The sequence below is a fragment of the Sminthopsis crassicaudata genome, chromosome 4 (genome assembly GCF_048593235.1).
Source record: "Sminthopsis crassicaudata isolate SCR6 chromosome 4, ASM4859323v1, whole genome shotgun sequence".
NCBI classification, from domain to species: domain Eukaryota; kingdom Metazoa; phylum Chordata; class Mammalia; order Dasyuromorphia; family Dasyuridae; genus Sminthopsis; species Sminthopsis crassicaudata.
In genome coordinates, this window is record NC_133620.1 from 277,703,089 (window position 1) to 277,847,267 (window position 144,179).

Below are 144,179 nucleotides of genomic sequence, written 5' to 3' on the forward strand. Positions count from 1 at the left end.
CCTTTCTGTAATGGCTAGAAACTGGAAAATGAATGGATGTCCATCAATTGGAGAATGGTTGGGTAAATTATGGTATATGAATGTTATGGAATATTATTGTTCTATAAGAAATGACCAACAGGATGAATACAGAGAGGCTTGGAGAGACATACATCAACTGATGCTGAATGAAATGAGCAGAACTAGGAGATCATTATACACTTCAACAACAATACTGTATGAGGATATATTCTGATGGAAGTGGATATCTTTAACAAAGAGAAGATCTAATTCATTTCCAATTGATCAATGATGGACAGAATCAGCTACACCCAGAGAAGGAACATTGGGAAATTAGTGTAAACTGTTTGCATTCTTGTTTTTCTTCCCAGGTTATTTTTACCTTCTGAATCCAATTCTTCCGGTGCAACAAGAAATTTGTTTCTGCACACATATATTGTATCTAGGATATACTATAACATATCTAATATGTGTGGGAATCCCTGCCATCTAGGGGAGGGGGTGGAGGGAAGGAGGGGGAAATTCGGAACAGAAGTGAGTGCAAGGGATAATGTAAAAAATTACCCATACATATGTACTGTCAAAAAATATATAATTATAAAATTAATTTTAAAAAAAGAAAAAAAACCAAAATGTTGGTGCTCATTGGTGAACAAATTTTTTTCTTTATTTTATCTTTTTATTGACAAAACATATGCATGGGTAATTTTTCAACATTGACCCCTGCAAAAACTTCTGTTTCAACTTTTCCTCTCCTTCCTTCTACCCCCTCCCCTAGATGGCAGATAGTCCAATACATGTTAAATATGTTAAAGTATGTGTTAAATGCAATATATATATACACAAAATTATTGTTACCTTGTTGCACGAGAAAGATTGGATTTTGAAAGAAGATAAAAATAACCTGAGAAGAAAAAAACAAAAATGCAAGCAAACAATAACAGAAAGAGTGTAAATGCCATGTTGTGCTCCATACTCTTTCCCAGTGTTCTTTCACTGGGTGTAGCTGGTTCTGTTCATTACAGATCAACTAGAACTGATTTGGATCCTCTCATTGTTGAAGAGAGCCACTTCCATCAGAATTGATTCTGATATAGTATTGTTGTTGAAATGTGCAATGATCTCTTGGTTCTGCTCATTTCACTCAGCATAAGTTCATGTAAGTCTTTCCAAGCTTCTCTCTGTATTAATCCTGCTGGTCATTTCTTACAGAACAATAATATTCCATAACATTCATATGCCACAATTTACTCAGCCATTCTCCAACTGATGGGCATCCACTCAGTTTCCAGTTTCTAGATACTACAAAAAGGGCTGCCACAAATATTTTTGCACATACAGGTCCCTTGCTCTTCTTTAATATATCTTTGGGATATAAGCCCAGTAGTAACACTGCTGGATCAAAGGGTATGCACAGTTTGATAACTTTTTGAGCATAGTTCCAAATCGTTCTCCAGAATAGCTAGATGTATTCACAATTCCACCAACAATGTATCAGTGTCCCAGTTTTCCCACATCCCCTCCAACATTCTGCATTATCTTTCCCTGTCATTCTAGCCAATCTGACATGTGTAGTGTTATCTCAGAGTTGGCTTAATTTGCATTTCTCTGATCAACAATGATTTAGAGCATCTTTTTATATGAGTAGAAATAATTTCAATTTCTTCATCTGAAAATTGTCTGTTCATATCCTTTGACTATTTATCAAATGGAGAATGGCTTGATTTCTTATAAATTAGAGTCAATTCTCTATATATTTTAAAGATGAAGCCTTTATCAGAGCCTTTGACTGTAAAAATGTTTCCCCAGTTTATTGCTTCCCTTCTAATCCTATCTGCATTAGTTTTATTTGTATAAAAGCTTTTTAACTTAATATAATTGAAATTTTCTATTTTGTGATCAATAATGATCTCTAGTTCTTCTTTGGTCACAAATTCCTTCTTCCTCCACAGGTCTGAGAGGTAAATGATCCTATATTCTTCTAATTTATTTATAATCTCATTCTTTGGCATAAAGTATTTTTTAAATTTCTTCATGACTATCCAACTCCTCTGCTTCAGAAAATCCAGTCATCTTTAGATCACTCAAAATTCAGTGGTAGCTATCACACACACCCATGATCATTGCTTTAAAAGCTTCCCCAGGTCTCTATGGAGATAATTCTCAATTTTTTTAGTGGTAATAATACAATTTGTTCTTTCAGACAGTTGGCTCAACCTTGTTGTTAACACAATTCAGCTTGACTTTTGAGGATCCTAGAACTATAACTAGAGTGGGACAACCAAAGCTTTGCTCCTGAGTAACAGGAGGAATTTCCTTCGCATAGATCTGTACCTTGAAGTCTTACACAGTTTTGCAATGCATGTTATGATCCTGCATCCTTTCTAGAGCATAGGGTATGATCCCTAGGATTTTATAGTGAAGTCAAGTCAAATCAAGAAGAATTTGTTATTTAAAAAAAGAAGAAGAAGCAGCATTTATTAAATACTTACCATGTGTCATTTTGCTAAGCACTGGAGATACAAAGGAAAATGAACTGAAATATAAACAAATCAAAACACCGTGGTTCAGGCAGGTTAAGGGAACACTCTATCTCCTTTCATTCTGTATTCTTTTGGATTTGAACTATCTTTGTCCCATGATTTTCCTTCCAATCCTCAACCCACAACCATTTATCCATTAGGTGAAAGAATTCCTAGTTGTTCCAACCTGGATCCCAACTTTGTTTTCCCTTTCAGCAGAGGAAACAGCTCTGAAAGTGAGTTCATACTGATACCAATGTAATGCCAGAGAAACTGAGGCAAGACATCAGAGAGTTTTTAATATTTTCTTTGGATTTCTGAGAGGGAAAGATAGTGCTGGGGGCATGCTGCCCCCAGGGCTGATGTCCATGGCATCCAGCATCAAATGTGAGTTCTCAATGACATATGTATAGCTCTTAGCTCAGGTAGTTAAACAAAGGCAGGGGGATGGAGTTCAAACTTGGGTGAGCAGGAATCTCCAGGCAGGGACCATCAATCAGGTTCTGACAGGTTGGAGGGTTGATGACTTAGGAGAAGTTAGGAGCCAGGAAGTCTGAACTCCACCTTATCTTGAGTTTACACATTTACAATTTATAACTTTAGAGTAACAAACCCTGAGTTATATCAGTCCTAATGAACTGGAGCAGGTGTTGCAACTAAGGGGATTGAGGCAAAACAATTAAGGGAAACTGAAGACAATTAGGGAAACTGAGGCAAAACCATTAGGGAAACTGAATCAGGACAATAAAAGGGAACTGTGGCACAACACCTCGAACTCTTTGTGTGAGTTTAGGGGTGTGGATGTGTGTGTGTGTGTGTGTGTGTGTGTGTGTGTGTGTATGTGTGTAAGAGACAAAGACAGACAAAGATAGACAGAGGTGCTGGGGGGTGAAAAATGGAATCTTAGTCTAAAGCTGGCCCAGGCTATCTTCAGCATCAGCACCAAATGTGAGGGATGCTCTCAACTAATGTCCAAGATGTGGGTAATGATTGCCTTTCCAGGAAGAGAATGGAAGTGGACAGAGAAGGATATTTTCAGAGGTAGGAAAAAGGCCAACAGTATTCTAAGAAAATGTCCTGGAAATAAGGAGAAAGACTGTACTTTGTGGTGCCCAGATGCTGGGGACTCCTTTAAAGGATGAATTCTTTCAGGGGACTAAGTTCCCCAATGCAGTGGGACAGGAAGGGTTATTCCTGGATAAAGAGAAAAAACTTGGGGTAAGTTTCTGAAGAATCTGAATCACCACTTTTCCATCCATTCCACATAGCCTGGGTTAAAGTTACGTGCTTTCAGCTGCTCTTTCACATAGCTTAGCTCACTGGGGACTTTCCAACCTTAATTCTCCAAAAGACTTCCCTGGTCAATCAGCAGCCAAAGAACCAGTGATCTCATTAGTTACTAGGTAAAGCTGTTATCTGAAGATCCCCTTGGCTTGCTTCTCTCCTCCCGAGCTTGTAGAAGGCTTCTCCCCCAACTTTATTCTTTACTACTTTCCTCTCCACATTCCTCAGTTTCCTAAATGCCTCAACTCAACCAGGCCTGGCTCTGGCCCTTCTCCTCTGTAAAGACCCCTGGCCTTTCCCCAGTATAGTATCTTGCCTATTTTTTCTTCTAATCATGTTTCTTTGATAATATTTTTATATAGCTTCATCATTCCTTTTTTTGTAATGTGTTACAACCCAATCATGACTACCCTGCACATGTTGTATATTTACATAGATATATGGTGGTTATGTATATATATATATATATATATATATATATATATATATATATATATATATATATATATATATATATATATAGATGGTCTATATAGATGCATAGTTTATATATATATATATATATATATATGTGTGTGTGTATGTATATATACATGGATTTACATAGATGTATGTACAAATGCATATATATTAGACTATCTATTGATATACTTTATGTAAATAATTTTTTATTGCAAGCTATCTCGTCTTATTTCCATTTTTATTCTTTTTCTATAGCATAGTTCTGACTTTGACCTCTGATTTAACAAGTCAGTAGTATTACTACACACACAGTTGAATTAAGAATGATTCTCATTTCCTATCAATTAAAATGCATTCACGTTTTTTCTTTGTAATGTTTGTCAATATTCAACACATCCCACTTCTTTTTATTCTTCCCTTGAAGAAAGTATTCATATCCAGGAATGAGGTATTCCGGAGGCCTTTAACTTCCCCCACTTTTTACTCTTGAACCATCTCTTTCAACAAAGAAACTTTTTCACCATCCTCATCCATACCTATGTGTGTAAACAAGATAAAAGTAACCACCAAGTATGGGTTGATTTAATTGGGAGTATTTTACTAATTTCTTTATAGAATTTTTCTGTCTCTTCATTGATTGCAACAGATGTTGATGCATAAGCTGCAAGCATTTTCATGGTAGTCTCTTTACATATGTCATTATCAGTGCAATATAAAACGACTGAACAGCCTATGAAATTATGTTTCTTGGTGTCTTTGGGTGCCCCATAAAACCAATTATGTAAACTGTTCTTTGAAAAGGACCTGTAAGCCAATCTTTCATTTAACTATAAGATTTTCCAGTCTTCTGGTTTTATTTTTATTGAAAATTTATACAACTCAGTTTCTCTGTTAAGATGTCTACTTGCTGGTTATTGGGCAAGGATATCACCTTAAGTTCAGGTTTATAGACAATTTTACAAGTTTATAATTCTTAATCCCTTCTGCCCCCTTTTCACCCATTCTACTGCCAACACTGTAAAAACATAGTTACATAGAATTATATAGTATTTTTCTTTGTTTTATAAGTTGCCATATCAGAAACTCTGATTAACCTAAATTGGTCACCTTGCCAATATGAGGCAGTGCGGTTGGGTTTTTTGAAGATACAAGGGATATAAAGACAAGAATAACATATTCTTTGCTCTCAGGGAGTTCATATACTATTCAGGACATGAGTACAGATACATATAATGCAATGTATTTGGCTGATTTTGTCCTTCGTGCTTAGAGTACCAAAATAGCAGGATCAAAGTAGTGTCCAGCTTGGAAGGCTCTACCACAGATCAGGGACAAATAGTCCATATGAACATTTGGAGTAGAAATAGGAGAACATCTAAGAGAAAGGACTGCATTTCCCATGAGGCTCTGAACTTCAAGGACAAGCCTAATTAAAGGGCCCAGGATTTCAGTGCCCATATGACTGTCTACAATAGAGGGTTCTAGTAAGAGGACAATGGAGACTTCTAGGAAGAAGGAAAAGCTAGTGATTTTGGAGTCTGGTGAAAGAAAAAGGGCAGCTACAGTGTAGATCTCTTGCTAGCTGCTGGGCAGAGGGAAGCGGGAAAGGATGAAAGCAATGGACTCTGAAATCATAGATTCAGCTCCTCCATGAATGGATCTCTCCCACCTTTAGCCACCCAGGAGACATGTATGTACCTTCTACTCCATTCATCAGAGTATGAATCTTGAAGAAAACTACTTTTCCATGATTTTCTTGGGTGTGAAGCTCTAATCCCTAAAATAGGTGTGATGAAAATAATGCTGCCTTATTGTGTTTTAGTACTGATTATATACTTGATTTTTATCTTATCCATTCCTTTTCTTCCCAGCTAACATGGTAAAATTGAGGTTAGATGACCTTAAAAGTTCCCAGCTAAGGTAGGAGTGAAGCTTAAGGCAAATGAGGTATATTATTATATCTCCATACTGAACGCACTAATGACTGATGCATAAGAATCAAAAATTGAGTACCATGTTGGCTATACAAGTTAACTGGAGAGAGATAAACATCTAGAAAGACCAATGAAAATATCAAAAAGAGATGGTTCCTGAGACACTTTTTCCACGAAGGAAGAAAAAGATTCAAAAAAGAGTTGAGAAAGAAATGCCTTCTGGCATAATGGAGGTTTGGTACATGTTTGGACTTAATTAAGATGAATATTTCCTAGAGGCTGCGTATGGTGAGAAGCAGTCTTTTTGCGTTGGCTACATATCTGTGTTTAAAAGTGCCTGCCTGAGCACTTTCAGGGCTTTTCTCCACACATGCAAATGTGGTGAAGAACTCTTCCACTCATAACATGTGCCTAAGGACCACTTCCCTAACACTGCCTAACACTTGTTGACTCAAGACTTGGACGAGGTGGGAAGGGGGAAGATGGAAGTGAGAAATGGCATTTTGAGTTTGGAGAATAAGAATAATCTTCTTTCTGGAATGTGCATTGAAGGAAGTATGTCTGAGAAGGTTTGTTTCACTATCAGACTGAGGAGTTTGTATTTTATCCTACAGACGGAAGTGAAGTCAGGATGCTCCAAGCTTTGGAGCAGGGGGGTGATGTGGACAGGTCTGGGTCTCAGTAATATTGTCTTAGTAACTGTGTGGAGGATGGATTAGAGAGCGGACGACACCTGGAACAGCAGGTAGTACATAGTAGGCGCTCAAACATGTTAAGTAAATATGGAGACAATTTGTAAGACTGGTAAAAATAAAAACCCAATGGGATACCACAGATTAGCATGTGAAATATATAATGTATACGCACACACACTCACACTCAGACACAATCCAGCACACTGATCCACATCTGTGCACATGTATGTATACACCCATAAGGCTGCTTCCAACCCCGTGGCGGGCCTACTGCACAACGTCCACGTACACACCACACCTTCTAAAGGGAGCTTAATTGGGTGGGCGGTCCAAACATGGACCAAACCTCCATTTACCCGAGGTCACTTCTTCCTCACTCTTTTTTGAATCTTTTTCTTCCTTTGAGGACGAGGATGGCTCAGGAGACATCTTTTTTTGAGATTTTTCTTGGTTTTTCTAAATTTATTGAATGACTCAGGACAAGTTGAGAACTCCCTGGGGGAAATCAGGACTTGGGAGGTTTTTCCCTTCCCTTCTTCGGCAGCCACTCATCCCCCACCCCCACTTTGCAAGGAGGAGAAGGGCGCAGGACAAGCCTGGAAGAAGCCGAGGCGGAGGATCACTGGCCCGGGATGTAGTAGTAGCCCTGGTCAGGGATAGAATAAATCACCATAGAGATTGTGGCGCTGGGACCAGCCAGGACTGATCCAGCTCACTCCCTGGGCGGGTCATTCGCCCAGCCCCAGGCCGCTCCCTTCTCCTGGCCGGTGGGACAGACCACGTGACCCTCAGGAATGACCCCCCCCAGGACCGCAGATTCAGAACCGGGGGGCCGGGCCGAGCCGGGCCCCTTAACTTTGTGGATGGGTTAGAGGGCGTCTGAGCCGGTGAGCGGTTTGCCCGAGTCCTGAGCAGTGTCCGGGACGAGCACCAGACTCCCGGACTCAGGAGCGCCCCCCGCTGTCCCGCCCTGCTGCAGCCCCGCCCCGCCAGCGCCCGAAATGAGGTGACCGAAGCCCGCGAGAGTGCCGCGCAATCTGTATTTTTACACAGAACTCGCCGCGGGGAGGCGGCCGCGCCCCCGGGCTCAGCCAGCCGCCCCCTCCTCCCCCGGGTCCGGGCCCTGCCCATTGTTCTGTATCATGCGGACGATGTGGGTGAGGTCCAAGCTTCGGGTCAGCGTGTCCAGCAGCATCTTGTCCTTCTGCACCCCCTCCATGAACTCCTCCAGAGACAGCTCACCTGGAGAGGGAGGAAGGCGGGAGGGGGGCGGGTCACAGTCCGGGGAGCGGAGTCCGGGGCAGGGCTGGGAAGCAGTTAAAGGAGGGACCGAGGGATGGGGGAGGGGAGGACAGAGGAGCGAGGCAGAATCCAAGCTGCGGGACCAGAAGGACCTAGTTGGGAGGAGGAGGGGGGAGCGAACTGAGGTTCGGGGAGACCTCGTGGAGCGCGAGGAGCCCGGGACGCGCGGCCGGGGCTGGGTGTAACAGGCCACCCGGAAGCTGCGGGCGGGGCTCGAGTGGCGGGCTAGAAGGGTGTGCGCCGGCCGGGGAGAAGAAGGGAGCGGAAGGAGAAAGGGCCCAAAGATGTCACCCCGCCCCCCATCACGGTCCCCCCTTTACCGTCCCCATTGACGTCGATCTTGGCAAACACTGTCTCGGTGAACTCCTCCGCCGTCATGGTTGTGTCACTGCACGGGTTAATGGCCCGTATGGCCTACGGGAAATAAGAAGGGGGATGAGGGGAGGAAGGGTGCCGGGCGGCCCAGAACCAGCCTGGAGAAGGGGGCGGTGTCGGCACTCGGGCGGCACAGCGGGACCAGCTCAGGGTTCCGAGCCGCCACCATTAAATCTGGAAGGAGCCTCATTTCCCATTAATTCTAGTAGCTTCTTAACTCGTCCTTCATAAACTGGCGTGACTACGGTCACACCCGCGCCAGAGAAGTACAGAGCTGGAACGGCGGTTTCCAGAAAGATTTCTGGCTGCGGCCGTTGCAGACTACAGCACCGAGAAAGACCCCCGCTTTCTTTACACATGGGAAGGGAATGAGTCGGATTCCAAATACAGGATGGGCTTCTTGTCAGACTGCGCCCCCTAGCGGAGGGTTTGCAAACCGCAGGCCTGAGAAAGAATTGCTTTCTTTGCTTGTACTTTGGAAGAAAATGAGTTGTTTCCAAACAGTCCCTGCAAAAGGATAATTACAGCATTGTTTTCCCTGAGGCTGGGGCTAAGTGACTTGCCCAGGGTCACACAGCTAGGAAGTGCTAAGTGTCTGAGACCAGATTTGAACTGACTCTAAATCTGTACTCTATGCACTGCCGCCTCATTGTCCCCAGGCGGAAGTAGAAGATCCCTGCAGTCTGTTTCCCCGAGCGCCACAGCCACGCTATGACTTGAGCAGCAGGGCTCCGCTTCCCAGCAATGAGGCTCATCGCTCCTCTGTGTGGAGAGAAGAGTTCTTTGTCCTGTGCATGGTTTTGGCCCTTGAGAACTACTGTAGTAGGGGCAGCTAGGGGGCGCAGTGGTTAGGGCTCCAGCCCTGAAGTCGGGAGGAGCTGAGTTCCACTGTGACCTCAGACACTCCCTGGCTGTTTGTTCCTGGGTAAGTCACTGAACTGTCTGCCTCAGGTTCCTCCTCTGTGAAATGAGCTGGAGAAGGGAATGGCAAACCACTCGGTATCTCCGCCAAGCCCAGCCCTAATGCGGGCACAGAGATGGGACTGGTCTGAAACAACTGAACAACAGACAACGCCTCCTCGTGGGCTGTGTTAGTGCAGGCTCAACCTAGCAGCAGCTTTGTCTTCATTCCTGGAGAAGAACAGTGACTTGGAGGTGGGGAAAGAGAGGGAAGGAGGAAGGCTGCTTTAGGGACAGGGAGAAAGTAAGAGTAAAACCGACAGAGGTAGTGACAATTCGGTTTTCTCTGAGGGAGTGCGAGTTCCTCGAGGACACATGGAGTGTAGGATCACAGAACTTTGTGGGCTAGAAGAGATTCAGGAGCTTTGTAAGAAGTGCTGCCTCGGATCTCCGAGTTCCCGGCCTCTCATCCCTCATTCAGTCCGGGACTCCGGGGCGGGTCTCCTGCTTTGTACTCCTCTGTGTCCCCCCAGTGCCACGCCCAGCACCAGACCTGCAAAATGTCCTCGGTCTGTGACAATAAAGGAAGAATTCCAGACTGAGAGTGAATACCGCTCCTGCACTCTGTAACCTCACACAGGCTAACCCTTCTGTGCAGCTCCCCTGTAAAACGAAAGGGTTTGGCTAACTGATGTCCGTTCTCTTCAGTTTGGGGTAGTCTGTGTTTTGTTCTAACATTCTATAGGCTAAGTCCTCTTCCGGCCCTGAAATTTTACATCCTGCCTTCCATCATTCTAATCTTAAAGATTTTCGAGCTCTGATAGTTTGTCTTATCTATTCTAGCATTGTCTGCCAAGCTCCCTTCCAGCTCCCACTGTGTGTAACATTCTAAGTTCTAAGCTCCCTTCCAGCCCCCTCTGTGTCTAACATTCTGTGTTCTGAGCTCCCTTCCAGCTCCCACTGTGTGTAACATTCTAAGTTCTAAGCTCCCTTCCAGCCCCCTCTGTGTCTAACATACTATGTTCTAAGCTCCCTTCCAGCCCCCTCTGTGTCTAACATTCTGTGTTCTGAGCTCCCTTCCAGCTCCCACTGTGTGTAACATTCTAAGTTCTAAGCTCCCTTCCAGCCCCCTCTGTGTCTAACATCCTATGTTCTAAGCTCCCTTCCAGCCCCCTCTGTGTCTAACATTCTGTGTTCTAAGCTCCCTTCCAGCCCCCTCTGTGTCTAACATTCTATGTTCTAAGCTCCCTTCCAGCCCCCTCTGTGTCTAACATTCTATGTTCTAAGCTCCCTTCCAGCCCCCTCTGTGTCTAACATTCTATGTTCTAAGCTCCCTTCCAGCCCCCTCTGTGTCTAACATTCTATGTTCTAAGCTCCCTTCCAGCCCCCTCTGTGTCTAACATTCTATGTTCTGAGCTCCCTTCCAGCCCCCTCTGTGTCTAACATTCTATGTTCTAAGCTCCCTTCCAGCCCCCTCTGTGTCTAACATTCTATGTTCTGAGCTCCCTTCCAGCCCCCTCTGTGTCTAACATTCTATGTTCTGAGCTCCCTTCCAGCCCCCTCTGTGTCTAACATTCTATGTTCTGAGCTCCCTTCCAGCCCCCTCTGTGTCTAACATTCTGTGTTCTAAGCTCCCTTCCAGCCCCCTCTGTGTCTAACATACTATGTTCTAAGCTCCCTTCCAGCCCCCTCTGTGTCTAACATTCTGTGTTCTAAGCTCCCTTCCAGCCCCCTCTGTGTCTAACATCCTATGTTCTAAGCTCCCTTCCAGCCCCCTCTGTGTCTAACATTCTATGTTCTAAGCTCCCTTCCAGCCCCCTCTGTGTCTAACATTCTATGTTCTAAGCTCCCTTCCAGCCCCCTCTGTGTCTAACATTCTATGTTCTAAGCTCCCTTCCAGCCCCCTCTGTGTCTAACATTCTATGTTCTGAGCTCCCTTCCAGCCCCCTCTGTGTCTAACATTCTATGTTCTAAGCTCCCTTCCAGCCCCCTCTGTGTCTAACATTCTATGTTCTAAGCTCCCTTCCAGCCCCCTCTGTGTCTAACATTCTATGTTCTAAGCTCCCTTCCAGCCCCCTCTGTGTCTAACATTCTATGTTCTGAGCTCCCTTCCAGCCCCCTCTGTGTCTAACATTCTATGTTCTGAGCTCCCTTCCAGCCCCCTCTGTGTCTAACATTCTATGTTCTGAGCTCCCTTCCAGCCCCCTCTGTGTCTAACATTCTATGTTCTGAGCTCCCTTCCAGCCCCCTCTGTGTCTAACATCCTATGTTCTGAGCTCCCTTCCAGCCCCCTCTGTGTCTAACATTCTATGTTCTGAGCTCCCTTCCAGCCCCCTCTGTGTCTAACATTCTATGTTCTAAGCTCCCTTCCAGCCCCCTCTGTGTCTAACATTCTATGTTCTAAGCTCCCTTCCAGCCCCCTCTGTGTCTAACATTCTATGTTCTAAGCTCCCTTCCAGCCCCCTCTGTGTCTAACATTCTATGTTCTAAGCTCCCTTCCAGCCCCCTCTGTGTCTAACATCCTATGTTCTGAGCTCCCTTCCAGCCCCCTCTGTGTCTAACATTCTATGTTCTAAGCTCCCTTCCAGCCCCCTCTGTGTCTAACATTCTATGTTCTAAGCTCCCTTCCAGCCCCCTCTGTGTCTAACATTCTATGTTCTAAGCTCCCTTCCAGCCCCCTCTGTGTCTAACATTCTATGTTCTAAGCTCCCTTCCAGCCCCCTCTGTGTCTAACATTCTATGTTCTAAGCTCCCTTCCAGCCCCCTCTGTGTCTAACATCCTATGTTCTGAGCTCCCTTCCAGCCCCCTCTGTGTCTAACATTCTATGTTCTAAGCTCCCTTCCAGCCCCCTCTGTGTCTAACATTCTATGTTCTAAGCTCCCTTCCAGCCCCCTCTGTGTCTAACATTCTATGTTCTAAGCTCCCTTCCAGCCCCCTCTGTGTCTAACATTCTATGTTCTAAGCTCCCTTCCAGCCCCCTCTGTGTCTAACATTCTGTGTTCTAAGCTCCCTTCCAGCCCCCTCTGTGTCTAACATCCTATGTTCTAAGCTCCCTTCCAGCCCCCTCTGTGTCTAACATTCTGTGTTCTGAGCTCCCTTCCAGCCCCCTCTGTCTAACATTCTATGTTCTGAGCTCCCTTCCAGCCCCCTCTGTGTCTAACATTCTGTGTTCTAAGCTCCCTTCCAGCCCCCTCTGTGTCTAACATCCTATGTTCTAAGCTCCCTTCCAGCCCCCTCTGTGTCTAACATTCTGTGTTCTGAGCTCCCTTCCAGCCCCCTCTGTGTCTAACATTCTGTGTTCTGAGCTCCCTTCCAGCCCCCTCTGTGTCTAACATTCTGTGTTCTGAGCTCCCTTCCAGCCCCCTCTGTGTCTAACATTCTGTGTTCTAAGCTCCCTTCCACCCCCCTCTGTGTCTAACATCCTATGTTCTGAGCTCCCTTCCAGCCCCCTCTGTGTCTAACATTCTGTGTTCTAAGCTCCCTTCCAGCCCCCTCTGTGTCTAACATCCTATGTTCTGAGCTCCCTTCCAGCCCCCTCTGTGTCTAACATTCTATGTTCTAAGCTCCCTTCCAGCCCCCTCTGTGCCTAACATCCTATGTTCTAAGCTCCCTTCCAGCCCCCTCTGTGCCTAACATCCTATGTTCTAAGCTCCCTTCCAGCCCCCTCTGTGTCTAACATTCTGTGTTCTAAGCTCCCTTCCAGCCCCCTCTGTGTCTAACATTCTATGTTCTGAGCTCCCTTCCAGCCCCCTCTGTGTGTAACATTCTATGTTCTAAGCTCCCTTCCAGCCCCCTCTGTGCCTAACATTCTGTGTTCTAAGCTCCCTTCCAGCCCCCTCTGTGTCTAACATTCTGTGTTCTAAGCTCCCTTCCAGCCCCCTCTGTGTCTAACATTCTATGTTCTAAGCTCCCTTCCAGCCCCCTCTGTGTCTAACATCCTATGTTCTAAGCTCCCTTCCAGCCCCCTCTGTGTCTAACATTCTGTGTTCTAAGCTCCCTTCCAGCCCCCTCTGTGTCTAACATTCTGTGTTCTGAGCTCCCTTCCAGCCCCCTCTGTGTCTAACATTCTGTGTTCTAAGCTCCCTTCCAGCCCCCTCTGTGTCTAACATTCTATGTTCTAAGCTCCCTTCCAGCCCCCTCTGTGCCTAACATCCTATGTTCTAAGCTCCCTTCCAGCCCCCTCTGTGTCTAACATCCTATGTTCTAAGCTCCCTTCCAGCCCCCTCTGTGTCTAACATTCTGTGTTCTGAGCTCCCTTCCAGCCCCCTCTGTGTCTAACATTCTGTGTTCTAAGCTCCCTTCCAGCCCCCTCTGTGTCTAACATTCTATGTTCTAAGCTCCCTTCCAGCCCCCTCTGTGTCTAACATTCTATGTTCTAAGCTCCCTTCCAGCCCTCTCTGTGTCTAACATTCTATGTTCTAAGCTCCCTTCCAGCCCCCTCTGTGTCTAACATTCTGTGTTCTAAGCTCCCTTCCAGCCCCCTCTTTGTCTAACATTTTATGTTCTAAGCTCCCTTCCAGCCCCCTGTGTCTAACATTCTATGTTCTAAGCTCCCTTCCAGCCCCCTCTGTGTTTAACATTCTATGTTCTAAGCTCCCTTCCAGCCCCCTCTGTGTTTAACATTCTATGTTCTAAGTTCCCTCTAACACTATGTTCTAAAGTCCTTCCTCTAAGCTCCCTTCTGTGTTCCAGTGGGTAGTCTGGTATACATTTTTCAGGGGCAGCTAGGTGGTGCAGTGGATGGAGCACCAGCCTTGAATTCAGGAGGACCCGAGTTCAAATCTGGCCTCAGATACTCAACACTTCCTAGCTGTGTGACCCTGGGCAAGTCCCTTTAACCCAGCCTCAAGAAAAAAAAAATTTAAATAATCTGACCTGAGAGCCTGTGGAGTCCAACCCCCTCTAATTACAGATGAGAAAACTGATACCAAAAAAAAGGTAATGGACAGCCCTTACTCCTCAGAAGCTTGATTCCTGTGACCATCCGGTCTCACACTCCCTAGTCCTTCTTCCACCTTGATTCTCATTTGATCCTCACAGCCTCTTGAGGCCACACAAGGACAATAATTCACAGGTAAACAGAGCCCTAAGATTTGCACACCGCTCTCCCCCAGTGACCGTGTGAGCTGGGAATAGAATAATTATCTTCTTTTATAGATGAGAAAACAGAGAGCGACTATATGGAGAGAGGCAAATGACAGAATCGCGCAGGGCAGGGGACCCCCACTACCGCCCAGTTTAGCTTGTACTAGAAAAGGAAGTTACACTACAAACATCTGCCACAAGAGGGCGTCCGGCCTTTTCCTGAAGACTTTTAAGGAAGCGCAACTACTGATGGAATTCAGCCCAGCCCACCTTTGGACACTTGTAATTATTTAGAAGTCTTTCCTAATTGTTCCTCTTTACAACTTCATAGGCTCATGGACCTACAGGGGAAAGAATCTCCAAACTGACTTCAAATACCTCTTTTAATGGCTGAGGAAACTGAGGCACTGAGAAATTAAATAATCTGGGGGCAGCTAGGTGGTGCAGTGGATGGAACACCAGCCTTGAATTCAGGAGGACCCGAGTTCAAATCTGACCTCAGATACTCAACACTTCCTAGCTGTGTGACCCTGGGCAAGTCACTTAACCCTAGCCTCAAGAAAAAAAAAAAAATTTAAATAATCTGACCTGAGAGCCTGTGGAATCCAACCCCCTCTAATTACAGATGAGAAAACTGAGGCACCAAGATAAGGATTCTGATAGGGAAAGTTGAGGAATGGAGAAGTGACCTGCCCTGAGACATCTATTAAGTATTTGAGTAGTTACTTTAACACTGGTCTTCCTGACCATCCTAACCACACATGCCTAAAAGAAGGATCCAAGCTGGGAAGTTACCCCAGATACCCTTTGACACTTACCCCTAATCATGTGGATGAGGGAACCGAGGCCAAGGGAAGATAATTAGCTTTCCCAAACTCGTGTAGGTAGTAAACATCAAACCTGATACTAGAACCCAAGTCTGATATCTGACTCCAGAGCTAGGGGTCTTCCTGCCCATTGCTCCTAGATCTGTCCACTGAGACTAAACAGGAAGAGTTTAATGTTGAACACAACAACGCTGAAAGATTATGTAATGTTCAATTCTAATGGTCAGTTTTCAATAGCCAAGTGACTCAGGTGAATTCCAATAGACTTATGAAAGCCATTTGTATACAGAAAGAAGACTGTGGGGACTGAATATGGATCACAACATAATATTTTCAGTTGTTTCCTTGCTTTTTTTTTCTTTCTCATATCTTTTCCCTTTTGATCTGATTTTTCTTGTGCAGTGCGATAAATTTAGAAATATATTTAGAAGAATTGCACATTTAGCCTACATTGGATTATTTGCTGAGAGGGGTTGGGGGAAGGAAATGAAAACAATTGGAACACAAGATTTTGCAAGGGTGAATGTTAAAACTATCTTTGCATGTTTTAAAAAAATTATCAAAATTAAAAATATATTTTTAATTAAAAATAAAAACACTTATTAATAGAGCAACCGAAGAGCCAAATTCAACACTTCTTAGCCTATGCTGCTCCCTTCTCCATACCTACAGTAGTCAATCAAGGCAGCTGTTTCCAGACTTTCTAATCCCTTCAAGAGAGAGGAAAGTGGGTGGGATTGGAGGTAGTAGATACCAAGTGCTAAAAACTTATTCCTAACTAGCCAGTAAAAGAAGAGAAAAAGAGTGGGAGTAGGATGGGACTAGGGCTATGCAAACTTTCAATGTGAAATATATATTTCAGAAGTGAGGAAAAGCTAACATCCAAGGTTGGTTTATTATTTCATTGATTGATTAAATTTAAAGTAAGTGATAAAATATTAATTGCATTGATTATGGAGCACTTAGGTGGCACAGTAGATAGAGAGTGCTGGATTTAAAGTCACAAAAATTCATCTTCCCGAGTTCAAATCCAGCCTCAGACACTTCCTAGATGCATGACTGTTGGCAAGTCACTTCACCTTGTTTGCCTCAGTTCCCTCATCTGTAAAATGATCTGAAGAAGAAAATAGCAAACCATTTCAGTATCTTTGTCAAGAAAACACCAAATCAGGTCACAAAAAGTTGGACATGACTGAAACAAGTGAACACCAACAACTGAAAATTAAAATTACAAGTTTGTTATAAGTACATTTTTTTCTTCAGAGAGCCACTTGTTAAATATTTACCAGCATACCATTAACTGTGGTTAAGCAAGATGTTATAAAAAGAGATTATTTCTATCTCTTCCCTTCTCCAAAAAGCCTAAAGCAAGGACTAGAGAAAATTTTCTTCTAGGGCTGATCTGGAAAAGGGGTCTAGAGCTATAGTCAAAGTCTTAAGCATTATAATAGAGTAAGGAAAAGGACTTCACAGTTGGCCTATAATCATATTTTAGTTAGATGGGGATCTCAAATATGATCATTCACAGTATAAAGAAGAGAGCTTCACAATGAACCTATAGCTATATTCCTAGTTCAAAGGATCAAATAGGAATTTCCCAGGATGCATGCCCAGGTTATTAGAATAACTGGGCCAGTCTGGTCCAAACCAGACTGTCTGGTCACCTTAAGTTACCCGGATGATGTTGAGCAGCTCTGCTTGGTCAATGCAGCCATTGCCGTCCACATCATACAATTTAAAGTACCAGCGAAGCTTCTGTTCCACTTTCCCTTTCAAGACGAGACTCAGAGCTGCCACATACTCCATAAAGTCAATGTAACCATCCTAGGCAGAAACAGACAGGTTTGTTAAGGGATTCCTAACTCAAACACATTCTTTTCCTTTAAAAAAAAAAAGAGGGGGGGGCAGCTAGGTGGCACAGTGCGTAGAGCACCAGCCCTGAATTCAGGAGGACCGGAGTTCAAATATGATCTCAGACACACTTCCTAGCTGTGTGACCCTGGGCAAGTCATAATCCCAGCCTCAGGGAAAAAAAATAATTAATTAATTAAAAAAATAAATAAATCATCTATGGACTCCTCCCTTCCTACCTCTGATAAAATTGGCTATTGTAATAAGTGAACAGTTAAATGGGCCAATGGTCATTTAGAGTGTAGGCCTGAAATCAGGAAGACTCATTTTCCTGAATTCAAATCTGGTCTTGGACTTGGACTCAGACAAGACCTAGCTTTGAGCACCTCCTCTGGTATGCTGTGTGAGGACGTGTAAATCTGTTATTCTTTTTGGTCCTCCACTCTTCACTTTTCTGAAGGTTAAATTGGGCATAATATAAGCTATTTTATAGGACTATTTAAGAAAATCTCTTTGAAAACCATAAAGCTCTTTAGAAGTGTGTAAACTATGATAGAAATATGTCAGTTAATGTGGTCTTGTTTGGCATCCTTCCCCCAAATACCAGCACTTGCCTGTCTGTTCCCATTTCATCAAGACCTACTGTCTAAGAATTCTGTAATACAAGTCCCAAGCTGAAATGACTGCCACCCTTGTCAATAACAACCTGTTCTCCCTCTTGACCTTCACTGGCATATTAATTAATAACTCTTTAATGTATTTATCTTATACTATTTTTCATCAGATTTTTATCCAAGAGTATTGTTATTTTTCAGTTGTGTGACCCCATTTGAGGTTTTATTGGCAAAAATAATGAAGTAATTTCCCATTTCCTTCTCCAGTTCATTTTACAGATAAGGAAATGGAGGCAAACAAGAATAAATGACTTGTTAATATTTGAACTCAGGTCAACACTTACATATCACCTTAAAATTTGCAAAAACCTTTACAAATACTATTTCATTTGATCCTCACAACAAACCTAAAAGGGAGATATTATTATTTCCCTCACTTTACAAATGAGGAAAATGAAGCAGGCAGAGACTAAGTAACTTGCCTAGGAACACATAACTAGTATCTATCTGAGGCTGAATTTAAACTCAGATGTTCCTGACTCCAGGTCCAGTGCTATATCCAATATACTACCTAGCTACCTCCCTCCTATAAGTTACATAAAGATGTTATTATTTAAACTTTCCATCATCCCATCAATCAGTCTACTTGCATTTATTAGAAATGCCCTACTATGTGCCAGACATTGTGCTAAATCCTAGAAATACAAAGAAAGGTATAAGTCAATACCTGTTCTCAAAGACTTTGTAATCTGAGGGGCCAGACAACATGAAAATCCAGTTATTTTCATGTTTTCTCTCCCCTCAGAATATAAGAATAGAGGAAAAATAATGCAAATTAAATTTTTTAATGGGTCAAACATTTTCAGTTAAACATTTACCAGAAGATCACTGGGATAGGAAATATATTGAACGATGCTGCTAAGTGTGTCTAGTTCACACATATTGGTGTTCCTAGGTCCCAAGGGGAAGTTAAACATATTTTCCCAAGGACCATGTCCAAGTATTTCACATATCAAAAAGAGCCATGTTAATTTTTGCATGCAGTTTGAAGCCTTTCATGGAGCTTGACCACTTCAATTCTCAGGAGTCAATCTTTCCCTCTCCTAAATTCCATTACCCTTTCTATCTGTTCTGTTCATTTGGAACTAAGCACTCATTACCTTGTGACAATAACAGTAAAAATTTGGCATTTATATAGAGTTTTAAAGTTACAAAATGTTTTACAAATACCGCTTCCTTTGGTTTTCACAACTCAGATAAATGCTATTATCTCTATTTTATTTATATTTTCAGGAAACTGAGGAAGAAAGAGGTTAGTGACTTTCCCAGAGTCACACAAAGAAAAAAAAATATATGAAGTCAGATTGAATTCAGGTCTTCCTGTCTCCAGATCCACTGTTCCACCTACTTGTTTTTTTACTATTTTTATTTATTACTTATTTACTATTACTGTTGTTACTGAAATTTGTTTTGTTTTAATTTTCTTTTCATTTTCCCCAGGTATATGTAAAAACAATATTTTTTGTTATATATCTACATTCATATTTCTACACATTTCCTTATGAATCCTGTTGGGAGAGAAAAATTAAAAGGTGTTATATCTGTTAAAAAGCATTATAGGAGGCACTTGGCACAAAGTCAAAATGAAAAACAGTCCCTGTCCTCAAGGAGCTTACATTCTACAAGGGATGAAGTAGAGAGAGGGATACTCCAAATGCACAGAGAAGTAAATAAAAGATAATTTGATGAAAGAAAGAACATTAACAAGAAGAGAGATCAAAAACAGGCTTCCCAGAGGAGCTGACATCCTCAGCTGAACCACGACAAAAGAGAAATAAGGAAGCCAAGAATCAAAATGTCTCTTTCATGTCCTAGCCTTCAAGGTGAAAGGCTAGCTCATATGATAAACTAATACAGGATTAAAGAGTTATTGGGGCCCTTCCAGATAACAAATGTACATTTAGTTTTGTTGTTACTGGTTCATTTCAGCAGTGTCTTACTCCCCATTTGTAGTTTTCTTGACAGAGATACTAGAGTAGTTTGCCATTTACTTCTCCAGCTTCTTTGACAGGTAAGGAAACTGAGGCAAACAGGGTGAAGTGACTTGCCCAGAGTTATACAGTGGCTATCTGAGGTCAAATTTTAACTCAGGAAAATGAATCTTTCTGACTCCAGGCTTGGCAGTTTATCCATTGCAGCGCCACCTAGCTGCCCATCAAAGAAGAAACTCTACTAAGACAGGCTAGGGAAGACACTTGGATTGAGGACCTCAAATCACCCGGAATAGGTCTCTTCCTACTTCCAGCCAGCAGAGAATATTATCAGTTCTGGGATAGTATTACTGTAAACTGATGCCCTTCTCTCTCCCCCAGGGCTCTGACTCTACCTCTCCTGTCTTTTTCATCTGGTTACAGGATGACATGAGTGGGAGTCGCCCAGGATTGAATACAACTAGATCTCCATAATGAGAATAATGAATCTCCATGATATGGGGGCACTATTCAAGTTCTCATTGCAAATTTCCACTGGACTGGAACCAATGACCATTGGTAGAAAAAATATAATTTTAGATAATGTCAATTAAAATGCATTCAACCACTTCAAGAGGTTCACACTAATCAGCACCTAGCTTCATCTAAGGCCAGGGAAAGCTGATAGTAAAACAGTTGGATTAATATTTGTTATCCCATCCCCTTGTATGCTGTGATCCTGCCAAACTGGTCTTAGCCAATCTTGCTGGAAAATGTGGAGGCCTGATGGCCTCAAAAATCCCTCCTAACTTTAAATCTGATTCTCTGATCAGTTTAAAATTGATTGAAAGCCTAAGGGCAGCTAGGTGGTGCTGCAGTAGATACAGTGCCTGACCTGGAGTCAAGAAGACTCATCTTCTAAGTTCAAATGTAGTCTTACACACTTTCTAGCCATGTGACCCTGTTTGCCTTAGTTTTCTCATTTGTAAAATGAGCTGGAGGAAAAAAAAGCAAGTCACTACAGTCTCTTTGCCAAGAAAACCCCAAATGGGGTCACAAAGTTAAACTCGATTAAGATTGAATAACAATAATAGGAAATCTATCCTGTTCTTTTTAGTTACTAGAATCTACTATCTCCAAAATTAATTTTTAAAATATAAAAATGTATATTCATTTTATATTTATTCATTCACATGTTCCTGCACAAAATATAAATTAGTGATGAAATGAATAGAAGCAAATAAAGAATTTGGGTCTTCCATTCCAGATTTGAATTATCCCTAATATATATATGCCAAGTACCATGCTAACTGCTTTCTCCTCTCCCCAAGGTGAGAAAAAAGGAAAAAGCTATTATTATCTCCCTATAGTTGAAGACTTATAAAAGTTATGAATGGCCCAGGGTCACACAGCTAGTGATTGAGGTAAAATTTAAAGTCAGGTCTTTCTAACTGCAGACCCAGCACTGTACCACCAACTGCCTGATTGTTATCAGGCTATATCTATTGGCAGAAAGTCAATGACCACAACTGTTCATTTCTTCTTCCTCTGACTTTTATGGGGTAATCTCAGCTAATAGCCCATATGGATCAAAACCACCACTGATGTATGGGGGTTACAAATCTCTTATCTTGGAGAAGAGCTTCATATTTGTTACATAAGCTTCAAGTGCTCCCCATGGGCTCCTTAGGGTTCCAGTCTGAGTTGTTAGGCTGTTAAAGTGCTACTGCTGAGGTTATTCTCCCCTTCTCCCTGCTAATATTCCCACCTGTGGATTCTAGACATCTGTCCATACCACTACAAGTAACTCCCATTTCCCTACAGCTGCTTCTCTGACTGGATTGTTCCTTTCTCTGTTTCTTTTCACCCATTGTCTGGATGACTCAGCTCCCTCCTACCTTGGCTATTTTTCCTCCCCCCAGCTTCCCCAGGAAAAAGCTTCAATCAGCAGACTGAAAGTCTTTCTATTTCCATTGCCCCAAATCCATAATCTACTTTATGTGAATTGAAAATAGCACCACCCCCCCCAGGCTCCCCAGTGTCTCTTATAGACCCATGTGAGAGTCAATAGAACTCTCCCAAACTTTTTCTTACTTAATCCTGGTCCCAGGGGGAAAAAAAAGATAATTTATTATTTCATTATCAGACTAGGCGAACAATTTCTCTCAGGGCCTGCAGCCCTTGCCTGAGTCAGGGAGGCAGGAAAAGGGTGTGATTTAGGCTTGTTTATTTTTATTGAGGGCAATGGTGGTCTGTCCTGAATCCAGAGGGCAGTGGAAAAAGGTAGTCTTAATAAGAATTTATATTAGTACTTCCATTGCTTTAGATACTTCTGAGGCCAGATTTTATTTTCAATTTTTAAAAAATGTTTATACTTTGAAAGTGCTGGGATTTTACCTGTGTGGGTATTTCTCCCACTCTCACCCCCAAACTATACCAATGAAAATCCCTCCAAGTCATATCCTTTTCATGAGGTACATTGGACAAATGCCTATAGAACAAGCAATCCATCTAGTGACAAGACAATAAATATTCTGTGGTTTTGGGGAAATCACTCAATAACTGGTCTTCAGTAAATGGGAAATGAAGTTCCATTCTAGTGCTCCCACATGTCATGAAGATTCCTTAAGGTTCTAATAGGCTAGTCCAGCTTGGCAGGTCCCTCTAGAACTTCCTTGGTATTGCCTTAGAGATCCAAGAGTCACCTTCATATACCATGAAGCATCAGAATGGAACTTAATTTCCCTTACAGATAAAGAAAAAATGACACAGAAGTTAAGTGAATTTATCCAAAAGTCAGACAAGATAATGGTTTCAATGCAGCTTCTCTACCACCACAAATGGCCTAAGAGGACCTAGGTTCCAGTCCCACCTTTGACCCATAACTGGCTGTGAGATTTGAGGCAGTAAGCTCCTAAAGTTCTAGGCAACTCTCAAGGTCTATATAAGGTACAGAAATGTTCTAGGTAACTCTCAAAGGCTATATAAAATATCCTCCCTGGTATAAGGGAGTTCCTTATCCTAATAAAATCACAAATCTATTCTTAGTTTCCTCTCTCTAAAGTTGTGGCAGAGTCAAAATTAAATTTCAAGCTTCCAGACTTGCTCCATATGAATGCTTTCATTTATATCATTAACTCTGTCTAACCTATAAGGGGCACAGTGCATAGAGTGCCCAGCCTGAAGCCATCTTCCTGAGTTCAAATCTGGCTTAGGACATTTACTAGCTGTATGACTAAGGGAAAGTCACTCAATCCTGTTTCTCTCAGTTTCCTTATTTGTAAAAGGAGATGGAAATGGCAAACCACTCCATATCTTTGCTAAGAAAATGGGGTCATGATTTCTAAGCTTCCCTCTCACTGCTAAAATAATAGAATTGCAACCTCCTTATTTCATAGAAGGGGAAACTGAGGCCCAGAGGGATGAAATAATTTGCTCCTCCTATGATGCTATAATCTGCCTTCCAAGACTTCTTGGGCTGCTTGATCTCCTTTGTCTCCACTCACCTTGTTGAAGTCAAATGTCTCAAACATCTGCTCGACATACTCGCTAGCTGAGGGACTCAGGTTTTTCAAGCCAAAGAATTGTCTGAACTCATACAGCGTGAGCTGGCCAGATGGACACTCGGTCATGAACTTCTTGTACCACTGGTGGCATTCAGTGCTGCTCAGCTCCTCCACTGTCTTCCCTTCCATGACGTTCCCCATCTTCTCTCCTAAGATTTTACCGGTAAGCTGATGAGAAGGTTGAGGTTAGGTCAGAACTTGCTCCCTTTCTTCTTTTCAATGGGACATACAATCCGTTTTAAACCGTTCCCTTCTCACTGAACACACACATTCACACAAACAAATAAGTTTCCTCTTTCAAGCAGCAAGTACACGGGAACTCCTGGACACTGTAATGGAGGAGGAATTGGATGGTTGCAAGGGAGAAGCAGAGAAAAACAAATTAGCTCAAGGGCAGAAAGAAGGCTTGGACAGCTAGCACATTAGTCTTAATTCCTACATCTAGTGTCTGCCTTCTTTTCTCCCCTCCCCCAGGTGAAAGACCTATCCCATCATCTTCTGACAGCCCCCCCCCCATGTTAAAACCCCACACTAAATCCTTGAGTAGCCAATGGGGCTGACATCCAAGGGAGATCAGGTGAAAATAGAAAGAAGGAGACAGAAGGGAGTGCCAGGGATTAAACCCTCAGAGAACAGGTGCCCAGATTTTCTTAACGAACAATAATGTCCTAATCTCCTCTTGCAGGGATAGGGGAGGAGAGTTGGGTATAGGAGGAAATGGACCGCAGCCCCCTTTACTCTGACTGGTCAAAGGTAGGACCTGTTAGACTGTGAGAATCCCCCTTAAAAGCTAAGACAACTAGGTGACACAGAGAGAGCATTAGACCTTCAGTCAGGAAGAAGTGAATTTTATTGGACCTCAGACATATGATCTTGGACAAATCCCTTAACCTCTGTTTACCTTGGAGGTAAATAGATAAAGTTTACCAGATAAAGTCAGGAAGATCTGAGTTCAAATGTAGTCTTGGATATTTAATTAGCTGTGTAATTTTTGACAAGTCCCTGAATTTCTTTTTGCCTTGATCTGATAGATAAGGAAATGGTTAACCATTCTAGTTTGACAAGAAAACCCCATAAATATATATGGTCCTTAGGACCACAAAGAGTTGGATATAATTGAACAACAATCATACAAATATTAGGTGCCAGAGTCAAAATTTGAATCCAGGATCTATTTTCCATTTTTCTTTTAAAATTCAATTAGTTTTTCAATGCAATATGCTTCTCACTCCCTCCATCCTGGTACATACTCTTCCTCATCTAGTAAACCCTCCTCTTCATTTCAGTCCATATCAATCCAAAGACATGATATATAATAATAATAGTTGCAGAGTCCTTTGTCATTTACAAAGTACTTTCACTCACATCACCTAATTGGATTCTCACATTTTGAAGGATTTAGAGCCAGAAAGGCCCTTAGAGACCATCTGTTAAGCTTCTGGTGCTAGACTTGGAATCAAAAAAACTAGTGAGATTATTAGCCTTTCTGAGCCTCAGCTACTCATATGTGAATGGGATAATAATACTTTCTATATAAATGCCATTTGTGATCATTATCATTTAAATTATCATAGATTAGGAAGCTAAGAATCAATCCTGCAAAGTAGTTCATAATCATCACTCATTTTTAACTAGCACTTGAAGGTTTATAAAATGCTTTTTATATATTGTCTCATTTGATCCTCCCCAACCCTGTGAGGCAGATGCTATTGTTATTTCCATTCTTAGGAAAATGAGGTTCAGAGACACTAAGGAATTTGTACGAAAGAAAGAAAGGAAGGAAGGAAGGAAGGAAGGAAGGAAGGAAGGAAGGAAGGAAGGAAGGAAGGAAGGAAGGAAGGAAGGAAGGAAGGAAGGAAGGAAGGAAGGAAGGAAGGAAGGAAGGAAGGAAGGAAGGAAGGAAGGAAGGAAAGAAGGAGGGAGGAAGAAAGGGAGAGAAAGGAATAATAGAAAGAAGAAAAAGAAAGAGGAGAGACAGAGAGAGACAGAAAGAAAACTTTCAGAGCCTTGGTATCTTCATCTGTAAAATGAGAGATTGCCTGGCAGCTCTAGATCTATTATACTTGCATCTTTCTGGCAGTTCATTAATTGCAATCTAGGTCCAAGATAGGTCATTATTATAATTCATCAAAGTTAGACTGCCTTGTGTGTTATTTTCATTTGTATTAGTGTAGTCATTGTTTATATTGTTCTCCTGATTCTGCTTACTTTACTCTATATCAGATCATTAAAAATCTTCCCATGTTCATCAGGATTCTTTAATTGCTTCTTACAGGACAACATAGCTTTTTATTCACAATGCCACAATTTGTTCAGCTAATCCTCATTCCCAGGCAGTAGGTAAAGAACTAAATAGAACACTGGCCCTGAAGTTAGGAAAACCTGAGTTCCAATCTGACTTCAGATACTAGTTATGTGATCTTGACAAATCACTTAGCTTCTGTCTACCTCAGTTTCCTCAACTTTAAAATGAAAATATTAGCTAGCACTTTCAGATTGTTATGTGTGAAGACCGAGTTAGCACTCTAGATATCTTAGAATCAGCCGGAGTCAGGATAAGCAAAAGTCCTTGGTCTTTATTCTTGGTCTTTGGGGTAGAAGTGAATTGGATGGATGCAGGATCTGCACTACCTCTCCTCTCCTTCTCTACAGCCCAAGATGATTTTTCTTGTCTTCTTCCACCCCTAATCCCTCCCACAACTCTCTGTATACACCAAAAGCTTGAACCAGCACAAAATAGTGGGAAGGGCCATTTTCCAAGCACATGCTAATAGAATATTGTCCAATCGGTAATTAGCCTTAAGTGCGAGGTTGTCCAACCTCAGTGCATCAACTCAAAGTTTCAGCCCTTTACAGTTATGAGGCTCAAATAAGATAGTTTTTGTAAAGCTTTTAGTACAATGTCTAGAACATAGGAGGAACTTAATAAATACCCATTCCCTTTCCAATCTGTTACTTGCTACCTCAAAAAAGTGCTGCTCAAAAAAATAAAACAAAAACAAAGTGCTGCTGATAATACTGTCATGTTTTTTCCAGTCCTTCTTTTTGCTGAATATCTCACCCTTCCTACTATCTGGAAAATCAGCTCCTTGGATGGTTGAAACAGTCTTTTTTAATTGTTTCATTTTTCTTTCACCACAGCTGCAGATGCTAAGGAAGAAATCCTCCTCATCACAGGATCTAGAGATGCCATATGTTAGGGAGAAACGCTTTACATTCTATGTCCACATTCTCTGTCAGAATGGCTAGTAAGGGACTTATTTATGGGCTCCTTTTGTTTTAAACCACATGTTCCCCAAGTCTTACAGACTTGGGATCTTTTAGCTTTGGTTACAGTGCATCTTGAAGAAATAATTTTAATATTTTACTTGAGAGGCAATCTGGTGCAGTAAAAGGAGACTTTTTAGCAGAGGTGTCAATCATGGAGCCTACACAGAGCTCCAGTAACAGCTATGTGAAGTGTGAGACCAGCAGATCAGCAAGAGAAGGGAAGGGGATCCCTGTCCATCACTACCCCCAGCTGGCCATGGCATCTAGCAGAGATGCTACTCACCCAATAAGAAGTAACTCATTCAGTTGTTGGAACATCAATTTGAGAGTTTGAGGGAAACTGAGGGAACATTCACACCCTCCCAACAGATATAAGAATCAAGGATTCCTGACAGCAGATAAGAGAGCACAATATGGATTCAAGACATACCAGCCCTAGTAATCAAAAGTGGAAACAAGCAAACTTTGGGATCTCAGCTAAACAATCCATCAAGAGAGATGCTGCATTCAGAGGCAACCTGCATGAGGACTCCACACAGGGAGAAGGATAGGAAGCATTCGGTACAAAAGATGTAAATTGCCTTTGGTCACTTATGAACTCCAAGCTTGGGGCTGGGTTTTTCCAGTTAACATAAAGCATCATATTTGTGGGACATTATACCCCAGTTTTATGGGGGACAATGTTTTATAATGACTATTCTTGTTATTCTGTTTTAGTAAATGTATTTGCTTTGAGGTAATTTTATCTACTGCCTTACAGTTAAGGGGAAGCAGACTAATTAGGACTCATGAGCTAGGAGTGCAAATCTTCACAGGCTATTCTAGAACCTGGGAAAAGTACTTGCCCTTTGGGAAGGTAATCCAACCTTTGAGTATAGAAGTAACCTAAACAAGCTTTTCAGATACAAGCTGTGAATGATATGTATAAGATATATAAATGTATCATTTGAACTGTTTTGGAAAGATCACAAAGATCACTGTATTCTCATCTGCTAGAAAATATATGCTTTCTGTTAATAATATAGGATCAGGCTTTGCAAATAAGAATCTGATAAAGTGTTTTCCTAGTAACTCATATGCTAATCTCTTCTAGTATTCATAGCTGTCTATCTCTGACCAACAATTCAACAGGGGAAGAAGGGAACAAGCATTTTTGATGTAACTACTGTGTCAGGTACTGTGATAAGTGGTTTTACAAATATCCTATTGGATCTTCACAACTCTGTGAGGTCAATTGCTATTATCCAAATCTTACAGTTGAGGAAACTGAGGCAGACAGAATTGTCTAGATCAAGCAGCTAATAAGTGTCTAAGACAGGGTTCCTGAATCTAGACCAAGTACTCTAACTTCTGCACCATGTAGCTGCCTATAGAAGTTCAATAATGAATTCCTGTTATGCACTAAGACTCTAGGTTTAGCGTTTATATGTAATCCAATCCCTTTGCAGGTGAGAATACTGAGAAGTGGAATGGGAAATGTCCAACATCATACAGGTAATAAGTGAAGAAGTGAGATCTGAATCCAGGTCCGTTGACTCCAAATCCAAAGCTTTTCCCACTACATTAGGAGGTCTTTATATTATACCAAGTGCCCTATTGAAGATTTAAAAGCAGTACATGGAACGGATGTACTGGGACAGATTTTTCTTCATGGAATGAACAGGTTTTAAAACAAACTTTCATCCGCCCTCTTTGCTGTTTCACTGGCTGAGTTTGCTACTGGGGGAGAGAAATAGCTCAATACAGAGATGTTTTTTTTGTTGTTGTTGTTCCAGTCTAGTTGATGACAAATGGGGGACTCTTGTCGTGACTTTTATCTTCTAGCCCCAGCCTCTTCTACTGTACTGTTTCCACCTTGGTTCACAATCCCTCCCCTTTTCAGGTGACTAGTACCCCACTTCCTGACCCTTATTTAAACTAGGAAAAGCTGGAGTGAGACAAGGCATTGACCTCAAAGATTAATAATACTTTATATAAGATCATGATAAAGTGAAGGCTTTTGTCCTAAATGCAGCTGGATAGCATAATGTGCAGTTTCTGAAGTAAGGAGACTCATCTTCCTGAGTTCAAATCTGGACTCACCAAACAAGTCACTTAACTCAGTTTACCTCAGTTTCCTCATATATAAAATTAGCTGGAGAAGGAAATGGCAAACCATTCAAAGGTACTTGAGTGCCAAGAAAACCTCAAATGGGGTCACAGTATAACTGGAATGACTATAAACAATAACAATGTGGAAGTTTCAACAAGGCTTGCCAATCAAGTGATATTTGAGACGTTGAGGAAACTAGGGGATCTGTAGCAAAATTGGATCTATCTGGAAGAGATTTGATGGCAAAAGTCTTAAGGCCATCTCTTAAGCTTGAGACTTAAGAGATGGTCTCTGGAGTGCAATGGAAAAACCTTGGTAGACAGTGAATTCCTCATAAGTGAAAATGTTCAAGCAAAGGTTGGATAATCACTCACTGTAGATGTTGTAAAGGGGATTTCTGATCAAAGAAGGATTAGAGTAGTTAGCTTCTTTCCCCTCAGTGTGTCTTGGATCTTCTAAATAGAAGAGGCCCTCAGAACCAGTAATATGTCTACCACCAGCCTTAATGAACTCCCCACTTATTCTGCTGTGGGTATGGAGGGACCCTATGGAAACCTTGGCTTTAATATACGGGATTCAATGTCATCTCTTTCTAGCCCCCATCCCCTCTGAGGCTTGGTGAACAAGTAAAGGAGTAGAAATGTGAACTGATTTTCTAAGGTTATTCCCCCCCCCCCCGGAAGGGTCTGGAATCTCATGGTGAAGCATTGAAACCTTATGGTTTCTTCAGCTGTTTTCTCTCTGCTTCTGCTCAGAAATCCTTTCTGGGACAGATTCCACACCAGATTGAGAATCCACAAGGCTGAATAGCTGCCAGTGGGAGAGAAAGGGTGGGGCAGGTGGCTGGGCTGGCATGGGATCATATCCCAGGCAGAGGCCGGGCCGGATGCCTGGCACAACAGAGCCACACGGTGGCCAGCCCACTGGGCAGTTTTCCAAAGGCTTAGGCCACTGCTGTATGTCTTCCAACTTTGAAACTGCAGAACAGAGAGATCTTCCCACAAGCCCCTGTCCATCTGGCCTCTGGGTTTGTTCTGCTCAGATTCAAGTGGGCCCTGAAAATCAGAAACAGACTCATCTACGCAAAGTGGTCACAAGAGGGAGGTAGCCCTTCATTAATGTCTAGTGCTTTAGTTTTGGAAAAATAGGTCTTTTTTCTTCTCTTTTCCCCTCCAATTTCATTCTATTCTCACCCTTCTCCATCTACTACATCATTCAAGTGAAGAGAAGAAAATCTATAGGGACAATTATTTCATCCCTTACTTTTTCCTCCAGAAGAATTAGATTTCAGATGGTGACCAGCCTCTAGCCATTTTGTCTTTTTTTGTTTGTTTTAATGAGGGGGTTGTACCTCTAAGGTCTCTTCCAGCTCTGATACATGAATTATGGACTTCAAACTCTTCTGTGGGTGAAGATATCATTCAGGATGCCAAGTCTACTCTGCTGCTATCTTTCTCCCAAAGAAAAAAGACCTGGGGAGGTCTGGTCAAACCCTTCGGCCACTTAATCATTATAGGTTTCCCTTTCCTCCACAATCCCAAATCACAACAGAATGTTGGAGCTGGAAGGACCTTAGTGTAACAGGATTCTTATTTAACAGATGTCCCAGGCCAGAGAAGGGAAATGACCAATGTCATTCTGAATATAAGTAGTAGAGGGCCATTCTTCCCATGAATACAGCTCTTTTGAATCCACCTGCAATATTCTTTCCACCATAGCACCATTCTTCCCGCCTAGTCCAGTCTTGTCCCCAACTCCAGAAGTTGTCTCACTAAATAGTTAAGCCAACTTGGGGTGAAGGGTGGAGCTGGGGAAATGATGGCCGACTTCCAAGAAACTTGTTGGGCAACCCTTTCCCTGAAGCTTAGACATCAGGCAATATTGAGGAACTCAGGTCACTGACAAAGGTAATTGCTTCCTCTTCCCCATACACCATACACCTACCTGGAACAACCCTCTATACTTTCTGAAGTTTTCCTATCCTGGTTTCTGAGAGAGAGAGAGGGGATGGGAATCCTCTCCTCCTTTCCCCCCTCCCCAAAAAAATTAGCAAGGAAGACCTTTGGAATTGGTAGAAGAGAGAATCACCACTATATTCCAATAGAAATTATCTGTTCCTTCCCCTTCAGTATGCCCCAGGACTACTGATTCATTATCCAGGAGACAGGATCATAAGATCACAGAAGTTAGGTTTGAAATCAACTATGATGATGAGATATGAGAAATGGTCTACCCCAGCAAATGTGTTCCAGGGAACCCTGAGGATCTTGAGATCCTTTCAGGGGGTGCATGAGGTCAAAACTATTTTCATAATTCTAATATAGTAACTATTAATGGCACCTCCCCCCTTTCCAGCCTTTTATATTTTCTCATTTCTCATTAGAATATAAGCTTTTTCAGAATCAGGAGATCATTATACACTTCAACAACGATACTGTATGAGGATGTATTTTGATGGAAGTGGATATCTTCGACAAAGAGAAGATCTAATTCAGATCCAATTGATCAGTGAGGGACAGAATCATCTACGCCCAGAGAAGGAACACTGGGAAATGAGTGTAAACTGCATTTTTGTTTTTCTTCCCAGGTTATTTTTACCTTCTGAATCCAATTCTTCCTGTGCAACAAGAAATTTGGTTCTGCACACATATATTGTATCTAGGACATACTACAACACATGTAACATGTATGGGACTGCCTGCCATCTAGGGGAGGGAGTGGAGGGAAGGAGGGGAAAATTTGAAACAGAAGGAAGTACAAGGGATAATGTTGTAAAAAATTACCCATGCATATGTAGTCAAAAAATTATAATTATAAAATTAATAAAAAAATTAAAAAAAAACAGAACACCAAAGACAAAAAAAAAAAAAAGAAAGAATATAAGCTTTTTGAGGACAGGTTCTCCCTTTCTTTTTGCTTGTATTTATTTTCCCAATGCTTGACACTGTGCTAAATTGAAAAATGAACAAAAAAGTTAATTATTAACAGAAAAATTAATGAATACTTATTGCTTATAGGCTGAGCTATAACCCACATAAAGAAAGCTTTGGGGAGGGAGTCCTCAATGATTTTTAAAAGTGTAAAGGGGGCCCAAGACTAAAAAGCTTTGAGAACCCCTGCTCTAACAACCTTTATAACCACTGCCATGCAGTATTTGGAGTTTGGATCTTGGCTCTGCCACGTGCTATTTGCATGGCCTTTTCTTTGAGCCTCAGTTTTCTCATCTATGAAAGGAGGGAAGTAGTTTAGAACTCCAAGAAACATGCAGACCTCATTTTCAATTAAAAAAAAAAAGTATTTATTAGGTGCTTACCATTTGTCCAGATGTGGGGCTAAATTCTAAGGATTCAAATACAAATAAGAAAGGTAATCCTTGCCTTCAAGGAGTTTACTGTATAATTAGGAAAGACAACATATTAGGGGAACAAGCGCTGGAAAGCAGGGAAGGCAAGCTGAGGTTGTATGGGTAAAACATGTCTTGCAAATATGGGAAGTCTCATGGCAAGTCCTAGCCTGGGTAAGCGAAGGCAGAAAGCTCACCAATCAGGGCCACAGGAAAGTAGGATGAGAGAACTCAGATAGCGAAGAGGGGCAAACTAAGGTCAGAGAATGGAAGCAATGAGCCCAGGTCACACACTAACAGGGAGGACACCTGTGATTGTCTTGTAGGTCTTCTAAGATCCCCTGATCTCTTCTCGGGACTTCCACCTCAATTACCTTTGCTCTTCGTGGGGGGACAAACTTAGAATGAAGTTGAGTTTGAGTAAGCAAGTCATGGAAATCCCTTCTGGGGGCCTCTCTAAAATGAAGAATTATGCACTTGGAAACTGATGTCAGAGGCCAGGAAAAATCTATAGACAAGGGAGGTTAAGCGACTTGCTAAAGTCTGCATTCATGGGTAAAATTTAAACCCAGGTCTTTTGAGACCCTCATTAGAGTTTTTCCCCTGAGCCCCATTAGATTAGAATCTACACAAATCCTTTCTAACTGAGTATCCATAACTCGATGGAAGACGATAGGGCGATTCTCCCAAGGTAGAAGGCCATAGCCAGGGAGCCACTTGTCCCAGAGACCAGAGGCGAGTGTAAGAGGGGTGCAGGAGGAGGAAATCTCTCACCAGCAGCTTATCACACAGGATCCAGTGTAACTCGCTTAGATGTAGCCTCAATTTGTAGGCTAAAGAAGGGTAATGTTTAATTGGTGCTGAAGAGAAGGTCTCCCTCGGTGCCCAAAAGGGACCGCCCAGGTGAGCCCAGCCGCCGGGACGGCCCCTCCCTCCCCTAGCAAACACACCCTCCTTTCCGAGGGCCCACCTTCCCGAGATGAAGCGGGCGGAGGAGTGCGGGGCCTCCGGGCCTACAGAATGGCATCAGTCCGCCATTTGTTCACGTTGGTGTAAGGTACGTCCAACCTCTTGCGGGTGTGGTCGGTCTCCTGGCAGTAAAGGAAGCCGCACGAGGGTTTCTGCAAGGTGTAGAAGGGCGTGTACGAGTTGGTGTACTGCCGAGTGTAAAATCGGTGGTTGATGACCTTCTGCTGCTGCTTCCAGGGGTCTACGGCCACCGGTATGGTGGAAGTCAAGGGCTTGCGGGGATGGGAGGGGTCCTGGTGCTTGTCGGGGATCTGGCAAAAGCTTAGAAACGGATCCTTATCTTCGGGTTTGGCCTTTAGAGGCACCCGGACTCTCCTTGGTAGCTGCGGACACGGGAGAGAAGCAGGAGGGGAACACACAGCGTTAGTTTGGGAGGAGAAGAATCGATTTATTAAATTTCCGCATTGGCCGGAGACCCACAGTGCCAGTTATAAGCGCGCATCGTGACCTCGGGCAACGAGCTCTCCAAGCTTCCGTCTCCTCATCGGCAACATGGGGACAGGGCTGTATTACCCACCTCACGAGGCTGCTCTGAGCAAACCCTAGCGTGCTGCAGAAGTAGCGGGGACTGTTACTGCGCGGCCCGAGCTGTAAGGGACCTTAGATGGCATCAACTAGTCAATCAACAAGCGACCGATAATGGCCCACAACGAGATAAATGCCTCTACGGCATGCTCTTTACTCTCCATGGCCCCCTCCAGTTTTCTATCTCCATCACTGCCAGCTTCTCCTTGAGGTCTTTCCCAGACTGTGGGTCGATCCCCTTCCTTCCTAGATGAGTGCCGTAGATGGCTCACACTTTCCTTCCTAATTCCTGCTCTCATAATAAGGACTTCAACAGTGATAGGCCATTTCCCCCCTAAAGTCTTGTATTTCCCCCTCTCTTGATTCCTTAGTGAATTCTACACTATGCTCCTTGCGTGAATGTCTAATTCAACTCTACATTATTCTCTAGCTCTCTTATTATTGTCTATTTTGGCCGGTCAAGCCTCAGCCTTGAGTCACTCCCAACCAAACACGCTACCCAATGCAGGGAGAGAAAATAATGCAGCCGTCCCAATGGGACCGCTACAAATGTATGGTATGTAATCTCAACTGGACTCTGTCAGCTCATCCACTTCACAGTGACCCTTCCAAGCCTTTTCATCTCTCCTCAGACTCCCACGATTTACCCTGTGTTCTCAGCTGAGAACTGGACTCCTATTTTACAGGAAAAATGAGACCATGAATTTCTACTTCTCCACTCTTCATTCCATATGACTTTATCCCTTCCATGCCTGTTTCACATGATAAAGTGGCCTGATTCCTTAAGCAAGACTAACCCTTGTACCTGCTCAAGCACTCCTACTCCATCCCATCTCCTTCAATAGACTGCCCCTACTTTCATACCCTTTCTATCACTTATTTTCAAATTCTCCTTGTCTACTGGCTCCTTCCCTACTTCCTATAAACATGTTCATGTCTATTCCATCCTAAAAATAACTTTTACTTGATCCTTCCATCCCCTTTAACTATCTCTTCTGCCCTTTGTGGCTAAACTTCTTGAAAAAGCCATCTATAATCCAACTCACTTCCAGCTGATCAATGATGGACAGAAACAGCTACACCCAGAGAAGGAACACTGGGAAGTGAATGTAAACTGTTAGCACTACTGTCTATCTACCCAGGTTACTTATACCTTCGGAAGCTAATACTTAACGTGAAACACGAAAATTGGATTTACACACATATATTGTATCTAGGTTATATAGTAACACATGTAAAATGTATGGGATTGCCTGTCATCTAGGGGAGGGAATGGAGGGAGGGAGGGGAAAATTTGGAAAAATGAATACAAGGGATAATGTTATTTTAAAAAAAAATTACTCATGCATATATACTGTGAAAAAATTTTTAAAAAAATAAAAAAGAAAATGAGTAAAAAAAAAAAAAAGAAAAAGCCATCTATAATATAAGCTTCCACCTTCTGTTTTCTCTCTCTTTCTTAATCCCTTACACAATTAAGCTTTTGATATCATTATTCCACCAAAATTGCTCTCTCCAAAGTTTTCCAGTAACCTCTTAGTTGCCAAATTTAATGGTTTTTTCTTGATCCACTTTCTCCTCAACCTCTCTACAGCCTCTGACACTGTTTTCCCCCCTTCCCCTGTCTCTAGGTTATAAGAACACCACTTTCTCTTCTGGTTCTCCTACCTACCTAACCACTCCCCTGCCTCCTTTGCTGGATCCTCTGCATCTCCAGTTGTTGTTTAGTCAATTCAGTCATGTTTCACTCTTTGTAATCCCATTTGGAGTTTTCTTGGCAGAGATACTGAAGTGGTTTGCCCTTTCCTTCTCCAGCTCATTTTACAGATGAGGAAACTGAGGCAGAGTTAAATGATATGCCTGAAGTCATACAGCTAGTAAGTGTCTGAGGCCAGATTTGAATTCAGAAAAATAAGTCTTCCTAACTCCAGGTCCATTGTGCCACCTAGCTGTGCCCCAAATTTAATTATCTTTCCCCTGAACTTTTACCCTAATATTATAGAGTATAATGCCATCCTACCAGTCTTTAGAAGTCCTCCTGGATTCCTCACTATCTGTCATCCCCCATATCCAAGCTATTGCCAAGGTCATCTTTGCAATATCTCTCCAATCTGTTCCTTCTCTCCTCTGATACATTGCCATCACTCTAGTATAGACCATCATCACCTCATACCTAGAAAGTTGTAATAATCTATGACAGATCTGTCTACCTCTAATATCTCTCCACTCAAATCCTCCATTCAGCCACCAAAGTGATTTTTCTAAAGTGCACATCCTGTGATGTTATCTCCCTACTCAATAATTCCATTGGCCCCCCATTGCCTCTAGAATCCAATACAAAGTCTTCTAATAAATAATAGACCTGGGATTTTATGATCAGTTAAATTAGGGAAATCATAAGGTCAATATCACAGAATTGCATGGAGTTCTACATGTTAGTCCACTTTCCCACCTTCTGCTAGATTATCCTCTATATGTGAACAGTTTCTCTGTGAGAAGCATTATCTCCCAAAGCAGTGTTTCTGTTTCTTGGTTTGGTTTAAATTACTCCGGTTAGAGATAGATTCGTGGTATTTGAGGCCATCTAATCCAACCTTTTCATTTTACAAATGAGAAAACCAAAGACTGAACTTATATGGCTTATTCATGGTCACTCTGATGGTAGATGGCAGAGCTGAGATTTGAACCTGGATCTCCTGACTCTCAAACTTTTTCCACTACACTTAGTTCTGTGTCCTTTGTTAGGCCAAGTTAAAATCTTCTTTCCTGGAAATTCTACCTCATGTTGGTCCATATGGTCAATTCCATTCAGACCTCATGAACCCTTGTCTCTTTCATGGGAGCAGAGAAGGGAAAAAGGGGGGATTCATCTCTTATGAACAGATAGTTATGGGGGTTCACTTATGGGGGTATAGCTTCCAAGCCTCAAACAAGTTTCTCTGATCAAGAACCCTAAGCCTGATGATTCCTGCAGCTCCATCATTACAACCATTTTCTCCACCCACCCCCTCCCCGTAGTATTTTCTCTTTTTAACTCAGCTCTACCAACTCCATCATCTCTCCAAATAGTCTTTGTTCATTTGTTCCTTTTTCCCCAGATGAAAATAATTTCTAAACTTTAAAATACCAATTCAACATGAATGCATGGCACAATGGACCAAGGGGTGATGCTAGGAAGATCTGGATTCAAGTCCCATTTCTGACATTGGGCTAGGTGACATCCCTCCACAAGTCACATCCTCTGTGTTCTCAGTCAACTTTCTAAAAGAATGCAAAACAGGTGTGATTATGCCTTTGTATAGGAATTTCCTACATGAATCAATCTTGTCCAAATCTCTAGAGATGGGATGCTTTCCTCTAAGAGGTTAAAAGGAAGAATTTCAGATCATTCAGACAGCTTAAGGCAGAGGCAGGGAGGAATAGGAAAGTACCCACCAGTTTCGCTACCTAGAAGTAAACGTATAAAGAGCTCTGGAACATCAGACCACATTTCTTCCCTGGTGGCCCCCCCACCTTCCTGGTCTCCTGGCACTGTGAAGGCAAAGCTGGAACAAAGCATTTCTGTGCCCTATCTAGATAAGGATTGAACATTGTCCCCTTCCCTTCTCCCTCTTCTCCACATGTGCCATTGACTCCGGAAGCTTTAAACTTGTAGAGAATCACTAACTAAATCCAAAATGCCTTATGATGGGATGTTACTGTACTGTAAGAAATGATGAGCTGTTTGATTTTAGAAAAACATAAAAAGATTTTTACAAAATAAGGAAGAGTGAAATGAATAGGACCAAGAGAAGGTTGTATCCAGTGACACAATAATGCTCAGAGAATAACTATGAGCAATTAAGCTATACCGGGTATTATGAATATTCAAATCAACAACAAAAGACCTGTGAAGGAAAATACTATCCAGTGCCAGGAAAAAGTACTGATAAATAAAAATATGCATACTATGGTTCTACTCACGCACATATAATGTGTTATACATATTTTTATGTATATATATATATGTGTGTGTGTGTGTGTGTGTGTGTGTTATACACATATATGTGTATGTATGTCAAATGGTGGTCTCTCTAGTGTGGGGTGGGGAAGGAGAGAGACAGTTCAAAACTTAAAATGTAAAATTAAATTAAATGTACATAAATTAAAATTTTTAAAGTATCAGTGGAATTTTCTGGCATTTATGGCATGTATATGTCCAGAAGGAAATGTGTGGAGGGAGGAAAAAGCTTCTCTTGTTGCACCTGAGAAGAATGCTACTTAGTTAACTAAGGCAATGATTGGACTGCATCCTTCAAATATATAGGGTTTTGGGAGATGACTTTCAAATAATGGTTGAATATGTTCCTCTTTTTTACAGACCAGCTACACATCACAGAACCTAAAAAATTATAGGACTTTCCTTTGTCTTGTTAGTTTCAATCCCTTTTCCCTCTAACAGCCTCAAGTTGTTTTACTTCAGTGTTTTAGGGAAACCTTGGTCTTTCTCTCCTTTGTTCCCTCCAAACTATGGTGCTTAAAACCTAGAAGTTGTAAAGGTTAGAGGGAAGGGAACTCTTCTTATGTTATTTATTTTAATTACCTATTTTCCCCTTCCCCACCCCCACTTCCAAGTTTAGCCTCCAAGCCAGTTCTCACTGGCTTAGAAAAAGGGTTAGTTTTGCCTGAAAAATGTGATTCCTTGGGGAAAGGGAGGGGACAAAAAGAGAAGAGAAACATATCCAAACCGGCAGAGAGCAGGGACTTTCATATCCACGGTATGTATCTTGTATGTACTATCAGTGTGTTATAGTGGATAGACAAAATGGACCTAGAGTCAGGAAGACAGGTTCAAATCCCATCTCAGACACTAAATGGCTGTGTGACCTTGGATATGTCATTTAACCTCTCTGTGTCTCAGTTTCCTCATCTGTAAAATGATAGACTTGGTCTTAATGGCTTCTAAGGACCCTGTCAATCCTAAATCTATGATCTTATGTCTCTTCTGTTAGAATACAAGCCCTTTGAGAGCAGAGACTGTTTTCTATTTTTCTTTATATTTTCTTTATATTTATATTTATATTTGTCAGTGCCTGGAACATAAGTCAAATCAACTAGCATTTATTAGGCATTTGCTATCTCCTAGGCACTATGCTAAATGCTAAGGATACAAAGAAAAGCAAAAAACACTTGTCACCCTCAAGAAGCTAATTCTAATGGAGGAAACTACATGCAAATAACCATGAACATACAGCCATACAAAGATAAATTGGAGGTAACTTCAGGAAAAGGGGACCAGAAAAGACTTCTTGTATTTAATAAATGCTAATTGGCTGACTGATGGTGAGAAATTTTTCAAGAGGCAGCTAGGGGCAATGGATTGAGAGTCCAAAGATCTGGGTCTAAACTGGAGATCTGCTACATGCAACTTTTGGCTAATCACTTTCCTTCTCCAAAATTCTTTTTATTTGCCTGCCAAATGAGTGAATTAAAATAATGGTCTTGAACATGCTCTTCAAGTTCCAGATCATCTGATCCTACTTTTTCCCTGAGAGAAAAGGAATGCTGCAGAGTTTGGGGCTAAATTTTCAGCCCCAGGTATAGGAAGGTAGCAGCTGTCCGGACTTGATCTCAAGACTCCTGATTTGGGATGCTTTGTTTCTGTATACTTGTTTCGGGTCCCCTTAAATCTTAGTAGACAAACTGTAAAGTGGTTTTCTCGGTTCTGTAAATGACCATGTCAAAGTTAAGCTGGTTGATTTGTTCTTTTAACAAACATATAATGAGAAACTACTAGAACATGGTACAGATGAATGAAGGAGATGAGATATGGGGAGAGTGGTATTGATGCAAAAAAGAAATATACTCCCTGCCCTAGAATAAACTGCCTAATAATCTAATAATTCTGATTATAAGTCTAGTAATTATTCATCTAATAACGAGTCTAATAATTATCAATAAGCACAGCCAATAAAGTGCTGGTCCTAGAGTCAGGATTTTTTGGGCTCTGGCCAAGATCCTTAACCTTGTTTGCCTCAGTTTCCTCATCTGTAAAATGAGCTGGAGAAGGAAATGATCAATCATTCCAATATCTTTGCCAAGAAAATCCCAAATGGGATCATAAAGAGTTAGAAATGACTGGAAAATGACTGAACAGCAGCAACAATAATAATCTTTGGTATTTAGAAGTTTGTGAGGGCATTGAAACTCCAGGTCCTTTTTGTGTTGCACAGAAATAAAGTCAGGGGAAAAAAAAAACGGCCTCTAGCTGTTTTACTTCAATATTTTGGGGAACCCTTGGAATTTCTCCCCTTTGTTCCCTCTGAACTATGGGGCTAAAAACCTAAAAGTTGTGGAGGTGACAGGAAAGGGAACTCTTCTTATTCATTTTAATGACCTATAATATTAATAATAGCTTATAGTTATAGTATGATTTATAGTTTAAAAGTGCTTTACAAGAGTGGGTTGGACTACATAATGCCTAAGGTCCCTTTAAGTTCAAAAGTTTTATAAACTCTTCCTCATGCCCCAAACTAGTCCCTAGTTAGGTCCTATCTTAATGTTCCACTTTAGCCTATCAGGAGCAGTTCTTGCATTACCAAGACTTCCCTGAGATGTCCCTTAGCATCATGAACATCCTTAAGTGTCCAAGATCCTGACACCCCACTAAGGTGAACTTTTTTTTTTCACTTGGCTAAGAGTCTATGAAAGTTTTCAAGCCCAAACTCTAATATCCCAGTGGATTAGAGAAATGATTCCTTTATTCCCTTGTAGCTAGTAGCCATGCTGACAAATCTGCCAGTTACTAACCACTCACTTCACCTCTCTGGTATTTAGGTTTCTCCTTCTGGTAAAATGAGTCAGATCGGATGGCCCCTCTAAAGTGTCCTTCACATTCTGTAATTCTGGGGCATCATTGTTCAGCCTGTTTAATAGGAAGAAGCAGACTAGCAGGCTCTGGTGAGAGGTTCCTAAAATTAAGAGAAGAAACTATCGAGAAGACTGAGCTAAGGAATCCTCACATTGGGATCTCCAGACCACGTCTCTCAATCCTTAGGCTATTATAATATAATTTAGTCAAGGATTTCAGAAAAACCTGGAAAGACTTACATGAACTGATGCTGAGTTAAGTGTGCAGAACAAGGAGAAATTTGTACAAAGTAAAAGCAAAATTGTTGAGTGATCAAATATTGATAGACTTATCTCTTCAAAGCAATACAATGATCCAAGACAATTCCAAAATTGTCCAGCATGTTATGGAAAATGATGTCATATGCAGAGAAAGAACTATTTTCACTTTTTAAATTTGGTTTTAATTTTTTCCTTTTGTTCTTATTCTTCTTTCACAATAAGACCAATGTGGAAATATGTTTAACATGATGGTAATACATGCATAACCTATATCAAGTTGCTTGCTGTCTTGGGGAGAGGGAAGGGAAGGGAAGAAGAGAAGACGATATAGAACTCAAAATATCACAAAAATAAATGTTGAAAAAATCTTTACATGTAAATGGGGGGGATGGTAACATACTGTTAAGTACAAAAAACAAACACACAAGTAAGCTTTACTTAGGTAAAGGAATAGAGAAGGAAAGTGGGATCATAGAATCCTAGACAGAAGAACCCTAAGAGACAAATTATAAAATCCAATATTTTGATTTACAAACAGGGAAAATAAGGCCCAGGAAAGGTAAGTGATTTATTTGCTTAAAGTCACACTCCATATCCAAGGCAAAGGCCAAAAGGGCACAAGCCAAGTCAGGTTAGACCAGAAGATTGGAGTCTTTCCCTCTGTAATCAATTCAGCAATGCAACTGGAGGGTGGGGAGAGAAGGAAGAAGGGAAAGGAGGAGAAAATGGGAGAGGAGTAAGACCAGAGGTGAGAGAGAAGAAACTCAGGAAGTCTTGTTCTTGGTCCTGCCCTTTCCAAAGGCCAACAAGCCAGGCCCTAGGTGACTAACCTTGGAGGGAAGGCCCTGGTAAGGGAGGGTGGGGCCTTTTTACATACTTTCCAGGTTAGCAGCTGGTTTCATTTAACCATCTCCTATCCAAAAACTACTAAAGTCTTTCCTGTCTTTCCCTTCTTTGAGGAGAGAGATGGGGCAGGAGAGATGAAAAAGAAGATAGATTCTTTAGTTCCCTGAGAAGACCAGTTTCCTCCTGGTCTTTCTACTCTTTTTTTTTTTTTTCTTCCCCTCACTGGGAGAGGTAATTGGGGTTAAGTGACTTGTCCAGGGTCATGCAGTATCTGAGGTCAGATTTGAACTCAGGTCTTCTTGACTTCAGGGGTGGTGCTCTATGCATTGTACCAACCAACTGCCCCTGGTCTTTCTTCTCTCAATATTCTGCTCAAGCCTTAAGCTACCCCCTCCCAGAGTTCATAGGATCATAGCTAGAGGCTTAAAGCACCTCAGGGACCATCTGGTCCAACTCCTCCCCCCTATTATTGATGAGAAGCTAAGTGATATCTGTGTCCAGTCCCACAGGTTGGAAGCATCAGAGGTAGGATTTGAAGGTAGGTTCCCTCACTCCGGAATCCTAGCACAGGAACATGATGATGTCTCGCTGCTCAGGCACGCCAAGTTCTTCCCTACTCTCCAGCCCAACCCTCCCTTCCTGGGGCAAGCCCCATGGAGGAGCTAGAGCCTGCTCTTAACCAGATGTACACTTCAGAAGCCACCACTGATTCTAACATCAGGGTTTGATCTATTTGTTGTTGTTGTTTAACCTGTCTAGGCTTAGGAAAGTGATAATAAATCACATTAAACTTAAAAAGCTTTGTATATACCTCCCCAGAAACTGATTGTTAAATATTTATCAGGACACTCCTGGCAAGTCCATTTGAAGGAACCCCTAAACTTTTTTTATTCAAAAACTCAGTCCCATTCAGGTTCCTGTGCTCTTGTCCATTGACTAAAGAATTCTGGTTGGTAAATAAAAGCCTCCATTATACGTGTATGAAATATGGATGGAGAATACTCAAAGATCTGATTTTAGGGATGCCAAGAACCTTTCTCCTTCATTCTACCAGGATGACTAAAATTTCATCATTAGAGATTCATTCCTTTGGCTTCTAGTTAAAATGTTAATTTTCATGGAAAAGGGAAGTCTCCCTCAGAATGGCTGTTTATTAGCTGGGGTGGATATAGAAGAGAGCCCATAAAGATTATGTTCTTATAGGGGAAGATTATGTTAGTATAGGGGAAGATGGTACATTTGAATGGGACTTGGTAAGAGAAATCTTTAAAAGGAAGAGGGGAGGAAAGACTTTTCCTCTCCATTGAATATGGAATAATCCTTCTTTATTTGGCCTGAGTCCAGCAATACAGCAATCTGAACTGCTAGAGAAAGAGGCCCTGGAAAGGGGGCCTTAAAGAGCACTTAGAGTCCAGTCCTCTCATTCTGTTATGAAGAAAGAAACTGAGGCTTAGAGAAATAAAATTAATAAAGATAAATAAAGTCAAACAGGTAACAGAAGGGAAAACCTAGACTTAAATCCAGATCTTCTGAGTTCCTCCACTATCATTTGCCCATCCCAGAATCCTTTTTCTTTCTTTTTTTTTTCTTTTCTTTTTTTTTTTTTTATTAAAGCTTTTTATTTTCAACCCAGAATCCTTTTTCAGGAAACTCATAAACCTACTTATCCCCAGCCAGTATACTGCACATGAAATCAGGGAGTGATATCCTACTGCTTAGAAAGCCTCTACTCCCACCCAAGCTGCTCCTGTGATTCCAAAGAACTAAATTCACCCACCCTGGGGTCCTAGGATATCATACCATATAAGGCATCTTTCACGACTTTCTGATGATTCTTGAACTTGGCAGGTGGAAGGCCTTTGTGGAAGGAAAGAGAGACTTTTGTTGGTATTGGACCCTATCAAAAAGGGCTCCCATGAAGTTCTGAGTATGTATGGGTAGTCTCAGGGTGGGATAAAGGGACCATTGTGACTCTTGACACTAGGGGCCAAGGCCTGGGGGATGGGAGACAAACCCATACATACAGCCCTAATCCCTAGATTTAGCTTCCTCATCGATTTCTTATACTCTCTGAACTACCTAGCTCATACCCTCTACCCACTGCATATATATTCCCCCATCCCAGAACTTATACAAGGCAAAGAGACACTTAATTCTGGAACTGGACTTGTGATGCAGAATGAAAGGGGAAGGAAAAGGAATGAAGGAAAAAAGAACTAGTAAAGAAAGTAAGGAAACAGGCAGAAAGGAAAAAAAAGGATAAAGAAGATAGGAAGGAAGGGAGAAAGGAAGGAAGGAAAGAAGGAAGGAAGGAAGGAAGGAAGGAAGGAAGGAAGGAAGGAAGGAAGGAAGGAAGGAAGGAAGGAAGGAAGGAAGGAAGGAAGGAAGGAAGGAAGGAAGGAAGGAAGGAAGGAAGGAAGGAAGAGAGGGAGGAAATAAATATTAACTATTATGTGCCAGGAACTGTGCAAAAGTGCTTTAAAATATTATCAGATTAGATCTTCACAACAATCCTGAGACATAGGTGTTATTATCCCCACAAACAAAGAAACTGAGGCAAACAGAAGCTAAGTGACATAACTTGCCAAGGACCACATAGCAGGGACCAAATTCAGGTTTTCCTAACTCCAGGGTCAGCATTCTAGCCATCCAGCTATATGGCACACCCCTAAAACATCATTTGCCTAGGAAGCCTTCTCAAAGTATCCCTCACACTTCCTTTCTCAAATGTATGAGGCATCTCTAGAAAGCATAGTATAATGGAAAGAAGAATTGTCTCTGGAGTCAAAGGATCTGAGTTAATTGAAATCCTGCGTCTGATACTACTTGAGTGACTTTCTCCATCCTGGGCCTAAGTTTTATCATCTGTAAAATGAGGATGGAGGGCGAGCTGATCTGGATGGCCCCTAAATTGCCTTCCAGTTCTGGAACTATAATCCTATAGATTTCCTAGCCTTAAAACAAAACATCTTACCCTCAAAGGAATTAATGAAGAGAAAATCAAGTAAAGGTGGCCTAGTTGTACCAGATCTAAAACTATATTATAAAGCAGCGGTTACCAAAATCATTTGGTATTGTCTAAGAAATAGAGAAGTTGATCAGTGGAATAGGTTAGGTTCACAGAATAAAATAGCCAATGACGAGAACAATCTAGTATTTGACAAAGCCAAAGACCCCACCTTTTGGGATAAGAATTCACTATTTGACAAAAACTGTTGGGAAAATTGAAAATTAGTATGGTAAAAAAATAGGCATAGACCTACACTTAACACCATATATCAAGATAAGGTCAAAATGGATTCATGATTTAGACATAAAGAATGATACTATAAACAAATAGAAGAACATAGGATAGTTTATCTCTCAGATTTGTGGAGGAGGAAGGAATTTGGGATCATAGAAGAACTAGAGATCATTATTGATCATAAAATATATAATTTTGATTATATTAAGTTTAAAAGATTTTGTACAAACAAAACTAATGCAGACAAGATTAGAAGGGAAGCAATAAACTGGGAAAATATTTTTACATCAAAGGATCTGATAAAGGCCTCATTTCTAAAATAGATAATAGAATTGACTCAAATTTATGAGTTCAAGCTACTCTCCAATTGATAAATGGTCAAAGGATATGGACAGACAATTTTCAGATGAAGAAATTGAAACTATTTGTAGTCCTAGGAAAAGGTGCTCTAAATCACTATTGATTAGATAAGTGCAAATTAAGACAACTCTGAGATACCACTACACATCTATCAGATTGGCTAAGATGACAGGAAAAAATAATGATGAATGTTGGAGGGGATGTGGGAACACTGGGACACTGATACATTGTTGGTGGAGTTGTGAATAGATCCAACATTATGGAGAGCAATTAGGAATTACGCTCAAAAAGTTATCAAACTGTGCATACGCTTTGATCCAGCAGTGCTACTCCTGGGCTTATATCCCAAAGAGATCTTAAAGAAGGGAAAGGGACCTATATGTGCAAAAATGGTTGTGGCAGCCCTTTTGTGGCTAGAAACAAGAAACTGAGTGGATGCCCATCAGTTGGAGAATGGCTGAATAAGTTATGGCATACAAATGCTATGGAATATTATTGTTCTGTAAGAAAAGACCAGCAAGATGATTTTAGAGAGGCCTGGAGAGACTTACGTGAATTATGCTAAGAGAAATAATCAGAACCAAGATATCATTATACATGGCAACAACAAGATTATACGATGATCAAATCTGATGGATGTGGCTCTCTTCAACATTGAGATAATTCAAACCAATTCCAATTGTGCAGTGATGAAGAGAGCCATCTACACCCAGAGAAAGAACCATGGGGAACAGGGTGTGGAACACAACATAGCATTCTCACTCTTTCAGTTGTTATTTGCTTGCATTTTGTTTTCTTTCTCAGTTTTTCTTTTTCTTCCTTCTTGATGTGATTTTTCTTGCACAACAAGGTAACTATAAATATGTATTCATGTATTTGATTTAACATATTTAACATGTATTGGATTACCTGTCAGCTAGGGGAGAGAGTGGAGGGAAGGAGGGGAAAATTTGGAACAAAAGATTATACAAGGGTCAATGTTGGAAAAATTATCCATGCATGTGCTTTGTAAATAAAAAAACTTTAATAAAAAACTTTTTTTAATTTAAAAAAAAAATCTTACCCTAGTATATTGGTAAATGTTTAACAATCAGATGGGAAAATGCATACACACTTTTAAGTTTAATCTACAATATTAACATTTTCTCCATCATGATTGTCAGGACAATCAACAGAACAATAATACATCAATCAAGCTGTGATTTGTAGCTTTGGTATATTTCTAAGGTATAAGTGCTCAGGTAACAAGGGATTACACTAACTGTTGGCCTTCCTAGGATGCTTCCCTTCCCCTCCAACCCATCTGGGGTGGGTGCCTCCTAGAAGTGTGTCTAGAATGCTAAAAATGTGAGTGACATACATCCCCAGGGCAGGAAAGGGAGGAGGGGGCAGAAAATAACAGCTGCAATTGGTGGGTGACTTCACTGGCTCTGTCAGGCTGGCTTCAGGGAGGGAATACACCTTATTTATTTACCTTTTAGTGCTTAGTCATTAATGAGTGCTGGTTACCAGTGGACTTTGGGGCCAAGCTGCCTAGAGATTTGGGTCTTAATAGCTTTGGTGCCAGTGGTCAGATCTTATACTCTGATGATAATGACCTCTAATAATAGAGAAGGGAGGCAAGGCTGAGGGTGGAAATTGGGGAGGAGGGAATAGAGGGAGGCCCAGAGGGAGAAATAACAAGAGAAGACAACATAACTACTGTTTCATTTGACTCTCTAATCAGTGATCTCAAAGCACGCTGAGATTGACATTATCTCCATGTGGGTGACAAAGGCAGCGATTACTAGAGAAGGTGAGAGATTGAGCCAGATGATGACTACCATTCTCCTAGCTGATTGTTGGTGGAACTGTGAACGGATCCAACATTATTCGTCATTCGTCTAGTTTCTCCCCACTCTGATCCATCACTTCCACAGAAGCCAATATAACCTCCATCTTCCTCATCATTATAGCTAGCATTGCAAATAGTACTTTAATATTTCCAAGGATCTTTACATGGATTATCTCTTTGGAGTCCAACAACAACTCTCCTGCAGTAGGCACTATTATCATACCCATTTTACAGATAAGGAAACTGAGACTGAGAAAGGATAAGTGACTTAGGGTAACAATATGCAGGTCTGACCACTTTATTCCTCTGCTCAAAAGTCTTCCATGACTTCCTGTTGTCTAAAGGAGATCTTATTCCAACTTACCTTTCCATCTTTATTTTTTTAATGTCCTTTACACATGTTATGATAGATAATACAGTCAAAACTTCCCGCTTCCTCCTCCCCTCCCCATCTCATCCTGATTCCAAACTGAGCATCTCTCCATTCTTTGTCTCTACCCTGCTCAGCTCAGCTTAGATGTTTCCTCCATGGCCTTCCGAGATCCCATCAGCTCTAAGCATTCTGTTCCTCCTCAGATTTTCCTGCAATTTTTTGGTCCTATTACATTCCAGTTGATTTTACTATATGTCAGATACTGTGCCAAGTGCTGGAAAAATAAAGGTCAAAGAACCATCTCCAACCTCAAAGAACTCACTATCTAATGGGAGAATAATAAGGTATGTCCATGACATGCTCAATAGATGGTTGGTAATCTCAGCCAGAGGGACAAGGAAAGATCTTTCACAGGAAGTCAGACTTCTGCTGAGACTTGAAGGAATCCAGGAAAATTAAAACGAGGGAAAGTATTGCTGGCATGGGGACTAGTCAGTGCAAAGGCATGTGGGAGATGGAGCAGAAAGTTCAAGGATTGTAGAGTATGTGGAGCAGAGTAAAGTGAAATCAGATCGAAAAGATATTTAGGGGTCCAGTTAGAGACCTTGCTTACAAAATGGAAGTTGTTGTTAAAGACCTTAGCTTAAAAAGATCAACATTTCCCACTGCATCCAGGGCCATCTCTAATTGTCCTGATCTATACCTGGTCACTGACTCTGGAGGAGAAAGTGAGGCAGGGGACTTTGCACAGCCCTCCCTCACTTAAATCCAAATCACTTGCGAATCATGGCATCACCTCCCTGATCATAGTCCTCTTCAGGACTGAAGTACAAACAACAATCTTTGTGAGAAGGAGCTGCCCCACTGAGGTCCAGGCAATACAGCTTCCTTCCTTCCTTCTTCCCTTTCTTCTCTCCCTTCCTTCCTTCCCTCCTGTCTTTCCTTTCTTATCTTCTTTCCCTTCCTTCCCTCCCTCCTTTCCTTCCTTCCCTCCCTCCTTTCCTTCCTTCCCTCCCTCCTTTTCTTCCTTCCCTCCCTCCTTTCCTTCCTTCCCTCCCTCCTTTCCTTCCTTCCCTCCCTCCTTTCCTTCCTTCCCTCCCTCCTTTTCTCCCTTTCCTCCCTCCTTTCCTTCCTTCCCTCCCTCCTTTCCTTCCTTCCCTCCCTCCTTTTCTTCCTTCCCTCCCTCCTTTTCTTCCTTCCCTTCCCTCCTTTCCTTCCTTCCCTCCCTCCTTTTCTTCCTTCCCTCCCTCCTTTCCTTCTTTTCCTCCCTCCTCTCCTTCTTTTCCTCCCTCCTTTCTCTTCCTTCCTGCTTTCATTTCTTCCCTTACTTACTTCCCTTTCTCCTCTTCCTTCCTTCCTTGCTTTTTCTTCCCTTCTTTCCTTCCTTCTTTCCTTCCTTGCTTCCCTCCTTCCCCTCCTCTCTCCCTCCTTCCTTCCCTTTCTTTCTTCCTTCTTTCCTTCCAAAAAGGGCATTCTTTTCATTTCTTCTCTATCCAACTTTGATCACTGAATAGATGGTTGCCTCAGATAAAGTGGAAGTAATCCAAAAGCATATACAATGTAAAAATCAAACCCATTAATAAAACCAAGAGTGAGCAAAAAATTAAAAGCTAAATGCCAAGCAGAGAAATTGATACTTGATTCTAAAACTAATAGGGAGCCACTGGAGATCATTGAGCAGGGAGTGACCTGTGCTTGAGAAAATAAAAATGGCAGCAGAGTGGAGGATGGATGGAAGTAGGGTGAGACTGGAGCCAGGCAGCCCAGTTAGAAGGCTGCCTAGGCAGCTGGGTGGTGCAGTGAGTTCTAGCACTGGAGCACTAAATCTAGAGTCACTTACTGGCTGTGTGACCCTGGGCAAATTCTCTAGTCTACGCTTTTCTCAGCCTCGGTTTCCTCATCCATAAAATGGATATAATAATAGCACTTCTCAAGGTTGTTGTGAAGAACTAAATGAGTTAATGTATGGAGAGCACCTTGCTTATAGAAATAGCTAAATGAATACTTTCTGATTTTGAATTTTCCTTCTGCAACTTCTGGTCTACTTTTCTTGGTCCGAACCCAGAACAAGTCTCATTTACTCAAATCCCCCTTTATAATAGTTACTACCTGTGTAACATTGGGCAAGTCTACTTAAATTCCCTTGGTCTCTCCGTAAGACTGACCCACATGGGCCCTTCAAGTTCTAAAGCTATAATCCTAAAATCCTACCACTAGATGGCCTCTGCGGTTCCCCTTTAGCTAGACTTACTTTTGGGGATAATCAAGAGGCAGCCATTGAAGGTTCTAGAGTAGAGGAGAATGTGTGGCCTTGGACAATTCAGCCCCTCTGGGCCTTATTTTCCCTACCTATAAGATGAGGAGGTTGAACTAGGTGGCCACAACGTCCTATGGTCCCATGATGAAAGTGATATTTGAATAATAATTTGAATAAAATTTTAGGTTCAGAAATCACTTAGATAATCCATTGTTCTTTGTTCTGTTGTCAGTGGGCAAAAAATATTAGAGGGAGAAAGGCAGGGAAAAGTGAGATCAACTAGGAAGTTGCTTTTATAACCCAAATGTAAACTGAAGAAGTTCTGGACCTTGGTGGTGGCACTTTGAAAGACAAGAGTAGATTGAAGGGACTGGGTAGTTACTCTTGGGGTCTTGGCTCTGTATTAAAAGAGCAAAAGTAACTTTAGAATACATTTTTCCGGGGCAGCTAGGTGGTGCAGTGGATAGAACACCAGCCTTGAATTCAGGAGGACCCGAGTTCAAATCTGGTCTCAGACACTTAACACTTCCTAGCTGTGGGACCCTGGGCAAGTCACTTAACCCCAGCCTCAGGAAAAAAAAAAAAAAAAAAAAAAAAAAAAAAAAAAAGAGTATATTTTTCCCTGTCTCTAGTTTATCTCAGTCCTATCTACTGGACACCCACACACTGGTTAAGTAATATCCACCTGTTTTATTTTGTTTCTCAAATGCCCTCCATATTTGGTCAGAAAATCCCATGCTGGAAATCTGGCCTTGGCTCTGGAGAACAGATTCCTAGCCATATCTCCATCTAAGATTTCAAGTGATTGACAATAACTTTACTCTCCAGGGATACAAGGTAATTAGGAAACTGGCTCTTTAATTATAGGAATGGTGCTTTTGTCTGTTTCCAGAGGGGAGCCCTGTTATTTGATTGTTTCTTTTATTGGGGGGGCAGGGGTGTTGGTTGTTATTATTAGGTGAGTGTAGTTGGGGCTGAGCATAAACAATATTGAGGATGTTGAACTGGATGAAGACTTTGGCCCCATCCCTACCCTGGGGAACCCCAGCCCCTACCCTATGTTCTCCATCTTGAAACTTAGCAAGCTAAGAGGATGAAATCCAGGGAAAGGGATAAAAGGAAGTTGCTACAGAGGGCTGAAATCTTTAAGAAACCTGAATTCTGCTCCCTATTTCAGTAACTGTGATGGCCTTGGTAATAGCATGGATGCAAAACCTTTCCTAGCCCCTGTTTAACCCTCTATAAAACAGGAGAAACAGCTTTGTGTTTGAGAAACAATTTAGTAGATTCTGGTGAAAGGGTCAAAATGTGAAAAGGGGCATTATACCCATAACCCAAAAGTTTTTACTAGTTTGTATGATTTTCCCATCATCTGGCATGGGCATGAAGTAACAAACAAAAGTGAATGTCAAAGGATCAAAGATTTAGAGTTGGAAGAAATATTTTTTAAATTATTTATTTTTTTATTTCCCCTAATTCCCATGTAAAAATATTTTTTCTGGTTATACATATACATTCTTTTTTAAAAACACGTTTCTTTATGAATCATACTAGAAGAGAAAAATCAGAACAAAAGGGAAAAACAAAAGAAAAAGAAAAAAAAGTGAACATAGCATATATTGATTAACATTCAGTCTTCATAGTTCTCTCTCTGGAAGCAGATAATGTTTTCCATCTAAAATTTATTGAGATTGCCTTGGATCACTGAACCACTAAGAACCAAGTTTGATCATCTCACAATCTTGCTGTTACTGTGTATAGTGTATTTTTGGTTTTGCTTATTTTCCTCAGCATCAATTTGTGTAAATCTTTCCAGACTTTTAAAAAAATCAGCTTGTTCATCATTTCTTATAGAACAATAATATTCCATTACCTTCATGTACCACAATATTTTCATCCATTCCCCAATTGATGGACATCTACTCATTTCCCAATTCTTTGCTACCACAAAAAAGGCTGTTACAAACATTTTTGCACATGTGGGCCCGTTTCCCTTTTATATGATTTTTTTTGGGATACAGAGCCAGTAATGGCACTGCTGGGTCAAAGAGTATGCACAATTTAAAGCCCTTTGGGCAACCAGAATGGCTGGATCATTTCACATAGAGTTGGAAGAAATCTTAAAAATCATTTACTCCAACTCCTTCATTTTAGAAATAAGGAAAGTGAAGACTAGAGAGGATGAGACTTGACTGCTAAGTGGCCCAGTGGATGGACAGAACCCTGGGCTTGGAATCAGGAAGACTTGCCTTCAAATTCAGCCTCAGACACTTAGTTTTCTCATCTGAAAAATGAAGGTGATGATAATAGCCCTATCTCCCAGGATTGTTGTGAATATCAAATGATATATTTGCAAAGTGATTCACATTTAGTAGGTGTTTAATAAATACCTGTTCCTTCCTCCTCTCCTCTGACCAGAGTCATACAACTAATAATAAGTAGAAGAAAAAAAAACTGAGTCCAAATCTTCTGATTCCTAACCAAACCACACCGTACTAGTCTTATTCTTCAGCTCCTGCCTCTCCTTCATCTCTTGCATCCAAGCTATTACAAACTATCATCCTTTCTTTTAAAATTAAAGATAAAGTAAGTATTTTTTTCATATTTTCTTCTGTAGACCACCAAGATCCATCCCCCTACACCTGACTAATGGCAACAATATCTGGACTCCAGCGTTTCCCTACTCTGAGTTAACAGACCAGTCATGATGTGGCCTTTGTTTGTCCTAGATAAGGTAGCAAATTTTTGTTTGTAAAAAAAATTGCACCTCTTATACATAACTGTCCAGTTGAGGCATTAAGCTTTCACATACAACTAAGACATACCAAATAAAATAGGTATTGCCTAAAAGAATGCATTTACTAAAAGCACTATTAAAAGGTGTCACTCAGGATGCCCATCAATTGGGGAATGGCTGAATAGGTTGTGTTATATGATTGTGGGAATACTATTGAGAAATGATGATCAGAATGTTTTCAGAAAAACTTGGGAAAGTTAAGATGAACTGATACAAAGTGAAGTGAGCAAAATCAGGATATCATCGTACACAGTAATAGCAACATTGTAAGGATAGTCAACTCTAAAAGACTTGGCTACTCTGATCAAGACAATGATCTAAGACAGTTCCAAAAAATCCATGATGAAAAATGCTACCCACCTTTAGAAAGAGAATTGATGAACTCTAAAAAATAAGATTAAAACATACTCTTTTTACATTTAGTTTTCTTGTTTTATGTGTGTGGGTATGGTAATTTTTTTGCCACACAACAGAGAAATTGGATCAGTAAAGTGGGATCCAGGCTGGGATCATCTTTCCCAGATCAAATTTATCTTCAGACACTTGTTAGCTGTGTGACTCTGGGCAAACATTCAATGTTCTTTGCCTTAGTTTCTTCATTTGTAAAATGAGCTGGAAAAGAAAATGGCAAACCTCTCCAGTATCTTTGCCAAGAAAACTCCAAAAGGGGTCATGGAGAGTCATCCATAACCAAAACAATTAAAAAACAACAAAAATTGAGAAATATGTTTTGCATGACTTCACATTATATAATTGATACCATTTTGCTTGTCAGCTCAAGAGAATTTAGAACTCAAATTTTAAATAAAAACTAATGTTGTAAATAAATAATTAAAAAGGAAGTGTCCTTCACTAGTAGGTCTCTATCCCCAAGAGATCATAAAAAAGGGAAAAAGACCCACATGTGCAAAAATGTTTGTAGTAGCTTTTTTTGTAGTGGCAAATTGACTGGATATCCATTAGTTGGAGAATGGCTGAATGAATTATGGTATATGAATGTAATGGAATCTTATTGTTCTATAAGAAATGCTAAACAGGCTAATTTCAGAAAAGTTTGGAAAAACTTACATGAAATGATGCTGAGTGAGGTGAGTAGAACCAAGAGAACATTGTACACAGCAACAAGATTATGTAATGATCATGAACTTCACTCTTTTTGACAATTAAGTAATTCAAGGCAATTCCAATAGACTTGTGATAGAAAGAGCCATCCCACATCCAGAAAGAGAGCTATGGCGGCTGAATATGGATCAAAGCAAAATATTTTTACTTTTTTGTTGTTGTTTTTTATTTGCTCTTTTTTTCCTTTCTCATGCTTTTTTCCCCTTTTTAATCTGATTTTTCTTACACAACATGAAATATATGGGAATATGTTTAGAAGAATTGCACATGTTTAAACTATATTAGATTGCTTACTGCCTGGGGGAGGGAGGCAAGAAAGGGAGAAAAATTTGGAACATAAGGTTTTGCAAAGGTGAAATTATCTTTGCATGTATCTGGAAAAATAAAATACTATCAATTTTTTTAATGAAATAAAATTATTGATCTTGATTCCAGAGAACTGTTGATGAAACATGACCTTTCTTTTCAGAGAGGAGTGGTAAACTATGATTGCAAAATGTAGCATGCCCTGTTAGATGTACCAGACACTGTGCTATATACTTTACAATTATCATCTCATTTGATCCTTATATCCTGGGAAGTACTTATTAGCCCTGTTTTACAGATGAGAAAACCGAGGCAAATGAGTTAGGTGATATCCCCAGAGTCACTCAGCTAGTGTCTGAGACTGGATGTGAATTCAATCAGGTCTTCCTGATTCCAGGTCCAGCATTCTTATCTAGGTTGGCTTAGTGGTTCTTGTTAAAAGGAAAGATTCCATGGGAAGTGGAGGAGAAAGGAGTGAAAGCAATAGTTCATAAAAGGCCAAAAGACACTAGAACAACAAATTAAAATAAAGAAAAGAAAAGCTTCTTAAACTGTAGTCACAACCCCATTTGGGATTATCTAACTGAATGAGGAGGTCATGAAAAATTTGGCAACAATAAAAGGTTTCTGAACGCAATGACCAAAGAATAATTAAAAATAAAATTTATAATAAATTTGAGATGTTTCTGGCAGCCCTTGACCATGTTGCATTGACTTCACTGCAGCATGGGTTTTGAACACGTAACGTGCACTTTGCACTATGCATGCATGAGCACTGCTAGAAACACTTCAGAGATGAGGTCATGTAAAAATTTCTTGTGTGGCAAGGGGTCACAAGTGGAAAAATTTAAGAAACCCTGAAGTAAAGTAAATTAACAGGCCCTGGTTGGCAAATCTATCTAGGCCTTAGAGGCTGTTTGTCTTGCCTCTTCCTAATCTCAGATTTTATAATCCTACTACACAACCTGCCCCTTTCAACACTGCACTCCCTTATGCAAAAATCAACATTTCCCTCGGTTATCTGTAGAATTGGAAGAAATGTCAGAGATCATCTAGTTCAAAATTTTTATTTTATAAATAAGAAAACTGAGACCTTAGGAGTTTTAATAACTAGCTTCAAGTCACACTTGTGTCAAAGGCAGAATTTGAATCTAGGATTCCTAATTCTAGATCTAGTATTCTTTCCATTGAATCACAAATCAAGTCCAAACTTTGAGATCCTCAAGAAATGCATTCCCTATCCCTAAACTAGATAATCTTATGTCCTATGGCTCTTTTTATGAGCCTTCTCCTCCCATTAGGTTAGTGTAGGATTGTTGATTTATACCTGGAAGGGAACTTAGAAGTCATTAAGTTCATTTTTCTTATTTTGTAGATAAGGCACCGACAGATCAAGTGACTTAGCTGGTACCACACAGCTAGAAAACCTCAGAGGTATCTGAACCCAAGTGTTCCCAGCGCTGAGAATAGTACTCTGTCTACTACACCTTTTTGTAACTGGTCTCCCCTTAAACACATTTACCTCTTGTTTGCCTTATCCCTATGCTAAATTAGCTCCTATTATTCCCTGTGCTTGGAATAACACCCCCCACCTATATATATATATAAAAACTTCATTACCTATTCTATGAAACCTTCCAGACATATCCCAGAATGACCTCCTCTTCTCCGAAGTCCTAGAATACCTAATTAAAACAATTAGCATTTATATAGCACTTTTAACATTTGCAAAGCTTTACATATGTTATCTCATTGATCCTTTCATATAGATAGATACGGATGTAAAAATAGATGAGGATATATGGAAAGAAAGATAATTAAATATATATGGAGAGAGATATAGCTACATATAGACACAGGGATATAGATACAAAAATAGGTAGATATACAGAAAAAGATAATTAGATATATAGATAGGCAGACTTAGATATAGACATATAAACAGATATAGATACATGAATAAATATATATAGGCAGATATAAATACTAAATTGGTTATAGATAAATAATTAGATATAGATTAAAGAGAGATTGATAGATATAGCTAAAGAGTTACAAATAGATATAAAGAAATAGATATTTAGATATACATGGAGTTATATAGAGAAACAGAGAAGGGGTTCAATAGATGATAGATACATATGCAATAATCCATAATAAGTTATATAATATATATAAAGAGTTCCTTTGGGAGCCAAGAAGACCTCGCAAATCCTGCCTCTACTATACTCTGGCTATGTGACTCTGGGAAAATCACTCTGAGTTAAGAAACTCCCTAAAACTCTAAATTGCAGAGACAATATTAACATGCTTTGGTAGAAAGAACTCCCCCATCCCGGAGCTCCCAGTATCAATGAAATCATAGTGTTAGTTCTTATCTATCCATTGATCTATTATCTATGTACATAGATTCCTATATTTGTGTAAGAGGTTATCTCGTTCTCCCGGTGTAGGGCTGGTTTCTAAGATAAGACTCTGTGCTCCTTAGGGGAAAGAATCTCTTACACTTTAGTCATCACTCAGAGTACTTAGCCATGTCTTTATCTCCCAGCAATCCAGAAGGGTGTCCCCCTTTCCCATCCCTCCTCTAACTCTTAGAACTTCTTGCTTCTTTCAAAAACAGCTCAAGTACCACCTTCTCATGTGAAGCGTCTCCCTACATTCAGCTGTCAGTGCCCTCCCCTCAAAATTTAGCTTGCATTTGTTTTGCATTTATGTATAACTCTGTGTGTGTTCTCTTTCTCCTCCTCCAAAAGAATGAAAATTCCAGGGTTTGTTTTATTTTTGTCTTTGTATCTCCAGACTAGCAACAAGATTGGAACATAGAAGTCACTCAATAAATGCCTACTGATGGATAGATATTAGATAATAGCTACGTGATATATTCTCTTCTATTATTAAATAGCTTGGTTCTTTAGTGTTTTAAGATTTAAGAACTTTTGTCTCAAACCATTCTTAGGTAGGTTGATTGTACAAGTATCATTATCCCATGATACAGATAAGGAAATTGAGATTCAAAAGTTAAGTGATTTATTCATGGTCACACAGAAAGAAATGGAAGAATGGGGAAGAAGCTCAGCCAAATCCTTCCCACATCCATTAGACTGTAAGTTCTTTGAGGACAAGGACTATTTTTTGACTCCTTTTGTATCCTCAGCACTTAGCACAATGTGCATAGTAGGCACTTAATAAATATTTTTTTGAATTGAAATCCCTACCACCTTTCCCTGTACTGGTCACTTACCTCTAATCCTCAGAGTACCAGGCACAGAATTTGAACAGAATTCTTGAGTATAAATTCAGTGCTTCCATGCTCTCGGGACCCCACTTTTGACTTTCTAAATTTGCTCCAATGCCACAGAAGCCTTCTCACCCTGGAAGTCCATTTATTCCCTGGACTTCACTATGTTGGAAGTATATTATTTCTCACCACTTTCCTTTGATTACTAGGTTCCTCCCAGAATGTCCACAGCAAAGCAAGTTCCCAGACTAGCTCTATCTCCATTCCTCTGCAGGCTCCATTCCCCACTCTATCTCATGAGTACTTTCCCCACTCTATTCTCATTTCTTTTTTGCTTCCTTTCATGTGCTGTCTTCCCTACTTAGAGTATAAGCTCCTTAAGTGCTGGGACTTTCTACTTATATTTGTATTTCTGATACTTAGTACAGAGATCGGCACGTGGAAAGCACTAAATAGAAACTTTGATGACTTATTTGCTCTTTCCAGTACATGGTACTCTAAATAAATACAGTCTTTGGACATGAGCAGGTAACCCAATAAGCATCTTTACAGAATGACGAATAAAAGCAGTCAGTTTCAAGGTCTCATCAGGCAATAGGTGTCCCAAAGGTTAGAGGACTCTAGTTTATTGAGGTAGGAAGCTTCCTTGCCACACAATTAAGCTGTCACTGATGGAACCAAATCAAAATTACAGGCATCCGGATGCTTGGAGCATTCCTGGGCCTTTATAACTCAGAAAGAGGGGCTGTTACCTGGGTAATTCAGTGGAAAGTCCAGTCAGTATCTGTCTGTGTCACTGAATCACACACTTCACAACCTACCCAGCTGACGCACTTTGTCAAACGACATAAACCTGACAATCCTACCTTTCCTCCCTCATCCTTCCCTCTGACTTCCAGGTCCTGGAGCAAATAGAAGAAGAGTGTTTTATCCTTTCACGGCCTGGGACTTGCTCCGGTCTTTGATGGTTTGCCTTCAGAAACTGTTAGTTCCTTGCTCATAGATTAGAGGCCAGCGAGTCTAACCTCTCCATTTTACAAATAAGAGGTCTGAGGCACTCAGAAGTTCAGTCACTTATTCAGGATCTCACACAGTAAGTGACTGAGCTCCCCAGTTTCAGCCGGGTTAGAGTTCCCGGGAGTGGACCTGCCCATCCTGCTTCAAGTCCAGCGGACTCTCTACTAGGCCTCTGGTTCACACTCATTCATGCTTGTAGAATGAGAATGAAGGATTGAGAAATAGGGCCGGGGTTTGAAATCTTCCTCTGCTCCTTATTATCTGGGACAAATCTGGACAAGTCAAGATATTCTCTAAGCTCCGTTTCTGTTCTAAATTCTATCTTTGGTCCTACGAACTACCTCGAACCCAGCTAGTTCTTGTGGGACTGGAAGCTTCTCCTCAGTGGGGGTTGAGGCAGCGGGAGAAATCAGGAAGGGAGAACCTTCGGCCTGGCAGACTTTCCAGGAAGGTCCGAGGTGGCCATCCAGAGATCCCCAGACTCCCTGAGCCAGGCCAGCTGAACAATGGCTTGTTGTAGGCTAGAGGCAGGCTGGAATGTGACCCGGGGAGTTGGGCGGTGGGCCGGCGGCTGTGGCGCGGCGGCTGGGCGGGGCCAGGTAACAGCAGCCAGCCCTTTTACCTGCCCAGGTGCCTCCCATTTCCAGGAGTGCTGCGAAGCCCGCAGCACCTGCAGCCTTTGCAGTCAGTGGCGGGGTAAGGACCGTGGACGGGGGAATGACTTCTTAGAGTCTTCCCCTCGGTGAGAGGCCGGGGCAGAGTCCAACCCAACTCGGCGGAGCCCCGGCGCAGGGAGGAGGCGGCCTCCGCAACCAGCACACGCAGAGGGCAAGATGAAGAAGAACCAGTCGGTGCAAGGGACCTTCAGCAAACTCTTTGGGAAGAAACACACAACTCCCACCACCACCTCCTTGTACGCCACCAACCCGCCCTGGATCTTCACCCAGGAGGTCCCCTTGGAGGGGACCAGGAACTTTGGTGAGTCGGTTCTGGGGCCGGAAGGGGGAGAGCTCTGCCAGTGGGTGGGGCCGGGGAATTAAAGGGTCCCCCTGAAGCCCCCACTGAAGGGCTTGGCCCGGTGTCTTCGTTCCCTGCAAAGAGCCGAGGGGCACATGTACCCAGGGAGCGCGAGTCCGAGGCTCCCTCCCTGGGCTCCGTGCAAGCGGGGAAGACGTGAAACCGGGAGAAGAGGGTGGACGGGAAAGGGACGCGTTAGAACCTGTGAATGAGGGAGAGAGAAACTGCAGGAGAAAGGGGAGGAGAGCTGGGGGACTGGCGCTGGGCTGGGAGAAGGAGGTGCTGCTGGGATCGGGGGGGGGGGTGTTTATGTGGGCACGGAGGGGATCCCTAAGGATCCCGCTGCAGGGCTTCCTTCCCGCAGTCCGCTCTCTGAAGTGTTTGTTCTTCCCCTAGGTTGGCTAAGTAACTTTTTTTTTTTAGTTCTCACAGTCAAAGGGTATGTAGCAGGGCCTGCCAATGAAAATTCCCAATCCCTAATACCCCCTTTATCTTTTTAATTCAGAAGCTTTTTTTCTGAATCGCTTTTCTTCTCCCGGCCTTAGTTTCCTCATCTGTAAAAGGGGGTTTTATTAGATAATCTCTATGGTTCCAGTTTTCAATCAAAGAGAGAGCTGAAGGACTCTGGGGATACCCCTGCCTTGCCCTTACCCCTGACTCCAGGCCTTGACCTTGCACAGGCCCTGCCCAGTGTTGCCACATTGGGGTCAGATTGGTCAGAGGAGCCACAGGGAAGCCAGCTGTTCCAGGGTCTTCGGAGCCACTCCATTCTGCAGCTCCTCCCACTTTGGCATGTTTGGGTTTTCTATCAGAGGAAAAAGTCAATAAAGGTGGGGGCTGACTGTCCTTGATGTCAGTACATGTGAAGAAATGAGTCACATTTTCACTTAATACTGACTTTTCCCCTACTTCTGTGCCTGTCAGCGGAGTCATGGTTTGAAGGGGCTCTGTTGGGAAGAAGGTTTGAATCAAGAGAGGAAACTTTTAAGAACTGGGAAGGCAGGTAGAGTGGTCCAAAGGGCATAGATTTAGAGCTATGAGGCCATCTAATCCACCCCTTCACTCTTCAAGTGAGGAAACTGAGGTTCAGGAAATTTTAGTAACCTTTCCTAAGGTCACTCAGGCCCCCTGACCCTTTCTACTCTGCCCCTTCCCCCGATGCAAAGTCAGGATAGACAACCATCTCCCTAGAAAGGGAGAAATCAGTGGACAATTCAGTGAAGTCCAAGGGTTTGGATCACCTCATCAGTCCATCTCATTGCAGTTTGTACTTCTTTTAATTTGGGGAAAATGGAGAGTGGAGGGGAAGGAGATTCAGTTGTGGACCAGTTACAGATGACTGACCTTGTGTCCATGGGAGTATACAAAGTGCAAGCTGCAAGAACCCCACTTGGGGCCCCTGCAGTCACTGGACTCCTAGTCCTAGGAGACTTCTAGTCTCCTGCTTCAGGTATTCCTTCTTTATTTACCACCAGTTATAGCAGCATCAAGTTTTACAGTAGTAATGAGGTGATGGGAGTTGAAGAATCTACAATAGCCTAAAAAGAGAATAAAGTAAAGTTATGTGGACTTGACCCTTGACATCGAGGTGTTTACAATTTTTACAATTTTACAATATTTTACAAATTTATAATAATTTACAATTACACAGCCCCCAGCCTATGCCATGCACAATCACAACTCCACAAATGCAAACCATTTCCCAGGTGTTGGTGACATATCTGTCAATGAGCAAAGAGGGCTATTAAGGAAGGATTAAGGCAGCCATTATGAATGAGGATGAACTCTAAATGAACATCCCTCATCTATAAGATGATTGGGCGGGACTGCTTTACCATCTTCCTGACCCTGAACAAGTTACATAATGACTTCTCCAGGACTCAGTTTCCTCATATGTAACAGTAGAGGATTCCACTGGATGGCCTCTTTGTTCCCTTCCTCCTTTAAATCTATGATCTTATGATCTGAAGTTGTGTTTGGGGAAGGGCGCGGAGCCTGAGGTCTGCCCTGATATACACCCTGCGAATTCATGTGCCAGGCAGAGCTCACTGGATCTTCTTGGCTCTTAATTCAGTGGGATTGGAAAAGAGATGGGTATAAAACTTTTTTTCTCCTCCTTATCTGAGCACTGAGCTCTGGGCTGGGCAAAGTAGAAAGTATAGGTAGGCCAATAGAGATCAGCCAAGAGAAACATTTCAGTCTCAGTCTTCCCTGAAATTGCAGTAGAGGGAACCCTGCATCCTGGAGGTGGCTAGTATTCTTCCTAGGTTTGGGCAGGGCCCATGAGGGCAGCTCCCTCTCCCCAGGGCAGGGCCCAGGTACTAGCTGACTCAGCCTGGGCCGGTCTCAGCACAAGTAGGGATGGAAAATAAAGCATGCATTGGGTAGTCTGCTCTCCAGGGTTTCCTATGTGCTGAGTTGGAGGTGTTGGGTGCTGGTAGGTGTGGCAGCTGGCCCTCCACCTTGTCAAACAGGAATGGAGGTGGGTGGGTATGTATGGTATTGGGGGGTGGGGGGAAGGATTGTGTATGTCAAAGCCCAAATATGAAAAGAATGAACCAGGAATCAAGAACCCTAGATTCTACTCCTGGCTGCTATTAGACTGGCTTTTTTTTCTCATTAGTCAGTTTCTTCATGTCAAATGGGCCTGATATCTATTCTAACAATTTCTCAGAATTAGGAGAAAAGTGCATTCTCTCTTTTTTTTTCTGTTTTATTTTATTTATTTAATATTTTCCCCAATTACATTCAAAACAAAACAAATTTTTTGCATGTTTTTAAATTTTTTGAGTTGTAATTTCTCTTATCTCTACCCACAATTAAGAAACCACTTGTGAAGTTATAAAAAACATTTCCATAAAAGTCAAGTTGTGAGGAAAAAACAAACATCTCTCATCCTAATAAAAATAAAAACCCTTAAGAAAAAATAAGTTGAGAGAGAGAAAGAGAGAAAATGCTTTGATCTGTATTCAGACATAATAAGTTCTTTCTCTGAGCATGGATAGGATTTTTCATCGTAAGTCCTTCAGAGTAGTTGTGGATAAGAGATACATTTGAAAAGCAGTAGGAATTATATAAATGGACTTTATTTCTACCATTCCTATCAAAAGATTATTTTCAAAAAAAAAAAAAGATTATTTTCAGCATTGTTTGCTCAAAGTTTCCTCAGCTCTTTTCTCCTATTAGACATCAGGGAAAACTGATACTGATTGGAATGAAACAACTCTCTCACACGAAGACTAGACTCCTCAATCCTCTGTCTGAAATATTGCCTCTGAAACCTGGGGTAATGAGGATTGGCCCATTGGGAGAAAATTGTAATAGAGATGGGGAAGGGAGAATCAGTGTAAAAGAATTGAGGGGAGGGTTTGTAGAAACTTGGAATAGATTGGGGGAATCCTCCCTCTCTACCACCACTCCCCACCCCTCCCCAGATGCTCAAGGAGAGTGCAGAGCAGAATGTATGTATATTTTTGCTGATGGACTTTAAAAAAAAAAACAAAAAAAACTTTTTATTTTCAAAATATATGCATAGTTTCAACATTCACTCTTGCAAAACCTTGTATTCCAATTTTTTTTCTCCTCTTCCTCCCATCTCCTCCCTTAGCAAGTAATCCATTATTTTAAACATGTGCAATTCTTCTAATATATATTTCACAATTATCATGCTACACAAGAAAAATCAGATCAAAAAGGGGGGAAATGAGAAACAAACAACAAAAAAAAGGTGAAAATATTATGTTGTGATTCACACTGAGTCCCCACAGTCCTTCCCCACAGTCCTCTCCCTCGCAGATGGCTCTCTCCAAAACAAGTCCATTGGAACAAGCCTGAATCACCTCAATGTAGAAAAGAGCCACGTTCATCAGAATTGATCATTGTATAATTTTGTTGCCATGTACAAAGTTCACCTGGTTCCGCTCACTTCACTCAGCATCAGTTCATGTAAGTCTCTCCAGGCCTTTCTGAAATCATCCTGCTGGTCATTTCTTAGAGAACAGCAACATTCCATAACATTCATACCATAACTTATTCAGCCATTCTCCAGTTGACAGGCATCCACTCAGTTTGTTGATGAACTTTTAAGAAAAAGATAGAATCCTCTCCTTGCCTAATTATCCCTAAGATGCTGGTTGGATCCCTTTATTTATGGTCTCTTGTCCTGACGAGTCTTATGGAAAGATGTTTGGAGTCAGAAGATTCCAGGTTTAAGTCATAATTCCCCACCTTTTACTAGCAGTGTGAGCTTGGGCAAATCCCTCCATATCCCTGTACCTCAATTTCCTCATCTGTAAAATGGGGTTGATGTGAATACCTTCACCATCTACCTCACAGGGTGGTGGTAAGGATAAAATGAAATAATGGATGGTATTTGTGATCATAAGGCACTCTTTAAGCATTAACTCTTGTGTTCATAATTGTGGTTTCTCCTTCTAAGCTGGGGTGCTCCCTTCAAGAAGATCTGGATGGGAACTTGTGTTCCCCAAACTCCTCTTCATCCCTTCCATCATCACCTTCCTCCTTAGTCAATAGTTACATTCTTTGCATTTCAGCTTCCTGATGGGTGGCCCCTACTCTACTGTGATTTTGAGAGGAAAAGCATGTATCTTTATGTATCTCTAAAGAATCCAAGTATGGTTCTCTATTTCCTGATTACTTTGTTTCTGGTAGATGGATGCCCAAGACCCCAGAAATGGTGTAATCATTATAGGCTAATGGCTTTGAGACTGGAAGGGATCTCAGAGCTCATTTAAACCAATCCCCTCAATTTATAGATGACAGAATTGACTCAGGTTAAATGACTTGCCCAAGATGACCCAGCTAGCTGTACAGTAAATTTGAACCCAAGAATTCTATCCGCAGGACCAATGTTCTGTCTTTTGTACTAGACCTATTCCCCGCCCCCACTGTAGGTTTTCCTAATGCCTCTATAATTGGCTTGCACCCCAGAACCATTTGGCTGAGTAGAGAGAAGGCCACCACCCCAAAATCTCTGCAATCTGTCTATCATTATTACTATTCTTGAAGCTAGTGTTCAGGTAATATTTCACAGATGCTCTTTTATTTTGGCCTACATCAAAACCTCGTGAAGATATCACTCTAATAATAATAGCACCATCAACAACAAAAATAACTACCATTTATATAGTACTGTAAGATTTATAGAGCACTTCACATAGGCAATCTCTTCCCATCATCTTTGTATAGATATAAATTACCTACTGTGCAGGTATAAATTATCCCCATTATATTATAGATAAGTACATTGAAGCTGAAAAGTAAAATTACTTGCCCAGGGTCAAAGAACCTTTCAATGTCTGAGGGAGGATTTGAACTCAGGTCTTTTTTACTTTAAATAAAGCATTCCATTTACTGTATCACCTGGCATCTTGCTTTTGCAGATTTACTGAGCCTTGTAAGAATTTCTTGGGAAAGCAGATCCAGGGCTGGAACAAAAGTCTTTTGCTCTTTCTCCTACATCTCATTAGAATTAGGGTTCTTAAACATTTTCGCCTTATAGACTCCTCTGGCCCTTTGATAAAACCTATGGACCTCTCAAAATAATGTTTTTCAATGAAGAAAAGATATCAGATTACAAAATAAACTAATTATAGTGAAATATCATTACATATATGTGTGTACATACATACACACATACATATATATATATATATATATACACACACATACATAGATACCTACATATATATGTATTCAAAACCTCTTGCAATAAAGGAAGATTAATTTTTTTTATAATGTCCTCTATGAGAACTTGGTCTAGCAGGGTTTCTGAAGGTACTTTATAGGTGGAACTAAGCTAATCTCAGCCAGGACCAGGTTGGCACTAGCAGAGAAGGCTGACCTGTGACTTTCTCTCTGGGGGTGTGAAGGAGACTTTTGTTTGTGCTCCTGTTTCCTGGAGGTATTCTGTGGTTTGCCTGGAGTTCTGCACATTCGCATACTCAACCTGCCACCATCTTCCTCCCCCTGCTCCCCCCTCTGCAGTACATGTATTATATAATCCCTTCTTATTGTTGTTTTTGTGGCCAGTTTACACAATGCTAGCCAAAGAATCCTAGATTGAAAGTCTCCCAACCTAATTTCAAATCTTATTTTTGTACCTTAATTATCTATGTGACTTTGAGCAAATCACATCTTTGCTTTTGACCTCTTAGCCCATCTTTAAAACAAGAGGGTTGGATTAGATCAGGGGTCTTAACCTGAGACCCACAGATCCATAAGGGAATCCATTGATAGATTTGGAGAGAGAGAATGTGGAAATTTTATTATTTTAATAACTTGATATCCTTTATAATGCTATGTATTTTACTTTAGACACCTAAGAATGTGATTTTTGAAAAGTTGTCTATAGAAAACATTTCTTCTTCAGACTTCCAAAGGGATACATGACCCAAACAAGGTTAAGAACTCTCTTGCCTAAAAGATCTCTAAGGTTCCCTCCAGTTCCATGATTCTGTATTTTCCAGGAAGGATAAGGTGATCCCTCCAGTCTTACCTCCCCCTACTCATTTCTCACATACACACTCTGTAGCCCCTCTGAGATTTCCTCTTTTCCACACTATCCTTTACCCATCCTATGATTATCTCTCTTCCCTTCCCCTCACATAAATCCATGGCCCCCTTCCTAGTCCAATCTTTCTTTTATGTTTTCTCGGAACCACTCCCCATGTCCTCTAAAGCTCCTTTTGACCTTGGACTAATCCATCCCTCTGTTTTGCTTTTGGGTAAGGCAATCTCTAATTACTCAGAAGTCCTTCTGGGAAAGGCTGGGACTTTTCAACCTCTTGTCCTTCTCATCTGCTAATTACCAAGGAAAGACTTCATTATGGTCAATTAGTGGCTACATCCCTTCCTTCCCTCACCTCACTCCACTAGGAAAGCAGTGGCTGCCCCCTGGCTGTCGGGGATTGTGGATTGGATTAGAATTGGACCTGGGATGAGGGGGACTTGGGTCACTGGGATTATTCTGGGTTATAATAACAGAATTAAGCCTCTGTCCTTGCTTAACCCCCCCAGTATCCAATTAGAGGCTGCCCTCCAGTTTGTAGCTCTAGGGTCACTTGAACTCAGAAGGTCTTTACCCCAATCCTGTCCTAAAAGAGCTTTCATCCTGGGAGGTAGGGGGAAGGATGAACTAGGTGTACAAATAAATATAGGATTAAGATGAGCCTAGAGTCTATTTGCTCAATAGGATAAAATGAAGGGGGGAGGGGAGAGAGGAGGAAATAGGAGGTAGGGAAGCTGTTTGTTCTTTTAGAAATGAAAAAGGTCAAGAAAGAAGGGGAAACAGGAGCTTGTGATCCTGGAAATGTTGCCTATGGACCAATTGGTGCCTTCTACCCATTTATACCCCACTCCACCCCTACCTCCCTGCTTATAATAGCTGGAGATTCAACTCCAGAAGTACCTCCAGGAACACCTTCCCTGATTGCCCCAGCTGATATTTCATCTTCTTAATTCTCAAGAGTCTTCATTTTCTGAGCCACTGTGGAATCACCCACTCCTAGAATGTTACAGTGGCACAGGACCTTAGAAATAATCTAGCCTACTCCCTGCTTTTACAGAGGAATTAGCTGAGAGCCAGAGAAGGAAAGCAATTTGTTTAAACCTACATAGAAAATTCATGGTAGAGCTGGAAGTAAAACCCAGTTCTCCTGACTACTATTATTCAATTAATGTTTGTTACATACTACTATTTTTGTATTGATAGCTAATTTTTAAAGATCCTGAAGAATAGGGAATGCCAACAGGCTTCACTCTGTCACTTGCCTGACATGGTACCTTTGCATGTGGTTCCTAGTGAATACTAAATGGATCAGGGAATTCAATCACTCGGAGCTTGGTGCTGTTAGCCAGCCAGAAATGAGACATGAAGGCAGGAGGAAAGGGTCTTAGAGAGAGGCTCTCAGGCTGGCAGTCACTCTGGCTCCATGGAGCTCCAGCCTCATGACTAATGCTTTGCTGGGCTTCCAACTCCTCCTCCTCTTCCTCCTTTCTCTAGCTTTCCAAGAATAGGATTTTTAAGTGGAGTCTGTAGGAAACTCATAAAGAAGAACCACAAACAGCTGAACTGCTAATAATGCTTTTTCATCTCTTGCTTCTTGCATCCCTTAAGACTGTCTGATGGCTGGAGCTCAAGTTTGGCATATTCTAGGACTCCCAGACCCTGGGCAACAGGTGGCAGGGCTGAGGATAGGACCCAGGAGTCCTGGTACCTTTGTCCAGTAAACCTTGCTAATTATCTGTATAACTGCCAAGATAGTCCCTCTATAACGTAGCTTTCCATACTATTGGGACTGTTTTTGTGTATCCCCAACTCTTAGCACAGCATTTAATAAAGGCAGAGGAAATCTGCATTAGTGTGTCTATCTGCGTCTATTCTTTTGTAGCTGAGGGAATTTGTCCATGATATTAGGATCTAGGGGATGGGGTGGGGAAGGGGGGTGAGGAGGACAGGGGAAATAAAAATAGAAAACTAAACTTAGTCCTGGGGGGAGGGGGACCAGAAAACATGACTGAGGGGTCTTGACCCTTGATTCAGGCCACAGGTTTCTCCTCTGTCTATCCTAATTAAAAAGAAATATTTTGAATACAAAGAAGTGGAAAACTCAGAACACAAAAATGACTGGGGGTGGGGTGGATACAACAATTGTGCCTTTTTTGAATGGATAGTTGTGACTATATGTGTCTGTAGCAAAAGTTTTGTTTGTTTCGTTTTTTCAATTGGTGGGGTGAGGGTGGAAAGAAGATGAGGATTTTTGATGATTTAAATTTTTTTTTTTTTTTAAGGGACGTGGTATAATGATAAGAATGCTGAACTAGGAGTCAGAAGAACTGGGTTTGGATCTCGATTTCAGCATTTATTGTGTTTTACCTGGGAAAAGTCTTTAGTTCTTTCAGGTTCATCTGAAAAATAGGATTAATCCTAATGGTACTTGTCAGCCTCACTGGACTGCTACAGAAAAAGCACTCAGTAAACCCATAAAAGCCATGTAAATATATTATTGTGGTTATTATCATTAATCATGAATTCTACTGGGGCAGCAGTGCAAAAAGTATCAGCGCTGGAGTCGAGACGACCTGAGTTGAAAAGTGAGCTCAGACATTTACTAGCTGTGTGACTCTGGCAAATCACTTAACTTCTTTTTACCTCAGTTGACTTAATTATAAAATGGGAATAATAATAGCACCTACCTCACAGGGTTGTTGTAAGGGCCAAATGAGACTATCTGCATTGTGCTTCCCTTCCCTTTTCCCAAGGAAGCTGCAGAAGCGGGTTTCCTATATTGTGGTTTCATTCCTATATTGGAATATGGTTATATTCCCATATTGGGTTTCCATACCGTGTCCCACATAAAGGTTTGGGGTTTTTACTCAAGTCCCTGGAAGGGCAATATCTGGGAGTTCTCTGTGCAATCTGAGCTCCTCCAGGATTTGGAAACAGGCCAGACAGCTGCCCACAGTCTTCATGTGGTTCCTGCCATCTGAGGTTCTGCATATTCAGATATTGGCATGGCTCCTTCCATTTAATGGGAGGGAGGAATGCTCCCATGTGTGGGTGCTCCATTCATTGCGAATTTTCCTCCCTCCTTATTCTCTAGGTGTATTTGAAGGGCATTCCAGGTGACTGTGGGTGTATCAGATCCTCAATTTCCCTATCCTAAATTATTCTCAAAGGTAGCTTTCAGGGTGAAGAAGGGAAAAGAAGACAATGTTTAATCTGAGGGGTATTTTTTTCCTTTTATTTATTTTTAATAGTATTTTATTTTTCAAATACATACAAAGATAGTTTTCAGCATTCACTTTTGCAAAACCTTGAATTCCAAATTTTTCTCCCTCTTTCCCCACCCCTTCACCAAGACAGCAAGCAATCTGATATAGGTTAAACCGGTGCAATTCTTCTAAACACATTTCCATATTCATCATGCTTTGTAAGAAAAGTCAGATCAAAAGGGGAAAAAAATGAGAAGGGGAAAAAAACAAGCAAAAAATAATCAAAAAATTAAAAAAAAGATGAAAATACTATGTTTTGATCCACATTCAGTCTCCATAGTTCTTCTCTTTCTGGATATGGATTGGTATTGAAAAAGAATCAAATTACAGTCGATCATCACATAATCTTGTTACTGTATACAATGTTCTCTTGGTTCTGTTCACTTCCCTTAGCATCAGTTCATGTAAGTCTTTTGAGTATTTTTTAAAGGATACTACTACTACATTTTACAGTAATTGCTTTTAAGAGAAATGTAGTAAAAACTTTGGCAGGATCCTCAGGAGGACATGAAAAGAAGGGAAGGGCAGGATTGCTAATGGGGAGAGCTAGAATAAATGACAGTCTTTGCCTTCAAGGAGCTTACATCCCATGGAAAACTTATTTTCTATCCTGGATTTCTTATAAGTTAGCAAAGCTCAAGGACTCATCCTTTCATTTCTCTCCCTTAGCAAACACAGACATCATTCGTATAGTCAGCGATTTGAAGAGTTCCCTTCAGAGAGCTAAATAAAAATAGAGCCTTTCTAATGAATGGCAGGCAAATTTCTAGAACTGGACAGCTGTTCCTGCTCCCTATGAATTCTTGTTTTGCATGTAACTTGATTGACCTCCATCTAACCTAGCTGAACCTTTCCGGAAGGGAGGTATCACAAAGGCTAAGTGAGGAGAATTGGGGAACAAAGATCTTCACCTTCAGATCCAGGAAATTTCTGAATCCTTGTGAATTCAAAACAAGTTCCATAAACACTCATTAAGCACCTTCTTTGAACAAGGGGCAGCCAGAAATACTAGGACATAAAAAATAGTTAAATAAACAAAATCTAAATTGAGGAAGCAACAGTTATGAAACTTGGGGAGCGGGGGTGGAGAGGATTTTTTGGTTTTGTTTTTTGTTTTTAAGATTTTTTTTTTTTTTTTTACTGGTAACCAACTAGCATGCCAGAGTTTCAAGAGGGTTGGTTCTGCTTTCCCTTACAATAAGTACTTCCTGACTTGGGGTCTGAGGATAGATTTCAGAGGATTCAAAAACTTAGATAAGAAAAAAATTACATTTTCATTTCAAAATAGATTCTTCTGTAATTCTATGTATTTTACTTTAGACATTTAAAACATTCAAAAAAGTCTATCGGCTTTATTAGTGTCAAAGGATATGACTAAGAATGTCTTTCTTATAGCAATGAGGGGATAGTGTACTTAGAAATCTTCCTGTGGTGTCAATAACATCATTCTCTTGACTTCATCACATTTTGAATTTTAAAGTCGTAAGATCTTACAGGTAATCTTAGCCCAAGCCCCTCATTTTATCCAGAAGGAAATTTGGACTCAGATAGGGAAGTGATTTTCTCCTCCAAGACCACACAGTAGAATTGGATAACAGCCTAGGTTTCCTGGTTCCTAGTGCAGGGCTACTTCTACTACATAGGATCAAAAGCTTAAAAATGCAAAGGACTCCAGAATTTACCAAATCCTGTGCCCTCCTTTTGCACAAAGGGAAACTGAGTCCCAGAGAGATTCAGAGTCCCAGCTCCAGCTCCATCCCAGGGCCTCCCTCCCCTGATCTGACAGGATGAGATTCTTTAGCACCACAGCTATGACTTTAAGCCAACAACCCTGACTAGGGCCCCTTCTAAGGATGGGCAGCAGCCCATCTGTCTCAGATTCTCAGGACTCTCATTTGCAATCTGATGTGAAGCCAGAAATGCAGCTGTCCTTCATTTTAATACGAAAAGGCACATTCCTGGAAAGTCCTGTGTTAATTGAATATTTGGGAATTCCATGCCAGCATGTAACCAGCTTTCAATAAATACATGCTGAATTGGATCATGCAATTATAAGATTTAGAGCTGGAACAGATTGTACAAATCATCTAATCCACAAAATCCTCCCCCCTGGTTTTAGGGGCAGGAAGTAGCTGAGCCAGGATTTGAACCCAAGTGTTCTCACTCCAAATTCATTGCTCTTCATTGTTTGAATTGGCATGTAAAACAAACCCCATTTTCAGTGCACTGGGAGAACTTAAAAGGAAACCTATCCTAAAGCTTTTATTTTGAGGAAGAAAGTGAACCTAATTTCTCTCATTTTGGAGACTGGCTTTTTCAGAGATAGAATTTGATTACAGTGTATATATGTGTGTGTGTGTGTGTGTGTGTGTGTGTAGATATATATATCTGTGCGTAATTTTAATATTTAAAAATTTAAAAATTAAAATGGAGTGGGGAGGAAGATCACTACTGCATTAATTGAGAGGCCCTATTCTGTTCCTGAATCAAGAATGGAATTTGTCCCCTCTAAAGGTCTGTTGGGCAAAGCTGTAAGTGGGGATTCTGCTATTTAGTGTTCTCAAGTACTACACAGAGCCTGTTTTTAGGATAAGATGACATCCTGCTGGTTCAAGCCTTCTTGTAGCTCCAAAGTCACTTTCTTGTCCTTTGTTCCTTTGTCTTCTGACTCCCAGGACTGACTAGAAAGTTATGTTTCTAAGGGCCATTCTCTGTTACTCCACTGTTTTCTTGTTTTGTTTTGTTTTCATTGTGTTATTTATTTGTTTTTCCTTTCCTGATTCTCAGCTTCTACTCCTGTTTTTTTCACTTATAAGCTTTGTAACTTTGGGCAATAACTTCCCCCTTCTGGGTTCTATTTTCTATATCAGTAGAAAAGGAAGCTGGGCAACTAAGTAGTCAGTGAATAAAGTGCCAGATCTGGAATCCAGAATATTCATCTTCCTGAGATCTAATCCAACTTCAAACACTTATTAGCTGCGTGATCTTAATAAGCAAGTCACTAGACCATATTTGCCTTAGTTTACTCATCTGTAAGGATGCTGAAGAAGGAAGTGGTAAACCACTCCAGTGTTTATGGGGTTTTTGTTGTTTTTTAAAATTTTTTTTATTTTAGTATTAATTTTATTTTAATATTATTTTATTTTTTCAAATATATGCAAAGATAGTTTTCAACATTCACCTTTGCAAAACCTTGTGTTCCAGATTTTTCTCCCTCTACAAGACAGCAAGCAATCTGATATAGGTGAAATATGTTCAGTCCTTCTAAACATTTCCATATTCATCATGCTGTGCAAAAAAAATAAATAAATCAAGAGGGAAAAAAAACACAAGCAAACAAACAACAGCAAAGGTGAAAATACTATGCTTTGATCCATATTCAGTCTCTATAATTCTATCTATTCCAAAATAGAGAATCATAGGATTTTTATAGCTGGGAAGCACCTTGGGAATCATCCAATTTAACTCCATCTTTTATTATTGTTCACTCACTTCAGTTGTATCCTATGATTCTCTATTTTGGAATAGATAGATATTCCTAATATCCACCTTTTTCTTTTGTCTCTGAAACAAATCCATCAGTCTCTAAGAAATATTCTAAATCTTTACATCTAGTAGTTTCAGAGAAGTAGATGGCATGCAATTTATAAAGAAAGGAAAAATCTTTGAGTTTCAAAATCTCACAATTAAGATTGTCCCTGGTGTTCCTTGGAATGCAAATGGAGCTAGAATTGTTTTTATCTTCTTTTCTCTTATAACTAAGCTCTTTTAAAATCATAGCTTTTCTGAAGAAGGTATTTTGGAAATTATCCCAATGTTGGGTACTTAAAAACGCATGGCTCCTGTATTCTCTCTCCCTTTAACATTGAATTCCTGTCCTAGGACATTACCCCCATCTCGCTACACTTTCCCACTCCTATCCTACCCTGACAATGTGTATGTGTATATAATCATTTGCATGTATAAACTCATATGTATAGGTGCATATGTGATCATATGTATGCGTTTGTAGGATCGTGCATGTGTGTGTATTCCACATAATGACTTTCCCCATCACAGTTTTGTTATATCTTGGGTCAGCATAAGAAATTAAATGGGAATTTTGATGAAGTTTTGTGAAAGTTGCATATGATATGCAAAGGCTAGCAGACAACACAGAAAAAGTTTAGAAATTCAGAAATGCATAAAAATATGTACAGTATTATGTAACATCAACTGTTTTTTAATACTACGATAATTCACACCTCATCTCTGACACAACAGAGGACCAAAAAAATTTTACTCAGTTTTTCCAGATTAAGGGAGCACCAGGCCTGGTAGGATGGGATGGAAGGGATAACTATATACCATTCTCATATCAAGACCTTTTAGGGAAACAAAGGCAAGCAAAAGAGCTTACATTGAGAACCGGAAGGGACCTTAGAGACCCTGTAGTTCAGTTCCTTCATTTATAAATGAAAGATACTAAAGCCCAGAGAAGCAAAGTAACTGTGGGGTTACTTAGCTAATAAGCATATGTGGTAGAATTTGAACCCAGTTTCTCTGCTTCCAAATCCAATAGTCTTTGGATACCAAAAATTGAAACCTCTAAACTATTTTAATCTCAATTATATTCCTACTTCATACTGAGAAAGTGATCTTAGATTATTCCCCTATGTCAGTAATCTAAAACAAGTCTCTATAAGGAGATTATTTCATCCTGGGCCTTAGATGAGATAAAGAAAGCCTTGAACTTGAGTTCCCTAGTAAATCTAACCTAGAGAAATGTCCGTACTACCAAGTTGAGTCCTGGTGGTATGGGGGAACTACGTGTGAGTGAAATTAGAAAGACATCCAGAACTGTCCTTGAGTCTTTTATTTGACCCACCCAGATTTGATTCATGTATTTCCCTGCATGATCAACTCCCCACGGCTTATAGAGTCCAGTCCAAACACCCTAGCATCTCAAATTTCTCCACAATTTGGCTCCAATTAATTTCTTCATATTGGGCTCCCACTATTTCTCTGCATGACCCCAATTTTCCTAATTATGCCCTTAATACTCTTGTTGCTTCCCTAACTTCATTCCAGGATGCTTTTTTGTCCCTTTTCTCCTTCCATCTACCTTCCCATATCATCCCATTCTTCAAGATTCAGCTCAAATCCTATGTTTTTCATAAAGACCAATTAGTCTAGTCTAGTTCACAGTAATTAACAAGATTATGGTCCTTTAAGAAGGAAAGAATCTTAGTGATGATCTTGTCCAAAGCTTTCATTTGACTGGTAAGCCTACATTTAACAAACATTTATAGAATGCTTCCTGTGTAAAGGCAGTGTGCTAGGCACTGGAGGGAGGGGAAATATAATGATGAAAAAGATAACTGGATTATAAACTAGAGAATTGGTACTGTGTTTTTGTCTTTGTTTCCACTTGTGCATAACACCTACTTAATAAGTATTATAAAGATCCTTCATTGATAGAGATAGGATTTCAAGAAATTTGAGTACAGAGGGAGCATGGTATAATAAAGGAGAAGTCCTAGGATCAAATCCTACCTAAGCAATTTACTTTTTTTCTCTAGACTTTGATTTCCTCATCTATAAAATGAGAGAGCTGTATTGGATAACTCCTACATCCTTTCTAGGGTAGGAATTAGGTAGTGCAATGGATAGAGTACCAGGCCTGGAGTCAGGAAGAGTTCAAATTTGGTCTCAAACACTTACTAGCGGTGCGACCCAGGGAAATTCATTTCACCTTCTTTGCCTCAGTTTCCCCATATGTAAAATGAGCTGGAAGAGGAAATGACAAACCACTCCAGTATCCTTGCCAAGAAAACTGGGTCACAAAGAGTCAAACACAATTGTAAAATGACACAACAAGGTCTTTTCCAGCTCTTAGTCTTTGAGTTGCTTGACCTTGACTTCAGAGGTGTAAGAGTGGCTCTCTCCTGGCTTACTAGAGTATTCATTATTCCACCCCTTGAATTTTTAAATGGGCAAATTTGTTATTGTTTCCTGGGGGTTTCTTCTCCCCAAATAGCTCCTTGAGGGTAGGGATGATGCTTCTACTTCTTAGCATCCATACCACTGCTCCCAATATAATTTTTTGGTATGTATCAGGTCCTAGATAAATACACCCTGCACTTTCCAATTTATAAAATGAGGGTAAAAGACTTGGCAAGAGTTAGAGTCAGTAGCTGAGTTGGAACTAGAACCTAGGCATTCAGACAACTTCATCTTCCTTCCCTTGCCTAGATTGATACCATGAACTTGATGGTAAAGTAGAAAGAACTTTGGGTTGTGTCTATCAATTTGTCCCTTAATCTCTCCACTTAATTTATTTTTTAAAAGTTTTTATTGATGTGCTTTGTTTTTTTAAGCATCATAGTTCCCTCATCATCCTCCACATCTCTTCCCAAAGAATCATCCTGTATAACATTTTTCATTGGTGACCTTAAATCTCTCAGAGACACCTTTCTGAGACTATGTAGGGCCCTGGGATGGAGCTGTAACCCAGAGCTTGCAGATATTAGGGAGGTGGTCATTAGCATCATTGTAACATAGGCAGGGTAGCACTCTTAGATACTAATACTTATGTGATAAATGTGTTGGGGATAAACACATTTGCGTGAAAGTAAGGTTTGGATTTTAAGTAGGGCAGGGTCTGGGAGGCCAGCTAAGAGGAGAGCGATTTCATCTAATCAATCCCAGCTAGAAATTCAAGCACTTGAGAAAAAAAAATCCCTTCTTCTTTTTCTCTCTTTAGGAGATAAGCTTTGGCTGGGAAGCCCGGCTTTGCCTGCAGAAGGGTATTTGCAGTCTTGAAAGGGAAGACCAGATGGAATCTAATCTAGGAGGGGCAGACTGGTTATAGGTTTTATTAGGCTATAAAATTCCTAAAAGTTGAATTGGAAGAAACTTAGGAAAACTGGCCTGGACCAGAGCTTTTAGCAGCAGAATGTTCAGGGGGTTTGTCCCAGGCAAGGGAGGTAGAGGACATTCGGAGAGCAAGCTTCTTTCCTTGTAGTGGTCTTTCAGCCCACTAGCACTGTGAGCACAAGGCATAAATGCATCCTTCCCTGACTGAGCCCCTCTCCTTCCTCTGCTGCACATCCCATCCTAAGCTTTTCCTGGGGGTTGAAATGTCAGGGATTATGGACTGTGCATCATCCTGTCTGAGGGATGGACTGCCCTCCCAAAAGGGCAGGGGGTTCCCACATCAGCAACTATATTTGACCCATGGCCAGAGCTTGACTTTATAACTCCCTGTCTCATCTATTAAACTAGACCATCTATCAGGGAATGGAGAAGTATTATTGTATGCTAAAAAATAATGAGGATGCGGAGTTCAGAGAAACAGTTTGTATGAACTGAAATGGAGCCAGGAGGACTGTGTACACAATGAATACAATGATGTGAATGAAAAGGTTGCTAAAAAGGAAGCTAGGCTTTGAGAAGCTGGACACAAACCAAGGCAGCATTCCTCCCTCTTCTTAGCAGAGGGGCAGGGTATTGGGAGTTGTGTTCGCAGTGTCTGGTGTTTTTGTTTAATGCTTTCCTGGTTACAAGGGAAAGTTCAATATAAAGTATAAAGTATTGGGGATAGGAGTATCATTAACACTCTAGAACATCTAGAAGAATCTTACACCTGAATTTGCTTCTTCTGACACTCTATGACCCTGGGCAAGCTGTTTAACCTTTTTTAGTCTGGTTACAGTGGGAAATCAAGAACCAAAAAAGGGGCCTTGGAGATAGGGATGGGTGGGATGGCTCCAACTCTGGAATTCAAAGACCTGAATTCATATCTTGCCTCTGCTACTTACTACCTTTGGGCAGATCACTTCTGAATCTCAGCTAGAACTAGATGGTCTAAATTCTCTTCCTGTTCTTTGTCCTACTATGTACAGCCAGTGCACTGCCTAGGCAGTGGGAAAAGAAATATGAAAGATAAATAATCCCTTCCCTGAAGGATTCAAATTCCTGACTCTGATTCTAATAGACTTGGGATGAAAAGTGCCTTCTGCATCTAGAGAGAACTATGGAGATTGAATGTGAATCAAAGCACAATATTTTCACTTTTGCTGTTTATTTTTTTTTTTTTTGTGATTTTTTTCCCTTTTTTTTAAACTCATTTTAGTTGTGCAGCATGATGAATATAGAAATATGTTTAGAAGAATTGTACATGTTTAACCTATATGTTGCTTGCTGTGTTGGGGAGAGGGAGAGGGAGGGGAAAAATTTTGGAACATAAGGGTTTGTTTGTTTGTTTTTTTTTTAACAAAACATGTGAATGGGTAATTTTTCAACATTGACCCTTGCAAAGCCTTCTGTTCCAAATTATCCCTCCTTTCCCCCACCTCCTCCCCTAGATGGCAGATAACATAAGATTTTGCAAAGGTGAATTTTGAAAACTATCTTTGCAGCCATCAATTGGAGAATGGCTGAATAAATTATAGTATATGAATGTTGTGGAATATTATTGTTCTATAAAAAACAATCAGAAGGCTGATTTCAGAGAGGCCTGGAGAGATTTACATGAACTGATGCTAAGTGAAGTGAGCAGAACTAGGCTCACGGAAACAGAAAAATTATACAATATTAATTCTGATGGAAGTGGTTCTTTTCAGTCCAGTTCCAATGGTCTTATGATGAAGAGAACCATCTGAATCCAGAGAGCATACTATGGGAACTGAATGTAGATGGAAACATAGTATTTTCATTGTTTTTTTCTTATTTGCTTGCATTTTGTTTTCTTATTTTTTTTTTTTTTTTTGCCTTTTTGATCTGATTTTTCTTGTGCAGTATGCTAATTGTGGAAATATGTGTAGAAGAATTGCACATGTTTAACATATATTGGATTGTTTGCCATCTAAGGGAAGGGGTGGGAGGAAAGAAGGGCGAAAATTTGGAACACAAGATTTTGAGAGGGTGAATGTTGAAAATTATCTATGCAAATGCTTTGAAAAAAAAACTTTAATAAAAATTTTCTTTTAAAAAAAACCCTATATTTGCAAGTATTTGGAAAAATAAAATACTATTGGGGGGGAAAAAATCCTGCCTCTGACTCACTATTTATATGAATATTGAAAAAAGGTGGTTATGAATGTGAGCCAATACATGGAAAATCTTTTGTAAATAAAGGTGTAAGTTCTATACTTGAGTTGTTGTTATTATTAAAAACAAAAACCATCAATAAGACATTTTAAAAAATGTTTAAAGAAAAAAGTAACTGGGCCAGTTCACGCAATCCCACTGAGTAGTGTGTATGTCTATCCTCCTCTCTTACCTCTCAAGCCTGTTATGTAAGAGGAGATACTGTCTGAGTCAAATCAGGAGCTACTTTGGGACTCTTATTAGGCCGGGGAGGATTTGGAAACTTAGTGGGTTCATATCAAGTAGGGATGCCCAGAAGTCTTTGATCTTCCAGCTCATCACCTCCTTCTCCTTTATCTCCTCCAGATGGAATTTATTATGGAGACAATCAGTTTAATACTGTGAGTGAGTCAGGAACCGCCACCCTCAAGCCTCGGCCCAGAGTCCGCCCTCTGTTAACCTTCTTACCCCTGGTAAGTATGGACTTCCAGCCGGCTGGAGTGTGGGCTGGCAGAGGGAAGCACCAGGCCTGCCCCTGAGGCTGAGGGGGTGGGAGCCACGTGGCTGCTATGATAGGTCCAGCTTCCCCTTAACCCCTGTGAGGTCATCTTTGTCCTTGGTGCCATTACCCGAGAGGATCCAGTCCATGTAGACAGTCACTGACTGTAAGGAAATCAGCCATCCTGCTCCTGGGGGAAGTCAACAAGCACTTGTTAAGCACCTGCTATGTTTCAGGTATAGTAAAGTGAGTAGAATACCAAGCCTGGAGTCAGGAAGACTCATCTCAAGTTCAAATCTGAGACTTCCTAGCTTGTATGACCCTGGATAAGTCCCTTAATCCTGTTTGCTTTCATTCCTCATCTGTAAAATGAGCTGGAGAAGGAAATGGCAAACCACTCTAGTGTCTCTGCCAAAAAAAAGCCCAAATGGGGTCATGGAGAATCAGACACTACTGAAAAATGACAAAAACAATAACAACAAAATGGGCCAGGCACGAAGTCAAGGGCACAATGAAAGGCAAAAACAAAACAAAAATCCCGTGGTACAATCATCAAAGGCTCAGGACGGATAGAGAGTTTGAGATGTACATGGGGGATGGGAATGGTGGGAACCACCATGACAGTAAATGGATATTTTGTGAGCTTGGGTTTACATAAAATCAATCAGCTCTAGAGTTTAGAAAGGCTTTCTTATATTATTTGTCCTCCTTTCACATATGTACTTTACCCTTATTTCTTCACTGCCTCCCCTCCCTTGGGGGAAAAAAAAACACAATTGCTCTATGTCTATATCAGTTTACAACTCAAGTCCCACCTCTTCTCTTTTGAATTTTTCTTATGTTTTTATATATTTATATCTCAAAACATAGATAGATAGATAGATCCTATATGTACTCAAAGTTCTTAGAGGTCAGGAATTGGAGCTTTTTTTTTTTTTTTTTTTTTTAAACTTCTGGGCACAGGCTGGGCTTTGATTAAATAAATATGTTTTGAATGATTGTCAATCAGTAAACATTTAAGTGCCAGTCACTGTTCTAAGAGCTGGGGATTCAGCAAGGTACCTTTAAGGTAGGGACCTTTAAGGAGCTCACAATCTAATGAGGGAAAAAACATGCCAAAAACAAGCTACGCACTAGAAATAATCCACAGAAGGATAATGCTAGAATTAGGAGGGATTGGGAAAGGTTTCCCATAAAAGGTGGGACTTTTAGCTGGGAACTGAAGGAAGCTAGAAAGAGCTATAGAGGGAAAGCAATCCAAGCATTGTTCGAGGCCAGAGAAATGGCTCAGGGCCAGAGAAAGGTGGATTGTGAAAGTATTTTGATTTTTGGTGGGAAGGAAAATTGATTTTTGCTTCCATGATGATGATGGTCACTTTCCAGGGTGGATCAGACTCTACAAGATAAATTGACTACTAATATTGATCCCAAGAGATTTGGGGAGACAGCTGACTGCTGCCTTCCCGGCTCAACCATCCATTTGGGTCTAATCCAAGTCAGTTGTTAAGTGTAATTGATGGGTGACTCACTCTTGGGAGGCTATAGACAGAGCATCCAGCAGAGAGTACTTCTTAACCTAGTTTGCAGGTTAGGTTTAGAGTCCTGAAGCGCTGACTCTTTACTGGGAAAAAAGTTTCTTTAAGGCTCTGCCCATTGCTGAGAAAACACTGCATAAGGGGGATGGGGCACCAGGAGTAAATTGTACAGAAGACCCATCCAACATTCTCCCCAAAATGTTTGCCTAAGTGACAAATCAGATCACTGCAGTGTATACCAAGGGCCCTTTAGAAGAGACATAAAAGGCAAGAAAGGAAAAGGGGAAAGGGGGTGTTAGACACATGCTAAGTTCACTTTTTTCTGTTTTGGTTTTTTTTTTACCTTTCCCGTGGTTTTTCCCCTTTGCTCTGATTTTTCTCTCCCAACATGATTCATAAAGCAAGTTAAAGTGTTAAAATAAATAAACAAACAAATAAATAAAAAATTTTTAAAAGAGGGTGGCTTTGGAGGCAATTTGAATTCAACTCCTTCCTCTGAAAAAATCTATGTGATCTTGGGAAATTCACTTAACCTTTCTAAAGCAGTTTCTCCATCTGCAAAAGTGACAGGGTAGGACTAGACCCTCTGCCTCTGGATCTTTGGTCCTGGAAGAATATTCACTGTCAGCCCTAATCCCATAAAGGGATTATATAATAGGTGATAAAGGAAGTATATGGGATGACTACATATAAACCTTAGGGTAGTTTTGTTTGTTTTTTTGTTTTTTTATAGTATTTTTGTTTACATATAAAGAATGTTATCTTACAACATTCATTTTTGTAAGATTTTGAGTTCCAAATTTTTTTCTTCCTCCCTCTCCACAACAGCAAGCAATCTGATGTAGATTATACAATCATTTAAAACATATTTATATTTTAGTCATATAGGAAAAAAATCAGAAAGAGGAAAAACTATGGGGGAAAAAAAAGCAAACAAACAAAAAGGTAAAAAGTCTCCATAGTTCCCTCTCCAGATGCAGATGACATTTTTCATTCTGAAGCTATTGGAATTGTTTTAGATCACTGTATTATTGATAAAAGTTAAGTCTGTCATAGGTGATCATCCCCCTATTGCCTGAAATCATCCTGCTCATCATTTCTTATAGAACAATAATATTCCATGACATTTATGTCCTACAAATTATTTAGCCATTTCCTAACTGATGGGCATTCCCTTCAATGTCCAATTTCTTGCCACCACAAAAAAGAGCTGCTACAGATATTTTTGCACAGGTAGATTTAAGTTTTGTTTTTTAAGCAGCTTGTAAAGAGCTATCTCTTTCTGCCTCTTGTGGCTTCCCACTCAGCTATCTTTCTCTGTGCACAGATCCAGCCTCAGGACACTTAGGTTCTCTAGATTATAGAAGGTCCTTAGGTTAAACTGAGGAGTCTGAGATAGATGAATTCTGTTGCTCTTATTAAATCCCTTCTTTTCATCACCCTACCCAGGCAGCAGAGTAGTGAGGAAAGCAGCTATACACACACCCCTGTCAAGTCACATTAGTCTCTTCTTCCATTGCCTTGGGCTGGGGGCGGGTAGAGTAACTGGATTGATGCCCAAGGTGTGCCTACTTGCTCACTTGGAAGTTGACACCAAGTTGGCAGTGCTAATTGTGCAGCATGGTTCTCACACTCACTAGAAACTCCTTGGGTCGTCTCTGCGATGGTGTGGGAGGGGAGAAGAAAAGGCTGTATCCAGGCAGGGATACAGGAGGGAAAGGGGCAGAGTTGCCATAAAGAATATCTGGGATGATTAGTATGTTAAGGCAGGTAGAAAGAGAAGTCTTTCACTGAGAAATGCCCCTTTTTCATCTCTGCAAACTTCCTCCAGTTATAGGGCAGCCCTCTTTCTGACAGGGAAGGAGAAAGAGGAACAGAATGAGCTTTGGAGGAAGGATGAACTTGGCAAGACGAGGAGGAGAGGAACTAGTCATCTTTCCCCCCCTCCCCTAAAGTTTTGGGTTTTTCCTTTTGAAGTGAGGCAGGAGAAGAAAGAACCATATTATCAAGAATAGCCGAAGAAAACTTGTTCCTCTATCAGCTTTAGCCAAGGGACTGAGAGGATCTATGTTAAGTTAGAGGTATTTTAGCACCTGAGTTGGTTCTGAGAAGGACAGATAAGTGCAACAGTGGTTGTATCAAGTACCCGGTTTGGAGTCAGACTTATCTTTTTGAGTCCAAATCCTGCCTCAGATACTCACTAGCTGCATAACTCTGGGCAAGTCACTTCACCTGTTTGCCTCAGTTTTCCCATCTACTCTACTACTCTCCCAAATTACTCTAGTATCTCTGCCAAGAAAACCCCCAGTAGAGTCATGAATCAGAGAAAGATCTTGCCCAGATACATACCAGCTATGTGACCCTAGGCAAGTTCCTTAATCCTGTTTGCCTTAGTTTCCTCATCTGTAAAATGAGCTGGAGAAGGAAATGGCAAATCACTCCAGTATCTTTGCCAAGAAAATCCCCAGAAGAGTCAGAAATCAGAGAAAGACCTGAGTTTGAATGTTGCCTCAGATACTTCCTACTATGTGACCCTGGAAAATCATATAACCCTGACTGCCTCAGTTTGCTCATCTGTAAGATGAGCCAGAAAAGAAAATAGCAAAATATACTCTAGCATCTTTGCCAAGAAAACTCTCAATGGGATAACAGTCAGAAGTAACTGAATTGACTAACAATAAAAATTGGTTCTGAGAACTCCTCTGTAAGTCATATCTGTATGACTTTGAGCAAGTCACTTCTCTTTGGGCTTCATTTTCCACATCTGAAAACAAGGGTCATCTGACCTCTAAAAACTCCTCAGAGCTAAATCTATGGTCCTGTCAATTTCAGGGCAAGAAACCTAGAAATCACTGTCCTTTTTTAATATTCCACCTTCTGCTTTGGAACTTCCTGGTAAAAGTAGAAGAAATGTTACTAGGATTGAGACAACAAACTGGAGACAAGGGTGTACTTTCCTCTACCAAGGGCTCCCTCTTGACCTTTCCAGAACCAAATCAAACCATACCCAAATGAGGTATAGGTAGGGAATTAAACATTTAATACCAATGTGATATAAGGAACTGGCCAGACTGGTCCTAGGTGCCTGAGGCAGCGAGAGCACTTCAGGAACCCCACCCTCTCTGAGTCAGGCTGGATAATAATTGGGAGAATGGGGGGTGTTCTGGGCTGTGCCCTGAAGGTGTCACTCCGATCACTACATCCATCTTTTGGACCATTATCTCTGCTTAATGGCCCCTGGAATGGGGAGTCCAAAATTAGATGGGGCTCCACTGCACTCTGCTACTTGTTTTCTTAATACATTGTTCATTCAGTCTTATGTTTTTACATCACCTAGATTTTCCCCTGCATCCTCTTCTTTCACCTTCCCCAGAGCTCTCTTTTATATCATGAATTTTTTTTTAAAAGAAAGAAAAGGAAGAAGAGAAAAAAAAAATTAGCAAAACCTGTCAATCTATCAAAAAGATCTTGATATCATGTTCAATATTCTGCCACTATCTTGATTTTCCCCCTGCCCCAACCCCGCCATTTGCTGAGAAGAAGGAAATGTCTTCTTAAATCTTTTCAGTGGAACTAAGCTTATTTCATAACTATTTCCCCAGGCTCTATTGAAGTTTGGGGAGAGGAAATGGGTGCCAATCTTGATTTTGGCTGGTTAATATAGTTGATATGATCTGGAGTGAAAAACAAGTAAGGGAATCCTAAGGTAAGGTATAGGCAACTATTTCCTTGGATCCTGATTCTATAAGAGAGAAATTATACTGGTACTGTATTATTATTATACTGTAATTGTACTGGTAAATGTTTAACAACCAGTTCTTTGTGGGGAAAAAAAAAATAAGCATAACATACTTTTAAGTTCAATTTGTGCATTAACATTGTCTCCATCATTTTCTTAAGTTTAGACAAGCAACAAAATAAATCAAACCTTTATTTGTAGTATAAAAAAAAGACAGAGAGAAAAAGCTAAAACCCTCAAATGAATAGAAAAATGAGGAAAGGGGGCAATCAGTAATTTAGAGGTAGGTTGAAGTAAAAGGGTAAATGTAAATCTCTTTTCAAAAAATTTAACTAATTAAAGCAGAGATTTCAGACGAGGCAACAAAAAATTAGAATGAATCAAAAGAATGAAAAAAGAAACTTCATTTTGCTTAAAGGCACCATAGACTGAATTAATGTCAGTACTTAGGCACTGTGGCACAGCATGTAAATACTTAAAGGACAAGGTCATTGAATTACAGAATAAATTGAAATTAAAACTCTCAAAATGAGGGGCTTCAATATTACCCTTCTCAGAGCTAGACAAATCTAATCAAAATAATATAAATAAAAAAAGTTTAGGATCTTATAGAATTAGAGAAAAGTCATATATGCTGATCTATGAAGATTAACTGAATGGGAACAGTTTACTTATTTGTCACTTTTACAAAAATTGACTGCAGAAAAATTACTATTACAAATATACTATGTTATAAAAAAGCACACAAACGTGCAGAAAAACAAAATATTATGAATTGGCACCAAGATACTATTTGATATAAAGGGCATCTGTCCTTCATTTGTTCTCCATGGCTCTCAGGTTTTTTATTCTGCCCCTTTCCCCAATTTGGTATCACTACTCCTATCTCCCAAAATTATTGTGGGAATCAAATGAGATAATATTTTAAAGTCCTTAGTGTAGAAGTGGTACATAATAGACCTTTAATAAATGCTTCTTCCCTTCCCTTTGCCCTTGGGATAAATGTCTTTCTCAGTCCAGATGAACTATATTAAGAAATAGGGATGGGAACTTTTCAAGACTCTCTTATGTTCCTCCAACCCCCAGACTAGTGTAGACAAGCTATACCTCAAGTCTGGATGGGTGGCACAGGGCAGGGTAGCTAAGAGTGTGGGATCTGGTAGAAAGAGCAACTGTGGTTATGATGTCCAGCCAAGCCTCTACCTACCAACCAATCTCTGAGCTGAATGACCAGGGCTTGGCTGGGTAAGGAATTCTAAGAATGAAGATTTGTGTGTGTACAACACCAAGCCCTGGGTGTGGGGAGAGGGTATCCAAGAACAAAGAGCTCTGTGAAAGTGTCCAAAGGAACACATGGCCCAGAGAACTGAGGTGAACAAATCTGGCTCACTCAGTAGGCAGAGTTCCTGGTCAAGCCTTGTCTATCTCTAAAGACAAATTTGTTTCTTATATCTCTGAGAAGGGAATATAAGTTCAGCAGACTCCCAAAGAGATCTAGGACCCTAAAATAAGTTAATATGATTGAGTTGAGTTAATATTTATTAAGCACTTTCTATGTATCAGGCACTATGCTGAGCACCTGAAGTACAAAGAAAGTTTAAAAAAAAGGAATAATAATCCCTGCTCGAAAAAAGTTCTCATCCTCATAGGGCAGACAGTATGGAAACAGCTATGTACATTTATACAAGATATATGGAGGGTAAATTGTAGGTAATCTCTAAGAAAAAAGACATAAGCATCAAGGGGGGTCCCCTGGAAAAATTTCTTGCAGATAGTGCAATTTTTTTCTGGAATTTGAAGGAATCTAGACGAGCATTCTTAAGTAAAAGGAACTGGGGGCAGCTAGGTGGCGCAGTGAATCATCAGCCTTGAATTCAGGAGGACCAGTGTTCAAATCTGGTCTCAGACACTCAACACTTCCTAGCTGTGTGACCCTGGGCAAGTCACTTAACCCCAGCCTCAGGGAAAAAAAAGTAAAAGAAACTGTCAGTGAGTGGCACAGAACAAAGAAATGGAATCAAATGCAAAGAATTACAAGAGAAATCACTAAAAAGTGCTCTTCATATGGATTTGAAGGATTAGAGTTTGAATTCTATTTCCATAGTCTATAAGGAGTGGGAAACCATCTATTCGCATGGTTTCATTTATTTCTGTGCAATTATAATAGCATTTTTATAGGATTTTGAAGTTTACATTGGTCAATTAGTCATGTCTGATTGTGACTCAGTCTGAGATTTTCTTGGAATGGGTTTGCCTTTTCCTTCTCCAGCTCATTTTATAGATGAGAAAACTGAGGCAAATGGGGTTAAGTGTCTTGCCCAGGATCACAACAGCTATTGAGTGTCTGAGGCTGAAGTTGAGCTTAGAAATAAGATCTTCCTATTATGTGGCTCTTTCCTTTTTTTATTTTATTTTTGGCTCTTTTCAACAATGAGATGATTGAGGTCAGTTCCAATAATCTTGTGATGAAGAGAGCCATCTACAACCCAGAGGACTAAGGGAACTGATTATGGATCACAACATGGCATTTTCACTCTTTTTGTTGTTTGCATTTTGTTTTCTTTCTCATTTTTTTCCTTTTTTCTGATTTTTCTTGTGCAGCATGATAATTGTATAAATGTGTACACTTGTATTGAATTTAACATATTTTTAAACATGTTTAATATATACTGAATTACTTGCTATCTTGGGGAAGGAAATTTGGAACACAAGGTTTTGCAAGGATCATTGTTGAAAAATTATCCATGTATATATATTTTTTGTTGTTGTTTTGTTTTGTTTTGTTTTGCTGAGGCAATTGGGGTTAAGTGACTTGCCCAAGATCACACAGCTATGGAGTGTTAAGTGTCTGAGACCAGATTTAAACTCAGGTCCTCCTGACCTCAGGGCTGGTGCTTTATTTGCTTCACCATCTAGCTGCGCCCCTATTTATATATTGTCCATTACATTTTCTCTCCATCCAATCAGTTCACAAAGATAATATGTTTCTATTCTACAATATCTCTTTATTTTATACATTTATATGCACATATATGATACATAAAATTTTCCCTGAATTGCATGTTTAAAATTTTTTTTTTAACATTTGGGTTTTCAAGTTTTGAGTTCCGAAATTTATTCTTTCCTCCTGCCTTCCTCTACTCCCTCTGCAAGATAGGAGACAATTCAGTCACACAGCTGCCACAATCATCTTCCTAAGCAGACTTCTGACTCAACTGTTGCTTTCAGGATAAAAAGCAAACTTTCAATGTAACATTTAAAGCTCATTTTATTGTCAAGACTAGGCTGCCTTTCTAGGACTGTTGTATAATGGCCAGTGGATAGAGTGTCAGTCCATTTATTATTATTTTAATCAATTAATATATTTTTAATACACATTGCTTTATGGATCATGTTGGGAGAGAAAAATCACTACAAAAGGGAAAAACCATGGAAGAGGGGGAAAAAAAAAAAGAAAAAAAAAGTGAATATCTTTTTCCAATTCTTTTTACCACAAAAAGCCAATTTTTAAGCTAAGGTCTTCTATACATCTCAGTTAGACTAGGGCCACACCCATTCAGTGATAAGGTTTGGTAGCCATTGAGGCAAAGAATGTCCCCATTCATCTAGTCTCCAAAAAACTCTAAATAAATAAATGAATCTGAGAGGGGAAGACCCTCAGGGTTTCTGGCCAAAGCAGAAATGATTGTCATTTACATTCAATCTGAATCAATCAACAATGACCTAACTGGGCTTGGTTTAGGATTTTTTGTAGACATTAATTTAAGAAGGTCTAGGTCTTCCATTTTATTTATAAGGGAAAGTGAGGCAGGTGACCTTGCATAGCCTCCCTCACTTAAATCCAGTTCTCTTGCATGCCAAGGTATCACCTCCCTGGTGTCTGGAAGGACTAACTACAAGTGTCAGCCCCAGAATCAGAAGGACCTGAATTCAAATCTCCTTCCTCTTAGAATCAATAGCTTCCTTTAAGCTCAATCCAGTTAAAATTTTTCTCTAAACCTTTCCTAATCTCCCATTTAGGGTTCTCTACTTCCTAAATTATCTTGCCTATATGTGGTGAATATATCTGAATATATTTTGTAGAATGTGAGCTCCTTGGGGGCTGAAGATAGTTTTAATGTTGTCTTTACATCATCAGTACCTAGTAGATTATGTTACACGTAGCCCAGGCTTAATAAATACTTGTTGAAATAGGAAGAGTAAAAGGTGTGTTTAGGTGGGAAATTAGGGTGGAAGGAGAAGAGAGATTAAGGTCTGGATTTTGACTCTGACCTGGAATTTCAAGGGAGAAAAAGAGTCTCCTCACTGAAGTCCTTTAGAAAAATAAGGAGTGTCTCTAAATAGAGGGAAAATAGGGAGATTCCTGATGGATTCATCCTACTACTGTCTGTCACTCCCTTCAAGAGGCTGAATCAAAGGGCAAAATATCTGGGGGCTACGGATATTATTGTCCCCTCCCTGTGGGCTAAAAGCTGACCTTTTTCTTCCATGCTCCAGGGCAAACAATTTAATTGCTTTCTATCCAATATGTAGTCTGTTATTTTAAGAGGGGATTTCAAGGGTTAGGATAGGCTGGATTATATGTATAGGGTAGTGTGCCTTCCCACCCACACTCATGAAGAATGGACTGCAACCTCTTGGGCCAATCACAATTCACTGGTTATTGTTAAAAGGGCCATGACATCTGGGAAGTGAAGTGCGAGATCCCCAGTCTCACTCTCTCTACCAGAGCCATCTGGGTCCAGTGGTTAGATATAGACAACTGGATGCCCAAATACCCATGGTGTGGTCCAATGGAATAAACCCCAGAGCTAGAACCTGATCAGTATTTCTGACTCTGCTTTGTAGTCTTTGGCAAATTACCTCTAATATTTACTTTCTTTGTGACCTTGAGAAAAATCATCTAATCTCCCAGTAAGGAAATGTCAAACCAAAGGTACTCCGATACTTTGTGAAGAAAAGCCCAAATGGAGTCACAAGTAATCAGCCCTGAAACCCCAATGACAACTACCACTTCTGACTCCAGAGCAAGTGTTCTTTCCACTGCACCATACTGTCTCCTGCAAACTTCAGGAATACTGATGTCAATAACTGGACCAATAGTTTTCTGGAGCTAGAGTAGTTCTATCTGGGAGGGATATCAGATGAAAATCAGGGCCTGACTGGACAGGCTACAGGTGGAGCAAGGAAGACCTGTAGAGGGGTGGGGGAGGGAGAAAGTTGCACTGGCTTCCCACACCTGCAATCTCAATCTGGGAGCCCAGCCTCCCAGATTGTTCAGACCCTGTTTTGGACTTCAAATGAGAAACATGTAAATTGTGCACCTGTTTCAGTATTTGATTCCTAAAATTTGGAGCAGGAAGGCATCTTAGAATTAACCTATTTCACCTTCGTTTTGCAGATTAGAAAACAGAGGAAAAATAAAATGTCCACACATGTTTTCCCTTTTGCTCTTGATTTTTCTCTCATAATGTCTATTGGTATGAGTCAAGAGACCTGGATTCAAATCCTGGCTCAAATTTCATTACCTTTGGTTATCCTTCAAATTTGTTGACTGTTAAAGCTGGGCAGGTAGCCCTAAATGGGGCTGTGATGTTATCTTTCCCAAATAAGAGGTGACAGCATAAATGGGGGGGGGGGGATAGGTAAAGTCCCAATTCTGAGGATCTGAGTCAAGTCTGAGGATCTGAGTTCGAATGTGTGCTCTGTTACTACCTGTTTGAATCTGGATAAGTTATTTTACCTTACTGGCTTCAGTTTCCTTATCCATAAAATAAGAAGGTTTCACTAAATAACTCTTTAAGTCTTTCTCAGATCCCTATCTATGACTCTTAAACTATTGGGTTGGGTGTAGCCAGGACTAAACAGCAGGTATGAGGAAAGCATGTAAAACTTATATAAAAGCTATAAAACCTGTTCACCTCCAAAACATTTTGTCTAGACACTCCTGTGTGTCCAGCATATGAGACTTTTAATGCACCAAGTCTAGAACTCATAAAAGGGCAGGAGAAGGAATTGGTCCCCATCACTGAGCCATTGCAGCTTTCTCCTGGCCCAGGGAACAAGGAAATCACTTCCCTTCCTGTCCCAGAGAAGACTACTACTTTGAGCAGCTTGGGATAGCTCAGTTCTCCCAATGTTCCTGTAACTGAGTTATGCCCTCCAGCTCCCAGGTGTGGGCTGACAGCTGTGCTGGAGAACTTCAGGGTGACTCGAATGCAAAGTTGTCACTTTGGCCCAGAGAGGAAAGGAGTCCTCTAATGGGAGAGCCAAAAGAGACCTTAGAGACCATACAGTTCAAGTGGCTCTTTTACAGAAGGGGAAACTGAGGCTTAGAGAGAAGAGGTGATTAAACCCATGTAACACACAGTTTTAGTTCAAATCCAGGGCATGATTATTAATAATAGGGCTACTTCCAAAAAATTGGAAAAGGAGTGGCTGTCCATCAATTGGGAAATGGCTGAACAAGTTGTGGTACATGAAAGGCAATGGAATATTATTGTTTTGTAAAAAATGTTGAACAAGCTGATTTTAGAAAGGCCTGGAAAGAGTTACATGAACTGATGCTGAGCAAAACAAGCAGAACCAGGAATACATTGTACACAGTGACAGTAAAAATGTGTAATGATCAACTATGAAAGGCTTGATTTTTCTTAGTAGTTCAGGGATCCAAAGCAATCCTAATAGACTTTGGACAGATGCCATCTGCATCCAGAAAAGATCTAAGGAGACTGAATGTAAATCAACACATGCTATGTTCACTTCTTTTTTCTTTTTCTTTTTTAATCTCTTATGGTTTTTCCCTTTTGCTCTTGATTTTTCTCTCACAATTCATAAAACAATATGTATTAAAAATAAATAAACTAAAACAATAATAATAATAATAATAATAATAATAATAGGGCTACTTCCTGAGAGGCAGTAATGGTATGGTGGGGAAAGTGTGGAGGGGAAAAAGGAACTGTGTTGAGTGCTTTACACATATTATTTGATCCTCACAAAAAGCCTAGGAGTTAAGCATTATTATTATATTCATTTTACAATTGAAGAAACTGAGGCAGAAAGAAGTTAAAAGATTTGCTCAGAATCACACTGCTAGTAAGAAACTTGGGCCTTCCCAGCTCTGGACCCAATACTGTGTCACTTAGTTGCCTAATGGTGGTCGTTGGGCCTGGATTCAAATCCCACTTCTCATATTTACCAACTATGTGATATTAAGTAAGTTTAAATTTAACCTTTTACTATTTCTCCCATGTAACTACATGTGTGACCTTGGAGGGATCACTTTCTGTAATTCTGTTTCCTGTTTTAAAGGCCAGGCTAGATGAACTCTAAAATCCCTTCTAGCTCTTCATCCCAATTTCTTCATTAGTAAAACAGGAGTGATGATAATTATACTACAGTTATCTTTTTCCACATCAAAGGGGTTAGGGGCATGGCGTCCCCACAATCTGGAAACTCCTCATAAAAAATTTTGGCCTTCCCTTTATACCAGAGTAGGACTCTGGAATTTTTTCTTTTTCTTTTATGGGGTGTTTATACTACTACACATATATTTTATGCATTTCTGAGTTTCTAAACTTTTTCTGTGTCATCCACTGGCTTTCTTAGCTACATAAAATTCCCCCAAAATTCCCATTTAATTTCTTATTCCAACCGATTAGCAATATATCCAAATCTCAATATGGAAGAGAAAACTATATTTACCTTAAGGCATTGTTGAATAAAAGTACTTTGTAGTTATATAGTATAAATGTAAGCTATTTGTAGGCATCATAGGCTTTTGGTCCTGAAAAGACATTGGAGACCTTTTAACCTAACCACCCAGAGAGGGGAAATTAGGGGCAGCTAGGTTGCTCAGTGGATAGAGCACCAACCCTGTGGTTAGTTAAAATCCAACCTCATTCATTTACCAACTGTGTGACCCTGGGCAAATTGGTTAACTCCGATTACCTAAAAAAAAAATATAAAAAAAAAAATAAAAATAAAAACATAAGAGAGTAGAGAGAGATGAGAGAGAGAGAGAGAATTTTTAGAAGGATGGGAGAAAGAAATGAAGAAGGGAAAAAAAAAGGGAATGAAAAAGGAAAAAAGAAAGAGGAAGGAAGGGAGACAGAGAAAAAGAATAATTGCTCCGTACTTAGCATTTATATAGCATTCTGAAGCATGCAAAGCACTACAAATATTTTCCACATTTGATCCTCACAAAAACCCTGGAGTTAAGTGCTATTATTATCCTAATACTTTACAGTTGAAAAAACTGAGGCAAAGATTGAGTGACTTGCCCAGGGTCCCCTAGATAATAAAATATCTGAGGCTGAATTTGAAATTGTCTTCTTGACTCCAGTTCCACTGCTCTATCCTCTGTCTCACCAGCTGCTAGTTAATTCTGCCTAAGTGGCAGAATTTGAACCCAAGTCTTCTGACTTTTAGGGCAGCGTAAGTGGCTCAGTGTATAGAGCTTTTGGGATCTATTTGAATAGATGAAGACTTTTGGTTTCCTTTTCTTTTTTTTTGCTAAGGCAGTTGGGGTTTAGTGTTAAGTGTCTGAGACCAGATTTGAACTCGGGTCCTCTTGACTTTAGGGGGTGGTGCTCTATCCACTTCACCATCTAGCTGCCCCCAAGACTTTTGATTTCAAATCTGAAGTTCTTTCTACTATCATGTCTGAATAGGGCAGGGAAAGGGAAGGGCTTATATTCTGGGGAATAAAAAACTTCTGGAGGCTCCTGCAGAAAATCCAAAGTCCTAAAATGAGTCTCTTTCCCCCATCTTGACTCTCTAAGTTAACAAAGAAAGGAGTGGGGCAGGAGATGCTTAGGGGTTCCGGCAAAAACAGAAATATGCTGAGATACAAAGGATTAGTAGAGCATGCTTGAAGGGCCATTAATCTATTACTTTGGCCTTGAAGACAGTAGAGCTACAAAAGATCTTAGAGAAAGTCTCTCCCTCCAATTGACCTACAAGGAAACGAGATTGTCCAAATTTATGCAATTAGTGAGACTCAGAACTCTAACCCAGATCCCCCAACTCCTGGTTCTGAGCTCTTTGGGGGTCCCCTGAGAGGCCCAGGGGAGAACCAATAATTCCCCCTCCCCCTCCCAGAATTTGGTTTCCAATTCATTTTTTTTAAATGTTTTACTGCCTTTTATCTTAACTGCACCTGTTTCAGAATTCCCCTCCCTTATGGCAAAACAAACAGTAGAATAATTGCCTCTATCTGTTGACCAATTAGAATCCTGATGGGAGATGAAGAGATTAGAAAAGTGAAGATTTCCATTCTTATTCAAAGAATGCTACCTAATCAGGACTTGATTCACCTCTCTTTACCTGCTTTTTCTTCAGCAAATGGGGACAATTAAGGCAAGGAGAATAGGGATTTTGATGACTCAGTGGAAGCACCAGGCCAGGATTTAGAAGTGCTGAGTTCAAATGCAGTCTCAGACACCTAAGAGTTTTGTGATCTGGGGAAAGTCATTTAACCACTACCTGTTCCAGTTTCCTCAATTATAAAATGGAGATAATTGCACCTATTTCCCAGATCGGGTCATTGTTAGGATTAAATGATAAATTTGTAACATGCTTAAATACAGTGTCTGGAATCTAGTAGTTCTTAATAAATACTTCTTTGGGGGGGGGGGGGAAAGAATTTACTAAATCCAATGTTGAATAATAGACCTGGAAGGTCCTGCAAGGGGAAATTTCTAGTAACATGACATAAGGTTTTGTCTCTGATCCACTACTGTGCAATGCTTTTACTAATATAGTGAATAAAAATAATTAACACATCTGCATATATGTGCATATGAATATATCTACACATACATATCTACATGTAAAAAAATAAGTGCTTTTCAACTTTTGTTTCTTCTGCTAAAAGGAGATGATGATACTTGTACTGCTTACATGTTTAGAATGAAGCACTTAATAGACCATAAAGTATTATAGAGCTATTATTGAATAAATTAAAAGTCATTTGTTAAGCATTATTATAACATCGGAGATACAAATAGAAAAGATAATCCCTGCTCTCAAGGTGGTCACATTCTATTGGGGTACCCAGTTAAGAGGGTACATCCATATCAATTGGATGGAAAAGTGGGGCTTTAGAATTCAGCAGAAAGACATACAATAATGTTATTCTGGGTCTGTATGTGAAGATCCAACTCCAGTCCCTCAATTTTTTGTCTGTTAAAGGGCAGCTACTTTACCTTCCTAGTTGGGTTTTTCTTGAGCTGATATTTAAATGAATTTTTATTACCATTGTCTGAGCAAATGAGCATTGACAGATGGGTCCAGAAGAATATATTGGGTGAGAAAGGCAAGCTAGGAATTTTAAAGCATTCCACAGATCATCAAGAGAATGAGTAATTGAGTTGACTGTGTATAAAGACCTAATGAGTGGAGCACAGGGAATGGGTGGTGCCTTGGATGATGAGTAGGTGGTGAGCCAATTTAGACCCTATCTAGGAAGTCTTCTGTGAGGAGGTGAGAGGCTGCCTTGCAGCCTCACCCAAACTCTTAAGGTTCAAAGGGATGTCCTGCCCTTTCTGCTATGTGACTGGAACACCCTAAAAGCATTTGCTTCTCTAGCAGAGCAAGGCATGAAGGGTGTGTCCCATGCATCCTCATGGTGTCTTTAAAAGGATATTAAGAGGGTTTTTAAGAGGCATCTGGTCAATCCAGACCAACACTGCAAACTGGGTTTAAGAATGGGTTTGTATTAGTTGTGATTTTTGAGTATAATGAAACTTAAAGGTGCATTGGGGTCAAGGGCTGTGTGAAATTGAGGGTTTCCTTATAGAATTGCATACAAGCCATCCAAAAGTGACTCTGAGGTCTGGTGGAAATAATAAGGGAAATCTGGGTTCAAATGTTGCATTCCCTCCTCACTAGATAATCTCTAAGGTCCCTTAAATTCTAAAATTTTATTCATTCAACAAATGGCTTGTGGAATACATGTGATATATTCAGTTCTGCCCTGAGCTCTCAGATACTATGACCGAGTTTAAGGCCAGGCCTCAGCAGCTTCCAGCCTGGAGGCCTATAGCCTATTTGCAGAAACAGTTGCAAGCCACCTTGCCCCCTTAGTCCTCCAGCCAGAAGGCCCAAAGGTAAACCCGGTAGCCAGATTTATTCAGGCAACTTGCCAAAGACCACATCTCATTTCCATAAAAGTTTGCCTCTTCCTGGCTCTACAAGTGATGTCGGCTTTTGCCCCATAAAAGAGAAATTGAAGCAGTTTGTGGTACAGAGGATAAAGCCAATTGGGAGGATGCTGAGGGAATGACACATGAATGGCTAGGGTAAAGGAGGCTGGGAAAGCTAATTCAGGCTCAATTGAGGAAGATTTCTTGAATTGGAATTCCCTAGATTCTAATTAGCCCTCTGGGTCTCACTTTCTTCTATGGATCCAAAGAAAAATTTGGATTAGATCAGCCCTTAAAACTTTCCAACTCTGTCTCTCAAGACTTTCTAAGTTATTTTCTCTTTAACACCTAATTTCAACATAACAAGCATTTATGAACTACCTACCATTTTATCCTGCAAAAATTAGTCCCTTCTCTCATTAGGGGGTTTGGGGGTAGGGTGGAGGAACTGAAATACTAGATAAGGGAATGCAAAAATCAATTCTGTCAAACATTTATTAAATACCTACTATGTACTAAACACTGTTTTAGGTACTGAGATCATTCAAAAAAGCAAAAGACAGCCCTGTCCACAAGAAGCTCACAATCAAAAGTGAAAATTAAAAGAAATTTGGGGGAAGTGGTACTAATAACTGAGGGAACTAGTAGAGAGTTACTGTCCAAGAGACCAAGATGGACAGGTAAAACTGAAAATAATTAAATGTGACATGTTATAGTACAGACTAAAAGTGCAGGAGCAGGGTCAGAGATCACAGAAATCACTGTATCTGAGAGAGGAAGACTTTTCAGATGTGAGAATTGAACTGATCTTTGAAGGAAGGATAGGATTTGCAGAGCTAGATTGTTGCTGTTTGTCCTTTGTTCTCCAAGAGTTCCATTGACTTCGGGGAGGTGATATCATGACTTGGATTTAAGTGAGGCAAGACTGTACAAAGTCACCAATCAGACATCCATCACCATGCATCCAGGAACATCTCCAGACATCCTGATCTTGCCACAGTGAGAGGAGAAACTGATAGTTTTCCCAGATAAGGGGTAAACCCAGGGAGTCAAGTGCTTTGGCAGACAAGGAAGAGAGGAAGGACCGTCTGCAACAGATGGTCCATGAGGTAGGTCAGGACCAATTGTAGAGGACCTCAAATGCTAGTCTCAGCAGTTTAAATTTTATCCAGTACGCAATGGGGAGGCAGCTAGGTAGCACAGTAGATATAGCAATGGCACTGAGTTCAAATTTGATTTCAGATACTTATTAGCTGTGTGACCCTAGACAAGTCATTTAACTCTATTTGCCTCAAAAACTAAACGAACACAAAAAAACCAATGGGGAACCATTTGTAGCTTGTGAGCCAAAGGAGTGACTTTGAGTAATTTTTTTAAAAACATGAATTTATATATTTCCTTACTTACCATTCTTGGGTTTCTTCCAGAATGCCCAGGAAAATCATGGACTGGCTGTGCCAACCCCATCTGTCCCAGAGGATTTTGCTGACAAAGAAGTAACAAATAAAGGTACCTGGGCTCCCCTTGCCTTTGGGCTCTAAGGGCTCTTAGACTCTGGTTATTGCCTCCAAACATTTAAAGAGCTTAAGTTGGTCAAGTTACAATATAAACTATATCTTGAGATCCCAGGTTTATCTTACCATTATGGTTGGATCTGGGCTGAAAAAGGGTTATGGCAGTGGAAGAGGGGAATAAAGGACTGGACAAGAATTCTTATTTGGCAGGAAGAGGGTGTTCAGGAGTAGGTCTGGAGGGTCTTGGGAAAAAACTTTTTTTTAAAAATTCCCCTCCTCCTTCCATACCAGAATCTCACTCTTTTTCTTGGTTTGAATCCACTAAGATTTGGAAATATGACTTGGTCGCTGTGCTCAAAGCACTTAAATTTGGTTGGGAAGACAAGGTATAAGCAGTGAAAAGATACCTATCTGTACAAGACAATAGGGGATAATGTCAATTGAGCAATCCAGTCAGTAATGGTTAAGGGTTCTGAGAAGATAGAAGTCAAACATCAAAGACAGAAAGGATGTTATCTCCCAACCCAGAAACAAGTAAAGGCTGCTACCAGTATACTGACGGGCAGGCTTATTCTCTCTATGGGCAGCTGGGTGATAAAGTAGATAGAACACTGGCTTAGAATCAGGAAGACATATTTCTGAGTTCAGATCTGGCCCCCGATATCAGTTGTATCACCCTAGATGAGTCATTTAACTCTTATTTGCCTGTTTCCTCATCTGTCAAATGAAGTAGAGAAGGAAATGGCAAACCAAGAAAACCCCAAATGGAATCCTGAAGAGTGAAACATGACTGAAAAAATGACACAATAAAAGTCCTCCCTATAGCTTCTTTCAGGTGGAAAAGGGTGGAGAATTCTTTATTCCAGCAAATCTCTTGAGATGAAGTAAATACTGGTGGGAGGGGGGGGGGAATGTCACGAGGGTAGGGATTCTCTTAGTCCTAAAAGTAACCATGACAACTCTCAAAAGCTTAGAAATTCAAATTCATTTTCTAAAAATTTATTTTGAATACACATTGCTTTATGAATCATGTTGGGAGAGAAAAATCAGAGCAAAAGGGAATAACCATGAGAGAGGAAAAAAAAACAAGTGAACAAGCATGTGTTGATTTACATTCAGTCTCCATAGTTCTTTTTTCTGGATGCAGAGGGCATTTTCCGTCCAAAGTCTATTGGGATTGCCTTGGATCACTGAAGCACTGAGAAGAACCAAGTATTTCATAGTTGATCATCACACATTTTTGCTGTTCAAGTTCATTCTTGATGGGAAACCAGAAAATCAGTCCTGGGAAGGAAGGGGAGAAGCTAGACTTGGGGGCTTCTAGAAAGCAGGAAACTGGTCAAGAAAGAAAGGAAACTGGAAAATCCAAACCTGTTGAATATATTTTCTTTGTTGGGGAAAAGTAGGACGAGAGAGCACCTAATGCTCTTCAAAAATTCAGGCAGAGTTCGGTGTAAACTGTGAGAATCCAGCTACAATCTGCTATCCTTTGCCTGCTGATGTAGCAAAATGGAACTGGAGGAAACCCCAGTTTCCTCCCAAACTGGGAACAATACACAGCTGGAAAAGGCCTGTTTCTGGGAAGGTAAAGGGGGCAGAAGAGGAGAAAAGCTAGGTTTACTCCTTGCATGCTCCTCCTTCCCTAATAAGTAGCATTTTTTTCCCTGCCTCACTGCTCCCACTTCCCACCCTTTTCCTGTCTCCTGCTGGTACCATGAGAATTTGTCAGGTGGGCCAGCCAAGGTTGGAGCTGTTTTGGCCACCCTTCCCCCAGATCCCATTAAGTTACATTGTCCTCCTGCCCTGCTCTTAAAAGGAGTGTCATGTCGCCAAATATACAGGGCTCAGGCCCCATCTTTCCTACCTGAGAAACAGGAATTGATCATTTACTTTCAGGGGTGACCTTTCCTGGAAAAGAAGAATGGGTGCCCTAGAAGTTCTGGACCTATCTCATTCTGCTCTCCCTTTTTTTTAATAGGCAGTTCCCTGCAAGTCAATGGTAACCTCCGACTATATAGCTCTGTGGGTGACCTGAGATCTGGGCATTATGGTGAAGAGCCCATCATCCCTCCACCCCCCGTGGGCCCAGCCCCAGGACCACCTCCAGATGTCTTGATGTTTAAGGGAGAGTCCCCACCCCCTCCTCCACCTTCTATGGCACCCCCACCTCCTCCCTTACTGCTGGAACCAGAGCCCCCACCCCCACCCAACATGGCCCCACCTCCACCACCTGTGTCTGGGGCTCTGTCTCCTCCATCCACACTTTCCTCCCCACCAACCCCCACCCCTCCGGACTTCATCCCTCCAGCCCCTCCCCTAGCCTTCTTGGCCCCCCCACCCCCTCCTATGCCAGCACCGGGACCCCCAGTTCCAGAGTCTCCTCATACCCCAACAGGACCTCGCTTCTTCTCTTCTGGTGGTGTCTCCAAATGGAAATCAGAGACTGTGCTAAATGGGGGGCAGTCTGAGGCCCACAAGAACAGCCCTCCCAGAAGCCCCGCTGCTCCTTCTGAGTCTAAGGCTGACCCTCATCTTACCTTCCCCCGTTCCTTCAAGGTGCCCCCCCCAGCACCTGTCAGGACCTCATCCATCCCAGTTCAAGAGTCTCCTAAAGACCCCCAAGAGGAGGAAGTGCCTTCTAAGAAGATCTCAAACCGGCTTCCCTTACCACCCAGCTTCCATATCCGCCCTGCATCCCAGGTATATCCTGATGGGACTCAGGAGCCAGACGGCCCCAGGAAGCCCCAAGACACTGTGCCAGCCAGTCCTCAACCTAACCAAACCAGCCCCAGAATAAACAGCAGAACAGCAACATCACCCCCAGCATCTCCATTACCACCCCCAGCACCCCCTCTCCCCCCAGAGGCTCCCCCTCTGCCGGTGATCGAAAAGGTCCCAGTGCCACTGACAGGGCTTGGGAAAGGCCCCAAATCAAGTTCTCCCATCCCCAAACCCAAAACTCCCACCCCAGTGACTGAGGTCTCCTCAGATCCTGTGGACTGGCGTGATCCCAAACAAATGGACAAACTGAGAAGCGAGCTGGCTGCTTACCTCTGTGGCTCAAAGAGAGAAGAACGTTCCTCCTGCAATGGGACTGGTCCCACTCCTCTCTCCAAAGCCGGAGAGAACAAAGACAAAAGTCCCAATTTAACCAAGAAAGAGCCTTCCCCAAGCCTGACTCTCCCTCCTGTGGACTATGCCCCAGCAGAACCCCCAACTTCAAGTGTCCAGCGCATCAGGAGTGAGCTGGAAGCCCTGATGGCCCCCTCAATGGAGAAGGAAGCTAGGCCAGCCACAAGTCTCCTATCCCCTAAGCCCTCAGCAGACACCAGGAGGATATCGGAGAATGGGACTGGGGATGCCAAATTTCCTAAGCCAGTGGCCAAGAAGCTCCCATTGTTACCCAGTCCACCCAAACCTGAAGCAGAAAAGGAACCCAGCGTCCTCATAGCCAAGACTCTCGAGAAAGCCACAGATCCTCAGCCACCAACAATATCTTCTTCCCTTCCGGCTAAGGGTTCCCTTTTGGTGCCTCTGAAACCTGATAAGATGGAGACCCCTCCTTCACCAGCCCCTGCACCAAAGACTCCCCTAGCCAAAGAGGAAGCATCAGTTCTCTACAAACTCCACCAGGGTCAGGACCAGGGCCAGGGCCATGATCAGGACCAGGTCCAGGCCCATTCTGGCCAGGATATTGCTGTAGTAATACCCAGCCCTGTCAAGAAGGAGCCTGAAGGAATAAAGGAAAATGGAAAGCTATCGGTTAAAAGCCCTAGAGATGATCGATCAGATGGGGAGATCCTCAGACACCCAGTGACAGGGGAGGTGGTAGAAAAGGGATCTCCAATGGCCTTACTCCTGGCTGCCAAACAGAGGGCCCAGAAGGGACGGGCCAGGGGAAGTGCCCTGGGCCGGTCCTCATTGCCAGGGAGTCTCCGTGGCAATAGAAATCAATCAGAGTCTGTCTCTGAAAGCATCATCTATAGTGAGATCAGGCCCAACTCCTTCACAGTTGTGCCCAAGCCCATGAGAGAAGTAGAACAGGCTCCCCAGGTATCCCCATCAACTCAGCACGACAGACCCAGCAAGTGGGGGTCCCCAGCTTCAAAAGGTCCAGTGACTTCAGAGTTCCAGCCCAGGCAAAAATGGTCAAAAGAAGAACCTCAGGCTTCCCTGGGCCAGGAGAGACCAGCCTCTTCCTACAGCCCCCAAAGCCGCCTGCTGCCCAAGTCCTTCTCTTCACCATCCTCCCCTTCATACAAAGGAGGTGAGGAAGAGGAGGAAGAATTTAACTTTGAGGTCATCCCGCCACCTCCTGAGTTTAGCAACGATACTGCTCTGCCTAACCTGCCTCCTGCCCCAGCCCCAGCTCCTTTCCCAACCCCCACTTACCTGGGCCATAGAGGCTCTCCTCTCCGAAACAGCTTCTCGGACTATGGCCAGACCTTAGACCTGGGTCTTCCGGGCTATGAGCGGCCATCACCCTCAGGATCCCCGGGAAGTACCTACTCCCGCTACTATCCTGGTGTTCACTACAGCGGGAGCGGGGGCTTGGAACGCTTCTCAAGTGGGGGCCGCTCCCTCATTAAGAAACGTCTATACCTCAATGAGCCTCGGAGGAGCCCTGGACCCCAACGCTGTGGCCCAGGCGGTGGAACTGCCCGAAGTCTGAGCACCCCAAATGCTTTTGGGCCCCAACCTGGTGGGACATATGGGTCTGGACATGGAGGAACAGAGATGCGTCGTGTAAATTCTTCAGGCCGAGTGCCTGGAGGTCTGCATACACGAAGGCTGTCCCTGGAAGGGACTGGAAGGAATGGACCTTATGGAGGAGGAGCAGTTGGCAGTGGTGGACCTGGGGAGAATATATACAAAATATCTAATGCAGACTACAGCTTTGTCCCAGCAACCAGCAGGTGAGTCTTGGAAAAGAGAGGGAAATGTTGGGAAGGGAGGGAGAGGTGGCCAAGCCTGGCCAGACTGGAATGAGCTACTTCCAGCAACCTCATCAAAGGGGACTTGTTAGGTAGGCCCGTTCTTCTCTCCTTGAGCCACAGAGTTAAGCAGCCAGCTCACTTCTCAGTTTGTCAGACACCATATTGGTTTTCAGATGCTAGAAAAATCCTCCCTCCTCCTTCTCTTTTTCTTCCACCATCTCTCTCTCTTTTTTTTCCAATATTTACTATCAAACTCCAGCTACAAGCCTTCTTAGGGGTTTCTTGATCTTCTCTCAAGGCAGAACTACCAGAGTATTGACACCTTCTGCCATTTGTCCCTAACCTTGGTAGACCTCTGGCTATCTTGTATATTATTCCTCTTCTTCTCCTCCCAAACACCGAATCCACACCTGCACTAGACTTATTCTATTTCTTAAGGAGCCTGTTTCTTAACATCATTAATGACTTCTCATATTTACACTGGGTTTCTTATAAAACAGAAGCATTTTACTTGTGTGATCAATAATTCAAGTATTTTCCCCTTTGACAGATGGGGAAACTGCAGTGCAAAAAAAATGGCATACCTAAATTCACAGAGCATGTTAAGTGGTAGGATAATAGTGCAAATCCAGGATTTCTGGCTACAATCATTTAATCAATATTTATTACTACATTCCAGGCACTGTGCTAAGACATTCTTTGCCCTTGAGGAGTTCCCCATCTAATGAAGAAAACACACAAATCTAAACAAACCCACTATCAGTATGATAAATAGGAAAAAGGTACTAGAATTAAGAGAGATTGGGAAAGGTTCATATAGAAGACAAGATTTTATATGGTACTTAAAGGAATCCAGGGAAGTCAGTAAGTGGAATTGAAGAGGGAGGACATTTCAGGAACGGATGGCAGCTAGAGAAAATACCTGGATTGGAAAGATGGAGTGCCTTGTTCTTAAAAAGAATACATAAAGAGGAGTAATGTATAAGGAGGCTGGAACAGTAGGAAAGGGCTAGGTTATAAAAGACTGAATATCAAACAAAGCATTTTGTGTTGGATCCTAGAGGGCATGGGAGCCATTAAATTTTATTCAGCGTATGTGGTGGCTGGAGGCTAGGAGGGAACATGATCAAATCTGTGCTTTAGAAAAATCATTCTGGTGACTGAATGGAAGATGGATTGGATCAGAGAGAGATCTGAGTCAGGCAGACCCACCCATTGGCTGTGGCAATGATGAAGGCAGGAGATGTTACAAGCCAGAGTTGTATCAGTGTCAGAGAAGAGAAATGGGGCATATTCAGGAAATGTTGCAAAGGTGAAATCTATAAGCTTTGGCAACATTTTGAATATAGCGAGTAACAAAGTGACTAGTGGAGGATAACACCAACGTTGTAAACCTGAAGTGTTGCTCTTTACGGTAATAGGGAAAGTAAGGGGAAGAAGGTTTAGAGGAGGAACAGATCATGAGGTCTGTTTTGGACATGTTGAGTTTAAGATGTTTATTAGACATCCACTTATGAAACATTGAAAGTTAGCAGAGAGATTGGGGCAGGAAAGGTATATTTGAGAATTGTTATCATAGAGATGGCAATTAAATCTATGGGAGATGATGAGATCAGCCACTGAAGTGTCAAGGGAGAAGAGAAAGGACAGAACTCTTTGGGAACCTGTGATCAGAGGGTATGATGTGGAAGAAGATCCAGAAAAGAAGGTGGGTAAAGATCGCTCTGATAGATAAGAGGAAAGTGCTCCCAAAACCTAGAGAGAAAAGAGGAGAGGTGATCAACAGTGTGAAAAAACTGCAGAGAGGTCAAGGAGAACAAGGATTAAGAAAAAGCCACTGGAACTGACAGCATCAGAGAGAGCGATTTTGGAGGAATGATCCCATTAGAGCTGGATTGTGGAACGATAAGGTTAGAGTTAGAATGTGAAAGGAGAGACAATTGTTGAAGATGACTTTTTCCAAGGAGGTTAGCTTTATAGAGCACAAGAGATAGAGGTGATTTCCATCAATTATTAAGACAGAAAAATCAAATGAGGGTTTTTTGAGAATAAGGGTAGACATAAAAAAAGGAATAAGGGTAGATAGGGATGTTTGTAGGCAGTGAGGAATGACCCAGTAGACAGAGAGAAATTGAAAATAAGTGACAAAGCGGGGATTTCAGAGAGGGTAATATGATGGAGAAGATGAGATGGAATGGGATCTCTAGAACAGATATTGGGGTTAATGTTGATAAGAAGTAAGACCACTTCATCAAGTAAGACAGTAAGAGAGAGAAAGCATCTGATTGATGGGAGAGGAGGAAGAGTGGAGGAAAAAAAAACTCCTGGCAAATAGTCTCAATTTTTTATATAACATGTGAGTCAAGGATTTCAGCTTGAGGTGAGAGTAGAGGGGAGAGTGAGAGCCAAGGAAAGTTTGAGGAAGGAAAAAAAGTTTAGAAAAATCACTGTGGAGAGTAGATTTATTCATTTTTTTAGTGAGTGCCAGTTCATTCTTGTTTGGGATTGTTTCTTTACCTTTCCTTCCTTTTCTCTCACCTTTTCTCCTAGATTGCTTCTCCACTCACTACCCTCCCATTTCCACTCTTCCTTCTTGAAATCCCATGGCTTAGGCTAAGTTTTTGGTGGAAAACTGTAGAATTCCAGGGACCGATAATTTTATCAACATATACTTACTCTGGGAGAAACTGTTGAAGAAGAGTAGGCCCTGATTATTGGAGCTAGGGATTTGAGACTAGAACCTGAGGCTAAGCTAAAGATGCTTAAGTACTTCTCTAATTTTATTTCTCTGGTAATGATGTAGCACCATGGGCTATGGGTATGTCTGTGTATCTATGTGTAAACTCATCATACACATTACCTACAATGCTCTGACTGCCTCTCTTCTCAATTCCAGGTCCTCCCCCAGCAGTGCTAAATACAGCAGTCCCCTCAACACTTTCACAGTGCGGCCTGGAACCCGACAACCAATTTCCTACGTATACTCTGGAGCACATAGAAAAGCCACATCCTGAGCTTTTTGCCTGCTTCAGTGGGCTGAAAGTTACCCGAGAGACACATGGACAAATGAGAAGCAGTCTTCTGGAGAAAATGAAAGGCTCTTATTTGAATTTTGACAAAACACTGTCATTGACACTGGATTGAAGAGGGAAGGAAAGGGAAAGACCCTTAGCTAGGATCCCAAATTAACAAAAGCCCAAGTTTCTGGCAGGATAGAATTTATGCCCCAATCCCCCCTACCCACCCCAACAAATACAAAAAATGTTATGAAATTTTTGAAAGTTCAAACCTAAGTAGCCTATGAGCAGACTATAGTAGCAGGGATGCTGTTGTCCTAACCCCCAGGTCTACAAAGGGCTAAAAGTCCTAATTGAAACTCCATGAGATTATTAATGGGTCCCATAGAACAGTTGGAATATCCATCTGGTTAGCCCTTAGATCTTGCTCTAAATGCTTGTCACTTATGGTAGAGGGCTTGACCAAGTCCCATCAGAATTGGGAGGTTTTCACTCCCCCAAATGGAAGGACCCATCCACAGCCATCCCACTAACATGGAGGCCCAAGAACATCAGAGTGCCTTGGACTGCTATTTATCTTGGGTAGAGAAAGGGAAGGGGGACACTATATTTTTTTCATTTCCTTAGGCCAGGACTAGGGGAAGATGAGATGTATTTTGAGGGGGATGGTGAAATGGGACTTGCTTTACAATTCAATTCTAGGTCTTCTTGGCCATGATTTTGGGATCAGAAAACAAAGGAGCCAGAAGATCTGAGTTCTAGGATTAGGCTTTGGAATCTTCATTTATCCAGGCCTTCCAATGGGCTTAAAAGGAGGACTCCTCACAGATCTTGGCCTATTCCTCCAACCCACCCCCTCAAAAAAAAGTTGTTCACCACATATATCATATATCACCAGGGTTTTTAAATCTATAGCTAAGAAATTAAGAATAAGGAAGGTAGTGTCAATGGATCATTTGTAGCTGATGAGTTTAATGTTTAACTGAGAAGTGAGAAGAGAAAAGGAGAAAGGAAGAAAAAGATTGTGTTCAATCTATCTGGCTCAAGGCAGGGATATCTGATTCCGAAGCAATGTCCCTTCTAATTGTCATTCCTGGACCTAGGCTCAGGTAAGTGACTTTCCTGAACTCAGTCCAGGGCCAGAGGAGCTGCCCGTCTCTGTCTCCTCTGGGTCAGAGGGTACCATTAGATGATAAAGATTGTGAATGTTGTTAATGTGTGAGTACGTGCCCAGTGGGAAAGTGCACAGAAGAAGCTCTGAGGAAACAGTTGGAAATTTGGAACATTGAGGAAAAATTGGGAAGGGAAGAGGGGAAGTGGAGGAATGGGAAGGGGAGAAGTGAAGCCTGCTAAAGAACCTAAAAGAACTCTGTATATCCCTTGCTGAGTCTAGGGGATGGTATCTGCCCATCTCTTTATAAGAAATGTACTTGATCCTACCTCCAAGCCTAGCCCTGGCTCTATGTATATGAAATTTGTGTGTATTTTCTCTGTGCAATGTTTTGTGAGAGAGTCTATTAACTTATATTCTGTATTAAGGCACACACAGGAGAGGTGGGGTGTGGGCTAACTGCTGTATATTATTTAGAAAGAGCAAAGAGTGGGTTTTTCTTGGCTTTGGAAATAAACAGGCCTAGTTTGAGATTACTGACCATGACCAGCTTTCCAGCTGTGCACTAAGCATTTGGAGTTATTATGATGGAGGTGGGAGGGAGGAGAAGGAAAGACAGCAGGAACAAAAATTGGCATATCTTTTCTTTTTGTTCCTGGAGGTCAAGTCCTTTAATTCTTTCAACTCCAACTAACTTTCCCTCTCTATCCCAGGTGGTAGGTGAGAAGAGCTGGTTGAAGGCTCAGTGAGGATGATAAATTTCTTACATTTAAACCTCCTAAGAAAGCGGTGATAAGGCTGGCAGCTTTAGGGATTTGGACAAGTCACTTCTCACTGAGCCTTAATTTCCTTGTCTATAAAATTCTAAAGTCTCGTCCCGCTCTAAAATCCTATGACCAGAAAGAAGAGAAAGCCCGGAAAATATTGGAAGAAAACACTAAAGGCAGAAGTGGCTGAGGCAGTGGGACCTAGGAAAAGGAGCGTTATATTTTGGAGTGGGGAGAACCAAGTTTGAATCCAGGCCAGGTCACTTACTGGCCATGTCAACAGATCCTTAGGCTTTATCTTTTTCATCAAATAAAGAACTGGACCGATCATGGACTCTTTGGATCCCTTCCAATAATTGGTGCTGCTCCTGGAGTCGAGGACCTAAATTCAAATCCAGCATCAGACTGGGCAAATCACTTGATCCCAATTACCTCACACACAAAAAATTAAAAAAATAATAATTGGTGCTTTAAGGAAATAATGGAGAGTCCTCAGGTGGCCAGGAGTTTTATATATCTCATCTAATCTTACAAACAACTAGATAAGGTAAAAGTTACTGGTATTGTTCCCAATTTATAGGTGGGGAAACTGAGACTCAGAAGGTGTGAATTGTCCACCTTCACTTGGCCAGCAGATGTCTGAGGAGGGATATGGAAGAAGGTCTGCCTGACCCCAAATCCTGCCTCAAGCTAGTCGCAAAAAGTCTGACCAAGACATTATGCTGAGAATGTTTATGTTTCCTCTTCTTTTTTGGCAGAGGGTTGATGGTGGGGGCAGGGAAGACCAGAAAGATGCTTTGGTACATCAGCCTGTACTTCACAGGGAGAAATGTGAAAATTTTCCACCACCTTAGATGGCCTCCCCTGGCCCCTTCTCCTTGATGCTTCCTCATTCCCTTAGCCTCATGTCTCGGCAGCTTTCCACCAGACCCCTGAAGCACACACCCAGTTGTGCAGAGATGCGTTCAGCTGGGACGGGTTGTACCAGTTTCTGGGGTGCTCACAACCCAGCCCTAAGCCAGTCCTGGTCTATCCCGGGGGGGCCAGAAGTAGAAGGAAGGTTGCCCTGTGCTTGGGACCCCGGCTCTCTTGACAGTATTAAATAAATAATGGACAAGCTTCCCTATTGCCCCCAAATAGAAATTTGATGGAGAAGGGGTGGGTAGGAAGGTTGTGGTGGGAGAAAAGGGACCAAGCTTGTCTGCTTGCTGCAGTCCCCAGAAAGGTGGGGTGGACCAGGTTGGCATAAATAGGGCAGATTGACTTCACCGAGAGTTTCTGCAGTCAACTGCTACCTGTGTGGAGCTCAGCCAAGGAGCCCCAGGCCAGGGCGCTCCCAGGCCAAACCTTGCCCAGGGAAGGCTTGTGGACAAGTGAGTCAGCCACAGGTAGATGGAGCAGGGTGCTGAGGATAGGGTGTTCCCACACCCCTTTGGGATTCCCCAGTGGGGCAGCTGGGCATTTATCCCATGGCCTACAGTGCAGGGGAGGGAATCCCTAGAAATTGCCCTTTGGGAATGTACCTGGAGCTAGTCCCAGGGGCCTCCCAGGTCAACTTATTACTTTCACTGTCAAACTCAGAAGCATTTTACTGGGGCCCTGATTTGTAAGAAGAGTCCTCCCTCACCACTCCTACAATCAAGTGCCAGTACATCCAACCAGCCATTTTGAGATCTGGTGGAAGCTGTAGAAGGCAGAGTTAAGGTAAATAGAGAAAGAGGACAGCCTTAAACATTGAGGAATAGCAGAGAATTCCAGCCTAGCTCTCCACAGATTAAAAATCAGAATTTCCTAGAAACAACTCGTAATTTATCCTTTTTTAGACTTTTACAACTGGTAAAGTACTTTTCCAATTCTACCATCCTTTTGGGGCAGATATTCCCATTTTACAGGTGAAGAAATGGTCAGAAACATTAAGTGACTTTAGATTCACTGAGCTCATGGGAACTGGAAGAGATCTCAGGTATTGGTTCAATTATGTCATTTTATAAATGAGTAAAATAAAGTCCAGAGAAATGAAGATCACAGAGATGGCAAGGAGCAGAAAATTAAGTCCAGATCCAGACTCCAAATTCAGTGTATCTTCTACTACATCAACTTGCCTGATCCTTCAGAATCAGAGGAACTAATTTGAATTCTTTCAGGTAATGAAATTGGAATCTATTTAGGATGAGTAAAGAGTAAAAGGAAGGAAACAGTCGCTCCTTGAAAGCTGATTTGTAAAGTATGGGTCAGACCCATCCATTTCCACTGGCACCTGATGCCAGATTTTTCCAAACTCTCTCTAGCTAATGGAGCTTTTTGATTGTTGGCTTGTTTTTACTCTTAAAACTCAGAGCACATTCCATCATCCCATCATTAGTAGAGAGGGCAGAGAGTAGCCTCTTCAACTGGGCTCAGGGGTTGCTATTGATCGGTACCTAGAGGATATGAGTTTTAGGTGCCTTTTTCCCACAAGACTTTGTGGTGCTTGAAGGAATAAGATAGGAGGAGTTATATCTTTGGGAAAGATCAGGGTTATCAAACATGATTTTCTGTACTTTCTCATTATTTCAACTATCTCAGCCTCTAAGATCAAGCCTTCTCCATTCCCCCAACTCTTTTATCCTTTCTCTTAAAACTTCTACCTGAGCCAGCAACCAGCCATCTCTAGGAATTTTGCTTCCATGAAGTTCCCTTCCTTCTCCAATATCACCAATGTCTCCCTCTCCACTGGCTGCTAACAGGAAATCTTCAGGTTTCATGTAAAAATTAAGAAATGTTACGATCCCTTAATGATTAACTAGCCCAACAGCCTCTAAATGGAACCTAATTCTGGCTATTCTCATGGGGAGCAAAGCAACAGACTGGCTGGACCTATTTCCAAATTTGACATTTGCCCAACGATATAATCAATGGCAAATTGCATATAGAAAAATCTCAGGCCCAAAGTAGGTAGTTATTTTTTTCAAGGTCTCACAGATCATTAGTAATTCTTGACTCATTTCTCATTTTTCTTTAAAAGAACTTCATTTTTTTTCCTGGCTTACTCTCTAATTACTGTCCTATTTCTCCTCCCTTTTGCTGAAAAATTCTGATGAATAGCTCTCTGTGTATTTCTCATATTTACCTTTTCTTCTTCTCTCCCCTTGCCTCTTATGCATGCTTTATATACACTTTTTAGCTCTCTGCAATCTCTTGCCCACCATTCAATGACAATCTCCCCTTTTAGTAGTCTTTTTCTTTACCATTCTTGGTTTTCATGACACTGCTGCCTTCTGGTTCACTTCCTACCCTTTCTAACGACTATCTTTCCTATCCTGAATTCTTTCCTTTCGTGTTCTTAATCATTCCCTGAAATGTTTTGATCCTCAAGCTATATGACACTCTTCCTCAGAGAACTGATCTATCCTCAGCTTCAATCATCACCTTCTATGTAGATGATTCCCTCCACCTTCCATCCTCTTCTCATCATAGGTGCAATTACATATTGCAATACATAATTACTTATTTTCAGTCTTAAAAAACTGAACTCAGAGTACTCAATTAACAGATTGAGTGCCTACCCACTTTGTGTAGTAGAAAAGGACAGGAGATGAGGTCCCAGCTGATATTTCTGAGCTGTGTGACTATAAGCAAGTCACTGTCCATCTTTAAATTTCACTTTCTATACCTGTAAAATGGAGAATAATGTCTAGTGACTCCAGCTAGGAGCTCAGTATTAGAAAGGACTTCAAAGGTCACCTGACTCCTTACCTTGAATAGCTTCCCCAATAAGAGAGCTCAGGTTCTGCTTAAAGAAAGACTCCCTGCACGTATACAACAGGGCTCTTGTCAACCTTAGGAGTGCTAGAGAAATATGAACTGCTGCAAGCTCAGTTGTCATTCTTCATGGCTTTCCTCTTCCACCACTAGAAGCTACTATTGTCAAGATAATTCTTCCACATCTTTAAGCCATTAATACAAACTATTTTAAAATGTTTTCTTTCTCAGAAAGCTTGCTGTTTTCCTAATGATTTCCCTTGTAAAGATTCCCAATCACCTGAGTTCATTGCTTCTTTTCCTCTTGATTTTATGTCTTTCTCTCCTATTTAAACAGGTACTGAGTCCAGGTTTCTTCTTCTGTTCTGTGTCCCTTCTCCATTTCTGCTGCCACCATCCTAATCCCAGGCTTAATCATCTCACAGAATGTCATAGCTAGAAGAGACATGAGACTCTCTACTCCAGGGTTCTCAATTTTGTTTGTTATGGATGCCTTGGGCCACCTAGAGACCCTTCTCAGAGTAAGGTTTTTGAATGCATAAAATAAAAATATGTAGCATCACTAAGCAAAACTTCAAATAGTTATCAAAATATTAAAAAAAAATTTACAGACCTCCAATTAAGAACCCCTGAATTAGTTCAATTATTTTTCTTTATCTTTCTCCCTCTTCCCTTTATTTTTCTCTCCCCCTTCCCCTCCCCTTTGTATGTCTCATGTGTGTCTCTTGTATGTTTCTTGGTCTCTATTTCTCTATATGTGTCTTTTCATCTCTCTTTACTATCTTAGACTGGGAGGCAGAAGGGTCTAGACTTCTGATTTCTTTCATTTAGAGAACTCCTTAGGTGAGGAAATTCCGCCTACAAAAGCAGATGTTCCGGTGTTCTCCAGTTGAGTTTACCTGGGTTCACAGACAGGTTAAGTGAGTTGCCTGAGGTGGTACAGTCAGTAGGAGTTACAGGTAAGACTTGACCCCAGGTTTCCCCTGACTATGAGGCCCACTCTCTATCCATTACACCAAACTGCCTTGTTCTTACCCTCGCATGTTAAAAAGGAGGCAACTGAGAGCTAGAAACATGAAGTAATGTGTCAAGGGACACAGAAATAACAATAAGAGCTAGCATTAATATAGCACCTTAAGGGCTGCAAAACGCTTTACATGTTATCTCATTTGGCCCTGCAAAAACCTTAGCATTCCCTTTCAGTTGTAATTGAGACTGAGATAAATTAAGTGATTTGCCCAGGGTCATACTGTTACTACTAGTCTGAGGAAGGATTTAAACTCAGGTCTTTATTACTCCAATTATAGCAAATACATTTTAGAGAATAAATAGATAGACTAATCTTCCTGAATTCAAATCTAGCCTCAGATACTTAGTAACTTTGTGACCCTAAGTAAGTCACTTCACTCTGTGTGCCTCAGTTTCCTCATCTGTAAAATGAACTGGAGAAGGAAATGATAAACTATTCCAGTATCTCTGCCAAGAAAACCCCAAATGGGATCGTGAAATATCAGACACAAGATTCAACAACAATACAGTATTCACTCTGCTAAATCCAGGCTTTCTAACTAGAATTTTAAAAAGGAGGTAATTAAGGCTCAGTGACTTTCTCAAACACACAGAGGTAATAAGTAACAGAGTTCATTTAAATTCTTCTTGGATTCATTCATGCCCCATATCACATCAAACATGCAAATCATTCACTAGCTAGCTCATCTCAGCCCAATTCTCACTAGCTCCATTTTCTACTTCTCTCTCATCAATCCTGCATTAATAATTACATTTATGGAAAGGGATAGTAGATATGATCCTACCCTGAGTGTATAAATTCTGACCTGGTCTAAATTCTGACACATTAGCTATGAGACCCAAGGGAAGGCCTTTATTGCCTCCAGGAAGCTTTCTAACACTTAATTATTATAGCCAGATGTTTCAGTAGATAGACACTGGGCCTAAAGTCAGGAAAATCTGATTTCAAGGCCCTTCTTAAACACTTACTCTGTCCCAAGGACAAAGGTCACTTGTCTGCCTCACTTTCCTCATCTGTTAAATGAGGACAATAATAGCGCTTAACTTCCAGGTTTGGTGTGAAAACAAGATAATTGTAAAATACTCTGCAAACCCTAAAGCCCTACTAGTTATTATTAGTCTTCCAGTCTCCCCTCTTCACTTTCCCATCTTATTTTGAGAGTTATCTCCCTTTTTAGATTGTAAGCTCATTAGAGCATGGACTATCTTTTTATTAATTTTATCCCCAGCACTTAGCACAGGGTAAGGCACATCATAGGCATTAAATGGCTATTGGTTAGATTGCAGAAAAGATATAAGTAGGTTTTGAGAGAGAAAATTCCTAACCTGCAACTTATTTTGCTGCCAAAACCATCTGATTTTTTTAAAAATTCACCTATTTACAGATAAGGAAACTCAGATTCAAAAACATAAAGTAAATTGTCTATAATAATAGCACTTGCCTTCTAGGATTGTTGTGGGAATCAAATGAGAAAATAATTGCAAAGAATTTAACATGGTTCTTAGCACAATAGGCACTAAATAAAGGCCTTCCTTTCTTTTTATTAAGCCCTTTTAGGTCTCATACAGATAAACTGAATGAATTGGCAATTTTAGAACCAGCCTTTTCTTATATGTTACGATTTTATTGGAGCTATGCTTTCATCCTTTGGAAGTCCATCAGCCTTTTTGATTTTTTGTTCTTCATTGAGCACTTGCCCAATATACTAGAGACTTTCTTTTGATTCTTTCCTACAGATAACAGTGCATCATTAGTTATGAGATACCAGGGTACAATCAAGACTTTCCTCATAGCAGATCACCAAAATGATGAGATTAGTTACCAAATAATGAGGTGCAGGAGTGACACCTCAAAAGTATAGTGATGTTTGGGGCTGGTGATATGTATTGTCTCAAAAGAATTTGTAGGCTTAGACATCCTCTATATCAAAAGGCAAAGATTTCATAATGCTGTTAAGAGCAAGCTAAATCCATAGAGAAGTTAGCAAGGAAAGTGGTCTTAGCAATTAACAAGGGGAAAAATAAATTCCCTGGTAAAATGAAGATATCATTAAAGCATGGCAAGTTAAATGGACTAATTCCAGGAAGGAGTTAGCTACAGTAAAGATACCATAAGCCAGGAATATACTATGGCAGGGTCACCCTAAAAAGGAGTCAGCCAGTTACTGAAGTATTAATTTATAGAGGAAATATGACCTTGGGGGTTTGGCATCATAACTTGGCTTTCTGATTGGATACAGTAAAGGTAAGGTTTTCAGAGACCTTCATCTGAGATGGGACTGTAATCAAAAGTCCACTTGAACAAAAAGTTCATTTAAGTCTGAGATGATCCTATTAGTGCTCTTTTTTTTTTTTTTTTTTTTTTTTTAATTTTGTGGAGAACTCAGGTCAAGAACTCGCCAGGTGATCAGAAAAAGCAACACAAGGACACCGTCAAGGTCTCTCTTAACTTTAGAATCAATCTTTTGACATGGGCCTTATCAGAGAAGATATTGTGCTCTATGAGCAAAGCAGAATTGAATTACCTAAAATAAATGCAAGATGTGCAGAATTAGAGAAGCTATCCCAAATGTTCACATGGGCTATTTGTGTCCACCCTGTGGCAAAGGGTCATTTTGGTCAGATCAGCCACAGTTGGACACCCTGTAATTCGACTCTAACATAATGGTTTCACTTTGGTCCTCTTCAAGAATAAAGGACAACCAACAGTGCTCCTTTGATTGCCTTAGAGAGCTAGACTTCCGGTTTATATATAGTAATTCAGGCTCTCAATCTCTCTTTTTAAAATTTATTTATTTTTTTATTAAAGCTTTTTATTTACAAAATATATGCATGGGCAAATTTTCAACACTGACCCTTGCAAAACTTTGTGTTCCAAAATTTTCCCTCCACTCCCTCCCCTAGATGCCAAGTAGTCCAATACATGTTAAATATGTTAAGATATATGTTAAATCCAATACATGTATACATATTTATACAGTTACCTTGCTGCACAAAAAATAAAAAATAAAAATCAAATGTAGAAAGAAAAAAAAAAACCTGAGAAGAAAAACAAAATGCAAGCAAACATCAATAGAAAGCATGAAAATGCTATGTTGTGGTTCACACTCAGTTCCCACAGGACTCTCTGGGTATATATGGCTTTCTTCATCACTGAACAATTGGAACTGGTTTGAATTCAACAATGCGATGATTCAAATCAGGCTCTCTCTCAATGTCTGTTGCCCATGTTGAAAAGGGAGGACTGATCCTCCCAATTATTACATATACATCCCCTCAGATTGCTAGGACAACTGAACACTCTGAAAGACAAATTTTCTGGATAATTAATTTATGTTCTACCCTTTTCCTTTCGTTTCTGTTAAGATCCAACTCTTGAAAAGGTCAGTTAATCTTTGAAGGACATGGCATGGCTGAGAGAGATTTTGCTCTTACTCCTCAAGGCATAAGATCTTTAGGCCTAACCCCACCCAACTAGAAGACTTAATTTCTGTTTAGGATAGGAATAGAATCAGTATAAACAGAATCCAGTCTGAGTGGGAGAGGAACCCCTTGTCCTTGGTCTCTTCCATTAAAATTTAGGGCAACCCAGTTCAAGAAGGAGAAAATTAGCCAGAGAATTCCTGGTGGAAATAAGTGACACTGCTTAATCTCAAAATCTAGCCACATTCCCAGTAGCAAGAGCTAAAGAGTCAGTCCCCCTCCTCATTAAATGGGGACCCTCATTAAATCAACCCTCAATCTGGGTTGATTTCCACTTGTCAGGGAGACTTTGTTTTGAGAAGGGATTTAAGGCATTTCATGGTCTCCCTTAGGTTTTTTGATTACCCAGAGAAACGACTGCTTTAGTTGAATAAAAACTAAATTTTGAATTCTGGATTCTATAGCCACAGTTCTTTCCACCATTTCAAATTGTTTTAGGTCAACAGTTATTGTTATGAGCTAGAACAAGGATTCTTACAAGGTGTTAAGTCAGTGGAATTGATGAGACAATGGTTATCTAGTTTAGCATGGTGATTAATAGTTGTCTAGTTCAGTACATGTACTTAGTATTTAATATATCTACAAGTTTCACACCTATGATAAGAGAGCATATAAACTCAGACAACTCAGCCGGATTCAGAAGCAGAGAAGACAAGAGAACTGGAGGCAGGAGCTTAAGCTCTCAGAAGGAAGGAGAGAGAAATTCATTCATTTCACCTTCAGTCAGGCTCCTGGTGGCTGGCCTGGCCTCCTGCACTTCCCCTACTAAGACCAAGGCTGGTCTGAAAGGCTCTCCAGAAAGCTGCCCAGCATCAGGCAAGGAGACAATAAAGACTTTTGGAATTTAACACCTGGCTACTCTTGTGATTACTGAACTGAAACAAAGGCTGCCTCAGAGACCCCAAGAAAACTGAACCAAAGAACATTACAAGTTATCAAACTTTTTTTTTTTTTTTTTTTTTTTGAGGCTGGGGTTAAGTGACTTGCCCAGGGTCACACAGCCAAGAAGTGTTAAGTGTCTGAGGCCAGATTTGAACTCGGGTCCTCCTGAATTCAGGGCTGGTGCTCTATCCACTGCGCCACCTAGCTGCTCCCTTAAAGAATCTCTAAAAGGATTTAGGAGACTTCTCAGGATCCCCAACCACACTTTGAAAATCATTTTTTTCCTAAGATAATAATCTCCATTTATTTAGTGGTTTATAAATTTTACATACTTTCTCTTTTGCTGCTGGTAACAACATTGTACATCCCTTGTACAGATGAGAAAACTAAGGCTATTAAAAGTGAATTGATTTCGTTGAATAAATGGCTGAGAAGAAGCTATGGTATGTAGTGAGGTCAATGAGTAGCAAAATGCCTGGCACAGAGTAGATTTAATGACTGACTAATCCTTTGTGTTTTTAGAAGAGAGATGATGTAGAATAATGGAAAGAGAGCACTTTCATTTGAGTACTGACTTAGTACCTCATGCCCAGGAAGGAGCAAGTCATTTAATGTTTGCAACCTGACTTTCTCATCTATAACATGGGGTAATAATACTTCTACTAAAGAATTTGGAACAAAGTTGGTGCCTCTTGGTTTGAGGAATAGCTAAACACACCATAATAAGGTAGTAGAATATTAATATATTCCACTATAATAATTAATATATTCCCACTATAAGAAATGACAAATGGGAAGAGTCTAGAAAAATATGGGAAGATGCTGATGCCCCCGATACAGAGTAAATAGAAACAAGAAAACAGTATACACTGTGACTATTGTTTGATACTTTCAGTTATGTCCCTGGAGAAGCAGATAGAATATTGGGCCTGAAATCAGAAAGATTCATCTTCTTAAATTTAGTTCTAGTCTTAGACACTTTCTGGCTGTGTGATCCTGGCAAGTCATTTAATCTTGTTTGCTTCAGTTTTCTTGTCTGTAAAAATTAGCTGGAGAAGGAAAGAGCAAGCCACTCCGGTATCTTTGCCAAGAAAACCCCTAATGGGGATCAAAACAGTCGGACATAGTTGAAACGAGTGAACAACAAACTTCCTGATTCCAGGCCAGCATTTTCTATCCACTGGGCCACCACCCACTACTCTGACTGCAACAATATTAAATAAGAAGAAAATAAAACAAAGTTTGGATATTGTATAATTGCAACAAACAAGCTTGCTCTCAGAAAAAGAAATGGAAAAAATGTGCTTTCCTTTATTGCAGAGAGATAGAGTGGAGAAAGGGAGGGGGGAAAAAAGGAAAGGCAGAATATGTATATTATATATACCATTGGGGTGATAAGTAGATTTGCTGAACTTTTTTCTTTTTCTAGGTAAAAAAAGGGAGAAATATATTCAGAAATGAACAATGTAAAAAGTAAAAGGCATCAATAAAAACAAAACTACCTTATACTACCTATATCACTGTAGTGTTTTGAAGAAAGTATTTTGTGAAGTGCCATATTGATGTGAACAACTTTATTAATGATTTAAAAACAAAACAAAACATGGAAGCAACATAGTGTAGTAGAGAGCCAGCCTTTGAGTTGGAAGTTGAGCTCAAGTCCTGCCTCTGTCACATATGGGTTGTGTGGTCCTGAGCAAATATCTCAACTTTTCAATGCCCTAACTAACATTCTAAGGATATGAGAACTTAAATGTTGCCTCAGACACTTACTAGCTGTGTTACCCTGGGCATGACACTTAACCCTATTTGCCTCAGTTTCCTCTTCTGTAAAATGAGCTGGAGAAGAAAATAGCAAATCATTTGAGTATCTCTGCCAAGAAAACCCCAATGGGATCATAACAAGTTGGACATGACTGAAAACAACTCAACTAACATTTAAGTGGCATTAAAGGTTTAATCCTTATTCCTATCTCAATAAGAACAAGATTCCTTTCACATAACTGTCTCATTTTGTAACGGCAACATCCTTATGAGCTTGGTAAGACAGGCAGGGCTGATTTTATGAAGACATCTGCAAAAGAAACTTCTATTACAGTGGCCTCTGCTATTGCATACAGATAACCTTCCCCAAACTCCCTTCTCCAGCAGCTCATCTCTAATAGGAAGCATTCCACGATTAAAGGTTTTGCATCCTCCAAGATCGCAAATTGCATATTGTCCATAACAGAAACATTTTCAAAAGGACAAAGAAAAACTTATTTTCAGAGGCCCTTTAAATAACCTCAGAATGACTCAATACAATCAATTAAAACTTATACAGAATATCCAAATACCCCATAAGAGCATCTGAAAGATTCTTAAAAATAAAAATTAAACTTTTAGAAATAGCCCTACCAAAATATGGATCACATTTATGACCATATTCCTTAACCAAGGAAATCATTATGTATCAAAAGAAACAAATATTCAGTCAATTAATTTAAATCACAGTTTGCTCCTTTCAGCCAAGAACCAGGAGGCTGCAACTTGATGTTAAAAAAAAAAAAAAAAAAAAAGCAGCTGGAACATACTTAGGGGGGAGAGGGGAAAGGATTCCATGGGGCCACCCTTCTATATCAGGCTTAATTGGGGGAAGGGGATTTTATGTAGCCTCCCTTCGCCCTTCCCCTATTCCACGTGGCATTTCTCCTAATACCACCATGTTCCCAAACCCTCTACTTCTTTCTCTCTTGCTATATACTTTAACCAATTTCCAACAACCTTTCTCACTAGACCTCCATTGCTAAAGTAGCAGAAAGCAGTGGGGAGTGAGTTTAATCTTCCTTTGAAGACAAAAGATCCCATCTCTCCCTACCCCACCCAACTTCTTTTCCACATGCAAATTTTCTTTCTTGTCTCTCCTAAATCACCTTCAAAACTATTAAGAGTCACAATACAATGAATAGCTAAATGACTCCATAAAACCCATGTGTCCAGCAGAGCTGGATTTAAAGCAAAATTTATAATGTTAACAAATTATCCAATGTATTTCAGAAGGTAACATATTTTACCTAATTAGAGACACATGACCCTGACTTTCAGGCAAGTTAACAGAACTTCTTTTTAACAAGCCATTGTTCTTAAAATCTTACACTCAAAGATAACTAAATCTAGCCTGAATGGGTAACAGTAAAATTATTTTCCACAATTTTAAAACTGCCAAAAGAATACGTTTGTTTTTTTGTTTGTTCTTTTACTTACAAATTAGTGCAACAAATATAAAAAGTTTAAAATCACAAGCAAATTTTATGCTAAGCAGTTGCAACATTGAAATAGGCAATTCTTAATCATTGTTTTTAAATTTTTAGCAGAACTCTTTAACCAACAAAATAGGTCACACAGAACACAAATCACACACAGACTGCACAGTTACAACATTAAACAAAACATTTAACACATATAACTAGAGAGTGCCCAAAAAGGAGCTCAGAGTCAGATCAGACCAGATATGTCTTAGAAGACACCCAAACCAGAGGGGATCATCCAACATCCTGGAATGACACCCTTCTCAGAATTTAATGTCCATTGGCATGTTATTATGTTGATATGCCGATATTATGCCAGATGCTAGCACAGACAGACAGACAGAACAGGTAAACAGATCAGATTATGTCCTAAAACATCCAGATTTACTCTTCAGTGGCCAAAATGAAGGTGTCCACCACTAGGCGTGCCTGCAGCTAAAAACTGCTCTCTCTCCCGGAGACTCTGGAAAAATCTAGAGGGCCAGCCTCTCCAGGCCAAGAACCCAGATCTCCAGCTGCCCCCAGGCCCAAGGCTCTCTAATCTCCAATCCTGCTTTCATTTTCTGATATCTCAGTGGAGCCTCCAAAATGTAAGGCCACAGAAACTGAGGCAAGATAGAAATTAGAGAGTTTTTAATATTTTATTTGGATTTCGGAGAGGGAGAGATTGTGCTGGGGGCATGCTGCCCCCAGGACTGATGTCCAAAGCATCCAGCAAACAAAGTGAGTTCTCAATGACATATATACACATGATTCAGCTACAGGGGTAGACTGAGGCAGGGGCGGAGTCATAGCACTGACAGCAGGAATGGGACTATCAATTGGGGTTCTGACTGGGTGGGAGGAAGCACTTGACATTCTGATGATGTCTAAGATAGAAAGTCTCCTTATCTGGATCATGTGATTAGGAGGGAAGGGTGGTGTTGCAGGATTGAACAGAACAATTAGGAACTGAAGCAAAACAATTCAGGGAAACCGAGGCAAGACAATTCGGGAAACTGAGTCAGGACAATAAAAGGGAACTGTGGCACAACACCCCTAGATGTAAAATAATCCAATATATATTAAACATGGTAAAATATATATATATATATATATATGTTAAATTCAGTCTATGCATACACATTTGTACAATTATCATGCTGCACAAGAAAAATCAGATCAAAAAAGGAAAAAGTGAGAAAGAAAATAAAATGCAAGCAAACAATAACAAAAAGAGTGAAAATGCTATGTTGTGATCCACACTCATTCTCTCTCTGGTTCTGGAAGACAAACTTGTATTACACAATTTTTCTAAAAGCAGGCTGGAGGCCTATGCTCATACTGACTCATGCCCTGGGGGAAGTGGGGTGGGACAGACAGGAGGATATAACTCCTATTTGACAAATGAATCACTTAAGGCTAGCCCTGGGGTCACGGCACTTAATCATTTTAATGATCATAGAATACCTGCTTTGGGAGTTGGGTGATTAAGGGAAGGTAGGAGGGACCAAGTGGATTAGACCTTATATACTTTGTGTGACCCACTCATTTCTGGAATCACATTATTCCTCAGATTTGCTTTCATTGTCAAAGCTTTTTTTTTTTTTTAATGTGGAGACACATCCTCATCTAAAACATTTTCTACCTATCAACCAAGAATGATAAATCAAATAACAAAATATTTCATTCGGACAAAATGCAGTGATTAAGCAATAGAATTCTTCTCAACTCACCATATTCAAAATGAATACAATCTCCCATAGATTCATGAACTGAGGAAAGGAGTCATAGAGAACCTCACCAGAAAACCCCTAATCCAAAGTAGTAAAGGGGTTTGGCAAACAATCTGCTTTACATTATTGCTAAAGCACTCTTCTTGCCTGAGCTTGTACAACTGTGGTCTAAGGATCCTTCTGTTTGTCAGTTCTACGACCTTTCATATTCTCCCCCTCAAAACTTGGAGTCTTGCTATTCCTTGCTGCCATATTTTCATGTCATCTAAAAATTCTGTCACTTCATCATCATCATTGCAGTTTCTGTCTTGGGGAATGCTATCACATCCTAGCATGATTAACCTGAGGAAGCATTCCTTGAATCAATGTTAGACCATTTTTGGTTCTGTGGTTTTTCTTTTAGCTTCCATTCCACACACATGCTCAGAAAGCCACAGGACTTATTGTGTCTGCCTTCATCACAAGAGAGTCACAACCCTAAATCTAAACTGAGCTGTATGTGAGCTCATGGCCATGGCGAGGTCCCTCCAACAATGAGGAACACAATCTGCCTGTGTTCTGTCATCCCAACATGTGGTCCACTTCCTCCTGTGATTCCTTTTGTAGAGCATCTACCCAAGGTGCTAGAAGAGAGCACACTTCCTCTAGTTCTTTTGACATTATATGGAGGTTATGGACTATCCATTAGTTATCCCTGTTCTTACCACTTAACTTATTTACCTTTTCTGATTAAGCATTTTGTGACACCTTTTCCACTACTTCTCTTGTATAACCCTTCTCTAGTAATGTGCTACATAAGATGGCTTCTCCCATTGTCCTTTAAATGACATACAATTTTAATTCCTCTGAAACTGTGGTATTCCATGACTCATAATCACAGCAACATCATTAGAAGGTTGATGGCATTAAAGGAATGGGCATTTGCTTCAGGAAGAAATTTAAGGTCATTAAAAGCAATGAACAATATTGCAAAGTCAATCTAATCTACACTACTCCTGTTTAATTCAGGACCCAAGTCACTGTCTACATGAGATGGTAGGCCCGCTCTATACATTGTCCATTTAAGTATATATCATAGCTAGCCAAGTTAGAGGTGAATTCCTTTTTATTTCTTCCCCACCCTAAAATGCAAGTCGAATTCTGTTTCCCTAACACACACAAGAAATCAGTATTCTTCCATGGGTCATTCTGAGGCTAGAGATAATCAATCAAGAAATATTACTATATACCAGGCACTATTCTAGGTGATGCTGATGCAAAGGAAAATAAAATAGTCCTTGCCCTCAAGGAGCTTCTTTTCTAATGGGCAGACAACTCGAACCAATAGAGGTATATACAAAACCCATGCAAGGTAAGTTTGGAGAGGAAAATGCTAACTGTAGTGATCAACAAAAGCCTTCATGAGTAAGTTTAAATAAAAAACAAGAAACAAACATCCCAGTCATTGGGATTAACCAATGCAAAGGCACAGAGATGGGAAGTGGAGAGACATGAGAAACCATAAGAAAATCAATATTAATGGTTTATAGAGTTGCTGGAATAAAGTGATAATTTTCATAATAACTTTTTGTTTTTCATAATATATGCAAAAATAGTTTTTAACATTCACCCTTACAAAATCTTGGGGTCCAAATTTTTCTCCCTTGGTCCTGGCCTCTCTCTTCCTCTAGATAGCAAATAATCCGATATATGTGCAATCCCTCTACACATAAGAAATCATAAATGTTAAGAACTAGAAAGATAGGATGGGGTCTAATTATGAAGAGTTTGAAATGATAAAAGAGTTTATATTTGATCCTAGAGATGCTGGGAGCCCCTGGAGTTTTTATAGTATTGGAGGATGGAAGGAAATAAGATAACTGTACCGACTCTAATCCCTTTTTTCAATTCTCATCATTCTTCCCCTATACATTCCTGCTGTTGCTTAGTTATTTTTTTCAATTGTGTCCAACTTTCCATGACTCCATTTGAGGTTTTCTTGGCAGAGATACTACAGTGGTTTGCCATTTCCTTCTCTAATTCATTTTATTGATAAGGAAACTGAGATTAACAGAATTAAACGACAGTCACACAGCTAGGAAGTGTCTGAGGTCACTTTGAACTAGTTTTCTGATTCCCGCCTTAGCATTCTGTGCACTATGGCACCACCTAGCTGCCCTACCCACCACTACAGTTATGCAGGGGAGTGCTGCAGGACTTGGGATCAGAAAGACCTGCATTTTTAAAATTTTATTTTATTTATAAATTTTTTTGACAGTATATATGCATGAGTAGTTTTTTTGTATAACATTATCCCTTGTATTCATTTTTCCAAATTTTCCCCTCCCTCCCATAGATGACAAGCAATCCCATACATTTTACATGTGTTACAATATAACCTAGATACAATATATGTGTGTAAATACCATTTTCTTGTTGCACATTAAGTATTAGATTCCGAAGGTATAAGTAACCTGGGTAGATAGACAGTAGTGCTAACATTTTACATTCACTTCCCAGTGTTCCTTCTCTGGGTGTAGCTGTTTCTGTCCATCATTGATCAACTGGAAGTGAGTTGGATCTTCTTTATGTTGAAGATTTCCACTTCCATCAGAATATATCCTCATACAGTATTGTTGTTGAAATGTACAGCGATCTTCTGGTTCTGCTCATTTCACTCAGCAACAGTTGATGTAAATCTCTCCAAACCTCTCTGTATTCCTCCTGCTGGTCATTTCTTACAGAGCAATAATATTCCATAACCTTCATATACCACAATTTACCCAACCATTCTCCGATTGATGGACATCCATTCATCTTCCAGTTTCTAGCCACTATGAAAAGGGCTGCCACAAACATTTTGGCACATACAGGTCCCTTTCCCCTCTTTAGTATTTCTTTGGGATATAAGCCCAGTAGTAACACTGCTGGATCAAAGGGTATGCACAGTTTGATAACTTTTTGGGCATAATTCCAGATTGCTCTCCAGAATGGCCAGATTCTTTCACAACTCCACCAACAATGTATCAGTGTCCCAGTTTTCCCACAGCCCCTCCAACATTCATCAATATTTGTTCCTGTCATCTTAGCCAATCTGACAAGTGTGTAGTGGTATCTCAAAATTGTCTTAATTTGCATTTCTCTGATCAGTAGTGATTTGGAACATTTTCATATGAGTGGAAATAGTTTCAATTTCTTCATCTGAGGATTGTCTGTTCATATCCTTTGACCATTTATCAATTGGAGAATGGTTTGATTTCTTATAAATTAGGGTCAGTTCTCTGTGTATTTTGGAAATGAGACCTTTGTCAGAATCTTTAACTTTAAAAATACTTTCCCAATTTGTTACTTCCCTTCTAATCTTGTTTGCATTAGTATTGTTTGTACAGAAACTTTTTAGTTTGATGTAATAAAAATCTTCTATTTTGTGATCAATAATGATCTCTAGTTCTCCTCTGGTCATAAATTCCTTCCTCCTCCACAGGTCTGAGAGGTAGACTATTCCCTGTTCCTCTAATCTATTTATTATCTCACTCTTTATGCCTAAATCATGGACCCATTTTGATCTTATCTTGGTATATGGTGTTAAGTGTGGGTCCATATCTAATTTCTGCCATACTAATTTCCAGTTTTCCCAACAGTTTTTTCCAAATAATGAATTTTTATCCCAAATGTTGGTATCTTTGGGTTTGTCAAATACTAGATTGCTATAGTTGTTCCCTTTTTTGCCCTTTGTACCTAATCTGTTCCACTGATCGACCGGTCTATTTCTTAGCCAATACCAAATAGTTTTGGTGACTGCTGCTATATAATATAGCTTTAGATCAGGTACACCTAGACCACCTTCATCTGACTTTTTTTTCATTAGTTCCCTTGCAATTCTCGACCTTTCATTCTTCCATATGAATTTTGTTGTTTTTTTTCTAGGTCATTAAAATAGTTTCTTGGGAGTCTGATCGGCATAACACTAAATAGATTAGTTAGGGGAGTATTGTCATCTTTATTATATTCGCTCGGCCCATCCACGAGCACTGAATGCAGAAAGACCTGTATTTGAACGGCATCCTTACTAGGTACATGACAGACGCTGTTATCCCAGTTTTACAGCTGAGGAAACCTAACTAATGCTAAACTAGGATCTCATTGTTCTGTGATTTGCACATCATCCCAGCATACCAGCATGTGAATGGTCCTCAGGGCCTTACAAAACATATAAAAAGTACAAACTGAAGATCCACAGAGGCTTTGTGCTGACCTCATTGGTGTGTGTCTGTGAAGCCTGGACAGTCTGCCAACGCCATGACAGGAAACTGAATCGCTTCCATGTGAATTGTCTTAGGAAGATTCTGAAGATCTCCCGGAGAAGGTACCAGACACTGAGGTCCTTTCTTAGACTAAACTGCCCAGCATTCCAAGTCTTACTGCAGAGAACGCAACTGTGTTAGACTGGCCACATTGTTTGAATGCCAAATGGACGCTTGCCAAATAAATTATTTTATGGCAAACTCAAGCAGGGCGAGTGCTCACAAGATAGTCAGAAAAAGCAATACAAGGACACTCAAGAACTTTAGAATCGATTGTATGACATGGGAGACATTGGCACAGGACTTGCCCAGCATGGTGTGCCCTCATCAGAAAAGGTGCCGTGCTCTATGAACAAAGCAAAGCTGAATTAGCACAAAGTTGGAGAATTCACCCCAAATGCTTGTGTGGACTATTTGTGTCCAACCCGTGGCAGAGCATTCTGAGCTCATATTGGTCGGACCAGTCACAGTCAGACACATTGTAACTCAACTCTAATAGAGTGATGTCATTTTGGACCTTCTCAAGAAAGGACAACAACCAACCCAGAAAATACAAGAAACACTGAAAGGAAGAGGGGGCCCCCTGTTGGCAGATTCTTTGTCCCATTAATGTTTTATTCTTATCCAAAAGCTGTGGTGGCTCACGGAGGTACATAAATAGTAACAGCAACAATAGCTAACTTTATATGGCATTTATTTTGTCTTTTTAAAAAATTGATTTATTTTTAATACATATTGCTTTATGAATTATGTTGGGAGAGAAAAATCAGAGCAAAAGGGAAAAACCATGGGAGAAATTAAAAAAAAAAAAACCAAACAAAAAAACCCAGAAAAAAGAAGTGAACATAGCACGTGCTGATTTACATTCAGTCTCCATAGTTCTTTTTCTGGATGCAGGTGGTATTTTTTGTTCAAAGTCTATTGGGATTGCTTTGGATGGCATTTACTTTGTGCCAGGTATCTTTTTTTTTTTTTTTTTTTACGGTTCTCATTTGATTTAGAGAGGAAAAGCTCTTTGGGTCATTTCACTGTTCTAGGCAACTCGATTTTCATTTGGGATTAAACAAAAATGAACTCTGATACTTCTTCCAGTTGTGGTTTTATTTTATTTTTTGAGACAATTGAGGTTAAGTGATTTGCCTAGGGTCACCATAGCTAGAAAATATTATAAAAGCATTAAGTACCGAGGCCAGCTTTGAATTCAAGTCCTGAATTCAGGGCCAGTGCTTTAACCACTGTACCAAGTAATTGGCCCTCCCTTAACTTCTACATTATCTGCATGGATGGGCTAGAAAATAAAGAATCCCTTTCTCTAGCTTGCTGTGATGGAATGGAATTATCCCTATACTGGGAATCAAGATCTTGGTTCAAATAGGGGACAATCATACTTCTATTATCTACCACACAGAGTGTCAGTAGTATCACATGAAACAATGTACACAAAGTACTTTGTAAACCTTAAGGGCCTGCGTAAATACTCCCTCCATAGTAAAGAGAGTCAGAACTAGTATATGATCACTACGGTCACATATAGTAGGAGATGTTACCTTTCCAATGCAGTCTCTTGCCCCACTTCATGCCCATAGCTATCACGCTGCTTTCTGGGAGGCTTCCCATGGGACAAGTGGTCCTGATCCCAGAATGATCTGGATAACCAAGCCACTCTGCAAGCTTGAGGTCAGTGTACAGTTAACTGGGGCAATCAGAAGCAAAGGCAGATAATTCTCTGCTCAGGATTTCCTCTGGGGGTCATTATCCTACTTTGTCCTAGTTTTCTAAGATACCCTCCAAGAACCTTCTTCCTCTATAAAAAAAAAAAAAAAAAAAAAAAAAAAAAAAATTATTCCAGACTTCTGAGAAGTTCAAATCTTGGCTCTCCCCATTGACTGTGTGTTCTTAGAAAATCACTTCTCCCTGAACTATTTCCTCATCTATAAAAGGAGAGGGATTAGACTAGCTGATTTTCAAAAGCCCCTTCTAGTTCCATATCTCTGATCCAATGATCTCTGTTTCCATGTATAGTGTATAGTATACCTCAGTACTTGTTAATTGATTCCAGAAGGCATGAGTGGAAAAAATGTTAAGTATCAAGCAAAATTTTCTGTGGGAAAAAATGGCAGCCCAGTCCAGCCCCAGCCCAGCCCAAGTCGGGGTCCTCTCTTCTTGACCCAACTCACTTTCTGAGAGGAACGGAGACTATATTCTCCTCCATTCCACACTGTCCAAGCTTCTTTAGGGGAGTGTCCTAAATATAGAAGTGGAAGTATGGTCCTAGATCCTCTGCTACCCATGACTCTGGCCACTACCACTCAGCCTTGAAGAGAATAAAAGACTTATTTAAGCCTTCCTTCATTTATGAAAATATTGCTTTGTGGTTGCATTTGTGATAACTGCTGGTTGTAAGAGTATACTTGTAAGAGTTATACCTAACTCATTCTCCTTTTGGCAGTCCTGAAAAGCAGGCTGTCATTCAATTAATTAAGATGGTAATAGGGGCAGCTAGGTAGCGCAGTGGATAGAGCACCAGCCCTGAAGTCAGGAGGATCTGAGTCCAAATACAACCTCAAACACTTAACACTTGCTGGCTGTGTGATCCTGGGCAAGTCACTGAACCCCAATTGCCTCAGCAAAAATAACTAACTAAATAAATAAATGAATGTAGAAAGATAGGATGGCAATATAGTATATATTTTGGCTACAGATGGCTCTACCATCAGTACACCAAATGAATGGTTACTTTAGAGGGTATTTAGTATTACTTGCTTAAAATACAGAAGAGTAGAAATACTTAATATTTTTTATAGACACTAACAATACAAATAGAATTGATAAGGAAAATGTGAAGAAACAAATTTAAAAAGAGATTCTATAATGTTATCCTAAATAGTGAGGTCATGGAAACAAATAGTCTAATGAGAGGGCAGCTATAGGTGGCAGCTAGGTGACACAGTGGATAGAACACTGCCCAGAGGTCAGGAGAACCTGAGTTCAAATCCAGCAGCAGACATGATACTAGCTGTGTGGACCTAGGCAAGTTACTTAAACCCAATTGTTTTGCCTCCCTCCTTCCAAAAAAAAAAATCTATTGAGACAATAAGATTTAGCTAATCCTACCAAAAAGTGATTGTCATTTTAAAATAAGCTGCCCTTAGGCTCAGGAAATTTCCATTATTTTTCATTTCATTATGTCCACTTTTTTTTTTCCTTTTTGTAATGTTGGGTGATTCTGATTCTGTCCTTTAACAAATAGGTTTATCTCTTCCTGGCTTCTTGCAAGACTATTTTTCTTTGACTTTGAGGCATAATGTTAGCAATTACATTTCTGAGTTAAAATTGGGATTCCTTTCAATTAACGTCCATGGAATTACATTAAACCACACTTTGCTCTTTAGTTTTGACATTTCTTAATAATTTTCATGTATGCTTTATCAGAAAATGCCAATCAAGCTTTTTGTTCTATCATATTATTCTGGAAGGTCAATATTTCTCTGACTGTCTCTTAAAGATCTGTCTTTAAGATTAGGTGCTTTGAAATTGTTATGGTCTTCCAATTTTGTTCTTTTATCTCTGCTCTATTATTTTCTGTTGAATCTTAATATTTTCAAGTTCCATTCCTTCCATTTTCTTTTTTTCAGGATGTCTTGAAGTATATTTTAAGTGTTCTACTTTTTTCTCCTAAACAATTGATTCTTCCACAAGATTTAATCATTTTATTAAGCTTTTCACCTACTGTGGGTATTCTAATTGCTGTCATGATCTCTAATGAGGCTTTAGATATTAATTCTTCCTTTCCCTGGGAATTCCTTTAATTTTCCCTCTTTTTGTTGCTCAATTGCTTTATATGCTTTTTTGCTGGTTTATTGTGATGAACTGCTTAGGCACAATTATTTATTCAGTGCTCTTTCTGGAGGTCTATCTAACAAGATCTAACCAGAGAATCTAAAAATATTACTCAAGACCTCAATCTATATCTGTAAAATGAGAGGATTAAATGATTTGTGAAGTCCTTTATAGCTCCTAAATCTATGATTTTCAAAATAAATCAATGCTCTTATTTTACAAATGAAAAAATTTAAACAAAGAAAGGGGAAGTGATTTTTCCTAAAAAACACATTTGACAAGGGATAAAAGGTAGGATTTGAACTCAAGTCATCTGATTTTTAAATCCTGTGCTTTTTCCACTGTTTCATACTTTAACCATGGACATGATTTAGCACTGATTGCCCCTAAAACAACAAATCAGGGTAACAGTAAGGCAGAGCTAGAAGGAAAAGAGATTTTTACAAGGGGCCATAGAGAATCAAGATAAACTCCTTAGTTGGAATTTATTTCTAAGTGATATAATTCACATTTTATATAATGCTTTACAATTTACATAGCACTTTTCTAACAACCACCCTAGAACTTAAAGTTTTCAGAGTATTACTACCCTATTTTTTCAGTTCAATATCAGCGAGGGTAATTCATCTGCTTAAGGTCACACAGGAAGTATAAAAGTTCAGGGATCTTTCCATTAAACCATAGCTGCCTCTCTAAATCTCAAGTCAGCTGTACTAACAATCTTTATATTTATCCTTTCCTAAACATGGGCTCCTATTCCCCATTCCTACCAGCTAATCTGTGTTCAAAGAATAAAAATCAATTTATTTATCAGTCTGAATAAAAGAAAATTAGGAAAATAATTCACTTTTTAGAAAGGGGAAAAAAGATTTTGGTCTAGTCAGTGGGAAAAATATCCACCATGAAATAAACTACAGATCTGTATTCAGATAAACATAAGGAATTGTATCTTGTAGAATGTAAATTTCTTGAAAGCAGAGATTGTTTCGTTTTGTTTCAAGCATATAATAAACACTTAATAAATGCTCTCATCCATCCATCTCTGAGCAAGAGGAGAAGGCACAAAGGATCTCCTTCTCTACATCAGATCATGAAGGATTCCCTTCCTGCCTGAATAATATGTTGGTTTCATGTCCATAATTCATCCTATTATTCTTTCAATAAACTGTAGTGACTCATCCTAAGATGAGTGGAAGAACTAAATTCCAGTTGATCATTGTACAATTCGAATAAAAAATCACTTAATATATCATGGTACTAAATTGTTAGGGTACTGAGAGATTTATAGTGTCTAGTCTGCAAAGGAATTAAACTTACTGAATTTGTCCAAATGGCTAAATCATTCTGACATAAAGATGACATACATTAAATAATACAGGGAAAAGAGAAAAACCTAAGGAGACTAATTAAAAAGCATTGGGGAGAAGAGAGAAGAGGATAGTGGAAAAGAGGATTTTGAGCTACAGCACACAAACATAGTCAATACAATAATTCCTGACAGTAAGTCAAAGCTATAACCCTGTGATTCCATTCTATCTACATCACAGATTTTTATTATGCACATACATAAACAACAATTTTCATTTGGCTTTGGCCATATTTTTTTCTTCAAAAAAAAAAAAACCTCATCCAAATTATTAAAATTAAAAACTTGCAAATAAGTATCTGGGTGTATATACAGTTTTTACATAACAGCAAAAAGTCAGGATCAACATGATACATGAACAAGCCTTCTGTCAGGGGTGATATGAAAATGGCCCATCCCCAAATTCTCTCACATGGACCCATTTTGCTCAGCAAAGCTCTGAACATGGTATTTCAGCAATAATGGCTCAGGTCTCTTAGCAGAAGTAACATGAAGCTCCATTTAACAAGTACCTCCTCTAAGTAGGTGTTGGTAAATGCTTTTTTGGCATTAAAGATGTGCAAGTACAGTAGTAAAACTGCAGTCAGCGGTCTTGGGAGGAGCTAGCTACAAACAAGGTCTGTAAATGTTTCTGTCCCATCATCTTCTTCAGGGCTCACTTCCAAAATGCAAACTTTCTCTATACTCACCACATTGCTCATCTCTAAGGGTTGAAAACAACTCAAGATTCACAAAGCCTATAGGTCTGTGAAAATAATTTTCAATTGTTCTCAATGAGATATTGCAACTTTAGCTAACTATAGACGACCCTGAAAAGCTGGGGTCAGAATATAAAATTTTTTCTCCCAAGACACTCTGATTAGCAGACTTCTCTTCAATTACAAACAGCTCTCTTTTCTTAAGAAAGAATCTCTCCATCAAAATAGCTGTTCAGGAAATTTATGGGCAGCACTATCAGGCCCAGAAGTTTTAGTTATTAGGGAAAGGAAGTGTAGCTAATAAAAAAGAGAAAGGGAAGGAGAGAATAAAATTATTATGGTATCAGACTGTCTCTTCAAAAGGATTTCAAGCAAAATACCACAGGAGACTCCTTATTTCTCTTTCATTTAAAATATATGTGACTATCCAGTAGTTTTCAGTTGGCATTAAAAAAAAAATTCTCTGTATTAATGTCCAGCCAAAAGTATATTTAGCAGCTTACACAGAATTTTCTTTAAGAACCTGTTTTCGGCCAAGAGAAAAGGAAGAATCTGGAATATTCTAGTCATAGCTTCCTCAGAAGTTATCTCCTGTTCAGGAGACAGAGATTACAGAGGAAAGAAACAAGGCTTCACCTTCTGTCCAGGAAAAAAAGGCAAAGGCTCATTGAGTGTGCTAAGGTTCAAAGCAGAAAAGCAATTCAACCAGCAACCCACTGAGCTTCCTCTTCAGCCAGGGCTTCTCAGTCTTTCACAGGCCATAGAATGAAGCTCTTTCCTTGAGGCCAGGGCCAGAAGTGCTGGTGATCAATAAAAGTGTTGTCTGGAATACAGTTTCCTAGTAGTTTTAACTGGAATAAAAAATGAAATCATTACATCTCCTTGTGTCCCACAATACAGACTGCGTGGGACATCATTATTAAAAACTTGTTTCTCGGAAGCCAAACACTTAACAATTGAAATCCAGTTTGGCCAACCAGCCCTCTCCTTCCTGGGGATCTTGAAATGGAATGGGAATGGACATATGCATCCCTTTGCAACTGAGGTTTTTTTTTTTTTTTTTTTTTTTCATCCAAAAAGAGGAACCAGAAGAGAAGTTCTAGGTGACCCAAAAGGCCATGGGAGACTTCTGGCCAAATGCATTGTAGAGGTTATTTCTATTGGAGGAAGGGTTAATCCCACAGCTAAAATAATGTCATCCAATTTCAAAAAGTTGAGATAGCTTCATTTTAAGATACCTCAATGTGGGAAAGTGGAAATTCAGAAAGAAAGAGACAAGGAAAATGTCTGCTAAGCTGAGGGAGACTCTTTCTAGACCTAAGCTTAATGGTGAATAACTCATTTCTTCCCTGCTTTCAAGAAGGCAGAGAAGACAAATTCAGAATGGAATGTCCTCATTCTTAATTCATTTCTTCCTACGGATCTTGGGTTTCTTTACAGGTCGTAGATAAGGGTTATCGATAAGATTCTCCTCCCCAGTCCGGCTCCCCGACAAGGAAGTGTTCTGCTGTAGAACAGAGGCATTCTCTTTTTCTGCTCCAGATTCATCCTGTAAAACAAAGAACAACACCATTAACATAGAAGGCAATTCTAGCTAGAAACAGAGAATAGAGATTCTCTGAAAATCAAATTCTCAAATAAGAAATGTTAGTATCATTTTCATTATGTGATTAGAAATTCAGTTGTCAGAGGAACAGAATCCTATTTTTCCACCATTCCCATACTACTATTTCTCTACTGGATGAAAAAAGATTTCAAGTTATTATTGGTTAGTGGGATTAGAGATGGAAAACTGCTTGAATAACTAATAAAAGTAGCACTGAATTCACAAGGATGGACAAGAAGCAACAAGGGCTGTAGGAAATGCAGGCTACTTAAGGAAGAGAGAGACTTAGACAAGGGCGAGATAAACTTGGCTATTCAACAAGACTAAGGGAGAGAGTATCATAATTTAAGAATCAGCTTTGGCTCTTCTCTCTTCCTCCATAGAAAGCAATAGTCAAGTCCAATTTTATCACTGAAATATCTTTCAGAATCACCCACTCCTAACCATTCTCTCATAGTCACCACTTTGGTTCAAATGCTCATGACATTTTACCATAACTATTACAATCACCTCAATCAATACAGGTATGCCTGCTTCTAGTCTTTCTCACATGAAATTCATTCTACATATTTCTACTACATTAATCACAACTCTAATAATGTTACTCCCATTATTCAAAAGATGTTTTATGATTCCCTACTACCTACCTAATAAAGGCCAAACTCCTTAACTAACATTCAAGGTCTTCATAATCTGGTTCTAACCAGCCTTTCTAAATTCATACCACATTAATTCCACTCTTCAACATTATATTCTAACTGACCTGAGCTCTCTACCAGAAGTGTGTCTGAAGGCATACTTCCTGTGCTTCTGCTCCACCTGGAAGGGCCTCTATCCCTTAATTTTTTCCTGTTGAATTTTTTATTTATTAAAATTTTTTATTTACAAGATATATGCATGGGTAATTTATCAGCATTGACAATTGCAAAATCTTTTGTTCCAATTTTTCCCCTCCTTCTCCCTACCCCCGCCCCCAGATGCCAGTTTGACCAATTCATGTAAAATATGTTAAAGTATATGTTAAATACAATATATGTATACATGTCCATAGTTATTTTGCTGTACAAAAATAATCGGACTTTGAAATAGTGTACAATTAGCCTGTGAAGGAAATCCAAAATGCAGGCAGACAAAAATAGAGGGATTGGAATTCTATGTAGTGGTTCATAGTCATCTTCCAGAGTTCTTTTACTGGGTGTATCTGTTTTAATTCATTACTGCTCTATCGGAACTAATTTGGTTCATCTCATTGTTGAAGAGGGCCACGTCCATCAGAATTGATCATCATATTATTATTGTTGAAGTATATAATGATCTCCTGGTCCTGCTCATTTCACTCAGCATCAGTTCATGTAAGTCTCTCTAGGCCTTTCTGAAATCATCCTGCTGGTCATTTCTTACAAAACAATAATATTCCATTGTAAGGGTTAAAAAGCCTCTAGAAGCAAGGAATACAGTTCAAGGCATGTGGGAGGACCTGAGGGATGAGAGGTTCTGAGGCACAGGCGAGTCCTATGTGGAGGTGGGACACAGCCCCATGAGGTGGTGTCTGATTCCAGGTACCACGCCTCCCTCCTTAGTGCTCTCAAAGCCCAGCACGCCTCCCTCCTTCTTCTTGGGCCAATCCCATTATGCCAGGTTCCTAGAGGACTTCCCCCTTCCCCCATATCATCAGTGGGGTATAAATATGTGCTATCTCAGAATAAAGTTCTCTTTTGCTTTACCCCTACCTAATGGTGGTCTGTCTCTATGGGATCTGGATTGGTGCCTGAAGATGGATAAGTGTGGCCTAGCTGTGCCGTTGACGGATGGGCATTAAGAGTAGCTCTAAGGGAAGCTACCAGGTTAGAGTAGTCCTTAGGGGTGTAACATTCCATAATATTCATATACCACAATTTATTCAGCCATTCCCCAACTGATGGGCATCCACTCTGTTTCCAGTTTCTGGCCACTACAAAGAGGGTTGCCACAAACATTCTTACACATGTGGGTCCTTTTCCCTTCTTTAAGATCTCTTTGGGATATAAACCCAGTAGTACTACTGCTGGATCAAAGGAAATGCACAGTTTGATAACTTTTTGAGCATAGTTCCAAATTGTTCTCCAGAATGGTTGGATTTGTTCACAGTTCCACCAACAATGTACCAGTTTTCCCACATCCCCTACAAAAGATAATTCAGCATTATCTCTTCCTGTTATCCTAGCCAATCTGACAGGTGTGCAGTGGTATTTCAGAATTGTCTTAATTTGCCTTTCTCTGATTAATAATGACTTGGAGCATCTTTTCATATGGCTAGAATAGTTTAGAAGAAAGGCTTATCCACAAGGCAATGTTGTTACTACCTTGTTAAATTCAATACACTTTAAAAAATAAACAGTACTCTTATGTTTTCAGAATATTATACTTGTTAATGGCTATTAAATTCATAATAAAAATATATATTTTTTAAAGAACATACTACAAAATACCAACCAGACAATGAAATCTAAGGGAACAAGGTGTTAGATATAAATTCCTCTTTTGCCTTCAGGCAAAAGATTTACCATGTGGCAATCCAGATAGTCTGCTGTCAAAACAGACAAACCCAAGGACAGAGGATGGTGAAGGAAGTAGAACCAAGTAGAGCAAGAGGAACAAACAGCTCCACACAGAGCATAGTCTAAGGTGGCGTGGCTTAGGCCAAACAAATCTCCAGGGAAAGTTGTCTGGAGACAATAACAAATAGAAAAATAGGCAACAAGAAACAGGGGCTGCAAAGAGGTCCCCAGGCCAATTTGTAAAGCACCACTGTGAGGTTCAGATCCTAGTTCAAAGATCACAATAGACCCAATTCGAAGAACTTTGGGCCTTTTATATAGCTAATGTGGGGTGATGAGGGGGAGGGAAGAGAGAAAGGAGAGAAGAAAAAAAAAAAGCTTAGCAATAAAGCCATACAATTATTCTGAAAATTGTAATTTAACATTTGATTTTAATTTGTAAATAATCTAAAGATTTCACAACAGCCCTTAAGATAATTAGAGACACTCTGAGATTTCATGGAGCAAGGTTAGAATCACTGCTACTGTGCAGCGTCAGCACTACTATGTGTTAGCAAGCTAAGCAAAAGAAAAAGGAGGAAGGTGTAGAGTGATGGGAGGACAGTATCTCTTTTTTCTCCTCTTTCACATGATTCTCCTGGAAATTTCACTTCTTTTTTGAGCTCTCCCATTAGATAAGAGCATCATTTTTTCTTAACAATCTCATCTATTCCCTTAGACAGTGTCTTCTCTCTGAGAAGGCAGGTAGGTAGGAAAGCCTCAGGGGGAAGCTATGAAGGAAATTAAGTGTCTGACTGAGAGAAGTAAGCCTGAACAATGTTGACAACTGAAGGGAGAGAGACATTGATATTTAAATTATATGGTATTTATATTACAACTTTTAAATTACCTTTTAATAATCTTTTTTTGCCCGATAATTAATTTACTGTATTTAAAATATGGAAGTTAAGGAGAATTATTTGCTCTAAATCACAGGCTTTCAGGTCAGAATTTTGAAAGGAATTTAGTTGAATCTAAAAGAAATGAGTCAGATAAAATGGTTTTTTGTGAAGAATGTGGGATGTCATTGGTGTGGTCCTGTGTCCCATTATCAGCAGCATTGTTACCACAGCTCTAGATGGACAATCAGGGGAGAATTTTATGAGATAGTTATCCAATCTCAGATTTTTTATATTTCACAGATAAGGAAACTGAGACTCAAAGAGAACAAAATGATATAGCTAAGGTCAAGGTAATATAACAGAACCAAGATTTAATCCCAATTTCTCGGATTCTAAATATAGTGTTCCATTTCTTATTCCACAAAGTCTGAGGCATCAAAGCCAAGCATCATTTCACCAGATATATTACATATACCCTGCCAGTCACCCAACAAGATCACTGGAAATGATTCTCTATCCCATGTGATGATTGGGGGGAGCCCACCACAAAGTGGGCCTGGTGGCATATTCCTACTGAAGGATTGGAAAAGGCCGAGTTCTGAGCTGCGAATATCCTAAGGTCAATCAGATGACCAAACTAAATCTGACAACCCAGCTAACCTTGTGGGAAGAGCTTGGCAGGCTGCCTAAGGAGCAATGAGCCTGCAGAATGGGAAAGGGTAAGCTCTGCTGAAGGCAACATACCGTACTGATGTGGAGAGGAAGGTTCTCTGTGTCTGTCTGTTCATCCTGTTCAGAAGAATCTGTCTCTTCCATCTGCTGCATCTCCAATTCAGAGGGCAGAAGGGCGGTCAGGTAGGGAATGGTAAATGGCCGGGCAGCAATCACTAAAGAAGGAATGAGATATTAAGGTATTTTGGGGAGTCATTGATGTTAGCATAGAACTTTGCAAGAAAATGAACTAATTATTTTTTAGATGAATCACTAGGATAGCCTTTCTGCTGATGGATAAGGGGAAGTATAAATTGATAACACTCAATAGTCACAGAATCTGGAATTAAGAAATCTCCCTCCATTACCTGATATTCAGCCTTGCTGCTACTCAGTAGTACAGAAAGCTTCAAGGATATGGGATTTGAAAATTTTCAAGCACCAAATAAGTATCGAGAGGTACTGAAGGGAAAAAACTTTAAAAATATATACACTTAAAATGGTATAAAACATGGGATTTAGAATCAAGGAAGTCTTCTATTCAAATCCTGCCTTGGACTTTTACTAGCTGTGTGACCCTGAGAAGTTACTTAACTGCTGCCTGCCTCAGTTTCCTTATCTATAAAATATGAATAATAGCACCTATTTCTCAGGGTTGTTGTAAGGATCAAATGAGATAACTTTACAAACTTTAAATCACTATACAAATGCTAGCAATTATTTATTAAAATAAGCATAAATAAAATCATAAAATGTCAGAGATCAAAGGGACCTATGAAATATCTACTCCAATCTCCTCATTTTCTTGGTGAGAAAACTAATGCCTAATAAGGGAAAGTTTGCTCAAGCTTACATAGAATGAAAACTAGGTTCTTAATTCCCTATTCAGTCAGTCTGTCTGTCTCTCTCCATTCCTCCACCCCACACAATATTAGAAAACCTCTAAGGTAACTTTAGTGTCCCTATAATCCACAAGGTTCAAGAATGATATCATGCCAGCCCTCTTCCCTCCTTTCCTTCATCAGAAGTGAACTATATAAAACACATTTCCAGTTCTGCTGAAGGTTGTGTGAAGAACTAAAAAAGAGAAATCCAGGGGTCTTAGATTATTCTGAGGCAAAAAAATAAGATAAAAAAATTATTTATGAAAAAAAAAAAAAAAAGGCAAAAGATTATTCATTTCTTCCTGCTCAGATCTAGAGGGAAGAAAAAATGGCATCCTCAGTCCCATTCCCAGATGGCAAGAAAACACAGGCCATTCAGGAGAGTGATTCTCACATGGAAATGTGCTGACATCATCTTTGAAAAGACTCTGTGTCTCGCCTGTCTTGGCCATAAAACGAGTAAGTGCCCGTTCCACATCACGCCTCTGTGATGCAGCCTTTTCCCGAAGGACCTGGTAATCTGACACAAGTTCACGGTATGTCTAAAGAAAGAAGAGGAAAGGATGTTAGAGCATAAAAAAAATTCATTTTGCTCTACTGTGTCCCTACGCTTTTCCATCTGTGTTCCTTCCCGCCTTCAGACAAATTTTGTTGCTGTTAATCAGGGCTACTAGGAACAGTTGAGGGTAAAGATCCATCTCTTTCATTACACAAAAAAAATGCTGGTCCATAATCTATGCCAGTGGTCTCCAAAGGAGAAGCCATGCAAAAATTAAAAATAAAAGGGGTATTTATCAATTGGACAAAATGTACATAAATGCAATCGAATTTTACTCTGCTATAAGAAATGACAAAGAGATAATTTCAGAGAAAACCGGGAATATTTGTATGATGCAGAGTAAAATGAGCAGAACATTACAAAATGTACAAAATTGTACAAACAATGAGATTATATAAACAACTATGAATAACTTAAGAACTCTAATCAACTCAGTGACCAACCATGATTCTAGAGGATTTATAATGAAATATAGGATCAATATTAGTCACAGAAACACAAAATCTGAGAATTGGAAAGGACTTCAGCAGCCCTCTACTCCATATGATACCAAAAGTGAAGACTGCCAAGAAGGGGAATCCCAGGTCCTTTCAATAAAGTCCATTGTATTACTGGCCAGCTCTATTACATTAGGAAGTATTTCCTAAGAATGGGCTTAAACTAGCCTCTTTGTACCCATTTCTCAGAACTGGTTTTTTAATTCTTGCAATTCTAATACAGCTACCATGTCCCCTAAGGCTTCTCTTTCCCAACTCCTTCAACTGATTCTCACAAGTCATGGACTTCAGGCCCTTCACCATGCTAGCTATCCTCCTCTGGACATGCTCCAGTTTACCAATATCCTTCTTAAACTTGAGTGCCCAAGAATGGACACAATATTCATTAAGAAAGACTGGGTCCTCAACTCCCCCTATGTAAGATGTTCTATTCTTTCCATTGCAACTTGAGATTGCATCAGCTCTTTGGGGCTACCATATCACATTGTGGCTCACTGAACTTAAGAATCTACAAAAACTCTCAGATATGTCACATATATCTTTCCCTTCATCTTGTATTTGCAGAGTTGATTTTTTTGTACCCAAGAGCAAGACTTTATATTGATCCCTACTGAAAATTTCATATCTAATTAGATTCAACCCAAGGCTCCACATTGTCAAGATCCTTTTAAATACTGAGTCTGTATGCACAGGTTTAGCTTCATGTTATCTACAAATCTGATGAACATATGCCTTTATCCAATAAGCTTTTTTTAGTTTACTAAGTCATCTTTATCTCAATTTATTAAAATTTCTATTTTGTTTAAGCTTTATAATATACATGATTCTCCTAACTGGGTACTCTGAATTGCTGATTGTACTATTAACTTTTTGTTTGAGTAAAACAACTCTATAAAAGAGATGAGAAAGTGACCTTGAAAGCCTGAAAGCCATGATATTGTTTCAGGTTAAAAGTAAACTAGCTTCTTAATAGACTATCACCACTTAAATTTCTAGCCTCCAAAGAGAAAGGAAGGAGATGAAGCCTTAAGGAGATTGAACTCCATTCCCTTTTAGAAGGAAGGAGGCAGTTAATAGAACCAAGCACTTTCTGATGCACAACCTAGTAGGGTTACAAACACAAAATTTATAAATAAGCAAACATACACATAATGGGAGTGTGCATGCTCAAAAATGTTTTATTACTAGAAATACATGATCAAAACAGAGACCACAGATTTATATTAATTCCAACAACTATCATTAAAAAGAAGTAGCAAATAAGATGACAGGAACAAATAATGATGAATGTTGGAGGGGATGTGGGAAAACTGGGATACTGGTGCATTGTTGGTGGAGTTGTGAAAGAATCCAGCCATTCTGAAAAGCAATTTGGAACTATGCCCAAAAAGTTATCAAACTGTGCATACCCTTTGACCCAGCATTGCTGTTATTGGGCTTATATCCCAAAGAAATACTAAAAAGCGGAAAGGGACCTGTATGTGCCAAAATGTTTGTGGCAGCTCTTTTTGTTGTAGCTAGAAACTGGAAGATGAATGGATGTCCATCAATTGGAGAATGGTTGGGTAAATTATGGTATATGAAGGTTATGGAATATTATTGCTCTGTAAGAAATGACCAGCAGGATGAATACAGAGAGGCTTGGAGAGACTTACATCAACTGATGCTGAGTGAAATGAATAGAATCAGAAGATCTCTGTACACTTCAATGTTGTATGAAGATGTATTCTGATGGAAGTGGAAATCTTCAACATAAAGAAGATCCAACTCACTTCCAGTTGATCAATGATGGACAGAAATAACTACACCCAGAGAAGGAATACTGGGAAGTGAATGTAAATTGTTAGCACTACTGTCTATCTACCCAGGTTACTTATACCTTCGGAATCCGATACTTAATGTGCAATAAGAAAATGGTATTTACACACATATATTGTATCTAGGTTATATTGTAACACATGTAAAATGTATGGGATTGCCTGTCATCAAGGGGAGGGAGTAGACGGAGGGGGGGATAATTTGGAAAAATGAATACAAGGGATAATATTATATAAAAAAAATTACTCATGCATATATACTGTGGAAAAAAAATTCTAAATTTAAAAAAAAAAAAAAAAAAAAAAAAGAGTAGCAAATAATCTCCAGAGATAAATAGTCCTCTATAGGAATGTTTACTACAACATATTCCAAGGGAAAATAAAATTTCCAATTAGTACAAAACCAAATTTCAAGAGTGAAGACACACAGAGAGGACATTTATCAAATGAGCATAGCTCAATGGATGTATAACCTAGTATTTTTTCCTTTTATAGTTATAGATATATACACATATCAATATGTATAAATAAAACACACACACATGAACACAAAGATATATCTATCTTCATCAGAAAGTTAGATACACAGACTCTCAATTTACCTGCCCCATCCACTCAGACTCTTTCCTGTTTCCCAACAATCAAGAGAAAAAAGGAGTCAGGGCTCCTGCTAATACTTTTTTTCAATTATATAGAGTTTCAATGCATATCTGTGGACTAGATTTGCAATTTAATCATGATTTAAAAATATTATTTCATAGGCAAATGCACTGTGAGTTCCATTAATAACCTAATTTATAAACCAATTATTTGAAAGATAACCTATTTGTAAACTGGGGGTTACAAGTGACCAGAAATGGACCTATTGCTTAAGAGGCTATCAAGATCAACTTACTTACCGGTGTTTTGATGTAAGTGTGGGGATCAGGGAATTCAGGAAAATGGCTAGGAATATGAGGTGGGTGAGACTTGTTCTGTCCAGCAGTCAGGGCTTTGGGAGTCACAGGCTGATTGGTGACTGGTGCTGCAATAGAATTACAAACTCATTCACTGACTGCTCTTTTTGTTGAATTCCAGTTACCCAAAGTATTTCCCTCTTAGGATAAAACCTTGCTTTTAAAACAATGGGTAGATTGCAGAAATACAACTAAACAACTTTTGATTGCCTGAAAAACTGGCAAAAACTTAATTTTTAAAATTATTATAGTCATAGAAGATTCTGGGAAAATGGTGGAGTGGGTTGAAATTTCAAGCTCTTCAGATTTGCCCCATAAATAGAATAAATTTGTACTTTAGGGCAAACATAGACTGGTGAAAAATCAAGACTTAGAGAATTAGAGTTGGACAAGAGGAAGCTAGTGAAGCTATGAGAGACCAAGAAATAACAAAACAGATTATAAAGAATGAGAAATAGAACAGAATGTGAAACATCTCATAATGAAAAACAGATCTAGAGAATAGAACAAGAAGATAAAATATAAGATTTATTGGACTGCCAGAAAATTGTGACCAAAAAAAGAACTTTGATGCAATAATACAAGAAATAATCCAAGAAAATGGTCCTAGAGTGATACAACATGAGGAGAGAGTAGAAACAGAAAAAATTCACCTATCACAACCTCAAAGAGATCCTTTGTGGAAAACATACAGGAATATTATTGTCAAATTTCAAAACCCCCAGATCAAAGAGAAAATTTTGCAAGAAACAACAACCAAAAAAAACCAATTCAAATATTCTGGAGCTACAATTAGAATTGTACAAGACTTATCAGCTCCTTGGATCATATCTACTGACAATCAAAAGAACTAGGCCTGCAGCCAAAAATATCATATCCAGCAAAATTATCTCTAATTTTGAATGAGAAAAATTGGACATTCAACAAATTTTTTCCTTTTATAGTTTGCAGATTTTCAGGATTTTTTAATCAAACAAACCCAAACTTAATAGAAAATTTAACATATAAGAGCCAATATCAAAGATCAATTTTCAGAAACTTAACATGGACAAACTATTTAAATGTGGACAAATGTTTATTTTTTAATTAATATATTCTATATGTTTAAGATTCACTTCAACAATGAAGTAACTCAAAGAAAGATTGGCAGAGTTAAGGTAAAAATAGTAATCATGTCATACAAATGAGATGCAGAGGAAGAATATAAGAGTTAGAGGAATGATGCAGGCTCGTAGTTCTGAAAACGTATTCATATCAGGAATGGGTTCAATAGGTATAACATCCTCTAAAATCTATAGAAATAAGGCAAAGGGGCAGCTAGGTGGTACAATGGATAGAGCACCAACCCTGAAGTCAGGAAGGCCTGAGTTCAAATCTGAGCTCAGATATTTAATATTCCTAGCTATGGCAAATCCCTAAGCTGGGCAAGCCACTTAACTCCAACTGCCTCGGCAAAAAAAAAAAAAAAAAAAAAAAGGTGGGAGAGGAGGAATGGGCAGATGGGGAAGCAAAGATTAGGGAAAAAGACAAGGGAAGGATTCTTGTGGGGAACAGGGGAAGGTTAAGTAATAGCAAGCAAGTTATAGACCAGAATTTAATTAAAGACTCAGCAAGGATAGAAAAGAAATGTATGTATATATGGGGGGGAGGTGTGTGTGTGTGTGTGTGTGTGTATACACACACTTGACTGTACTTGCTTGGGGGAAAAAAGAATAAAGTACATAAGGTGTTCGGCAGAGAACCAAAGAACAATTTACAAGGAAGTAAAGAAAAATATATATATAATTTCTTCTACAAATATATATACTTTATTGATCTGGTAATTTGTTGTTATATATTTTGAATCCTCTCTGATGTTCTGCTGGGCACATGACATGTTTTCTTTTGCTTTTCTTTGTTTTGTTTTGTATTCCTTTTCTGTTTTTCTTTTTTTCTTGCTGTTTTTTCAAATAAAATAAATTTTTAAAAATTAAAATAAAAATAAACAAAACTAAAAAAAAGATAAAATTTTAAAAGTAAAAATTTCTTATATTCATTTTAAACATTTCTTTTAAAATTTTGTGATAAAGGGCTAAGAAAAAATTAGGTAAGAATTGAACATATAATTTCCCTAAATGGAAACTCCCTATATATTAGAAGATCTTTACCAAGTATCCACAGACCCCTAAGATGGTCTGTGAAAAGATTTTGGGGGAAGAGGTCTATGAATTCAGATATGAAACAAAATTACATCCTTATTTTCACTAACCTCTTCCTTCAGTATTAAAAACATTTTTCTGAGAAGGGGTCCACATGTCTCATCAGACTGCCAAAGGGGTCCATGATACCAAAAATATTAAGAACCCATGCTCTATGTAATGGAAGCCAGCACCTTCTCGGAAACTTGTAGTCTGATAGTTTTTAAAAATCTGGTTACCTATTTAACACCTTCTTCAAGAAAGATACTTTGTAGGTAGGTAAGGGTATATATAGAAAGTGTCTAATGTCAAAAAGAATTTGTATCAATTATAACTTATGTTTAATATAGACAAGTAAGAACTCTGAGAGGTTTGGCCTAAGCACTCAGTAACTGGAGGTGTATGGAATTCCTGCCAACCATTCTCAGAGCTGCCTTCTCCCCACCCACCCCCAACTCTCCCTAAGTGGTACTGTAGTAACACAGCTGTACTAAGAAAAAGGCAAGCTGGAGAAGCTGCTACAGGGCCTCTCACCTTCTAGGCCCCTAAGCAATAGACAGAAAGTGAACCAGACCCTTTCTGGTTCACTGACTCATTTTACAGGAAGTGACTGGCAAGGATCACTTTCATTGCTTCCTCAGGAGTGAAGGATTTGGTAGCATGTTTCTAGAGAGTATGAAAAAAAATGCAATCGATTCCCTTTGCCTCATGCCAAATCAAGCCAACCACTTCTAGATGGTCAGGCTGCTATATTCTTCCCCTGGGCAAGAACACGAACAGTACTTTTGGGTGGCTCTTCTTGTACTGTTAGTTCAATTCAGAGTCAGTTTCCCCTTCTGATAACTACAATTTCACATAATGATCCTTTTTGCCTACATTCTAGACAATCCTTTCAAAAAAGAAAAAACTCACAATAAACCCAG

General features: G+C 40.2%; 4 protein-coding genes across 4 annotated transcripts in view; 1 reads left to right on the forward strand and 3 right to left on the reverse strand.

Annotated features, from left to right (window-relative positions):
• Positions 1-7,917: 7,917 nt before the first annotated feature.
• On the reverse strand, positions 7,918-23,844 carry GUCA1A (guanylate cyclase activator 1A). The gene is made up of 4 exons (XM_074310929.1): positions 23,329-23,844; positions 17,062-17,211; positions 8,520-8,613; positions 7,918-8,139 (listed from the first exon to the last, which is right to left on the reverse strand). The coding sequence occupies exons 1-4, from the start codon at positions 23,527-23,529 to the stop codon at positions 7,985-7,987; spliced, it is 600 nt and encodes a 199-aa protein (XP_074167030.1). The 5' UTR covers positions 23,530-23,844; the 3' UTR covers positions 7,918-7,984.
• Positions 23,845-32,905: 9,061 nt separating this feature from the next.
• CIMIP3 (ciliary microtubule inner protein 3) lies at positions 32,906-43,525 on the reverse strand. Its single transcript, XM_074310932.1, has 2 exons — positions 43,404-43,525; positions 32,906-33,445 (listed from the first exon to the last, which is right to left on the reverse strand). Exons 1-2 carry the CDS (start codon positions 43,413-43,415, stop codon positions 33,107-33,109), a joined length of 351 nt encoding a protein of 116 aa, XP_074167033.1. The 5' UTR covers positions 43,416-43,525; the 3' UTR covers positions 32,906-33,106.
• Positions 43,526-58,785: 15,260 nt separating this feature from the next.
• On the forward strand, positions 58,786-114,954 carry C4H6orf132 (chromosome 4 C6orf132 homolog). Its single transcript, XM_074310930.1, has 5 exons — positions 58,786-59,132; positions 78,405-78,511; positions 96,389-96,470; positions 98,454-101,391; positions 104,309-114,954. Exons 1-5 carry the CDS (start codon positions 58,988-58,990, stop codon positions 104,424-104,426), a joined length of 3,390 nt encoding a protein of 1,129 aa, XP_074167031.1. The 5' UTR covers positions 58,786-58,987; the 3' UTR covers positions 104,427-114,954.
• Positions 114,955-130,072: 15,118 nt separating this feature from the next.
• Positions 130,073-144,179, reverse strand: part of TAF8 (TATA-box binding protein associated factor 8) — a 20,611-nt gene continuing 6,504 nt past the window's right edge. The window contains exons 5-8 of the mRNA XM_074310938.1: positions 141,023-141,147; positions 137,645-137,792; positions 136,400-136,542; positions 130,073-132,180 (exon numbers count right to left, since the gene is read on the reverse strand). Coding sequence (XP_074167039.1) covers positions 132,037-132,180; positions 136,400-136,542; positions 137,645-137,792; positions 141,023-141,147 — 560 coding nt within the window. The 3' untranslated portion in view covers positions 130,073-132,036. The remainder of the gene's footprint in view (positions 132,181-136,399; positions 136,543-137,644; positions 137,793-141,022; positions 141,148-144,179) is intronic.

What these genes read in the sequence shown, in the direction of transcription:
- GUCA1A (XM_074310929.1), bottom strand. Translation starts at nt 23,529, where the DNA reads ATGGGGAACGTCATGGAAGGGAAGACAGTGGAGGAGCTGAGCAGCACT. An exon ending in AGCTGCTCAACATCATCCGG is followed by an intron (nt 8,614 to 17,061) that starts GTAACTTAAGGT and finishes TATTTCCCGTAG; the next exon opens with GCCATACGGGCCATTAACCC. An exon ending in GATCGACGTCAATGGGGACG is followed by an intron (nt 8,140 to 8,519) that starts GTAAAGGGGGGA and finishes CTCCCTCTCCAG; the next exon opens with GTGAGCTGTCTCTGGAGGAG.
- C4H6orf132 (XM_074310930.1), top strand. Translation starts at nt 58,988, where the DNA reads ATGAAGAAGAACCAGTCGGTGCAAGGGACCTTCAGCAAACTCTTTGGG. An exon ending in CAAAGAAGTAACAAATAAAG is followed by an intron (nt 96,471 to 98,453) that starts GTACCTGGGCTC and finishes TTTTTTTAATAG; the next exon opens with GCAGTTCCCTGCAAGTCAAT. An exon ending in TTTGTCCCAGCAACCAGCAG is followed by an intron (nt 101,392 to 104,308) that starts GTGAGTCTTGGA and finishes TCTCAATTCCAG; the next exon opens with GTCCTCCCCCAGCAGTGCTA.